The sequence below is a fragment of the Pteronotus mesoamericanus genome, unplaced genomic scaffold (genome assembly GCF_021234165.1).
Source record: "Pteronotus mesoamericanus isolate MK-2021 breed Mesoamerican mustached bat unplaced genomic scaffold, CSHL_Meso_final scaffold_232, whole genome shotgun sequence".
Classification (NCBI taxonomy): Eukaryota; Metazoa; Chordata; class Mammalia; order Chiroptera; family Mormoopidae; genus Pteronotus; species Pteronotus mesoamericanus.
This window is the reverse complement of record NW_026555311.1, coordinates 10,851,408-10,978,802: the sequence shown is the minus strand read 5'-3', so window position 1 is coordinate 10,978,802 and position 127,395 is coordinate 10,851,408. Positions and strand designations below refer to the sequence as shown.

The window sequence follows — 127,395 nt, the reverse complement described above, 5'->3', positions numbered from 1 at the left end:
AAATATCTCTATCTATTTTTTTCCCCCCATTGTTTATTGGGTTCCTTTCATCAGTATTTCCTTACAGGTAACAAGATTAAACATGTACAGCAACCTTAAAAAATTGTTAAAAAGTAATAAAGTTATAACAAAGTAACATATACACAGAAGAATATGAAAAAAGGCATGAAAGCCTTTACTTTGTGAGATGGTAGATTTAAGGGCTGACTAGATAAACCTAAGTGTTAAATTTGATTTTTTATAATTAGCTGGTAGAACCACCTCAAGTCATATTGGCTACTCCCTAAGTCATTTTCAGAACTAAGAGTACAGGCAGTAGTATGCTTGAGCCTTATGACTGCTGATTTTAATTTTTTTAGGAATTTTGCAGGCTGACTGTTAAATACAACCATTATTAAAAATTAATTATATAATCTCACAGTTATATTAAAATTCAGTATATAAGACCCAATAATGAATAATCAAAACTTACTTCCTAATCATTTTACTATTATTTGTGTTCTTGTGGTTATGTCTATTGTATCCACATTGTAGTTTGATAGTATACATCTTTTTCCAATTCTACTTTCAGTGATGTACTGTGGTAGATTAAAATTGGGGACAGTGGCAGTATTAGGAATTTGCAAACACCACAATCAGAGCTTTTTTTCCTTTCTAGACAGCTAGTTGTCAAACAATTACCAGCACACCAATAATAATAGGGCCCTTCAAACGGCACTGACTTAATGTCTGTGTCCGTGGTGAATAACTGAAGCTTCAGTTACAAGGAGAATTCATCCTTGTGAACCACAATTCCTCAAGAACAGATCAACATTTTTGCTACAAAATTAAGTTTTCCTTGCTGCTTAATTTTTTGTTACTTTCGGATTCCCTAAGGTTGAGAATGTCAAAGACCAACAGATAAGAGAGGATGCTGATACATTATTACTGAGGTTCAAAGTAAAAAAACAAAAACCAAACAAACAAACAAACAAACAAAAAACCCCATAAATTATTCAATTAGAACTAGAAGGGCTGTTAAATATAAAAAACGTAACACAAAAATATAGAAAAGGCAAACAGCTCAGTACAACCAAATTTTGATTTATGTAAGAATAGGGGAAACTAGACGAAAATGAGAGGAAGCAAATGATGACACAAGAGCAGTTTGTTCTAAATCCTGAATCAACTTTTGGAAAGGTGTATAAAATACTTTTGAAGTCCAAATTTACCAAAGATGTTGGATGTTATTGGCAATTTCAAGTTACAGATTCAGTAACATACTACAATAGCCTAGAGATAATCAAATAACAAATCCTTAGTGCAAAAGACAGAGTTACTGCTATGGTTCAGTGTCCTTACAATTTAATTTTTAAAATTACTAGGAGAGCCCTGGACACGTAGCTCAGTTTGTTAGAGCATTCTCCCAATACACCAAGATTGTGGGTTCGATGCATGGTGAGGACACATATAAGAAACAACCAAAAGCTCTGGCTGGCATGGCTCAATGGACTGACTATGTGCTGGTCTGTAGACTGAAAGGTCGCTAGTTCAATTCCCACTCAGGGCACATGCCTGGGTTGTGGGCCATGTCCCCAGTAAGGGGCACATGAGAGGCAACCACACATTGATGTTGCTCTCCTTGTCTTTCTTCCTCCTTTCCCCTCTCTTTTTAAAAAAAAAAATGAAAAGTACTAGGAGAAACTACAGATTTCAGAAAGAATACAAACCGTCTTAAATTTCAGGGTCAGAATGAAAGGCACATACATTTAAAATACATAAGAAACATCATGCATATGACTTTCAGTAAGACATCTGTGTCTCACATGGAATTCAAAAAGAAGTTAAAGAAAAATGTTTGCTTGGATTTTAGTAAGATACTTTGAAGTATTAGTACTGGCAACTATTTAAATTGATGTATAAAAGGAACAGCAGTTTGGCATTACATTGGAGGAACCAAACAGCCCTTAGACCAGTGAATGCCCTAAGTAATCACTTTCCCAACAAATTGGTCAAAATAGATGGAACTTTACCAAATTAATCAGTTAGGTACAGGCTTTTATTAAAAAAATTGAAAATGAGGAGGAAATACAAATTCCCAAGAAGATAACTCCTATCTCTCTCTTGGAATTTAACATTTTATGAAGAAGAATGAATAATCTCACATGAAAAATACCTAAGAATTTATGAAACTAATAAATGTAACAGAGAACTGCCCGCAGAACATTTCCACAATGAAAATTAATCACTATTTTCTCCCTAACACTCTTCCTAATTTCCAAAATCAGTTCCTCTCCTGACTGGCCTATTTACACAAATATATTTTCTAGTCACCAAGATTCAATATATTAGAGTAATCTTTTTCACCCCCTTTTTTAAAAATCAGTCTCCATTTTTATTTCTTTTGGCCTTCAAATGCAGATTACAGCTTTAATTTTATAATGCACATTTAAAAAAATCATCATATCTGCATAGCCACTCTGTGAGTTAAACAAAAGTTATCAACATTTCATCATTCTGTTGAAGGCTTACAAAGTGACTGGCATGTAAATAGGAAGCAGAATCAGACGGGTTAAATGACTTATCCAAGTTGACAAGACCAGTAATTATGAGTCCTGTGATTCTAATGTCAACATTCTTTTCATAACACTATGATGCCTATCATTAACTCATATTTGGTCTATTAGTGTAGATTCCTAATGGATTTCTTTGCCACTGTTCTTCTCTGGTCTATCTTGCATATCACTATCAGACTAAACACAGCTTTTATTAAAAGGTAACACAATATAAAGTTTTCAGTGGTTTCCTATTGTATAGAGAATAAAAATCAAAACTATCTCTGTTTTTATATATGAAATTTCTAATATAACTGGGCTCCTCATATTTCTTCAAACATACTTCTTACTTTCCTGAAATGTCTGTGTTTTTAACTGTATTTCCCTTATTTGAGTTACTAATACCTGAGTAAAAGTTATTGCAGGGGACCTGGACATTTATTATGTGTTATGTGTAAATAATGTATATGTAACATACATAAATACATTATATTTATTATAAATTTATTTATAGTTTGTCTACACTGAACATGTGTACAACTACTACCTTGTGTGTTTTGATGGGGAGAGGGCAGGGAGCATCCAGTACAATTTCTGACATTGAAAATGAGCCCCCTACAGCTCCACTTCTGGTCATGAAAAACTAGGTGCTTTTGATCACGCTTCTGATGAGAAAAACTAGAAAAGCTGTGCCAAAGCAAAAAACATCTGTTAAAAGGCATTGGAAAGCTACCAAATTGGTGAGGATTGTAGGGCCAAGGTTAAAAGAGAGAGAGGTGGTTTGGAAAGATGCTCTCACTTGGTGCTCCCTTTCTGCTGAAAGTATTCATCTCTTTCAAAAGTAACTGAGAAGGTGAACACAGCTATCGACAAGCCAACAGGCCTAGGTATGGGTGGGGAGGGAGACAAACTGGAGTTTAGGGTTCACCAAGAAAGAGACAAACACCTTGGTCATTCAGTTAAGATCCTACAGGGCTGTACCCTAAACGACAGAGTGAACTGAAAATAGATCAGAACTGGAAAGGACTGAATTATGTCAGGCCTTAACTACATTGTAGTTTAGCTGCCTAACAGAAGGGAAAAAAATCCTCTCTAGAGAAAAGTAACACTATTCAGACTCCCAAAATACCTCTACAGTGCTTTATATATAATACCCACAACATATGAAAAATAATCAAATATACGAAAAGATGTGACAAAAAACAGAGAAGCAACAGACCATAGAAAGAGAAACTGCAGGGATTATGAAATGAATATTTTAAAATTCTATGATTAACATGTATAGGAACATAAAATATAGGAGTAAGAATGTAGAGAATGGAAACACAGGGAACCAAATGGAAATTCTATGAATGAAAGATATAAATTAAAAACCCAGTGAAGAGATTTCATAGACAATTATATAAAACTGAAGACAAAATTAGGATGTTGGAAGAAGTTCAGAAGAAGTCATGCAGATTCACAGAAACACAAGAAGATGAAAGAACATTCTTTAAAAAAGTGGGAGCTTTTTGTCAAGATGGCAGAGCAGGTAAATGCTGTGTTGCTTCCTCCTATGATTATGTCAAAATTATAACTGAATTATAGAGCAGTTAACCAGGAGAACCATCTGAAGACTAGCTGAACAGAACTCCAAAAATTAAGGATATAAAGAAGAAGCCATGTCAAGATTTAGGAGGAAAGGAGAAATAAAATGGGCTGGCCCTATACCCAGGTGCGGTGGTTGAGAATGGAAAGGCTATCTATCTTGGCTTCAGACAACCTCCATGAGTAGTGAGGGGCGCAGGCCCACAGCACAGTGCCCCAGTGCTGGGAACAGGAGTCCCCACATCCTCTGACTGTGAAAATCAGTGGAGATTCCATCCAGGTAAGACAGAGGGCCGCTGGAATTCCAGGCTGCTCTTAAAGGCCCAGAACTCACTCACAAACACTCATCCGAAACTCCAGTGAAGGGACTGCCACTTGAAAGGAATCAGAGACATAAGGGAGAAACTGAACTGTGTGGCTTCAGGGTAAAGGCTAGAAGGACGGTGCTATTATTCCTGTGTGGAGCCAGAACCAACCCATCCCCCAGGGCCTACAGGCGCCTTCCTAAATCTGCATTAACCTGGTAAACATTGATCAACCCACCATGGTGGCACCCTGAGTCACTATCCCACCCAACGCCGGTACTGCTAGAGGTTCTTTCAGCAGCTCTACGTAACAGGTGGTGGGCCTTGGCCAATGCTACAGACTTTCACAACCCTCAGAGGCCTGCAGACCCCAGGCAGGTGACGGCTGGCTTCGATGTGCTCTATGCTCCTTTTTGAGCGGTCCCAGGCCCTTTGCTGGTGGCAGCCAGCCTTGCTTCCTTGTGTGGCCTCTCCCTTATGCCTCGGGGCCCAGCACAAGTAGCTACCAAGATCAATTCACTTTGTAGCTCCTACTCCTAGGTGGCCTCAGGCAGGGAACAGGCAGCAGCTGACCTAAGACAGCACTGGAGCCCCTCACAGGAGGCCCCAGAACCAACACACCCAGTGGCCAGCTTCAGATGCAAAGAGAGCACCACCCAATTAGCTCCACAAATAGCACACTCACCAAGTGGTCTTGGTAGGCACCAGAGCTCTGCTGTGGCAAAGCCCACCAATGGGGTCAGCCCCCGCAGAGCATCTGGTATGCTGTGCTTGTAGCCGACCTTCACAGCCAGTCAGCCTGAGGGTCAGCTCAATCCTCTAACGTGACAACAGCAATCAAGACTCAACTACAACAGGGGATCACACACACACACACACACACACACACACACACACACACACACACACACAAATGGAGACAGCTAGAGCACCCAGCTCCAGTGATCAGAGAGACTGAGCCACTTGGCCCACAGAAAACCTAAATAAGGCCACCTTGCCAAGACTGGGAGAGGCAGCAGTTCTACCTGATTCAGAGAAACAAACAAAGACAGAGAGGCAGCCAAAATGAGGAGACAAGGAAACATGCCCCAAATAAAAGAACAGGAGAAAACTCCAGTAAATTAACTAAACAAAATGGAGGCAACCAATCCACCAGATACTGAGCTCAAACATTGGTTATAAGGGCACTCAAAGAACTTAGGAGAAGATTAGGTCAACTCAGTGAGAACTTCAAAAACCGGACAGTAAATATAAAAAAGAACCATAAAAAGAACCAGTCAGAAATGAAAAATACAAAAGAATGTATTTTGTATTCATGAAAAATACATGAGAAGGGATCAACAGCAGATTAGGTGATGCAGAGGATCAAAACAATGGTTTGGAGGAGAGTAAACATAAAAAAAGAGTCATACAAAAGAACCACTCAGACATCAGGTCAAGATGCGGCATAGGTAAACACAGCTCACCTTCTTGCACAACCACATCAAAATTATAACTAAATGATAGAACAACAATCACTCAGAACCAGCAGAGATTGAGTTGAATGGAAATCTAACAACTATGGAACTAAAGAAACCACCTACATCCAGACTGGTAGGAGGGGTGGAGACACGGAATGGGCTGGTCCCACATCCACATGTGGTGGATAAAAATTTGGGAGGGATATCTCAGGAATGAGGAGTCACAGCCCCACACCAGGCCAGCCAGCCCAGGGTACCAGTGCCAGAAAGGTAAGTCCCCACAACTTTTGTCTGTAAAAACCAGTGGGGACTAAGTCGGTGAAAGAAACTTTGGAGTCCCAAGCAGTTCCTCTTAAAGAACCCACACACAAAAATACTGACTTACTCCCTTTGAGCTCCAGCACTGGGGTAGCAGCATGAAAGGTATCAGTGGCATACCAGAAGGATCTGAAGTGTCTGGTATCAAGAGCTGAAAGACAGCTTTCTGTCTCCCAGACAGAAAGGTGGCCAGAGCCAAATAGTTGGCAGACGGGTGCCATATCTGAGACTCTATCAATATGGCTAACATTGTTTGCCCTGCCCTGGAGATCACCTGAGTCTCTATCCCACTCAACTTATAGCTGTTAACAGTAGCTTTTCCATATGAGTAGCTGGTTTTGGCTCATACTTCACAACTTCCTAATTCCTTTCAAAGAAGCAACAGCTGGCCTCAGTGAGCCCCCAACTCCCATGACTCTTGCTAAGTGGCCTAAGGCATGGAACTAGCAGCAGTTAGCCTAGATTCACAGCTTGGCTTCATCTGAGTATCCACAAGCCCAGCACAAGTATCAGCCATCTCAGATTGCTTTATAGCTCAGGCAGGTGCCCCCGGCAAAACACTGGTTGAGGCTGACCTTGGCCTGCACCACCCAGGAAACCCCAGGGCCTGCATACCCAGTGGACAGCTACAGACCACATCAGAGCACCACTGCCCTGCCCCTGCACAGCAGACCCTCCATGGAGGGAGGAGGTTGATGGTCACAGCCAATCCTTGCAACTAACTGGGTAAATTCCTCGAGCTGACCTAGCAACAGCAACCAAGGCTCAACTACAAGAGGAGGGTATATTCAGACCACACGAAAGGCACACCTCGAGTACCCAGCTTGGGTGATAGGGGAGGCTGTGCCACTGGACCCTACAGGACACCTACTACATTAGGCCAAGACACCAAGTGAAAGCAGCTGTACCTAATACATAGAAATGAACGCAGGAAGGCTGCCAAAATGAGGAAGAAATGAAATATGATCCAGATGAAAGAACAGAACAAAACTCCAGAAAAAGGGCTAAACAAAATGAAGGTAAGCAATCTATCAGATGCAGAGTTCAGACCACTGGTTATAAAGATGCTAAAGGAACTTAGTGAAGACCCCAACAGCATAAAAAAGATCCAGTCAGAAATAAAGGATACATTAATTGAAATAAAGAACAATTTACAGGGAAACAACAGTAGAATGGATGAAGCTGAGAATCAAATCAATGATTTGGAACATAAGGAAGCAAAAAATCACCCATTAAAACAAGAAGAAGAAAAAAGAATGCCCCCCCCCCCAAAAAAGAGGATAGTATAAGTAACCCTGGGACAACGTCAAAAGGTCCAATATAAGCATCATAGGGGTTGCCAGACAGAGAAGAGAAAGAGCAAGAAATTGGAAATCTGCTCTAGGTGATGTGGCTCAGTGGATTGAGAGCTGGCCTGTGAACCAAAGGGTTGCTGGTTCGATTCCCAGCGTAGGGCACATGCCTGGATTGCAGGCCAGGTCCCCAGCAGGGGGAGCACTAGATGCAACCACACATTGATGTTTCTCTCCCTCTCTTTCTCTCTCCCTTCCCCCTCTAAAAATAAAATCTTAATGAAAAGATAAAAAAAAAAGAAATTGGAAATCTATTTTAAAAAATAATGAAAGAAAACTCCCCAAATTTGGTGAAGGAAATAGATGTGCAAGTCCAGGAAGCACAGAGAGTTCCAAACAGGATGGATGCAAAGAGGCCCACTCCAGGACACATTATAATTAAAATGCAAAAATTTAAAGATAAAGAGAGAATCTTAAAAGTAGCAAGAGAAAAGAGGAGGGTTACCTCCTAAGGAGTTCCTGTAAGAAGGTTGGCTGATTTCTCAAAAGAAACTGCGCAGGCTATGAGGGATTGACAAGAGATATTCAAAGTCATGAAAAGCAGAGATCTACAGCCAAGATTGCTCTACCCAGCAAAGCTATCATTTAGAATTAAAGGGCAGATAAAGAGCTTCCCAAACAAGAAAAAAATTAAAGGAGTTCATCATCACCAAACCATTATACGAAATGTTGAAGGGAGTTATTTAAGAAAAAAGAAGATCAAAGCCATTAATAACAAAATGGCAAAAAATACAAATCTATCAACAATTGCATCTAAAAAACAAAATAAGCAAAGAAGAAGAAAAGAGGCAGAATCATGGATACAGAAGTGTTCTGATGGAGCCAGATAGGAGGGTGGTATGGGGGAATAGGTGAAGAGGAGAGGGGATTAAGAAGTACAAATAGGTAGGTATAGAATGGCCATGGGGATGTATGGAATAGGAAATGATGTAGCCAGAGAACTTACACACATGACCCATGGCCATGAACAATGGTGTGGAAGTACCTGAGAGAGTAGGGATGCTTTGCGGAGGGGGGCCAAGGAGGAAAACTGGGACAGTTGTAATAGCATAATTGATAAAATATAATTTAAAAAAGAACCAGTCAGAAACGAAGAATACAAAAGACTGAAATGAAATACATGAGAAGTCATCAACAGCAGATTAGATGATGTAAAGTATCAAATCAATGGTTTAGAAGAAATGGTAGCAGAAAACACCCAATTGGAACCGCAAAAAGAAAAAAAATTTTAATTAGGAGAGTGTAAAGTACCTCTGAGATGACATCAAGGGACAATAACATTTGCATCATAGAAGTACCAGAAGGAGGAGAGCAAGCAAAGAATTGAAAGTCTATTTGAGGAAATAATGACTGAAAACTTCCCTAACCTAGTGAAGGAGATACCTATGCAAATCCAGGAAGCACAGAGAGTCTCAGAAAAGACCAAGCCAAAGTGGCCCACACCAAGACACATCATAATTAAAGCATCAGAGGTTAAAGACAGAATGAATCGTAAAAGTAGCAAGAGAAAAGTGGTTAATTACATGCAAGGGAACTCCCTTAGATAGTCGGCTGTTTTGTAAACAGAAACTTTGCAAACCAGAAGGGAATGGTGCAAAATATTCAAAGTGATGAAAAGCAAGGATTTACAATGAAGACTAATCTACCCTGAAGGACAGAAAACAGTTTCCCAGACAAGAAAAAGCTGAAGGAATTCATCATCACCAAAGTGGCACTACAAGAAACATTAAAGGGAATTCTTTAGGAAGATGGGGTAAAAATCATAAAGATACATAATAAAATGGCAATAAAATGGCAATATTCCTATCAATAATCACTCTAAAGGTAAATAAATTAAATACTCCAATCAAAAGACATAAGGTAACGAATGGATAAGAAAACAAGATCCATATTTATGTTGCCTACAAGATACCCACTCCAGATTGAAAATAATGGGATAGAAAAGGATATTTTATGCAAATAGAGTGAAAAATAGCTGGGGTAGCAATATTTGTATCAGACAAAATAAACTTTTACACAAAGGCTGCAACAAGAGACAAAGATGGACATTTCACAATGATAAAGGGATTAAATAGAACAAGAGGATTTAACACTTGCAAACATTTACGCACCCAACATAGGAGCACCTAAATACTATATAAAGCAAGTCTAGATGGATCAACAGTAATTGTAGAGGACTTTAACACCTGATTGACATCAATGGATAGATCATTCAGAAAGAAAATCAACAAGGAAAGGGTGGCCCGAAATGATTCCTTAGGTCAGATGGATTTAATATTTTTTAGAGCACTTCAATCCAGAGCAACAGGATATATATTCTTTTTAAGTGCACAAGAAACATTTTCCAGGACAGATCACATGTTTGGCCACCGATGAAGTCTGAATAAATTTAAAAGACTGAAGTCAGGTAAAGTATGCTCTCCAATCACAGTGGTATGAAACAAGAAATCAATTACAAAAAGAAAACTGAAAAAGACCACAAGCACTTGGAGACTAAATAATATCCTATTAAACAATGAATAGGTTAACAATGATATCAGGGAAGAAATCAAAAGATACCTTGAGAAAAATGAAAATGAAAACACAACAACCCAAAACCTATGGGACATAGCCAAAGCACTTCTGAGAGGGCGATTCCTAGCAATATAGGTGTACTTCAACAAACAAGAAAAATCTCAGATAAACAATCTAGCCTTACACTAAATGGAAGCATATACTGTGCTCATGGATAGGAAGAATTAACATCATTAAAATGTCCATACTACCCAAAGTAATCTATAGATTCAACATAATCTCTATCAAAATGTCAATGGCATTTTTCCACAGAACTAGAATACATAATCCAAAATTTATATGGAACCCCAAAATACCCTAAATAGCCACAGCAATCTTAAGAAAGAACAATAAAAATTGGAGGTATCATGCTACCTGATATCAAACTATACTACAAGGCTATAATAAACAAAACAGCGTGATACTGGCATAAAAACAGGTACATAGATCAATGGAAAAGAATAGAGAGCCTAGAAATAAACCCACACCTATATGGTCAGTTCATCTATGACAAAGGAGGCAATATTATATATTGGGGCAAAGACAATCTCTTAAATAAATGATGTTTCAAAAACTAGACAAATTTATGCAGCCATGAACCAAACAAAACTAGACCAGTTTTTACACTATATACAAGAAAAAACTCAAAATGTATTGAAGACTTAAATATGAAACCCAAAACCAAAAACTTCTAGAAGAAAACATAGGCAATAGATTCTTTGACATTGCTCTTAAATATATATGTGGTATAGCTTCTCAGGCAAGAGAAACAAAAGAAAAAATAAATGGGACTACATCAAATTAAAAAGTTTTTGCACAGCAAAGGAAGCCATCAACAAAATGAAGAGACAGCCCACTCAATGGGAGAACATAGTCACCAATAATACATCTGATAAGGGTTGGTGTCCAAAATGTATTTAAAAACTTATAAAACTTAACACCAAGAAAAGCAAACCATCCCCCAAAATGGGTAGAGGTCCTGAAAAGCACTTCTCCAAAGAGGACATAAAGATGGCCATTGGACATGTGAAAAGATGCTCAATGTCACTAGTCATAAGATAAATGCAAATTAAAACCACAATAAGACATCACCTCATGCCTGTAAGAATGACTAGCATCAATAAACAAACAACACGTGTTGGCAAAAATGTGGAGAAAAGGGAACCCTTGTACAGTTAGTGGTGTTATTGCAGATTGGTGCATTCACTATGGAAAAAAAGTATGGTTGTTCCTTAAAAAATAAAAAATAGAACTACCTTATGTTCCAGAAATTCTATTCTGGATATTTATTTGAAGAAATCAAAAGCTCTCATTCAAAAAGATATATGCATTCCTATGTTCACTGCAGAATTATTTACAATAGCCAAGATATGAAAGCAAGCTAAGTGTCCATCAGTAGACAACTAGGTAAAGAAGATGTGTTGTATATATTCAATGGAATGCTACTTGGCCATAAAAATGGTGTTTGGTATGTCATATGGGAACCCTGTATTTTCTGTCCAATTTTTCTGTAAATCTAGAACTTCTCTAAGAAAATAAGCCTATTAAAAAATCTTCATTTAGAAAAACAACTTTTAAAGTTTTGTAGTGGATATTTTAGAGTTGGAGGCTAGAGTTGGCTAGAGAGGATGTTTTAGAGTTGGAGGTCAAATACCACATAGATTGTTGCTATGGTCCAGGCATAAAATGATTAGTAATACTAAGGTAGCAAATGAAATGATAACAGGTTTGGTAATACCTAAGAAAATTTCATGTTAGAAAGTCTTTAAGTGGAATTTAAGGTTTCTGATTTAAAGAAGTAACCTGTCAAAAATAGCATGTTAACCAGGAGTAGCAAAGAACAATATACTTAAGATTTATGAGACCAAAAGGAAAATGTAGCTGAAAAGATGTGAATAGCCATAATTGGCATGTTTGTTGTTCTTAAGTTAACATGACATGGGGGAACCAGAAAATTATCTATCCACTATATTCTTGGCATTGCTTATGTTCTTAAATTGTTTATTTCCAGATTTTTATTATCTATATATTTTTTTGAAAATCAGCCATTAACAAGATATTATTTGGTGCCCTTAATCTGAATAGCATTATTCCATACATAATGCCTTCTCAGTTTACAAGCTCAAAGGCAAAATATAAACAAAAAGTTAATATAAAGTAACATATTATCAAATCTCAATTTTATTCTATACACAACAGTGGTATCATAAAACATTGGTCAGAGTTCTGTTTTCTTTAATGCCTATTTCATCTGCATTTGCAGTAGGTTAGTTCTACAAACTTTTGAGCTAAGAACCTGCCCTATTATTTTAATGATTATATATGAAAATTACAGAAAGCATTGAATTTCTAAGGCAAAAAAGTGGCTTCTAAAAAAGAAACTTTGAAGATCTACAAAATTATGCTTTTTGTATGTATACATCATATATCTATGTATATATTTACTTCTTAACTATAATCTTTTTTTAGTCAGTAACTGCAAAAGAGGCCTCTCAATATACACTCACAGAATTATAGGGTAGAAAGGATTTTTCAATGCTCTATTCTACCACGTGTCTATAAGAATTTTCTATTAGACAATTCTATATACTGCTTGTTTTTAGTTCCATAAAGTATTATGAAATAAGATTTTTAAACACTTTTACTGTTATTAATTTACAGACACCAGTTTTGTTTATCAAATTTAGCTTTTATTTCCAGTTTGCTGTATTTCCTCATAGAACTGTGGGTAAGGCAAGGCAGTTAAAAAGTGGTTCCTTTTAAACAAAGGGGAAGTACAATGTTAGAAAGGCCCAACACCCAAATCAAAATACCATTTTAAGTAAGTTTTGTTTATCCCTTAAAAATGTTTGAATATTTAATAGTATCAGTATTTATTTTTAATTTGCTTAGCTTCTTTTATAATAATCATTAATTTAACCTCAAACCATTGCCCAGGAGGAGAACATTAATTTCATCTTACTGTTTCAATCATCAATCAGCAATTTCTTTTACTACTCTTATTTTGGGTTTCCTATTTCCTTGATTACACATCCTACTTTTTCTTGGTGTAATCTTCATTTAGGTGGTACATATCCTCCATTAGCTTCTTGAGAAAGGATGGATGGAATGTGTGTGTGTGTTTTTAGATCTTTTAGTTTGAAAATAACTATTCTGGCCTCGCAACTGACAGATTGGCCTGTATAGAATTCTACATTAGAAACAATTTTCCATCCAAATTTTGCACTGTTTGAAACCTGTTCTTTTCTCTCTATAAATTTGTACAATCTACTTTGTCTCTTTAATTGTTATTTTTGTAGAGTAAGGGGAAATGTGAGACACACAGAGAAAGAACTCCAGGAATCTGAATGGAATCTCCTTCAGAATTTTATACGTAAAGAAATCTTTTTTTTCCCCCATTAAATATGTTGGGTGACATTGGTTAACAAAATCATACAGGTTTCAAGTGTACATTTCTATGATTTGTACATGATCTGTATATTGCATCTTGTGCCCAAGACCCAAAGTCAAATTACCTTGTCAGCATGTTTGGCTCCCTTTATCCTTTCCTAACCTCTCATGACCCTTCTCTGTGGTAACCACCATAATGTTATATGCCGATTGGTTTCAGTTTTATATCCCACATACCAGTGAAATCATGTGCCTGGCTGATTTTGTTTAGCATAATATTCTCAAATTCTATCCATGTTGTCACAAATGGCGTTATTTCATCTTTTTTTATGGCTAAGTAGTATTCCATAATATATAGGCACCACATATTCTTTATCCAATAATCAAAGACACTGGTTGTTTTCATATTTTGGCCACTGTGAATAATGCTGCACAGAACATAGGGGTGTATGATCTTTGCGAATAAATGTTTCCAAGTTTTTGGGTAGATACCCAGAAGAGGAATTGTTGGGTCATATGGTAACTCTACTGTTAATTTTTTGAGGAATTGCCATACTGTTTTCCATACTGATTGTACCAGTTTACATTCCCATCAGCAGTGAATGAGAGTTCCTTTTTCTCCACAACCTCTCCAACACTTGTTATTACTTGTCTTGTTGATAACAGTTGTTCTAACAGGTGTGAGGTGGTATCTCATTGTAGTTTTGATTTGCATTTCCCTAATTGTTAGTGAAGTTGAACATTGTTTAATGTAGCTGATGGCCGTTTGTATGTCTTCTTGGGAGAGGTGTCTGTTTAGGTTCCTACCCATTTTTTAAATTGGATTGTTTGTTTGCTAGTGTTGAGTTGCATGCAAATTAACCCCTTGTTGAGGCTGTTGTTTGCAAACATCATCTCCCATTCAGCTGGTTGACCTTCTGTTTTGTTGATGGTGTCTTTTGCTGTGCATCTTTTTAATTTGATATAGTCTCATTCATTTATTTTGTCTTTACTACCCTTGCCTTTGAGGTCAAATTCATAAAGTGTTCCTATGACCTAGGTTCATAAGTTTAGTACCTATTTTCTTTTATGTAATTTGTTTCAGATCTTATATTTAGGTCTTTCATCCATTTTGAATTAATTTTTGTACATGGGGACAAACTGTAATCTAGTTTCATTATTTTGCATGTGACTTTCTAATTTTCCCAGCACCCTTTATTGAAGAGGCTTTCTTTTCTCCATTGTGTTTTTGGCTTCTTTGTCAAAAATTATTTACTCTTCTATATATGGTTTTATTGCTGGGCTCTCAATTCTTTTCCATTGGCTTGTGTCTATTTTTCTCCCAGCGCTATGCTGTTTTGATTATTGTAGCTCTGTAGTATAATTTGAAGTCAGGTAGTGTGATACCTCTGACTTTGTTTTTGTTCATTTATTTGTTTTTTGAACTCATTAAACTGCCTACCTGTTTTCTTGCATCTTGTTTTTTTGTAACTGTAATCTTGAATTCTCTGTCATTTAAATCATATATTTTCATGTCTTTAAATTTTTTTTTCTGGAGATTTTTCATTTTCAAGATGCCTCATTACTTTGGGATTAGTAACAATGTGTGCCTATTGCTCAGGGGAAAAGTGACTCTGTAGGACCAGTTCTTGGGTTTTCAGATAATGTACTCTGCGACCTCACACAAAGGGTGAATGGAGGCAAACTCTGGGAGGTTAAGGGGGGGCCAGGCCCCGTGGCTTTCTCTCTCTCTCTGGAATGCTGATTGCCAGACAACCGTGGCTACAAATCTGTGCTGTGTCTCTGCCCAGGTTACTGGGCTCAGCCACAGCTCCTACCACCCACTTCTGCAGGAATGCTCACTGAATCTATTTGCCTCTTCCATCTGAAAGGAATGTCAGCCTTAACCTGATTTTCCCCCTCTCTAGGCTGAGCCCGGCAGTGAGCTCCCAGCTGCAGGGTTGCGTCCATGGCTCCTTTGAGCTTTTCCCCGTTCTTGCCTCCCTGCTTAGCTCTGACTTGCCCACCTTTAGATGTTTTAATGCATGGATCTCTCAGGCATGTTTGTGCGTTGGGCAGGAAATCCTTTGATGAACTATAACTGTTCACATTGTTGAAACTTCAAGAGGAGAGACCAAAGAGATCTCTCACACTGCCATTTCTCTGATGTCACTCTCTTACATAAAGCTGAGATCCCTAAGAGCCACTCGTGATTAGCATTAACACAGTGAGCTATCATACTGACTGTGGAGCCCTATAACCACCAGTTGGGGGGAAAAGACGCACCTAAAACAAAAAACAAAAAGAACATCAGGGGCACCTATAATAAAAAGATGTGTTGATAGTGATGTAAAAAAAATCATGATGATGAGGAAAGGTAGCACTACTGTGAATGTTTATGTGCCAGGTACTTTTTAAATACTTTATATTAATTCACTGAATTAATACATACAATATAACCTTACGAGGTTATATAATTTACCCTAGAAGAGCCAGAATTCTAGTCCAAACAGGCACAGACTAGGTCTGACTCCAGAGTCTGTGGTCTTAACTATTTTGCTGTACTACCTTATAGTAGTATATGGTTGTATTTTTTATGTTGCTTTATTTTTTCATTGAATTATAGTTGCATACAATATTTTAAGAATTGAATTATAGTTGACATATAATATGATGTTGCTTTTACTTATTTTTAATTTCTTTTACTGTTTTAAGGCAATCTGAATTTTTTCATTTTTTATGAATGTATTGAGGTGGCAACTGGTTAACAAAACTACACATTTCAGGTGCACACTTCCACAACGCACCATCTATACACTGTATTGTGTGTTCACCACCCCAAAGCAAGTCATCATCCATCACTATTTATAACCCCATACCCCCCATACCCTTTTCTACCTCCCCCCACCCTCTGGCAATCACCGCACTGTTGTTTGTGTCCATGAGTTCTTTTTTCCCCTTTGTTGTTCAATACCTCCACACTCCTCCAAACAATTGTCAGTCTGCTCTCCATGAGGGTCTCTATTTTGTTAATTCTTTTTCCTCATTAGATCCCACATATGAATGAAATCATATGGTACTCTTTCTCTCACTGGCTTATTTTACTTGGCATAATGCTCTTCAGGCCCATCCATTCTGTTGCAAAGGGTAAAATTTCCTTTTTTTTAAGGCCACGTAGTATTCCATTGTGTAAATGTACCAGAGCTTTTCTATCCACTCATCTACTGATGGACACCTGGGCTGCTTCCAAATCTTGACTACGTAAATAATGCTGTAATGGACATAGAAGTGCATATATTCTTTTAAGTTAGTTTCAGCTCTCTCATTTCGGGGGGTGTCTTTTCACTTTGTTGATGGTTTCCTTTGCTGCACAAAAGCTTTTAAGTTTGACGTAGTCCCGTTTTTTCCCTTTTGTTTCCTTTGAAAGTAATGACATGAGAAATGTCCAAGCTTTTACTGCCTATGTTTTCTAAGATTTTTATGGTTTCGAGTCTAACATTTAAGTCTTTAACCCAAGGAGTGTATCCTTGTGTATGATGTAAGATGATGGTCTAGTTTCAGTTTTTTCCACATATCTGTCCCATTTTCCCAACACCACTTATTGAATAGACTTCATTGTATACTTTTGCCTCCTTTGTCAAATACTGATTAACTACAAAGCTGTGGGTTTATTTCTAGGCTCTCTATTCTGTTCCATTGATCTATTTTGACAATTACAGGCCTGTATTATAATTTGCTTTTAAATATTTTTTAAGTTGGCAACCCTGTGTTGATTTTCTCATTTAACAAATGTATTGGTTGGTGAACTCTAAAAGCCTGGAAATCACCATTTTATAGGGCCAGTAGAGAGCAAGAAAATGGAAACTTGGGAGAAGATAACTGACAGAACAGGGTCTTGGAGGATGAGCCCTAGAACACAGGGAGCAGTAAGATTTGAAGAACAGGGCAGACACTAAACATGGGAGGAATTATAACCACGTTTAGAGATGATGCTAAGGCAAATTTCTCTAGTAACTAAAAAGCAAGATCATATCAACTCGAAATAAGCCTTGTAGTAGCAATTAGGTTTAATAAATAAATAATGTAAAACAGTGAAGATTTAGAGAAACTTTTGTGAATGAGAAAAAAATAAATCCAGTAGTGAAATAACAGACTAAAAAGAAATGCAGATGGTTTCAACACTAAATATCTTGATGAAGTCAAAGAATTAGTTTTGTGGAAGTAAAGGAGTGGAAGATGTATACAGAAATACGGGAGCTGTGGTCAGAAGGTAGAATTTCTGAATTTATGATCTCAAAACCAGAGTAAAGGCTCATTACTTGATGATGATGATATTGATATTAGCCATTCATTAAGTGAGGGAGGCTCTGTCCCGCAGTCTCCCCAGCTGCCGCGGATGAAGAAATACACTGTACCAGACATGATTTGCCTGTCAGGAGAGGGGGTGGTGATTTCCTCCAGTGGAGAATGCCCTGAGTCCCTCTCTTAAAGTGGCTTTTATTGAATGTAGCTAATATAGGGATATGGAACATGTGCGTAAAGCGCATAATGTTAAACAGTAAATTATTAAAGGAAGGAGATATGGTTCAAGGATAACAGTAAAGGGATTACAAGAGTCTGAGTCAGGGTCAGGTACACAGAGTAATGTCCATTGGGCCCTAAGACCTGGGAAAATAATTCATCCTATGCTTGGACCCAAAACACCAATACTCATTAACTCAAAGGCATTCTTAGCAAAGCAGGTTTCATAGGATTTAATGCATTTCTTCTCCAGGTCTAATTGCCCCCAGGAACTGCCTCATCCAGCTTAGGGCTGTACCTGCCTCTACTATTGTTTCAAGCCTGAATCAGGTTGGGGAGCAGAGCTGCTAAGAGATAAGGAGGCTTCTTTCAGATAGAATGACTCCGGCCCTAACGAAGCTGAGGGGTGAGGGTCTTTTGCCTCTTCTCCGTGTCCCCCAAGTCCTTCTCTGGCAGCCCCCACGTGACTGTGCCTGTCTTACGTTGCCCCTGCCATCAAGGGGTCTTACCCATCATTGACTAACCAGCCATCCTCTGGGGCCAAGCAGGGTGAGGTGAGGGAGGCAGGGGCTGCGCCCCTGCCAGGAGGACAGGTTGTGTCTCCTGAGTGCCCTACTTTCCCAGGCCTCCTTGCTCAGCTCCAGCCTTGAGGCCTTCTTGCCTGTCGGTGAGGCTACAGTCCCTGAAACCAGGTGGGATGGTTCCCAACAATTAAGCACCATAAAAATTACTTATATCTAGTCATAACAACCACTAATACCAGCATATTACAAAGGAGAAACTGAGACTGTAATGAATTTTCGATAGAACTCTTTTTTTTTTCATTATGTCTTAAAGAGATGCCTCTGAAATTCATACAGAGTAGTAAAGGGCCTTGCATTCCCAAGATAATTTTGAAGAAAATACATGAATATTAACTGTTGTTAATATCCTGCTGGGAATTAATACCTATTATGAAGCTGTAGCAATTATGATAGTGTGATAATATCATAGAGGTGCTACAAATACACCAATGGAAAACAATAAACAATCTATGGGAAACTGATTTGAGACCAGTGACATTACAAACCATAAGAGTTCAACTATTCAATAAATGCTGCTAGCAAAATTAACTGTTCATATATACAGTAAAATTAGGTCTCTACCTTTTATATGCAGAAAAAATAGGTTGATAAAAAACCTAAATATGAAGAATAAAATCTTAAAACTTTTAGCAAATAGATGAATATCTTTGTAATTTTGAAGTAGAAAAAGGATTTCTTAAACAAGACCCCCCCCAAAGCACAAAATATAAAGGAAACAATGAATAAATCTGACTATATTCAAACTAAATTTCAGTATAAGACAAGACAACATAAACAAAGGTCAAAGAAAAGTCATAGACTGGAAGAAGATACATAGAGGTCATACAAATTTAAGTATGGTGATACTATCCAGAAAACATAGATCAGTGACAAAGAGGACCAAAACAATTGCAAAATGGCCAAAGATGCCCATAGATGTGCAGGAAACATTTGGGATTAGTAGTACTGCAGAAATCTGGACTGCAAATAGAGATTTGGGCTACATCAATTTATTTATCATATTTGAATTTATGGGACTGAGTGAGCTTATAGAAAGAAAGCATGCAAAACAAAAAAAATTAAGAGTCTAGGCCTACCTAGGACAAAAAGATAACAGAATACTAATCCTCACTCGAGTTTTAATAGTAAATAATAACACCTTTAACTTTACTCACATAATGAATATTTTGTCTGGTCTTTTTGGACCACAAAGGATCTTTGTCTTTTAAAAATGAAGTCTAAATTTAAGATTTAATATTAACAAAACCAGGTTTTTTTTTGGATACTATGTCAAAAGGTAGTTGTATCAGCCTGTCACTTCTGTTTAGGAAAATATTATTAGCTCATTTCATGTACTGCCAAGAAGGCAGGGTTGTGGAAATGAAATACAAATTTTAAAAAGTGAGTAAAACTGAATATAAATTTAAAAAGGGAATCTAAGAAAATACTCCCTATAATGCACAGTAAGGATATGTATTTTTTTTTTTGGTGCGGTTAGATATTCTGCTTTTATATATTAGCATAGCTCATATAATGTATCACAAATGTCTGATGAAGCCACCCATATATTCTCTAAATTTAAAAAAAAAATGTTTCATCCATCATCCATACATACTTCCACTCACTACATTTATTCTACTTGGAAATAGCAAACCAGTTATCCACATAAACTGCTCAGGGAAAGTAAGTCACACACACATACACAAAAACTACATATTGTATAATCCCGTTTATATGAAGTTCAAGAACCCGCAAAGCAAGACAGAATAGGGGTGGTTAGAAAGGGCACAGAGAAGCTCCGTAGGACGATGGATATATTTTCTTTCTCCTTTCCTCCCTCTCCCCTTTCTTCCTTTCTTTTCTCTCTTCCTTTCTTTCTATCTGGGTGGTGGTCACCTCTAATTGCACATTTGGCCCTTCAGCACTTCACTATGTTATTTATCTTAATTGAGGTATATACATTTTAATTCCTTTAAAGAAAAACTTCTTAGAAGCTTTAAGAATCTCTCAACACAGCTCGTTTTGCCCTTGTCAAAACCACAAAGCCCTTACCCTGGCCTGTGTGGCTCAGTGGATTGGGCGCCAGCCTGTGAATCAAAAGGTCCTGCTGGCCAGATCCCCAATTGGTAGTGTGGGTGAGGCAACCATTTAATGTTTCTCTCATACTTAGATGTTTCTCTCTGTCTTTCTCCCTCCATTCCCCTCTCTCTTAAAATAAATAAATAAATAAAATACAATCTTAAAAAAACAAAAAAAAATCCACAAAGCCTCTAGCTATATATTTAGTGGCATTCTTCAAGCTTTTCTTCCCCTACCGTGCCCCACTCCCAGTCCTTGTCTATCCCAACCATCTCCCCAAGGGTGTCTCTATATCTCATCAGCAGAGATTAAAGATACCAGCTAACAGAACAGTCCGTAAGACAAGGATGTTTGAGATCATCATATTCAGGACAAACTAGCTCTATGGTCCTTCTTCCTCCACACCAAAAGTAAGCTTGCAAAAGGATATTGAAAGGAAATCCTAATGTGCCAACCTTTTAATCATCACTTTGTATATCACATTTATGTCGCTCAAGCTCATGAACGTGTGAACCTGTATCTAAGCATCTTCACAGAATTTCCATTGTAATTGTGCTTGGACAATTCTGAACAGGGTAAAGTGACATATAATCAGTTTATCTAGATTCCAATTAATTCTCTTTTTTTGAGGGGCAATGACCATCACAAATATTAAATTTAAACAATCCAACGAAACACTGCTTTAAACAAATTCTTTCCCTTTCTCACTTTAAAGTGAAAATACCAAGGGAAAATTTTTAAAAAATATGAAACGTATTTATTACAACTGGCTGTTTATATTGTCATACAAAATGAAAACCGTACCACGTTGGCAAGTGAAGTTCAGAATTGTAATGAGACACTGAATTAAGAACACAAGACACACACCACGCACTCACCAAGTGACTTACTCAGGATATTTTACTTTAAAACAGAAATATGAAACAAAGTCACATCAAAGAAGGTGTTTCAAGGGAGTGAAGCTGTGTCTTTACATCCCTCCGTTTTTAAAAAGCTGTTAATGAAAATAACAAAAATGAAAGAGCTTCACAGATACTGTAGATTGCAGCAGAAATCCAGCAACAACATACAGAGGAAACCCTAAGGTTTCATATTCTTTTTATCACGTTCCAAGGTTTTGTTAACCGAAACAAGAACTGCTCTGCAGAAGGAATTGAAAATATCTAAGGAGGACTATCACGGGTCTTCCTAAGTAGGAGAAATCTCAGGGCCTCAAGGCAGGGTTGCATTAAATTACGTATGTGCAGAGCTGTAAGCATTTTAGTTTAGGCAGCGTGTTTTAACTTCTTTAAAAAAAACCAAAAAACCCCAAAACAAAACATGGTTGCAGTGGTGACAGAGCAGAATTCGGCACCGCGGGGGTGGCGGTCCTCTTAGGTGAGTATTCAATCCTGCAGCACACCTTTCCTTCGAAGAGGAGACCAAGAGGAAAGGGGCAGAAGTAAAAAGATACATGGGGAAGAACCCCACTTCTGAAAGGCACTTTCGGGTTACAAAGCACTCTCACATGGCTTAGTTCATCCGACACGTTATCCTTTCTGCTGACCTCTAGCGAGTAGACATAAAAGGCCCAATGCTAAGGCCCTCTTCAAAATCCAGATGCTAGGCGATCCCACTACACACCCGTTTCACGGCCACGACGCCCGCCGCGTCCGCCGACCCTATGGCGTCCGCCCGCTGTGTGCACGTCACCCGCCCGCTGCCAATCAGCGCCGGGCAGATCACCTCTGGGGCCCCGCAGCCCCGCCCGCCGCCGGTATCAGGACTTCGCGTGCCCGCAGGCCACCTCCCTTCTCGGCGCAAGCGCGGCAGCTCGGCGGGCGAGGCAGAAGCTTGGGAGCGGACGCCGCCGGCGAGGATGGTGCTGGAAAGCGTGGCCCGCATCGTGAAGGTGCAGCTCCCCGCTTATCTTAAGCGGCTCCCAGTCCCCGAGAGCATTACTGGGTTTGCCCGGCTCACAGGTAATCCCCACCTTCAGCTGCTGCTCATCCTTTGCGCTTTCCCAGGCTCGGGGGCGGGGTTAAGGGGGGTGGGGGTCGCTAAACGTCCTCGGGTCAAGGGGCGGGGCGGAGCGGGACCTTTTGACCCTGCGAGCGCGCGCAGGCGCAACCGATTTTGAGCGCGTGTGATGCTACCTCTTCCTTACAGGCCTTTTGGGGTGCTTGTCCTCGTCGCTGTGTCCTGTAGTTTTCCGTGATGTGAGACGGGTTTTTTTCCAGAGAAGGTGCTGAGTTGAGACCTCGCTCATCTTATTCAGCTCCTTCGCTCTCTGCAGTGTGCTTGTTTATTTTAAAGGAGGATAAGTCGCCATTATCTAAAACTTGGTGTATCAGGCAATACCAGCTTGCAACTGGGTTTTGCACTCAGCGTGTTGGGGGTGTGTGTGTGTGGGAGAGAAGCCAGACACACACGGGATATGTATAGAGCAGTTTTATGTAGTAGGAAAATTAGAAAATGATTAGTATTCTAGGGGAGAGATGACCTATCATGGGGACTTTTGAGGTCGCCTCCATTCCTATGGGTCTGGAGGCAGTTGAGGTAACTGAAGTAGGAAAGATACATTAGCTAAGTGTTCAAAGGCCAGTTCAATGGCCCACATTTTAGAAAATGGAATTTAATATATGTGACAGGTACTTAAGATCCCTCCTTTAAAAAAAGAAAAAGCTGACAATCAAGGACTTCAAATATAAAGGATAAAATTTTCCAGAATGCAGGCAACACTTGGGAGATTTTTATGTGTTCTGAGCATTACAGTGTAAGTGGGGTATTTGTAAACCAGACGAGAAATTGATTAAGATGATAAGGGAAAAAAAGGCATATTGATTTCAGCAGACACGTTCTGAGTATCGGGATGTTAAGCATGAATTAAAGTAATTTTGAAGTGAAGAGGCTTGCTTAGCTTGAAGCAGTCTGGAGATCTATGTTAGCTGACTTAAAGTACAGCTAACCCAGGAAGGCTGGCTGGATGATTTATTTTGTGTAGACCAAAGAAAACTAGGACTGAGTTAGTGAAAATTGTTTGGAAATGTATTTCAGCTCCAATACAATGAAGTTTAAAAAAATTTTGTTTTCATTAAAGAAAAACAAATAGGGTGCCTTGGGAGATAGCCCCTCTCAGAGATTTAAGATGGGGAAAAATGGCGAAGTCTGGTGGGCAGATAGGTTTAGGTGGGGAAACTAGATGACATATTTTTAGAGATTTTTTGAGTGGTGGACAGACAGTTGATCTGTAGATAAATGAATTGTGAGATGTTAACATTTTAGATGTTACAGGATTTGGTAGAAAGCTTGTAATTGAATAGAAGCCGTGGTAACTGAGTAATAGGCATTAAAAAGAAGTATCTAAAGTCAGAAGCCACAGGAAAGTAACATAAAATCAGAAAACTTTCTAGGCAAGTTTTTATAAATACCAATGTCTTCTTTTGATCCTACCAGTTTATTCTGATAGAATTACAGCAATTAGGTAAAACTGTTTTTTGTCTTTATCATTTCTTTTACTTAAGTACTTTACATATTTTAATTTATTCCTCTTGTTCCAACAACTATGTAATCTTATTTTAAATTAAGATCATAGTAAGCTTAACCATTCTCCTGCAGCTGGAAATTTGGAATGTTTACATAAATACATTTTTTGTTCATAATGTTTAGTGGCAGGTAGCCCTGTACCAATATCAATTGTTACTTTTCCCTCTTTTGAATTATACCCTTGGGTATATTCACTAAAATAATAATACCAAGTCAAAAGGATATCATCATTTTGTGACATTTGTTCCCATTTGCCAACTTTCCATTTAAATAATTTGCATAAGTTAGCTGCTGAATTTTTAACAGCCAAAAAAGAAAAATGTTCTCTTAAACTCCCTCCCTGGTCCTGATTTATGTGTGTTAATTCTGATGGTGGATGGTCTTATATTAGTTTCTCTTTTCTGTTGATAGAGTGTAGTAGAAGCAGATTAAAAAAATATGATATTTGAATTACAGGCCAGGAGATTTTACAGGTGTGTTTTTTTCTTGAAGATCCTTCTTGTCAACAGATACTTAATTTCTATCAAAGGCATCAAGGAAACTCAACCTAAGTTTCTCCTTAAATCAATAATATATAGTAACTTCATTTTTAAAACTCTTAAATATTTAATGTGAGAACTGTTTCTCAGAAATATGACAACTCTGGTAAATAATAGTACATATTTAATTTAAGGCCCGTTACAGTGTTTACAGTTTAGTTCTCATTGTATTGCGTATTTGTTTAGGAAACATTAATATGCTTGTAATACTGCTTTATGAAAAAAAATGAGACAGCCCGTTTCACACTAGACAGTGACAAATGTAGCAGTTGCAGAGTCTATTTTGAAGCACTATGGAAAGAAAGCAATTTTCACAAGTCTCCATTAGCTAATGTCAAATAGCTAATGACATTCGGCTCTTCTGAATGAGCTGCTCTTTGTTTGCATCTATACTTAGACTTCGTTGAAATAAAAACCTGAAAGATAACTTTCAGCAATTGTGTAAATGTCTAGGAGACAAAAAATATTTTCATTTTCTATCTGAAAATTGGGGCAAAAAAAAATTTCAGTTCACATTATTGCCTGTTTTTTCCTTCCCTATTTAGATCCAGCAGTTAAAAAAAAAAAACCCCAAAACTAAAAACAATCGCCTCTCTCATGATGACTCTGCATTCTTTTCTAAATACCTGGAGATCCTTTACCATACAGTGTTTACAGACAATCCTTATCTATCAAAAACAACTTACCTGTTTTAGTGTAGGTCTCCTGTGTAACAGTGAGTCTTTTAAGATAAATTTGTATGACTTTGCCCTTTCAAAGTATAGTGTATTTTAATCCTTTGACCTTTGGGAAAAAATCTTTTCCTGTCATGTAAACTTTAAAATAGAACAACAAAAAGCATCTTCCCTGTTCTAAGGTCAGAAAATTATTTACTTCTAGATTTAAAAACTAGCTATGAAACTTTGAATATAATATGACTTCTTCCCTACTTGAACTATTTTGCTGCTTTGAAAAGAAATGGTTTTGATCCTAAAGACAATGTTTTTCCCAAAGAAACAAACATGTCAGAGCTAACAGCTTTAAGGGCATTAGCTCTATTTATCTAGAAAGGGCCAATTTTGAACAGAGAGTTTAGAAGTGCAACAGAGTTGAAAACATGTTTCCACATACAAGCATGTTCATAGAGCCTTGTTTATAATCGCCCCAAACTGGAAGCAGTCCAAGTATCTACCAACAGGAGGATGGATAAACAAATTATAGTATATTCATGGAGTAGAAAGCTAGTTAGCAATAAAAAGTGATGAATTACTGATCGACTGATGAATGTTAAAAACTTTGTGTTGAGTGAAAAAAGCTTTGGTTATAGAAATCAGTGGTGGGAGATAGACTAGAAAGGGGCAGGAGAGTACTTTCCGGGGTGATGGAAATATTTTACATATTTTTACACGTTTTAGTGGAGGACAGGATTGTATTTTATTGTCACAAACCAGAGTTAAAATGCCTAAGATCAGCTTATTGTGAGTTGTTCCTTCCTTTTTTAAAAAATGGAACCAAAGGTGAGTTTTCTCAATAGGAAAGTATAATAAATTACTAAGTTCAAACTGAAGAGTTTCATTTATTGATAAATAAATAATAAAGGTTATTTCTGAAAGATTGAAGAACTTTATTTTAGAAAACTTTTTTTGGAGAATTTGGGAAGATATTTACATTGTTCTTAAAAGTTGTAAATGTTTTTCCTAATTAGACCACCTATAGTTAGAAGTCAGTGTTAATTAAAGATTATATTAGCTTTTATAGAGAACGATTTTGAATGATTTTGATCAAATTAAAACATTTTCTTCGGTATAACTATTTTGCAATATAAATTTCCTCAAGTCATCAGATGTTTATTGGGTACTCACTATGGGCCAAGCATTGTTCTAGATAGAATGATGCTGTTCTGTTCATAATAGTGAATGGGAAAAAAGATTTAAAAATTGATCATTAATTTCATTTTATTGGCCCTTTGGTTTTCAATAGTCTGTATTAGGTTTGACGTGGCAATAGTAAAGCCATCTATTGAAAATGTTTTACTTTGATCTTTCTACAATTCAGAAGTAGAAGTCATTTGTGTGTCTTTGCCTGTAAATGATACGTAAGAAAATGTTATAAAATTAACAATGAAATTGCCATATTATTTTTATGGTATCATTGTATGCAGCCTTTTGAAAGGGGAAAAAAACATCTGTCCTAGCTCCATAGAATATAATTCTTCATTGAGAAATGTTTTTATCATTGTATTTTTTTATATACCTTGATGAGGAATAGAGTGTGATGGTTAGCCCATCTACATAAAATATTGAACCTGCTTCTTCTTAATTCTATTTGTTCCAAGGAGACTTTTTTTTTAACAGTATGTGATCTTTCAGAAAATTGGTGTTATTAAATTAGTTCCTACTCAGGTTGCTTTGAAAAGTTGTTTTCTGTTAAGTATGGTGCTGATCCTTTCACTCTGTCTTCTTAGTCTTCGTATTTTTTATCTTAATAGTGGGAAATGTAATATAACAAAATTTAATATTAGAACCCTGCTCAGTTTTGACAGTATTAATGTTTGATTTTTTAAAAAATTAGAAATAGGTGATTAAAAAAACTAGAAACTGGAAAGCGTCACTAATAGAGGAAGAAAGTTTATCAGAAGTACAAATACTGGACTAAGGGGAATATTTTAAAGAAATTCAACCCTTTTACATTCAAATGAGTAAAGAAAGTATTGCCAATGGGGTACCTTTTTCATGGATTGAATGTTGAGGTCAGCCAGTTCCATCTTTGACTTAACTGCAGCCAAAATGCATTTCTTTCTTTCTGCAACCTCTGATTTTCTCTCACACTTTTATCTTAAAATTATGGCTTGTCTTCCAAAACCTGTAATACCTGAGGCACCTTCTTACCATAAGTGAAACAAAGCTGTCCCTGAGGATAGTATGGGTCCTCCAGCTCCCTCAGTGGTGTCTTTTCTTTTTCTATCCCTCCTTGAGTTTGGGAGATGAGGGAGCAGAAGCAGTTGGCATCCTTTAGGCTCTGAAGAGCAGCTTCCACGCTGGCACTGTTTTACTGTCTTTCAAAGAAAACTGTCTTCTGCCATCGGTCACTTTCTTTTTGCTGGTATCTGCTGAACTTGAGTCTCTCCCTTAGGTTTTTTTAAGTATGCTGACCCCTCCTATTGTTTTCTTTCTTCTACAATACTGCACTTTCTTATGCTTAAGCTGCTCTTCATATACATCTATATATAAATTTTTTTTTTTGAGGCCAGTACCAAAATATATCCTGATAATGAAACCAGAAATCTGGAAATCATGAAGGAGCTTCACTTCCTCTGTTTACCTCACGCTCCATGCTTAACCAATCACCATATCCTGTTGATTTGACTACGTGAGTTAGCATTTCTTGTGTTTCAAGGTGAGTGAGGGTTCATCACAGACCTACTCTGAGATCCTAATGAAAGCTATAGACTATTTCCTCACAAAATGTACATACGCATGCACCTATACAATCCTAGGGGATTCATTTGTCCTCTTTGCTTTAATGGGCACTGCCTTAGTTTCATCTCACATTATTTTTTTTCTGGGTTATTTCAGTGGATTTTCAACAGGTTGCTTGGCCTCTTAAACTCCCACCGCTAGCCCTCTCTGCTCTTCCTTAATGTTTCTCTACTAACCCATCTTCCATCTAATACCAGTGTAATTTCATCAATGAACAATTTTCCAGTTACAATGATACTCAGATATTTCAGTGGTTCCCTTTTATATCAGAGTTTTTCGTAGTCTGGCACCTGCTCACCTCTGCAGAACCTCTTCTCTTTCTTTATATCCCAGCAATACTGTAGCACCTAGTTCCCTAAACTTTTCATGTATGTCATATCTCTGTGCCTTTGCCTATTCCGTTTCTTCTGTGTGGAAATGAGCTCCTCCTCCCATCTGCCTGTGGGCTCCTATGTTCTCTTCATCTTTCAGAAGCCTATTTAGGTATCAAATGCTCCTCTCTCCTCAACCCTGCAAATAGTTAATTACTTCATCCTCTGTATTGCTTACTTATGATTGTACATACTCCACAGTATAGTCCTTTTTTATAGATCTATACCCCGTACTAGATGGAAAGCTCCTTAGGGGTAAGGGCTTTGTCTTCTAATCTCTTCTAAAATGTATATCCTGTAAGAGCAGGAACCTTATCTGTCAGCTTGTATCCCCAGCACCTAGTATGACACTTGGAATGATGTGGGTACTTGTACTGTTGAACAAATGAATGATCGTTATCCCTGTTTTGCAGACCAAAGAAACCTGACTCCAAGTATATGAAAATCTGGATTTATACAACAGACACACTGTGAATGAGTTATTTGAAACCATGCTCTGTGTCAGACACTGTACTAACTAAGCACTGAGTACATAGAAACAAAAAAACAGTTGCCGCACTTGCAGTTAGCACAGTATCTTCACGTAGTAGATACTTAATAATTATATAGTAAAAAGTTGGAAAGAGATTGTTTAACAATAGCATATTGATCAGATTTCTTCAGAAATATTTATTAAGCATTTAAATTGATGAAAGAGCTCAGAAAGAAGGGATTGTACAGGAGCAAACTTTCTAGAGTGATGGAAATACTCTATATTTTTAAGTGGTGTTTACAGGTCTATAGAGTTGAAAAGTTCATCAAATTGAACAGCTAACAGTGCTCAACAGGCTGATTTAGGCCTCATTATAAAATAACTTGAGCCAGGTATTATTTAGACACTAACGTTACAGTGGTGATGCAGACAAAGAAGGTCCCTGTCCTTGTAGGGTCCTCTGTTGTGGTTGGGGGACATGATAGGTGGGTATAACGCTTAAAGTCATTTTTCTAAAAGATACTAAGGAATTTGAAAATGTTTCTAATATAGTAAATGAAAATAGTAGGATATAGACTGTATATACAATATGTTATAATTTTGCACGGCGTATAAATACAACAAAATGTTACTCTTGCCTGGTGAGCTGGAAGTTTATATTTTTATATTTTTCTAAATTTTTAAAAATACTATTTTTGATAATCCTAAGACAAAAATATATGTACAAAATATGCATTATGCCTAACAATTAGGTTACAGTTTTTTTCTTCACAGTATCTAAAATATCTGTTATAGTTCAATATACCTCAAACAGGTTCATATAGCTGGTCTTAAAAATTGCCTTTAAAGTTTCTTGTTTGAGTTTTGTGTATTTCATATTTCTTTATTAAACTCAGCATTAATTAAAAAAGTGATTTCTAATTGAGCTTTATAGACTGCATTATTTTCTTTTATAAAACTTTTTTGTAGTTAAAATGAAGTTTATCATTAAGAAGCGGACTGCACTAAAAGTGTTATAAGTTTTTACTTTGTTGTAGGAGATAATGGTATCTTTCATTATCAACAGGTGTGCTGCAAAAATTTTTAAAACATGCAATACCTGACTGTTTAGTCAGGGACATTGACCACTTTTCCCTTAGGTTGTCAAATAAAAAAGGACAGCCAACACCACAATAGCCATCCAGTGTGAATGAATCAAAATTATACCTGTTTTGCCTTTTTTTCCCTGTCATACGGGCAAAAAGTATGTATTTGATGTGTCGCAGAATTTCAGTAATTAATTAGTTTACCTGTACCATGAGGTGAAAAAGGTTGAAAATCCCTGGTATATATCTATATGTGTATATATATATATTTATATTTATATATGGAGGGAGAGGATGTAGTGTTTTACCAAGGAATTGTCTCAAAAGAACATATTCTGTAGTAGATTTTAAAACAGTATTAACATCATTTATTTCCTGAGATTTGTGGGCTAGGTAGGAAATACTAAGGAATCTAAGGTTCTCACCTTTACATTCTTAATTTACTTCTTTTTTGTTCTTATGCTTTTTCATTTATTTTTAACTTTGAGTCATTTAGCCTCTTGTGACTTAATTTTGTGATTTATACAGTATAATACTTAGGTTCTACATTCAACAAACACCTATTGAATAACTACTATTTTAAGATAATACTAGCTGTTAGGGCCAATGTCAGTATAAGACAGTTGCATGATCTAGAAGATAAGTGTCAATAAATAATTACAATACAATGTGATGAGTGAGAAAGGGACTGACATTTATGCTGTACTTGATTTATTCAGTGAGTCACTCATTAAATATTTCTGAGGTGTCTACTTTGTTCCTGAAGAGTAAGCACGTAGCTCCTTTTCTCACAGGGTTATGGAAGAGTCAACTTTACAGATAGATAACAATAGTTTGATATAAGAACACAAGGAAAAGGATCTTGGGAGGGTATTAGGAAGTAATTAATTTTGCTTTGTGAAGTCAGGAAAGACTTCTGGAGGAGGCGGTAGGTGAGCCTAGTCTTAAAGGGTTTACATAAGTGAGTCAGGCCAGAGGTAGAAAGGCTTGGTGACCAGAAGGAATTCCTTACGCAAAGAACACAGGAAGGCTGCTACTAGATAATAGCTTTGGGGTGGCTTCAAGTACACGAGAGATGGGATGTTTGCGGGAGATGAAATTGTCAAAGTAGCCCTGCCTTGCTATAGAATCGGTACTTCATAAAAACAATGGTCTACAGCAGCACCATCCACAAAACTTTTGGTGATGATGGCAGTGTCCTCCTCTGTGCTTTCATTTATGGTAGCCACTAGCTCCATGTGGCTGTTGAGCTGCCGAAATGTGATTAGTGTATCTTAGAAGCTGGATTTTGAGTTTTACTTAATTTTAGTTATTTAAATAGCCATATCTGTGTTTTAATCATGTTTTTTACTTTTTATATTTTATGATGCTTTAACAGCTTGGCCCCTCCCTGGACCAGTTAATTCCTAGAGATAATAAACAACTTGCCTCTGGAGATCACCTTTCGTATGCAAATCAGCCATTCCAAAGCCTATATCCCTAGACCTAAATTACCTCCAGTCTCTTAACTCACCAGCCAGGATTTCTCCTGCCCTAAATCACCCTGGGCCAGGTATGAAACAACCAGGGACACCCCAATAGCCTAGAGCCCACTGATTATTCAAGCTACCCAATCCTAAACTGTTCACCATGGCCTACCTTGCTGTTTCCTGGAAGCCACAATAAAGGCTTGGGCTCAAGCTTTCCTGTCGCCTACCTCTGATCAACTCTGGTACTTTTCCATGTGTCCTGCATGTCCCTTTCTCTTAGGAACTGTAAGTAATAAACTTTTTTAGAAGGCAGTTGTCTCTATGTCATCTTAATCTATTTAAAACAAAATCTGGGGCCCTGGCTGGGTGGCCCGCTTGGTTGGAGCGTCATCTCATACACCAAAAGATTGCTGGTTCCATCCCCGGTGAAGACGTGAATAGGTGGTAACTGATTGACGTTTCTCTCTTACATCGTTTCTCTCTCCCTTCAAAAATCAAATAATTATATATAATCATATATATAATCTTAGGTGAGGATTAAAATTTAAAAAAAATTGGGGTGCAAATCAAAACTTTTTAGCTAGTGACTACTATATTTCACAGCACAGATCTGTAGATAGGCCTTCCCTGTGCCCCAAGAAACAGTTCTTTGTCCTTTCCAGAAGTTTAATTAATTCAAAGGGTCTATATGGAATGTCTCCACTTTGGTTATGAGAGTATAATAACAAGCCTGACTGATAAGATCCTTACAGAGCCTCATTCTGGTGACTATTTAAAATATATCCCCCCAAATGTCTACCATATGGCATTAAGTTGAATCAGCAAAATATTTTTTCAAAGGGATTCGCTACCAATTTCCATAGTCACTTAAAAGCAAACTACTCTATATCTTTTTTTGTGCCAGGTATTCTTATAGGTGTTACACATATATCAGTGCGTTGTTTCATTTAGAATTCAACAAACCTTTGGCATCAAATTGTATCAAAAATAGTTTCATTTTGGAAGAGTTGGTATTAAGCCAACCTTTCTTTCAATAAACAGTTCTCCAAAGTAGTTTTACCAAGAGAAGAACAGATAGTATGTTAATGGATTGGCCAAAAAGTAAGTTTGTTTCTGTTAAATGGCTTGTAGTAGTTCTTAGTTGTCTCTAACTTCATTTGAAACAATTTTGTTAGATCATATTGTGACAGCTGTCATATCAGCGTGAATTTAAAATCAAAATTGGTGAATTTTTGTGTAGCTATTTTAATATTGAACATAGAAGGAAATGTGCAACCTTTTTGGCATATTATGTTTTATTATTTCAAAAAAGGTAAAAATACAACAATCGCAAAAAAAGTTTGTGCAGTATATAGAGAAGGTACTGTGACCGATCCAACGTGTCAAAAGTGGTTTGCAAAGTTTCAGTGCTGGAGATTTCTCACTGGACGTTGCTCCATGGTCAGGTAGACCAGTTGAAGTTGACAGCGATCGAACTGAGACATTAAGAACAGTCAGCGTTATACCAGGCGGGAGATAGCCGACATACTTAAATACCCAAATCAGTAAAGTAATTGCCAACATACTTAAATATCCAAATCGATAAAGTAATTGGTAAAATGAAAAAAATGTCTTTTATTTTACTAAAAACTAAATGGACTCTTTGGCCAACATAGTTTATCTGTTGGATTTGATTCATGGTGATAGAATGAGCTTTGGACTTACTGTCCTGGACTATACTTGCTTAAGCTACTGTTTACCCATATGAAAAGTAGAATAATAATGGTACTTACTAAGTACTGTTGTGAAGCTAACTATTAAATGAGATCATCATAATTATACTCAGCATAGTCTTCATTATCATTAACATTTATTAATATGCCTTGGCACATAATCTTCAGTTTTTCTCTACTAATCTATTTTTACATAGTGTTTAGCAAGACATCAGGTAGGCCCTCAGGGAAGGATGTCAAATGATGACTCCTTAAGGACAGAAAGGACTCCTTACAGAGCCCAGTGGAGGCTGGACACTGCTATCTAACAGTTCATACATGCTGAAATGCTTAGTTTCCTGGTATGTTTGTCTTCACAGGCATAGGGACCATTTCATTGATACCAATTATATTCCCTATGCCCCAAGACAGTGCTGAGTACTACAGAAGTCACTTAACGGAGCCCAGAATGATGTGGCTCGGTTGGGCATCGTCCCACAAAGAAGAAGGTTGCAGGTTTCATGCCTGGTCAGGGCACACACTTGGGTGCAGATGATATACTAGCTCAGGACTAGTGCTAGAAGCAGCTGATGGAAGTTTCCCTCTTGTATCGATGTTTCTCTCCCACTTTTCCTCCCTCCCTCACCCTCTCTCTAAAAATAAAATCTTTTAAAGAAACACGGAATAAGATGTACCTAACAATGAGAACATTTGGCATATAGAAATTTCAGTTCTTTAAAATAGTAGCTTTTATACAACATTTAGGTGTTTAGGAATCATTGTGCCTTACCAAAAAATGTAAAGCATTGAAACTAAAATTAATACATGTCCTGTCTGAAATGATATTCTGTTGTATGCTTTTAGACATGGTGGGTATATTTTCTAAGCCAATGAAATATATCACATGTTGCATTTTATAATTATGGGTCATAATTCCTGAAATAAACGCAAGTATAGTTAGGAAAATGATAGGATATTTGATACGGGACTTATTTCTGAAAATTTCATTTTCCATTTCACAAGTCTCAAATTAGCCCGCAAATGAAACAAGGTGGTCCTAGGTAAAGGTATCTTTTTTTTTTTTTTAACTTTATTTGAAACTAGCCCACATGCTACAGAGCTGTGAGGCCAGCTTCAGTTTTACTTTTCCTCCTCTTACGACCACCAAGACTGGTGTTCAGATCCGATGGGAAAGGGAACCGGAGGGTTAGGTAAAGGTATCTCGATTTACTTATTCATAGTTTTAAAGACAAATAGTTAATGTGAGAAGTAAAGAATAGATTAAGAATAAGCTCAAGGATGAGACATACTATTTGCGTTCTATTACGAGAGTGCTGCAGACTCTAACACATCTGTTTACGTTTAGTTTCAGAATGGCTTCGGTTATTGCCTTTCCTTGGTGTGCTTGCACTACTCGGCTACCTTGCAGTTCGTCCATTCCTCCCAAAGAAAAAACAGCAGAAGGATAGCTTGATTAATCTTAAAATACAAAAGGAAAATCCCAAAGTGGTGAATGAAATAAACATTGAGGATTTGTGTCTTACTAAAGCAGCTTATTGTAGATGTTGGCGTTCTAAGACGGTAAGATGTCCATTTACACACACACTACCATTTTGTGTAGTTAAAATGTTTTCCTTCTTAAATCCTCAGTTTTGAAGTTCTGTGAGATGAGCAGTTTTTCCATAGTGTTCAGTACTGAAAATCTGTGTTCCTAAATTAAAGTTTGCCATTTTTTGATCCATACTACTATTAGAAAAGTTAGAACAACAAGGAAGGATAGAAATCTGATTTTTTTTTGTGCCATGATTCAACGGTTAGATAGAGTAACTTGTAGTTTAAAAATACACCTATGTTATGAGAGAGGACATACGGGTTAGTGAAGAGTTTAAGCTTTAGAGTCTGAATAAATTGTGTTCAAAGCTGGTATCTGCCACTTAGAGTATGACTTTGGGCAAGTTAATTAATCTTTAATCTTTGATTTTTAAATCTGATAACATATCAACGTCACAGACATTTTCAGGGATTTAATGAGATGTTTGTGTAGTGCCCAACAGTATGAGCTAGTAAATGTCTTTATGAGATCTCTTTTCTACTCCTTTGACCATAAGTTATTTGAGGTTTTAAGTACAAAATGTTCATCACATTATCTTTTTTAAATTGTTTTTAAAGATTTTTTTCATTTTTAGAGAGGGGAAAAGAAGGAGAGAAACATCAGTGTGTGGTTGCATTTCAGGTGCCCCCTGCTGGGGACCTGGTCTGCAACCCAGGCATGTGCCCTGCACTAGGAATCGAACTGGCGACCCTTTGGTTTGCACGCCCACATGCAACCCACTGAGCCACACCAGCCAGGGCACATCATCCTTTGTTATAGTAAAGTATTAGAAACAATCTAGAATCTGGTAATAGGGAAATGATTAAAGTACGGTGTAATAAAAATGATGGGATATTAGGAAGCCACTACAAATCATGTTTTTAAAGAATGTTTAATGACACGAAAGCATAATGTAATACAACTAAGACAAGTATATTTCTGTATCCATTTTCATTTAAAAAATCGAAGGAAAAATACACTAAAATGTTAATTGTTACCAAATAGTGAATTTTAAAATTGTTTTTTAAAAAAATATCACAATATTCATAAATTTTAGAGTAAGAAAACATTTTGAATAAATTTGAACTTAAATTACATTATTCTTAAATTTAAATAAGTGAATAACTGAGCCCAAATTTAGAACTCCACAGAAAACAAAAGCTTCCTTTCATCCTGTTTTAAACAAATTTTATTGACTCATATGGAGTCATCCAAAGCTTTTTATTTAGAATCTATACCACACACTGAATTAACTATTTAAAATTGTTGTATTTGCTGTGGTATTGGAATATAATTAGGCTAAATATAGAGTATATCTATTCGGAAAGCTATCTTGATTTTTTTTTTCAAAGTAATGTGCTTTCTTTGTAAGAGCATTTGACAAATATTTCTACCTATTGAATAATTTTTAAATTAACACTTGTAATTCTTTTTCCTTTCTAGTTTCCTGCCTGTGATGGTTCGCATAATAAACACAATGAATTGACAGGAGATAATGTGGGTCCACTAATATTGAAGAAGAAAGAAGTATAATAGTAATAAATTAGGATTAAATTCAGTTGTGGGCTTTATAATGTTATTTTTTCATTCTTTGTGTATAGATCTTTCAAATGGTGGTCTTAATTATTATTACAGATTAATTATTGCTGCCAATTTATTTTCTTGCTACAGCACTGTTTATATTTGATACTCCGTGTATTCAATCATTTATATAGAAATTAAATTGTGCAACCCTTTTATTCTTACTTCAAAGAATTATTGTATCTTCCTATAATAAAAACCAACATTTCTAATTTTAATTAATTGAGAAAATATAAGTTTTGGGCAATGGTTCCAAAATTGTTTCTTTGAATATCAATATTTTTCAATCTAATGTGTAATTTAAGTATTTCTCCCTACTCTATTAAACATGTTATTTTACAGTTCTCTTCTGTTTTGATTATTTGAAGTGTTTTTTATTTTCTAGCCTTCCATACTCCATTCTTTTAAGATTAATGAGAAATATTGCTGTCAAGAAGTAGTTGAGTTTTCAAAAAGATAACTTTGTTTTATAGAGATTGTTGACAAATATAACTATCCCAGTTTCAGGAAAGACATGAACTGGATATAACAGGGAACACATTTACATTATACAAGTTTTATTTACTTTACAGTAGGCTGTTTGCATCTGTTTAGGTAATGTGTATCTTGAGCTGTTTGATTCACTGACTGGGTGGAGTGGCAAGAACACTTATACCTCAACTCAGGAATTGCTGAAATTTGAAGGTCAGCTAGAAATAAACATTAAAATAATAAGTAGTTAATTGTCAAAATTGTGTTTATATGAACATTTGCACTTTATAACAGTGCAAACTGATAAACAGAATGTAAACAGTTTGTGAAATAAACTTACTGGAGAGTCTTTGAAACTTTTGTAATTTTTTAGCCTGAAATCTATTTAGTTTCATTTTATATTACAGTTCCTATATTATTAGCTATTCTTAAGTCTATATAAAGGTAGAATCCAGTCAGTTCACTATGCCATTATTATACATGAAGAAGGTACTACAGGAAGAAGGCAGACATATGTAATTCTCCCAATTAGAACTGAGGCTAATAGTTATTGAGCACTTAACATGTAGCAAACACTGCACTAAGCATGTACCTAGAATTTTATTATATTATACGTAACGTTAGTAGGTTCTGTTGTGTGATCTTGACTTTCATATGACCAACAGCAGGAATTTTAAAGTTAGCATTAGTAATATAATTATGCTTTTGAGCAGTTTTACAAGGTATAACTTCAACATTGTTACTCTTTCCTCACCTGTGAGGAGGGATAAAACATTGCTTTCACTTTGATTCTGAGTATTTTTTTCCTGAGACCTTTTCTTCAACAGCCCTAAAGGAGTTTCACTGTCTGAGAAACCAATTATTTTTACACAGTTGATCACAAGACATTGGGGAAAATCCTCCTCACCAAAAGTTTGAATAGCTTGGTCTGTGGTCCATTTTTAAATGCTTTTCTTTAAGATCATTCACTGTGACTCACAGCAAAATGTTTATATTCAGATGTCTTAGTGGTTCTGAAATACTCAGATTTCATAGAAAGGCAAATCTCCTAAAAATGTGGAGAGTAAAATGAAATGATCAACTTTAAATTTTGTCAAGTAACACTAGAAAAATTGAAGACTAATTATCTCATAAAAGGTAATTTTCACGCCCCAAAAGTAAGAAGGTATCCTCTCAGTAAAGTCCCCCCCCCACACACACACATTTTCAGTTGTTTATGATAAAGAGTAAAGAGTGCCCAAATATTTTTCCCACCTGTGGAAATTTTTCAGCAGCCTGATGCTGGTAGCAAACTGTTTTAATAACATTATGCATCATGAGTAGTTGCTATTACTTCCGCTTGTAAATTCTCAGAATTTCATCAAGTCTTCCTTAAAAAATAGGCATCTAATAAGCAACCGCATCTGAATTGATACAACACAAGATAACTTAGCTCTTGAAATACATATCTTGGGTTTTAAAACCCTCAAGAAACAGCTCTCGTTATTACAGTGTCTCTCATGACTGCTTTGAGGACTATTGCCCAGGAGCTACTCATTGCCTTACTCAGCACATGAGCAGCACCAGTACATAAATAGGTATCCGAAACTGTTGAGCAGGCTGGAGGTATTAAGTGATTCATTCATATGAATAATTAAGGAAGTTGTATGATGAAAAGGACATTGCAAATCAGCTTTGATTTCAGTGCCTCATAGGATGACTCATTAAATTGCTTATGTATTTTGTAACCTAATTTGTTAATAAATTTATGCAAAGCTAATTAAGTCATCTGCTGATCTATATAGTTCTACCTTGTATAGTCTTCCTGTAAGGATGTGCTATCAGACCATTCCTTTGCAAAGAGAGTTTTACTCTCTCAAAACTCTCCTGTTCAACAGGGTTCTTAAATTATGGTGGATTTTTTTTAAACATTTATTTTTAGAGAGGGGGAAGAGAGGAAGAAAGAGGGAGAGAAACACCGAAGTGCAAAACGTTGATCCTTGCTCTTGCAGGCCCCCAGCTGGGGACCTGGCCTGCAACCCAGGCATAGACCCTGACCAGGAATTGAACCAGTGACCTTTCACTTTTCTGGACAAAGCCCAACCCACTGAGTCACACCAGTCAGGGCGATGGTTTATTTACTACCTACCAGAAGCATCTGACTAATTACCCTTCATTCATTTAGAATCCAGTTGTGACAGCATCACCAATCCGGAGAAGACCAGGAAAGATGCACTAGTAATACAGCATGTACTTCATTCAGAAGTGATTGCCTCAGGTCCCCATATTCAGAGTCTCCTTTTTCTTACTTCACACCTGGTTATATGATTTCTGCTCCTGAACAAATCACAAGTATCTGCAGGGTCCTTTTAGAGGTAAGGTAATACTAAAATGTGACCGCTGACAACAGGGAAAGAGGGAACCAAGAAAAATTTAATGTGAATATAAAAAGCATAGCACCTCAAAACCATTAAATATAAAATCTTGCACACCACAGTCCTTGAGAGCATTACTGTCGTCATATTGTACAAGTGATGTCTCATGATGTATTTGAATATAAGTATTATATGGTATTTAAGAAGGCAGGATATGTGTTGTATTTGATGATAGCATTTTCCACTTCAAATAGTTAAAAGCTTTGTGCTTAAAGTGGTACATACTGGTGGAAAATTTGTACAGAAAAGCTTGACTCATTCCATGCTATTTGGAGGTTTATCATAGGAAGTTTTTCCATTCAACTGAAACACTTTTCAAGTTTCATGACTGTAATTCACTACAACATTTAATTTGTTAACATGAGGAAAACATGAGGAATAAAGGAATGGTGATTTAAAGCACATCAATTGTGTTAGGTGACCTCCTCCCCTGCAGGGAGGATTAAAATTCTGTTTAAAAACCACTCAGCAGCAGTTCACTAAGTCCCTCACTGCTGGCCATTGCTATCCCTTTGCACCAGAGGTTGGAATGTAAAAAACTCCCATAGCTGTTTTTTTGTTTGCTTGCTTGCTTTTTTTTTTTTTAGCTATGCTGCCTTATCTGAGGTTGTGTTTTTGCCGTAAAGGTCTTTTACTGGAAGCTCTTTTCCTTTCATCGTGTTCAAACAGACTGCTTTTATCTTTTGCTCCAGCTTTGTAAAATCATGTGTAGCAGTCATTATTTTAATATAAAAAGTAGACAGTCCATGTTAGCTATCAGCAATTGTCATTATGCAGTTTATGTTAGTTACGTTCTTGAAGAACATTGCAAATCTGTTAGATAGCTATGTCTTTCAGTTAGAAGACATCATTCTCTAACTCTTCATTTGTTTAAGTGCTTGATTCTTTGGTTATAAAAAGAGTGTATCTGTGACTCCGTTCTCATAGAGCACTGTTGTCAAATAGGTCAGCCACAATGTTAGTAAACTCCTGATCTCTATTATAAGGGTGTAATTTTTCAAAATAACATAGAAAAGGGGTGGAGGGTAATTGCCTAATTACAAAGATGAACCCTGTACTAGTGAGAAAATAAAAAAGTTAACAATTCACCAGATTTTTAAATTTCTCATAATTTTCCATTAGTATTCACCATGCATTCCTCTGCATTATCACACTAAAGATAGGAATCAGTAACACCCTTTCAACAAATTTAAGAAACTTAAAACATAGAAGTGCAAAGTTTTCAACTATTGAATTCAGCCTAGAAGTAAAATAAGATGAAAATAGAAAAACGTTAATTTTAAAATGCTGTGTGAAACTGTGTAGCAACACACTGGAAAAATCTAGAGAAAATGCATAATTTCCCAGAAAAACATAAATGGTGGAAAGTAACACAAGATGAAATTTAAATGTTAGTAAAACAATATCCAATAAGAATGGAAGATGATTTTTTTTTAAAAAATCCATAATTTAAAAAGTGCTAGGGTTACAAGAAAAATGATTCCAATGTTATTTAAACAATCTCAATGGTTTTTAAAGGGAAAAGTTCCCCAATATATTTCATTTGGATTATAATATTAGTATGAAAAGATGAAAAACAGACAAAATCTATAGACCAATATCACTTATACGTATGGATGAAAATACTAAATAAAAATGTAGCAACTTCTGGTCAAGATGGCTGCATAGACAGATATGGCTTGCATCTTTGTGCAACCACGTCAAAATTACAACTAAAATATAGAACAGCCATCAGAATAGTCAGAAATCACGTTTAATGGAAGCCTGACAACTATGGAATTAAAGAAAACACATCCATTTAGACTGGTAGGCAGGGTGCAGATGCTGAATGGGCTGGTTCCTCATCCACATGGGGTAGATAACAATTCAGGATGGGTGTCTTAGGAGCAAGGAGTCCCAGCCCCACACCAGGCCCCCAGACTTGGGTTCCAGTGCCAGGAAGATAAGTCCACACAACTTTTGGCTATGAAAACCAGCAGGGATTGAGTCAGTGAAAGAAACTGCTGGAGCCCCAAGTAATTCTTCTTAAAGAACCAACACAAGGACTCACCTACTTAGACTCACTCCCTCTGAGCTCCAGCACCGGGGTGGCAGCTTGGAAGGAAGCAGTGGTATATAGGGAGAAACTGAAGTATCTGGCATCAAGGTGAGCAGAGGCCATTGTCCCTTTTCTGAGCACTTTGCTGACAGAGCTGGCAAGCTGATGCCATATCTGAGACTCCATCAACCTGGCTAACACTGTTTGACCCACCTTGGAGATCCCTAGAGACTCTGCCCCACCCAACTTAAGGGCCCACCCAAGCTGCTTTTCCATATGAATAGCTGGTCTTGACTCCTGCTAAACAACTTCCTAAATGCTTTAAAACAAGTAGCAACTGGCCATAGTGAGCCCCAACCCAGCACTAGCAGCAGCCAGCCTAGAAACACAGATCAGCTTTACCTGGGAATCTCCAAGCCCAGCACAAGTAGCAGCCATCTCAGATTGTTTTATAGCTTAGGCATGGTGGCCCTGGGAAAAGCCCAGGTGAGGGCTGACCTTGGCCTGCATCACCCAGGAAACCCCAGGGCCAGCACACCCAGTGGACAGTTATAGATCATTTTGGAGCACCACCACCCTGCCCCTGCACAGCTGATCCTCAATGGAGGGCAGAGGTTGGTGGTAAGTGGTCACAGCCAATCCTTCCAGCTGACTGGCCTGGGTAAATCCCTCCAACTAACCTACCAATAGCTACCAAAGGCTCAACTACAAGAGGAGTTGTATTCTGCCCACATGAGGGGTGCACCTCGAGTCCCCTGCTTGGGTGATAGGGGATGCTGTGCCAAAGGAACTAAAGGATGAGGCCACACTACTAAGACATGGAGTCAGAGAAGCTCTACCTAATACATAGAAACAAACCCAGGGAGGTTGCCAAAATGAGGAGACAAAGAAACATAGCCCAAATGAAAGAACAGATCAAAACTCCAGAAAAAGAGCTAAATGAAATATAGATAAGCAATCTATCAGATGCAGAGTTCAAAACACTGGTTATAAGGATGCTCAAGGAACTTGGTGAGGACCCCAAAAGCATAAAAAAGATCTTTGAAATATAGAGCAATTTACAGGCAAAAAACAGTAGAGTGGATGAAGCCCAGAATCAAACCTATGATTTGGAACATAAAGAAACAAAAAACAACCAATCAGAACAACAAGAAGAAAAAAGAACAAAAAAGGGGGATAGTAGGATTATATAAGCTGCCTCTGGGACAACTTCAAGAGGCCCAACATTTGCATCATAAGGGTGCCTGAGGGAGAAGAAAAAGAATAAGAAATTGGAAATCTATTTGAAAAAATAGTGAAAGAAAACTTCCCTAATTTGGAGAAGGAAATAGACATGCAAGTCCAGGAAGCACAGAGGGTCCCAAAAAAGATGGATGCAAAGAGGCCCACTCCAAGACACACCATAGTTAAAATGCCAAAGGTTAAAGATAAAGAGAGAATCTTAAAAGCAGAAAGAGCAAAGAAATTAGTTATCTACAGGGGGATTCCCATAAGACTGTTGGCTGATTTCTCAAAACAAACTTTGCAGTCTAGAATGGACTGGCAAAAAATATTCAAAATCATGAAAAGTGGGGACCTACCGCCAAGATTGCTCTACCTTGCAAAGATATCATTTAGAATTGTAGGGCAGATAAAGGGCTTCGCAGACAAGAAAATACTAAAGGGGTTCATCATCACCAAACCATTGTTATAGGAAATGGTAAAGGGACTTACTTGAGAAAAAGAAGAAGATGAAAACCATGAACAATAAGATGGCAATAAATGCATATCTATCAACAGTTGCATCTAAAAATTAAACTAAGCAAACAAGAAGAACAGAGATAGAATCATGGATACAGAGAGCAGTTTTTGATGTTTGCCCAATTGGAGGGGGCTGTGGGGGAATGAGTGAAAAGTTAAGCGGATTAAGAAGTACAAATAGGTAGTTACAGAATAGCCGTGGGGATGAAAAGTACAGGATAGGAAATGGAGTAGCCAAAGAACTTAAATGCGTGACCCACACACATGAACAATGGTGGGCAGAATTGCCTGAGGGAATGGGGGGTGCTGGGTGGAGGAGGGCAAAGTGGGGTATGTCAGGACAACTGTAATAGCATATTTAATAAAATATAATTTAAAAAATTTGATGCAGAAAAATGTAGCACCATAAAACAAACAAAGGCTAATGCACAATGGAAAAGAGGATTGTCTTCCAGGAATTCAAGTGTTATAATCTCAGTAACTCTGTCAGCACAATCAATTATATAAATTAATGAAAAAGAGAAAATATATCAAAGATGCTAACTAAAAATGCTATTTCTAAGATTCAACAGTTATTCATAATGAAGATTCTTGAGTAAAATAGAAATTGAAGGAAACGAAACACAATGAAAATCTCCACAAGTGTTGGAAATGGAAAAAGCCTACAAGTGTTGAAAATCATAAACTTTTAAAATAAAAACCAGAATCTATCAAGAATGTTAACTGTTATTATTTAATATTAAAGATTAATCTGAAGGATCCAGTGAGTAACTGAGAAGATTAAAAAATGAAATAATCATTACAAATACAGAAAAATAGAACACTTTTGTTGATATTATATAACAAGGAAGTCATGGAAATTAGTAAAAACAAAGTTTGGAAACAAAATATATATACACATTTTAATAGCAATAAACACTTTGAATTGCTAATGGAAAAATACTTTATTCACAATAGCAAAAGAAAAACATAATACTTATGTTAAAATAAATTTATCAAGAAATGTACAAGACATATCAGAAAAAACAACTATAAAAATGTTACTAAAAGCAACTGATTAAGATTTAAATGCATGAAAATAATTGTAAAAATATGTCTCTTAAAATTTTATTGATTATATAAATCAATCAAATCCCATCTCTGTGTGTATGTGTATATATACGAGGGGACCCCCTAAAAAAATCCAAAATTATCTTTTGGAGGTCGGGACCCCTTGTAGTACAGGCTTCCCCCAGTAGGTGAGTGTTCTAGGAACCCATCTGTATCAGTGCACCAGCTGGCGTTGTTGTGAGAGGCTATGATCAGCTTCAGTGCATTTTTTTGAAGACTTTTTCAGCACATTTGCCCATTTCATGGCGTGTATTTATGAGCACACCTGTCCACACCGCGATTAAGTGTTTAGCGATTTTTGACCCAAACTGGCAAGCCCCCCATGCTCTATCCTTTCTATTTATTCTGATCTTTCCTCGAGTGACTTTTTTTTTTGTTTGTTTCCCTGGATGAAAAATATTCTCAAAGAGAAATATCTTGCTGATGTGGAAGAGGTGAAACAAAAAACATCAGAAGCACTAAAAGGCATCAAAATCGATGAGATAAAAAACTGTTTTGAGTAGTGGAAAAAACGTCTTGATAGGTGTATGGAATCAAATAGAGAGTACTTTGAAAGTGACTGAAGTTTGAACATGTAAGTATAAATACACATTTTATAAATAAATCAATCACTTTTTTTGGGTGTCTCCCTTTTTTATACACTCTTATTTTGGGTCATTGTGTGTGTGTGTATATATATATGTTTGCATACAATTTTATGAACATAGTTAAGAATGAGGATGATATACTTTAATGAAGATGACATCATTTGTCTGGGGAGAGTAAGTGGAGTAAAGATGGGAATTTGAAAGGAAGAAGAGAGGAGAAAGGAAAAAGGAAGCAAACCAAAAGGAAAGATATTAAATTCCATGTATGTCATTTAATTTGGAAACTATATAAATTAAACATGTATACACAATTAGAAAATTTTAAAAATTAATGGGATTTGATAATGTGAAGGTTACTGATGATCTTATTGAGAGCAGTTTTAGTTAAATGGGAGCAAAGAATGAAGTTTCTATTAAAGCAATTTGTAAAATAAGTAAGTAGTAACATAGCAGGCTACAATAAACTGAAACTTTTCCAAAATAATACTAGTAAAAACAAACCTAAAAAATCGAGTATAAATAATAAACAATGGTGAGCAAAAAAAAAAAAAAAAAAAAAAAATGGATAAGGAGAATCACTACATGTTATGATTCTGAGGCAAAGATAGTCTTTGTATATTGGGCCCCCAAGCTGTTTATTCACAGGAGGCTGACTCATTAGCTCAAAAGCCCGCTGGCACCAAACCCAAATTTTACACATCCAGTTGTTTTAACCATAGCCTAAACAAGCAGATTTTTAGTCATTTAGAGCTTGCTTTCTTTACATAAATTGTGAAAAATGTCGAATAACTGCTTGCCACAGATAAAATGAACCTTGGGCTATGAAGATCCTAAGCTGCATCTAGCTACCCTGTGGAATTCTCTGACCTGGAGACTCCCTGCCACGCTGCCGCTTGACATCGTACGGACATAAGCCCTCTAGGCACAAACCCCTCTCATGCCTCTCTACCCCAGGGGTCCCCTTGCCCTCTTCCCCTTCTGGATGGTCGCCCCCATGACTTTAGGCCTTTGGATGGTCTTCCGCTGTTAGGGCCTTCCCCAGGGTACAGACCTGGCAATGTATTACCCAAATAAAGCTTGTGTGCTAGTGCCACCTCATGGCCATTTATTTTTCCCAGATCAGTCCCGAAATGTTCCAAATTATCCCCTTATAATACGTAATAATAAAAATAAAAATTCACTAAGAAGATACACTGATCCAAAAATTGTAGATGTCTAAAAATGTATCCTTCAAATAAATAAATCCAAATTAAATTACAGTAAAAATTCCATTTAGGATAAATTATAAAGATTTAAAAAAAAAAAGGTTGCAATTCAATTCCAATACAAAATGGAAGCCGAGAGGAATATCTTAGGCACCCAAGTGATCCACTAGGGGATCTCCAGGTAACCTCTTGTTCAATGCTGATGGCTTGATTTAAAGTAGACAAGTGTAGTAGCCGTGGTTGAGCATGGCTTCCAACACTCAGTGGGAGAGGAATGGAGCTGAGGGTGACAGGAATGTAGAACAAGGTAGCACAGGGATAGTAGAGGAGGGAGATAATCAGCTGAGGGTGCAAGGCCAGCTGCCGAGCTAAGTGGCTGCAGTTCATTCTACTAGCGTTCCTTCATCAATTTTCCCACCAAAAGAAACCAACCAGAATTCTGGAGGAGCTTTTCCTACATGCGGTGAAATCATATGGAGCAATAGACCAACTGAGGAGTGGACAACAGTGTACTCTACGGTACGTGCATGACTGAGGCATGCATTCCCTTGCCAGCTTCAACTATCTCTGTTGAGGGTTTGCAGCCAAATTCCTTTGTAGTACTTGCCCTCAAACAAAAGGAACTATGTAGCCCAAATTACACTCCCTCTTGAGGACAGAACACATCCAGAGACTCCTATATAAGAGTTTATATTAATTGTTGTCAATAGACTTTTAAGTTACATGTTGTCAAGGAAAGAAAAAAACTTGGTAGAGATGAGCTGATATAGACTGGAACTCTTTGGTAAGTGCTGGTAAGCGGACAGGAAATACGATGTGGTCAGTGAGGGCCATTGACGTTCAGACGGTTATGTGAGCAAAAAGCAACGAGAGAGGTACTTACTTAGTATGTATCAGGACAGCAATTTAGCCTGACGGATTACTTTAAACTCTCCTGGGTATTTACAGATTAATTTTGTTCTCAAAATATGCAAATACTAAGAGGACATTCTATTTTATATATTTTTTTTATTAAATTAACTTTGCAATAAAAAATGATAGAAAAGCTCTGTAATCAAATCACATATTTATTAAATCCTTGGTTCTATGTATTCTTTACATATTTGTACCTTTTTTCTCTCACGTAAGATAAATCATTAAAAAAAGCAGGCAGGTGGTGACAAATGAACTTTTAAGGAAGTTCTAAGCTTGTTAATTCCAGTTTTATTTTGTTTGGATCACATGGCGTTTAAGTAATTTGGGCCCCAGTATGTTAATAATTAGAGCTCCATTTGGGGCTGTAATCAAGATGGCCACAAATGCCGTTGTCATCACATCCATCGAATATGGTTCCAAGTCGGGGGCGCTTGCCTTTGCTGTTTCTAGCGCCAGCGGACCTAATACAGCCTGCATTTCGGTGGGGGTGGGTGAGGGAATATGAAGCATAATGAAAAATGTTAAAGTTAACGTTTAATAAAAGCAAATGGCTCTGTTAAAATACACAAAACCTAGTACTAGTCCAGTGATTTTCAACAGGTGTGCTACAAGAATTTTTAAAACAGGCAATACCTGACTGTTTAGCCGGGGCACTGACCTCTTTTTCCTGAGGTTGTCAAATTAAAAAAGTGACAACAGCCAACACAACAATAGGAGCCCGGTGTGAATGAATCAAAATCATACCTATTTTTTTTGTCAGATCGGCAAAAAAATATAATATATGCGTATATTTGGTGTGCTGCAGAATTTTAGTGATTAGTTTATGTGGGCCATGAGATTAAAAAGGTTGAAATTAGCTGTTCAAGCCAATTAGAAAAGAAGCAAGACTTGAAGTGCCAAAGGATTTTCATGAGTTACTAATTCTATATTCTTCCTAGCAAATATATCTGGAGGTGAGTCAAATAGTGACATATCAGTGTGCAGACATTTGGGGGCTGGTTTTGTATTTTTGTTATCTAAGCTTTCTCCTGTTTGTTTGTATGTGTATATATATATATATATAATCTCTCTATATATCTATATCTAAAATAATAAATATATAATTATTATATAGATATATATAAATAAAATTTTAAATATATGTATATGTCTTGCATTGCTCTCAGAACCTCAAGTTTTTGTTGAAGCAGTGTGTGGCTTATTTGCTGTTACCAACCACTTGGTTCTTGGCTGCAACAAGACGAATCAAAGTACTAAAGTTTCTTATGGTTCATTAGGACTTTGATGATCAATTTCTCCTTGTTCTTCCTACTTGGGAGGCAGTGTGATACAGTAAAACTGACAAGGAGTTTGGAATCTACAAACTGGGCACTGAGATTACAAACTAACTTACCTAAGGTTATAGGCAAGTAACGTGGTATTCAAAACAGGTAGTCTGGCCCCTGAGACCTGCTTTCTAACCATGACACATAGAGAATTTTGTTGTATGGAAGCTCAGAAACTTTTGTTTTGTAATAACAATGGAGAAAAGAATCTCAGGGAATCAAGACATTATGCTGCCAGGTGAAAAAGTCTAACAATAAGCAGTAATACCTTCTTTAGGAAGAGGGAATATCATTGAATTAGAGGACAAAACTACATCCTTCACACATTCACTCTTGTAGCCATGCAATGGTTATTTTACTGTGTACTTCTTGCTTCCTGGGGACTGTGCTACATGCTAGGGGAAAACAAGGAGGAAAAAAACCAACCCCGAGATGGTTCTATCCTTTTTGTGTAATTGAATGGGAAGAGTCAGTCAATAATCTAATAGTCATACAAAATAAATGCATAATTAATAATAATACACGTGCATTCATGTGTGGTAGAGTGGGTGGAAGGTGTAGAAAAGATACATCTTAAAAAGAATCAATGTGTCTCTACTTTAAAATCATAATATTTAGCTCCATAATATTCAGCAAAATGTAAAAATTCTAATTTTCAGATATATTCCTATTTTATATTTTGGGAAAACAGGAAAATGTTTTCATAAGTTAAGGAAGTATCTATCGTTAAAATTATACTTTTCAATTTCAGAAGAATTGATTTTAAAACTGAGATTTTAAAAGATTATATAAGTTTTAATGAGTAGTTATGATCAATCAAGCATTTTAAAAGTAAGGCTAAAAGCCTGTATTTTGTGTTTGGACAAACATTTGTCATTTAGAATTTTTTAAAATCAACATTAAAATTATTAGAATTACTTAATATGTTCTTACCTGGACTGTAGCTTTGGGCATCCATGCTAGAGCAATAAATATTTTCTCCTTAAAATTAAAACCAGCAAAAGACATCAATAGAAATGTAAAAGAAATTCGAACCAATAATGCCAAACTCATGGTAGCAACACAAATGCCTACAACAGACAAAAACAAACATAAATAGCACAATACTTGGGCAGAAGTGGTTCTTTATGTCTGGAGATATGATTTGTAAAAGTGTTGAAAACATTTTAAGGCTATTACCTCTTTCTGTCTTCATTTTTTAAGTAAAAATAACAACCATAAAAATGCAAAAATGATTGAGAACTTGATGTAAAGTGCAAGAGATTATCTGATGGCGGAAGTACCATGAAAAATATGATAAATTACATTTAATTCTGAGCTGATAGACTTTGAACTTTTATTATAAATAAAAGTATTCAGAAGGTGCTAACAGTAGCTAATATTTCTCCTCAGAAAAGATGCCAATCTGTACTTCCTCAGGTTACTCAGGGGAGAAAACGGGCTGTTTTTGGTAACAAAGAACACACAGGGGAAAGAAGAGCAAATGTATGTTAATGTTTCAACATGAGTTTCTGAAGAAGGTCCTTGTGGCATTCGAAGACATACTGTACATAAAAATTATTCATAATTTTCTTAAATATTTCCAACTCTTACATTTTTCATGCCAGTAATCATTCTTACCAATAGCATTTGACTTAAGAGATGCAACAGATACCTCCAATCCAACCAAACCAAAAAGAAGGGGTTGAAAAACATCCCATGCAATTGTAATTATTTCTTGGACTCCAATCTGTAGAAAGGAGTAATACATTTTTAGTTATTGTGGCACTTTAAAAATAACTGCATTTCAGAAATTTAAAGTCTATTTTAATGCATAAAATTCAGATATTTTATTTGTAGGAGAAATCTTAAAACAATAAAAATTAAAAGTTGGTTAATTCTTTTACTCAAACTCTTAGGTGGAATTTGACTAAAAGAAATCCACAAAGCTATAAAATAAAAATATTTGGCGCTTTTTTTATGAAACAACTAAAGCCTTTGGAGACATGTTCTGATGGTTAAGCAAGAAATCTAGCTTTTGTAGGGTAACGGAACAAAGACAACTACATCATGCCCGATGACAACATACTCAAGATCACGCAAACACTCCGCTAACCATCATCTTGGAATCCAGTCCCATAAAAGTGAACCCTGATAAATTGCAACTGCTAGGAGAAAAATTTTTGCTAATCTGTTAGGCTGTTTTGAAAGAATCCATTTTGAAAACTTCAAAGTTATTTTTTCCTTAAAACCAAAGCAAAACATATAGATTCTTACTAGGTTACCTGCTCAGCTTCCCTTTCTGGAAACAGATCTCTCCCAGTACTACCTCCCCGTGATGTGGTCACACACAGCAAAGCCCCTGTGGACATAACAGTGCTCTGGCTCTTCTCCAGGAACTTGGATGAAGAGATTTTAGCTTAACCTGGGTTTATCTATTTAAATAGAAGATACACAAAACTTTGATATCCTTTGTTTGGGGCATATTCCTTTTATGTGTGGCGTTCTGATTGCCATTTATAAAAATGACATTTAAAAGAGGAAAAAACAAAGAAAAAACAGTATTGTTCTCCCTTGTTATAGCATACTATCCTATTTGTTACTTTTAATCTTTAAAGTCCATTTTTTTACTGTCTGATTTCCTTTATCATATAGAAGAGAATTCTAGTCATTTTAATTTTATTTATCTAATTATAATTTAATAACCATTTAATTCCATTTACAATTATGATTTTATTGGAATACTAAACACAAAGCCAGTATAATTTTGGGTAGGGGACGTCTCGAGCTGATTCTAAAATTTATCTGAGAGAGAATATGGGTAAGAAAGCCAAAAAATACTTTAAAAATAAGTACAAAGACAGGAAATCTTCTATATTAGATTTTGAGACATAAAACTATGACTTACGGTTCAAGATAGACTTAAAGTAGAAGATCTACAGGAATAGACAAGTCAGATTAGATGCCAGAAATGAACTTAGATATATGTGAGGGTATAGGTCATGTGAAAAGAAGCACTTAAAGGTCACTGAATAATTAATGGTTAGTCAATAAATAATTTGGTCAAAATTGACTATTTAATTTATATCTACTTATATGTATATAGATCTATTATATATGTATACATGTATGTCTATGAATACATATATAAACACACACACATACACATCCTTATCTCACAGCATTCACAGAAATAAATTCCGATGGATTAAAGAACTAAATGCAAAATCAAGACAAAAACTACTAAAGTTTTAGATGATAATATAGAAGATATTATAATGTTTATAACCTTATAATCTTGAATAAAAAAATTCTTGCTTAAATAAGATACTGAATCCAAAATTAAAAAGGAAAACCTGACTGGTTTGACTATAGGAAATTTTACTTTTAGACAAAAGACATCATAAACAAAGTTTTTACAATACTGTGATTATATTCCCTGTGCTATACTTTACATCACTGCAACTTGTTTATTTCATAATTGGATATTTGTACCTCTTATTGTCTTTCATCTTTTTCACCCATTTCCCTTCCCCACTCCTCTATGACAACTCTCAGTTTGTTCTCTATATCTGTGAATCTGTTTTTGTTTTACCTTGTTTGTTTTGTTTTTTATTTTTATTTTAAAAACTTTTATTTATTTATTTTTAGAGAGAGGGGAAGGGAAGGAGAAAGAGAGGGAGAGAAACATCTATGTGAGAGAGAAGCACCCACTAGTTGTCTCTCATATGCACCCTGACTGGGGACAGAACCCACAACCCAGGCATATGTCCTGACTGGGAATTGAGCTGGCAACATTTCAGTTTGTAGGATGACATATAACCAACTGAGCCATACTGGTTAGGGCTGTTTTGTTTTTATATTACACATATAAATAAAAGAATACAGTATTTGTCTTTCTAGGACTTATTTCACTTAGCTAAGTACCCCCTACAAACATCTATGTTGTTGCAAATGACAAGATTTTGTTCTTTTTTATGGCTGAGTAATATTTCACAGACAATGGTATAGAGTTTTTACCCACTGATGGGTTGAGGTATTAGGGATTCTCCTACACTGTTGATAGTAGATAGTGTAAACATAAATAAAACTTTTGAATGGACAATTTGGCAGTACACATCAAAATAGAAACATTTCTAAATTCAGCAATTCCATTTCTAGGAATATATTCCAACAGAAGAGCTGTACATTTGCAAAAAGACACATGAAGAAGACTGTTCATGGCAGCACTGTTTATAATAACAAAAAATAAAAATGATCTAAATGTCTATAAATAGTAGACTGATTAGAGGAAATGATTAATTCTTGGAAGGGGCATTAAATATTTGGGAGGGGTGGGGAAAAGCAGTCTTTTACAATTCATTCTATATGTGGACCTTCTGTATTGTTTAATCTTTTAAGAGCATGTTTTCATGTATTAATTGCATAACTAAAATTTCAATTAAGAACACAAATCAATAAAATTATATAATCATATTACATAAAACTTGGGGAAAAATAGGCCTGATGTAATTACTCAACTCCTGAGTGTGTTTTTGTGCATGTGCAGGTCTTTTTCCTAAATACTGTATTTTCTTTATTGATTGGTATACTTTTTCAAACATACAACCTTCTATAACATCTTCCAACTAGAATGAGATTTCCTAAATGTCCATTTTAATGTAAAAAATGCAGTGATTTTATCATTAAAAATGGTGTGTTAAAAATATTTACCTTTCCATTGGACCAATTCATTCCTCCAATGACAGTCAGCATTAGTGTGCATAATCCTCCAGCTCCATGTATACCAAGATGACTACTGCCTAAGACAGCAGTAACACACATACTAAAAATGAGGACTGCTCTCTTCAATGGAAGATGAGTCTACAATTAGATAAATTTTTACAAATTTATTTACATTAAATATATAATATAATACTTACATTATCTATCATGTACTATTGACCTTTTGATACCATGTCTCTATATGTTATATTAAATAATGTCTAAAAATTTGACCTTCTTCCTAAATAGTTTAGTAGACTTTGTAACAAGTGGTGAAATTTGTGGTTATTAAGTTTCATCTTCCACATCTCTGATACTGACATCAATAAAGTGGTTAAAATATTTTAACTTGTCAGAGGAATAGTGGTGTGAGACATCCTTGGTCTCTTCCCTTGAAGTATGAACAGCTATAACTCAACAAACTATTCACTGCTCAATCCCCAAACTTGCCTGAGAGATGGTGAATTGAGACATCTAAGGCAGGTAGGTGGGAACAAAGGGAGGATGTGAGAAGGGAGAAAGATTGAGATGAGCCATGAACATAGTCCTGCAGCTGGAGCAAGTAGGGATGTCACTGCAGGACTCAAACTGGAGAGGGGAGGAATCTGGTTGTGGCTGGCACTCCCTTCAGGTAGGAGGAGCAAAGAGATTCAGTGGGCAAACCTTCAGGAGTGGGCAGTACCAGTTGTAGCTAAACACAGAGACCTGGACAAGAACACAGCAAGGGAGTGTGGCAACATTCCGGACACAGATCTAGGACAGAGAAACAAAGCCATGGAGACCTGCTGCTTCATAGCCTCCCAAAGGTTGCTTCCCTTCACCCTTGGTGTGGGGTTGCAGAGCACAGATCTGCAAACCTGACAACTGGTACTGCAGAATTGCCTATTTCTCTGAGCAAAGAGTACATTCTGTGACCAGTCCCTGGGTCAGTGCTCAGAGGGTATGCCATGAGATCTGATATTACCATTACCAGGAGGGCAAAACAAAGAAGCTGGCTGGTTCCCCCAGCCCTTCCAACCACCAAACATCGCAGCTACACTGACGGCAGCATCTGGCTGTGAAGGACAGCACTGGGATTTCACAGAGCTAAAAACTTATGATTCAGCACCACTTATACAAAGACTTCTTATCAATCTACTTGAGAAGTGCTAGATGCTTAGACAGAGAAGGAATCCATCAAATACCATGTATAACCAAGGTAGCAAGGCAGCTAGGAAAGAAAATTTTAAAAATCTCCAGAAAACAAACTTAAAGGCATGAAAATATATGACACAAATGACAGAAAATTCAAGATTACTGTTCTAAAAATACTCAGTGAGATGTTTGGAAATACAATTTAATGTGCTCAGAAGACCAATGAACGAAAGGAGTATTTACCAAAGAGACTGAAACTTTATAAAAGACCCAAACAGAAATTTTGGAGATGAAAAATCCTTAAAAGAGATTGAGAATGAACCAGTTAGCATAGGAAACAGTAAGCCATATAGAGAAATGGATTAGTGATATCAAAGATAGAAGTCTAGAAATGATGCAGAGTAAAGGAGAGATTTGAGCATAAAAAAAAATGAAATAACTTTATGAGAACTATCTAATTCCATCAGAAAGAGCATTATAAGAAAACAGGCATACCAGCCCTGGTTGGTGTGGCTTAGTGGATTGAGTGCCAGCCTGTGAATCAAAGGGTCACTGGTTCAATTCCCAGTTGGGGCACATGCCTGAGTTGCAGGCCAGGGCCCCAGTAGGGGGAGCACAAGATGCAACCACACATTGATGTTTCTCTCCTTCTCTTTCTCCCTACCTTCCCCTCTCTAAAAATAAATAAAATCTAAAAAAAAAAAAAAAAAAAAAAAAAAAAGAATAATAGGCATACCAGAAGAAGAGAGAAAGAAGGGAATGGAGAGCCTATTCATACAAATAATTGATGAGAACTTCTCAAACCCATGGAAAGAACTAGTCCTCAAGTCTAAGAATCAAACAGAATACCTAGTTACCTCAATTCAAAGAGGTCTTCTCCAAGGCACATTTTTATTAAAACTGTCAAATATTAATTGACAAAGAAACAATTCTCAAGGCAACAAGTGAAAAGAAGAAAGTAATCTATAAAGAAAAGCCCATCAAGTTATCATAAGACTTCTCAGCAGAAACTCTACAAGCCAGAAGAGAGTGGAACCAAGTATTCCAATTACTGAAAAATATTATCCAAGAAAAATATATCCAGCAAAGTTATTCTTTAAATATGAAGGAGAAATAAAGACCAGAAGCTGAGGGAATTTAGCACTAGAAGACATTCATTGCAGGAAATACTCAAGGAAGATTTTCTCTCTGAAACAAAAAACAAAGGTCACAAATCTATGAATAAGATCACCAACAAACTTATAGCAGAAATAGAGGGATAATTTGTGACAACAAAACCTAAAAAGGGATTGGGTAAAAGTTTTAATTTACAAAGGAGCAGGGACATCAGATGCATTCAAAAGAAAAAGGACTACTGTATATATGAAAATTTCTTTCCTATAAACCTAATGGTAATCATATAAAAGCCCCCCCCCAAAACAGAGATACATATTTAAAAAAAGGAAACAGAGGAAAGAAATATGGAATACCACCAAACAAAAACAACAAACTGAAACACAAAGGAAAAGGACCAATGGAGTCATAGAGCTACCAGGAAACAAAAGATAAAATGGCTATAGGAAATCATCACATGTCAATAATTACTCTAAATATAAATGGACAGAATTCACCAATAAAGAGGCACAGAGTAGGAGACTGAATAAAAAAACACAAGCCAACTATATGCTGCCTTCAGGAGACACAAAGTGAAAAAGTTAGACTCAAAGTGAAAGGGTGGAAAATGATTTTCTAAGAAAATAGCATCCACTGAAAAGCAGGTGCAGCCATACTAATATCTGACAAACTAGATCTCAAGATAATAACAGTAACAAGTAAAAAAATATGGACATTTTATAATGATAAAGGGGACACTACATCAAGAAGACACAACTCTTCTTATTATATATCCACTCTGCCCCAGCTGGGTGTCTCAGTTGGTTAGAGCATTGTCCCATGCACCAAAAAGCTTGTGAGTTTGATTCCCAGTCACAGCACATGCCTAGGTTGAGGGTTTAGTCCCCAGTTGGGGTGTGTATGGGAGGCAATTGATCCATGTTTCTTTCTCACATTGATGTTTCTCTTTCTCTCTCCCTTCCTCTCCCTATAAAATCAATAAACATATCCTCAGGTGAGGATTAAATATATATACATATATATGTGTATACAAATACACACTCAATCAGAGCACTGAAATGTATAAGGCAACTACTATCAGAACTAAAGAGAGAAACAGACAAAAACACAATCATAGGTGATGACCTTAATAGTTCATTCACAGCTCTAGATAGATCATCCAAACAGAAGAAAATCAATAAAGAAATATTGGCCTTAAATAATACAGTAGACAAAATGAAAACAGTTGACATCTACAGAGTCCCCCATCCCAGAATATCACATAATACATTCTTCTTCAGTGCACATGGAACACCTCAAGGATAGAACATACATTGGGTCACAAAACTAGCCTCAACAAATCCTCTGACCACAATATTTGAATTAGAAATCAACTGCAAAAAAGATTTAAAGAAACATACAATATGTAGAGACCAAATAACATATTACTAAAAAAAGACTGGGTCAAAGAAGAAATAAAAAGTGAGACCAAAAATATACAGAGACAAATGAGAATGGCAATACAACATATTAAAACTTCTGGGATCCAGTGATAAGAGGGAAGTTCTTATCATTACAGGCCTATTTCAAGAAATAAGAGAAATTCCAAGTAAACAACCTAACATTACATCTTAAAGAACTAGAAAAAAAAGAACAAAAGCAACCCAAACTTAGTAGAAGAAAAGAAATAAAAATTAGAGCAGAACTGAATGAAATGGAGAACAAAATACTACACAAAAAATGTAATACAACAAGAAGCAGATTATTTGAAAAGATAATAAATTGACACACCCCTGGCTAGACTCACTAAGGAAAAAAAGAAAAGACTCATATAAAAAGTCAGAAATGAAAGAGGGTAAGTTACCACAGACACCACAGATATATAAAAGATCATATTTGAATATTATGAAAGACTGTATGCCACCAAATTCAATAACCTAGAAGAAATGAACAAGTCCCTAGAAATATATAACCTTTTAAGACTGAATCATGAAGAATTGGAAGATATAAATAGATCAATAAACAGCGAAGAAATTGAAACAACCATCAAAAACCTCCAAAATAAAAGTTCAGGGCCACATGTGAATTACATCAAACATTCAATGAAGACTTGATATCTATCCTTCCAAACACTTACCAAAAACTGAAGAAGAGGAAATACTTCTTAACACATTTTATGAAGCCAACATAACCTTGATACCAAAACCTGGCAAGGATAACACACAAAAAGAAAACTGCAGGCCTATATCTCTGATGAATACAAATGCAAAAAATCCTAAACAAAATACTAGTAAATTAAATACAATAATATTTGAAAAAAATAATACATCACAATCAAGTGGGATTCATTCCAGGGACCTAAGCATAGTTCAACATATGTAACTTGATCAGAGTAATATACTACATTAAAAAAACAACGGGTAAAATTTATATTATTTTATTAATAGATGCAAAAAAAGCATTTAATAGGATACAAAATCCATTTATGATTTAAACACTCAATAGAATAGGTATGGAAGGAAAATACCTCAACATAATAAAGACCATATATGACAAACCTTCAGTTAATATCATACTCAATGGTGAAACACTCAAAGCTTTTTGTCTAAAATCAGAAACAAGTCAAGGATGTCCACTCTCCCCATTCTTATTCCACACCATTCTAGAATTTCTAGCCAGAGAAATCTGGTAACAGAAAGACATAAAAAGCATCTAAATTGGGAAAGAAGATGTAAAAGTGTCACTTTTTGCAGATGACATGATTCTGTGTATAGAAAACGCTAAAGACTCCACCAATAACCTATTAGAAACAATAAAAAAATCCAGTAAATTTGCAGGATACACAATCTATGTACAAAAATCCACTGCTTTCCTATATACTAATAATGAAACTTCAGAAAAAGAAATTAAAAAGCAATTCCTTTTGCAATTGCAACCAAAGAAGAAAATACCTAGAAGAAAATAAACTTAACAAAGGATATGAAAGACCTATACACTGAACTACAAATCATTATTAAAAGAGATTGAAAAAGATACCATGAAATGAAAAGATATTCTGCATTCATGGATTGAAAGAATCAACATAATTAAAATGTCCATATTACTGAAAGAAATATACAGATTTAATGCAATCTAAATCAAAATTCCAATGTCATATTTTAAAGAAGTAGAACAAAATATCATCAGATTTTTATGGAAACACAGAAGACCCCACATAGCTAAAGCAATCCTGAGAAAAAAAGAACAAAGCCAGAGACATCACACTACCTGACTTCAAATTATACTACAGAGCTACGAAAATCAAATCAGCATGAAACTGGCAGAAAAACACATACACTGACCACTGGAACAGGATTGAGAGCCCAGACATAAAACCATATGTATATGAGCAAATGATTTTTGACAAAGGAGCCAATAACACACAATGGAGAAAAGAAAGCCTCTTCAATAAATGGTGCTGGGAAAATTGGAAAGCTGCATGCAAAACAATGAAACTAGATTGCAGTTTCAAAATGAGTGAAAGACCTAAATATAAGATATGAAACATTATATTTCATAAAAGGGAACATAGGTACTAAACTTATGGACCTTCATTGTAGAGAATGTTTCATGAATTTGAGCCCAAAGGCAGAGGAAATAAAGGTAAAAATATATGAATGGGCCCTGGCTGGTGTGGCTCTGGGCCTGGGAACTGAAGGTCTCTAGTTCAATTCCTAGTCAGGGCACAGGTCTGGGTTGTGGGCCAGGTCCCCAGCTGGGAGGATGCGGGAGACAACTGATCAATGTATCTCTCACACATTGATGTTTCTCTCCTTCTCTTTCTTCCTCCATCCTCCCCTCTAAAAATAAATAAATGTAATTAAAAACAATAAATGAATGGGGCTATATCAAATCAAAAAACTTCTTCACAGCAGAAAAGAAACCAACAACAAAACAAAAAGCAACTAAATGAGAGATGATATTTGCAAATAAAGGGTCAATATTGAACATATACAAAAAACTTATACAACTCAAAACCAAACAAATAAACAATCCAATTAAAAAAAGGGCAGAAGACCAGAACAGACACTTTTCCTAAGAAGACATACAAATGGCCAACAGATATATGAAAAGATACTCAACTCTACTAAATATTAAGGAAATGCAAATCAAAGCTACAACGAGCTACCACCTCACACATGTTAGAATGACTTATCAACAAGACAGGCAATAACAAATGTTGGAGAGGTTGTGGAGAAAAACAAACCCTTATTCACTGCTGGTGGGAATGTAACCTGGACAGCCACTGTGGACAATAGTATGGTGGTTCCTCAAAAAATTAAGAACAGAGTATGACCCAGCAATCCCTCTTCTGGGTATCTACCTGAAAAAGTCAAAAACATTTATTTGAAAAGATATATGCACCCCTGTGTTCATTGCAGCATTATTCATGGTGGCCAAGACATGGAGAGAACCCAAGTGTCCTGTGATAGAGGATTAGATAAAAAGATGTGGTACGTATATACTATGAAATGCTACTCAGACATAAGAAAAGGTGAAATAATGCCATTTATGAGAACATGAGAATATTATGCTAAACAAAATGTTAGTCAGAAAATGCTAAGAACCATAATATTTTACTCATATGTGGGATGTAAAACTGAAAATTATAGACACAGACAATAGTATAGTGGTTACCAGAGGGAAGGGTTGTAGGTGGGGTAGTAAGGGTAAAGGGAGCTGATATATGGTGATGGAAGATGATTTGACTTTGGGTGGTGGGCACACAATGCGATATACAGATCATGTATCACAGAATGTACACTTAAAATCTGTATGACCCTATTAGCCAGTGTCACTCCAATAAATTTATTGATAAAAGAAAACACCAAAACTCCCCCACAAATATAACTTTAATAACCTCAGCTTTTCCGTAAATCTAAATGGTTCTAAAAAAGTCTTATAAAAATAAAAAAATACTTTAACTGTAAATGAAGAAAAAACAAAAAGAGACCAGTATAACTTGTAGTTCTATATAACATATATTATGAATTGTTAAAAATAAATTTCTGAATATCTCATTAGCTATGACAATTGTCACAGGCAAATCAAGGTGGAATTACATTTCAGAAATACAAGTGTAATGGCACATTCTTCAGGGCAGGAAAGGGCTGAGTTTAACAGTGTTACCTTAGTCAAAGGGAGTGAATTTAACTCAGAAAATATGCAGAGATAAATGGGAATCTACCTCCCCTAAAATGTTTAAGGAAAAGTGTGAGGTAAAAGAGATTAGAAAAAATTGTCAGAAGTCAAAAGGCAATTCAGTGAAGAAAGGTGTGGTGTGGAATGGATATGGTACTCTGAATTAAGTATACTTTTCTTTTTAAGTATTCATTGTAAATTTATTAAGCTTTACTTAACCAACAGCATAGTAAAAAGGTATGTTATCTCTGTTCATAGCAGAACAGGTTACAAAATTTTCTATTAATATATTTTATTTTAAATATATTTAGTCAGTACATAATCCTTTATAGAAGTTGTATATATGTATATTCTTTCCTCTCAAAACCTTCATTACATTTATACAATTTACACAGCGCTCCATAAAAATTTTTTCTAATATTCCTTATTTGCCCAATGTAAAAGTAAAGACTTCAGTCAGGGCATTGACTCATATCAATCACAGCTGTGCTCAGTTTTAAACAGAGCAGGCATTGGAGGCTACTTTTGGGAAAAGATAATGAACATCAAATTTAATATTTCATGGATCTTCTAAATGTTCAAATTTGTGAAAGAAACAGCTCATTCTGTACTTCTAAAAGTTGATTTACTTTTTATTTACCTGATCTCCACTTGGAAAATAGCGAACAAAAATTCCCAAAATTGTTCCTATCAGCACACCAATAAGTACATTCCGAAAAGAGATTGCAACAGTATTAAGTATACCACCTATAAGGGCACACATAAGGAAAACATTTTATAGAGAAGTATGTTTACATACTCAACACATCAGAAAATCAAACCTTGGTGATTCATGGAAAAAGGTATTATTTTATAGAAAAAATACACAAAAATGAACCGTTAATATTAACAAATGTAAAAACATATGCAGATCTATTTGTTTTTAAAAGATTTTTAGAGAGGGGGAAGGGAAGGAGAAAGAGAGGCAGAAAAACATAGTTGTGAGAGAGAAACATCAATTGGTTGCCTGTCACATATGCCCTGACCAGGGACTGAACCCAGTGTGCCCTGACTAAGAATCGAACCCATGAACTTTTGCTTTCCAGGACTATACTCAACCAACTGAGAGACACTGATTAGGGCTATGCAGATCTATTTGATAACTTACATATGTACTCTTAAGTAATTTAATATATACAGTCTACTGAAAAATGTTTATGGAATCAGTAAGCGTAATAAGTTACAATGTGCTCCCCTTACACATTTTACCTAAGAGATCAGGTGAGGTAGCTAAGAATGGACAGAGACTGACAAAGAGGCACTCTAGAACCTAGCACAAGGCTGGTAATGTTTATTCTGTGATGTACTATATGGCAAAGAAAAAAATGATTTAAATATTTAAAAAAATTTAATAACAACATAAAAAAAGATTGATTTCAGGGTTAATCTGGGATTATTCAAGGGTCAACTGAGTTTTCAATATATTTTATGCTACTTAAAATATCTGTACTTAATAAGTTTTAAAAAATGATGCTGGGTCACAGAAAGTTCAGTTATGCTTTGTGTGTTTAACTCAGTAATGTATCTAACTCTATCTAAAGAATTGGAGAATGAAAACAGCAAGATGGTGGAATAGAAAGCCCTAGAATTTCAACCCCTCACAGAGACAACAACTTAACAACAATATATAGTCCAAAAGCCTTTAGGAAATTCTACAAGTCAGTTAAGAAGCTGTAGCAAATGAAGCAACTTATTATGTATATCAAGGGAGCTCCCATTAGATTATCAGAGGCTTTCACAACAGAAACCTTATAGGCCAGAAGGAGGTAGGATTAAATATTCAAAGTGTTGAAAGAAAAGGAAATTGCTAACTAAGAATACTATTCCACAAAATTGTCATCAATGATGAAGGAGAAATTAAGAGTACCCCAGATAAACAAAAGCTAAGATAAGGAAGTTTATTAATGCTATACCTGCCTTAAGAAGAATAAGAAGGAGAAGAAGGGGTGTGGAGGGGAGGCTTCCTTCTTCAAGTGGAAATAAAAGGACATTATATAGCAACACAAAAGTACACAAATATAAAACTATAAACCTCTGCTAAAGGCACATATATAGATGAATTAAAATCCTGTATACTGGAATGGTGGTGAGTTCACTTTTCATTCTATTATAGAATTTACGATAAAAGCATACAAATAACAATAACTATAAACTAAGTTTAAGGATGATATATAATATATAAAAAGATGAAATTTGATATCTTAGTAACAAACTAGAGAGGGCAAGATGTGAAGGAGTAGAGTTTCTGTGTGTGACTGTTATCACTTTAAAATAGACCCTTATAACTACAAGGATGGAAAAAAGCCATTCCATGTAAATGGAAACCAAAAGAGAGCAACGGTGGTCATACTCATATCAGACAAAATAGACTTCAAGTCAAATACTGTCAAAAGAGATACAGAAGGGCTTCTGGCCAAGACGGAGGTATAGGTAGATACATTTCACTTCCTTGCACAATCAAAAGAAGGATAACAATCAATTTAAAAACAAAAAAACAATCAGAACTGCCAGAAAATCAAACTGTAGGGAAGTCTGACAACCAAGGAGTTAAAGAAGAAACATTCATCCAGACTGGTAGGAGGGGTGGAGATGGGAAGATGGGGCAGCAAGGATGTGTGACACTGCAGGGGCTGGTAGACTGGGCAGGCAACGTGGCAGCAGGTGGACTGAGATATCTCCATTTGAATGTGGATAAACTAGGAGGAACAACTGAGGAGCGAGACAGACCTTGAAACCCACGGTTCCAGTGCAGGGGGAACAAAAGTCCTGAAACCTCTGGCTATAAAAATCTGTGGGGGTTGCAGCAGCAGGAGAACTCCCAGCCTCACATGAGATGTCGTTGGAGAGACCCACGGTTCCTAGAGCATCCACAAGCCCACCCACCTGTGAATCAGCACCTGAAAGGGCACAATCCATTTGTGGGATGTGAGGGAAGTGATTAAAAGCAGAGCAAAAGCCTAGCAAGTGTCATTGTTTCCTCTCTGACCCCTCCTCCACATACAGCACCACAACACAGTGAAGTGGGCTGTCCCACGCTGGTGAATACCTAAGGCTCCACCCCTTACAAAATAACAGGTGCACCAAGACAAAGAAATATGGCTCAAATGAAAGAACAGATCAAAGCTCCAAAAATAGAACTAAGCGACGAGGAGATAGCCAACCCATCAGGCGCAGAGTTCAAACACTGGTAATCAGAATGCTCACAGAAATGATTGAGTACAGCTGCAAAATAAAGGAAGAAGTGAAGGCTATAGAGAGTGAAATAAAAATATACATGGAACCAACAGTGAAGGGAAGGAAACTGGGACTCAAATAAACTTTCAACCAGAACAGAATGAAGAAACAAGAATTCAAAAAAAGTGAGGAGAACCGTAGGAACCTCTGGGGAACCTTTAAACATTCCAAGATCTGAAGGATAGGGGTGCCAGAAGGAGAAGAGGAAGAACAAGAGATTGAAAACTTATTTCAACAAATAATGAAAGAGAACTGCCCCAGTCTGAAGGAAATAGACTTCCAGGAGATCCAGGAAGCTCAGAGAACCCCAAAGAAGTTGGACCCAAGGAAGCACACACCAAGGCACATGTATCTTGCTGCTTTTAAGATTCTCTCCTTATCTTTAATCTTGGGGAATGTAATGCAAGATTAAAGATAAGGAGAGAATCTTAAAAGCAGCAAGAGAAAAGGAGACGGTTACCTACAGAGGAGTTCCCATAAGACTATCAGCTGATTTCTCAAAGGAAACCTTGCAGGCAAGAAGGGGCTGGAAAGAAGTATTCACAGTCATGAAAGACAAGGATCTCCATGAAAGATTACTCTATCCAGCAAAGCTATCATTTAGAATGGAAGGGCAGATAAAGTGCTTTCCAGATAAGGTAAAGTGAAAGGAATTCATCATCACCAAGCCCTTATTATATGAAATGTTAAAGGGACTTATCTAAGAGACAGAAAAAGATCAAAACTATGAACAGTAAAATGACAACAAAGAACTATCAACAACTGAACCTAAAAACAAAACAAAAACAAAAACAAACTAAGTAAACAACTAGAACAGAAACAGAATCACAGAAATGGAGATCACTTGGAGGGCTATCAGTGGGGAGTGGGAAGGGAAGAATAGAGGAAAAAGGTACAGGGACTAAGAATCATAATTGGTAGTCACAAAATAGACAGGAGGAGGTTAAGAATAGTGTAGGAAGTGGAGAAGCCAAAGAACTTATATGTATGACCCATAGACGTGAACTAAGGGAGGTGAGGAATGATGGAAGGAAGGGGCATACAAGTCAGAGGGGGAAAAAGGGAAGAAAAAAATGAGACAATTGTAATAGCATAATCAATAAAATATACTTTAAAAAAAGATACAGAGGGACCTTTTATAATGTTAAAAGGACCAATTGACCAAGAAGATAAGGTTAGATCTAGATATCTACTATATTCCAAAATATTTGGGCATTGAAAATCTAATGTATAAAATACTGGGTTAGCCAAAAACTATGTATAGTATGTCTATCATAAAATAAAAGACTCATTTTTCATTTTCACCAGTAACTTTATTGATTTGGGTATTTTGACTATATCGGCTATCTCCTGTATAACTTGATTGTTCTCAATTAATGTCTCAATTTGGTTGCTATCAACTTCAACTGGTCTACCTGACCATGAAGCATCATCCAATGAGAAATCTCCAGCATGAAAGTTTGCAAACCACTTTCGACACATTCAGTCACAGCACTTTCTCCATATACTGCACAAATCTTTTTCTGTGTGTGTTTCAGTTGCGTTTTTACTATTCTTGAAATAATAAAGCATAATATGCCAAAATGTTGCATATTTTCTTCCATCTTCAATATTAAAATGGCTACGCAAAAATTCACCAATTTTGGTGCTTTAAAAAAAATTGCACACTGACATGACAGCTGTCAAAATACAATCTAACAAAATTGTTTGAATGATGTTAAAGTCAACTAAGTCGTACTACAGCCATCTTACAGAAAAAACCAAACGAACTTTTTGGCCAACCCAGTAAAACCTTTAGAGTTCTTAATATTTTAAGTGACAGTGTACATAGTCATGTGATAAAGAGGATTTTTAAAGCATATAAATTCTTGGTTTTTCACTTTTTATGTCCTCCTCAAATTAGGTTTGGTTTCTTGTAGCATCTTCCTATAGCACCTAATACTCATCACATTTGTTTAGTATAAACTTCTTGAAAACATGAGCCACATGGTGTTTTCTGTCTGCTGTGTTGAAAGGAAGTATAGAATAGTATTTAAAAGTGTGTGTCTGGGCCAGATTTGTATCTTGGCTCCCCTACTTATTGGATTTGTGACTTTGGATCAAGTTACTTAACATCTGTTCCTCAGTTTCCTTATCTTTAAAATGAACACAGCAGTACTGTGACCATTAAATTAGTAGAAACATTTATGAAACTTAGAACAAGTACCAAGCAATTGCTCAATAATACTGTTGCTCACTGTTTATCCTCAGTGTTTGCCACAGTGGCTGGCACAATGAAAGAGGAGCACAAATTTTGAAATTATAACAGATACCAGAAATGAAGAAAATATTACCACATTTGTTGATAAAAAATTTAGAACTTGCTCTGACTGGTGTGGCTCAATATGTTGGGCATTGTCATGCAAACCTAAAGGTCACTGGTTTGATACCTGTCAGGGCACATACTTGGTTTCTGGGTCCGGCCCCTTGTTGAAATGTGTACGAGAGGCAACTGATGGATGTGTCTCTCACACATTGATGTTTTTCTTCCTGTCTTTCTCCCTTTCTTTCTCCCTCTCTTCTCCTCTCTCTAAAATAAATAAAACCTTTAAAAAATTTAGAGCTTCTGAATAACAAAAAAGAATTCTTATAAAGTTAAAAGTCAGATTAAAAGTGGGAAAAACTGCCCTGGTTGGGAGGCTTAGTTGGTTAGAGCATTGTCCTGTACACTGAAGGGTTGCAGGTTCAGTCTCCAGTTGGAGCGTGTACGGGAGACAACTGATCAATATTTCTCTCTCACATCAGTGTTTCTCTCTTTCTCTCTCCATTCCTCTCTCTCTAAAATCAATAACCATGTTCTCAGGTGAGGATTAAAAAATGGGGAAAACTAAAAAATATAAAACAAAGGGTTATCATTCTTAATTTTGTGAAGAATCTTGACCAAAGAGAACAAAAGGACACACATATAAGGCAAACGATTTCAAGAAAAATAATTTATAAGACGTACTAAAATGTCAATGACTAATAAACACAAACATTTGTTTAATATCATTAGTAGTGAAAGGACTTCATGTAAAGAGACCTCATTTTTCACCTACCAAATTAGCAAAGGTAAAAAAAGACAATACTTGATTTAGAAAAGGGTGAAGAGAAAGTGGCAAGCTTGTGCACCATAGTACGACATACTATTGTGGCAATATATTTCAAAAGCTTATGAGTTTATATACTTTTTAGCTCAACAATCATACTTTTAAGATTAATAAAATATTAAATTTATGTACAACTATTTTGCTATAAGCTGTTCAATCAAGTATTTTTGTAATGAAAATACTGGAGTCAACTTCAGTTTCAAAAAGTAATTATGATGCAGCCAGTTTAATTCTATGCAACCATTAAAATATCATAGAAATATACTTACTGAACAGAATATGTTTGCAATATATAGTTAAATGCAAAATAACTCAGGTTATAAGCAAGTGTGGTCAATGTTCAATAATTTTATAAGACTATTGGGAACAGAAAGAAGAGAAAGAGAGAGAGTGAGTTTGGATGGACTTACATGAAAAGATTCAGAAATATTATTCCTGGGATATGATTATTGCAGACTTTATTTTTCCTTTTTCCCTTTTTAAACATTTGTATGTTAGGATTTCAAGTGAAACTTTATATATTATTTTTAACTTGAAATATTTTGGTGCTTCAGTAACACAGAAAACTGAATTTCAAACATTGCAGATAACTAAAGCATTACTAAATGTGGAAATTTTTACTCTCAGTCTCTGTAGAGTAACGTTCAAAACCAAATATCACCTTTAGGGGAAGACGAGATCACATGTGCATGGGCCTGGAAGCAAAGGTGTGTGGTAAAAGTTTAACAACTGCCTTTCTGGGGTTAGGCCAGAGTGCTCTCATTTGTAGATTTTGCCAGTTTTCTAGATATAAATACTCCTACCACGGCAGACTTTAAGATACCAACATGACATCTGAGGACAAAAAAAGGGCCACATACTAAATGAGACAAGCTCAGGGGAGTCCTGCGTGGTGGCCTCACAAGCTCAGAGACCTAAAGCAACCACATAGGATGGTTAAAACTTTCTAACTAAAAGCAAGTCTTAGCAGGTAGTCATACCCCAGGTCAGTATCTTCCTCGACAAAGGTCAATCTTAGTGAACCTGTCTATTCTCTTTTTGCATCTAAGATAACATAACTGTAAAATGGCAAAGTAATCTCCGTTTTTCCAGACCAATCGAGGCACAGCCTTTCACTAGAGCACGAGACCCCAGGCTCCCTCATTGTTATCTAGTTGCCCAAATATCATCTCTGTGTTTGTAAATGTTAATTGTTAACTGTCCTATACCTATCAATGTAAAAGAAGTATGTATCTCTCCATTTTACTTTTTATCCAATCTTATTATACATACTTTGCTTTCTCCTGCCTCTCTAATCTACCACCGGTAGATTTCATGTAATCATTTTAGGTCTCCTCTTTGGATTAAAATGTGTAAAATAAACTGCGAAACTGTCATTTTTGAGCACATTTTCTCAATCCATTGAGATTTTGCTTCTCTGCAAAATTGTCATCAGTTTGGCTCAAATAAACTCATAAAAATTTTCAAAAGAAATATTACCTTGGGATTCAGAATTGGTGTAGGGTCCTGTTTCAGCATCACTACCAAAAGGCACACAGCTGTCCCCACTCTATATGTTTAAGTTGTCTTAATAATAAAGCAACCACTTATTTACAATGATGACAAAAAGGTACATTTCAAAAATATCTATTGAATGTATTAGTAGTACTAATATTGCTGCTTAAAATTTTCTCTTGAAAACTGTGATAAAATTCCAAAGCAACATGAGCAGATAAATGGTAATAAATTGGCTCTAAAATTAATTGAAATACTTGGTTATTAAAATGAATTCACTTGTGTTAAGTAGTGGTTTCTTAACCCATTGACCTTTCCCTCCTGGTCTATAATGAGCTTTTTATGAAGAATAAAAAGACGTTAAATGTAAAAAAGTCTTGGTTAATAAATGAAGGAAAGTTAAAAACCTTACTTAAAGAACTAAGAACAATAGCAACAAAAAAAGCTATAAATTATGTGGCAGGGGCTATATTTTCTTCTTTACCTGTGGCAAAGACTATGCTCATACATGTACTGAATCCAGTGATAGCCAGAATATCATCCAAACTGCTAGCAGCTGTTAGTAAGGTTGGAATGCCTTTCTCAATACCATACCCATTTTCTTGCAAGAGTAGCATGGAAGGGACGACTATAGCAGGAGAGACAGCACCTAGTACAAAACTGAGAGAAAGACTTTGAAAATCAATTTTACAACATCCATGTAACCAAATAACTAAATTTTTTAAATTAAAACTTACAGCAAATATATTAATCTTTACAACAACTTCAAGTGTGAAAATTCTGTTTTTGAGTGAATGTTATTTAATGGTGGTAAAATTGCCTTCTCGCCTGGCCCCGAGCAACTATTATGCTATTTTCTGTTACCATGATTTTAATTACTCCAAATATACCACTAAAATAATATAGTATTTGTCTTGGCTTATTTCACTCAGCATAATGTCATCAGGGTTCATCCATGTTGCAGAATGTGAAAAGATTTCTTTTATTACAACTGAATAATATCCCATTGTATGTATGTACCACACATTCTTCATTCATCTGCCAATGGATATTTGGCCTGTTTTCACCTTTTGGCCATCCTGAATAATGTTGCAATATCTCTTTGAGATTCTGCTTTCAATTCTTTTGGATATATACCCAGTAGTAAGATTACTGATTTTATTGTACTTTTGTTTTTTTGAGGAACTTCTAAACTGTTTTCCAAATTTTATTCTTTACAGCAATGTGCAAGGGTTCCAATTTCTCCACATCTGTGTCAACAATTATTTTCTGTTTTTTTTTAATAGTGACCAACATAGTTATATCTTATTATGGTTTTGATTTGCAGTTCTCTAATGATTACAAATATTGAGCACTTTCATACACTTGTCCATTTGTATATCTTCTTTGGAAAAATGTCTATTCAAGTTATTTGCCATTATTTAGTCAGGTATTTTTTTGTTGTTGAGTTGTAGGAATTCTTCATATGTTTTGAATATCGATTCCTTTTCAGATATATCTTTTGTAAGTATTTTCTCTCATTTTGTGTTTTGCTTTTTGTCTGTGTGTTTCACTTGCTATGGAGTTTTTAAGTTTTATGAAGCCCAATATATCTACAAGGGGGACCCCCAAAACTTTAATTATCTTCTGGAGGGCAGGCCCCTTGTAGTACAGGCTTCCCGCACTAAGTGAGTATTATAGGAGCCCATTTGTATTAGTGTACCAGCTGGTGGTATTGTGATAGGCTGTGCTCGACTTCAGTTTTTTTTAAAAAGACTCTTTTAATGCATTTGCTCATTTCATGATGGGTGATTTATGAGCACACCTGCCCACACTGCAATGAATGTTCAGTTGTTTTGACCAAAAATGGCGTGACCCTCATACCTCATCCTCCCTGTGGAAGAGATGAAACAAAAAAATGGCAGAAGCTCTACATGGCAAAATTGATGAGTTCAAAAAGTGTTTTGAGCAGTGGAAAAAAAGTCTCCATAGGTATATCTCATCAAACGAAGAGTACTTTGAAGGTGACTGAAGTTTGAACATGTAAGAATAAATACACAATTTTTTTATAAATCAATTCCTTTTTAGGGGGGCTCCTCCCTCGTATTTTTGCTTTGGTTGCCTCTGCTTTTGGTGTCATAGACAAGAAATCACTGCCAAATTCAATGTCATGACGCTTTTGCATGTGGTTTGTTGGATACAGTATTCTTGATTGGCAGTGTTTTCCCCCAGCATTTTGAATCATTCCAGTCCATTCTGGCCTACGAAATTTTTGCTAAGAAATCCAATCATTACCTCGTTGGGACTCTTGGCTTTTTCCTGTTGCTTTCAAGATTATTTCTGTGACTTTTGACAATTTGAGTATAGTGTGTCTCAGTGTATGTTTCTTTGGTTTTACTCAGGTGGTAGTTCTTAGAACTTCTTAAACTCAAAAGTCCATTTCATTTCTAAATTTGGTTCTGATTAATCCAATCTGTTACTAATCCTCTGTAGTCATTTTTTTCCCCAATTTTGTTATTGTATACTACAGTTCAGAATTTAATTTTTTTATAGTTTCTATTTTTTTGGTAATCTCATTTTGTTTATGCATGGTTTTCATTATTTCTTTTAGATGTCTGTGTTTTCTTTTAGTTCATTGAGCATTTTAATGATGTTACTTTGAATTATTTGTTGGGTAATTCACAGATTTCTTTTGTTTAAGATTTGGTTGCTGGAGTTTTTGTTGTTCCTTTGATTGAGCTGTAATTCCCTGCTTCTTCATATGCTTTGTTACTTTTTGTTCAAATTTGTGTATGTTTAAAAAATAGCTACCTCTCCCTGTCTTTATGGTCTGTATTCACTAGGGAGAAGCCTCCATCTATCAGCTCAGCTAGAGATTCTGGGGAACTCCAAACGTATCTAGGACATGTATTCTCTGGGCTTGGGTATGGTTTCTCCAGCTGAAGAATTTTGCCTTTTTCTACTCTGGAGCATTTCCAGGGGCCTATCTGTAGTACTGCAATATCTCTAGAGGTGTGATAACTGACAGGCCTCACTTATGTTTTCAGTGGACTTCAGGCATCTAAAGTTTGCTAGTCTTTTCCTGTCAGTGATCTGTGTAAGGGGAGACAGAAACCAGTGCCTGGGGCAGCCCCTCAATATCCAGAAATCAGTTGCATTTTTATATGCCAATTATAAACTAACAGAAAGGAAAATTTAAAAAAAATCCCACTTACAATTGGTTAAAAAGAATAAAATACTTAGGAATAAACCTAACCAAGGATGTAAAAAACTGTACCTGGAAAATTATAAGGCACTGAAGAAAGAAATAGAAAAAGATACAAATAAGTGGAAGTTCACTGATAGAAACAATTAAAATTATTAAAATGTCCATACTAGCCAAAGCAATCTATAGATTCAATGCAATTCCTATCAAGATTCCAATGATGTATTTCACAGAACTAGAACAAATATTTCAAAAGTTATATGAAACCACAAAGGGCCCCACATAGCAACAGTGATCCTGCAAAAGAAGAACAAAGTTGGAGGATTCATGCTACCTAATATCAAACTATACTATAAGGGCATAGTGACCAAAACAGCATGGTACTGGCATAAAAACAGACACATAGATAAATGGAAGAGAACAGAGATAAATCCATACCTTTATAGTCAATTAATATTTTACAGAGGAAGCAAGCACATACAATAAGCTAAAGATAGTTTATTCAATAAATGGTGTTGGGAAAATTGGTCAGATATGTGCAGAAAAATGAAGCTAGAACACCTTCTTATACCACATACAAAACTAAATTATCAAAGACTTAAATGTTAGACTTGAAACTATAAAAATCATAGAAGAAAACATAGGCAGCAAAATATTAGACATTGCTCATAGCAATATTTTATCAGATATATCTCTCCAGGCAAGGAAAACTAAAGAAAAAATAAACAAATTAGCACTATATCAAACTAAAAAGTTTTTGCACAGCAAAGGAAACATCAACAAAATAAAAATACAACACACAGAATGGGAGAATGTATTTGCTGATAAACCTGATAAGGGGTTAATATCCAAAATTTATAAAGAACTTACAAAACTCAACACCAAACAACCCAATTTAAAAATGAGCAAAAGACCTGAACAGACACTTCTCCAAATAGGATGTAAAAATGGACAATAGACATATGAAAAGATGCCTAACATCACTAAGCATCAGAGAAATGCCAATAAAAACCACAATGAGATACCATCTCACACCTGTCAGAATGGCTGTCATCAATAAATCAACAAACAAGTGCTGGTAAGGATGTGGAGAGGGGGCGACACTTTTGCACTGTTGGTGGGAATGCAGGTTGGTGTAGCCACTGAGGAAAGCAGTATGGAGATACCTCAAAAAATTCAAAATACATCTGGCTTCTAACCCAGTGATTCCACTTCTTGGAATATATCCTAAGGAACCCAAAACACTAAGCAGAAAGAACATAAGCACCGTTATGTTCATTGCAGCATTATTTACAATAGTCAAGATATGGAAGCAGCCCAAGTGTCCATCAGTAGATGAGTGGATAAAACAACTATGGAACATTTACAGAATGGAATACTACCTGGCTGTAAAAAAGAAGAAAGTTTTACCCTTTGCGACAGTATGGATGGACCTGGAGAACATTATGTTAAGTGAAATAAGCCAGACAGAAAAAGACAAATATCACATGATTTCACCCATATGTAGAATCTAATGAACAAACTGAACTAACAAGCAAGATAGAGACAGAGTCATAGATAGAGAGCAGGATGACTGCTAAGAGGGGAGGGTATGGGGGAGGGGTTGAGCAAAAAGGGAAAAGGACTCATGGACATGGACAACAGTGTGGTGATTGCAAGGGGAAGGGGATGTAAGGGGACCAAACAGTAATAAATACAACAAAAATTATTTTAAAAAGAGCATGGCTCAAATGTAATATTGTTTATCCTGTGTATGAATTCAATAAATGTCCTTTTTTCCCCTCTCTCTCAAAAAAAAAAAATCAACTGACAACTTTATGGCAACTCCCTTTTGGGTAACTAATTGTTTCTCCTTTGCTGACTTTAATAGTCTTTCTTTGTCTTCAGAGGTAGCCACTTTAATTGTGAAGAGGCAGTGGACCTCTTTTGGTTCATCTTGATTAGGACTCTCCATGCTTCCTGAACTTGTATGATTTTTATCTGCACCAGGTTAGGGAAGTTTTCTGCCATGTTTCTTCAAACATGTTTTCTATACGTTGCTCCCTTTCTTCTCCATCTGGAATCCCTATGATGCAAATATTGTTATGTTTCATGTTGTCCCAAAGCTCCCTTAAACTATCCTTGTTCTTTTGAAGTCTTTCCTTTTTGTTCTCCTTACTGGCTAATTTTTTCCTGCCCTTCCAAATCACTGATTAGATCCTCTGCTTCACCTAGACTGCTTTTAATTCTTCCTAGTATATTCTTCATCTCAGATATTGAATTCTTCATTTCTAGCAGGTTCTTATTCATAGTTTCTATATCCTATTTCATGATTATGTAGTTCTCATTTAGTTCCTTGAACATCCTTATAAGCATTACTTTGAACTCTATGTCTGATAATTTGCTTACCTCAGTTTCATTCAGCTCTTTTTCTGGAGATTCCTCCTTTTCTTTCATTTGGAGGTTCTTTGTTTCCCCATTTCAGCTGTCTCTTTTTGTTTGTTTATATGCATTAAATAGATCTGTATTGACTGCTGTCTCTGTGGGTGACCTTATATGGTTGGTGTCCTCTAGGACCCAGTGGTGTAGTCTCTATGATTGCCAGAGCTGGATGCTCTAAGAATGTCTTTGTGTGGGTTATGTGGACTCTCCTGTTGTGTTTGGGTCCCGATTGTTGTTGGCCCATTCATTGGTGGGAACTCTCCTCCAGCCTGTTGATTGAGTGGCTCAATCCCCACTATGTCTTGTACACTGTTGTACAGGTGGTGAGATAGCAAAGCAAAACAACACAAAAAACCAAAACATAACAAGCAAAAAACTACCCCCCAACAACAACAGCAAAATCCACAACAAAAGAGGAAAAAATAATAAAAGTGGAAAGAGAAATGGAATAGTAGAGAAAGGAGAAAAAAGGAAAAAGAATAATAATAAGAGAAGACCAAGGGAAATCAAAGTGGTTATGAGAGGAGAAAAGAAAGAGAACTAAAGGTGAGTAATGAATAGGAAGTAGAAAAAAGAAAACAGGGACAAAGAAGAAGAATAACAAAAATAAGAAAAGGAAAGAAGAAGGGAACAATGGAGTAAACAAAAATAAGAATAAAATAAGAGATATAAAAGAAAAATAGGGCAACAAGAATAGAAGAAAAATAAAAAGGCTATGAAAAAGAAAAAACAATGATAATAATGAAAAAACAACAGCATGGAATTTGGCTCAGAGAATTTAGTGCTTCCCTGCTGGGTTCTCCCTTTGGATATGGCTCTGACATTGTCTAAGGCTAATGTAAGCCAACGTCAAGTGCTGTCCACATCTATCCTTTGGCAGCCTGTTTGAAACTACAAGCGGCCCACAGTTGGCAGCTGTTTCCTCCGGGCTTGGCTGTGGAGAGCATGGGCCAAGCTGCTCTGCAAAGCTGGCTTTTATCAGGACTGGGTCCAAGGGAGGGTCAGCAAACATCCCAAGGCACTGCAAGATCTGCCTGCTGGCCTGCTGTCAGTCTTAGACTAGTCACAGACCCAACTATTTCTGAGTAGGCTTCTGGCAAAATCAGGGGCACAGGACTCCTGAATCTCCCATGGAAGGTGTCTTTCGGACTTCAGGGAAGATGGTGGGTATGCTTCTCTACACCTGAGCTACAAGGCTGAGTCTGTCCAGGATTATTTCCCTGAACTTGGCAGGGCTGAGCCCCTAGTGGGTTAGTGGGCTCGGCCTCCAGAGCCCAGATTTTGGGTCTATCAGAGACCACAAGCGTGTTTCTATGACTCACCCGTGGGGGGAAAACATCAGTCTGGTTCCCCAGAAAGTGTATGCAATGGCTGTGTCCTAAAGTCAGTCTCTGACACTTCCTGAGTCTGTATATGTTGGTACCTCCTCAGTAGTGGTTAAGATGCAGGATGAAGGAAAATAAGAAGAGAAAAAACCCCCAAACAAAACAAAGCAGAAAACAAAAGAAAAACGAAAAAAGATGCAGGGAAGGGTGAGCAGGATTCCAAGGGGTGGGGCAAGCAGGACTCAAGAGGATGGGATTCAAGATGCAGGTTTCAAGAGCAGTATCTCACAGGGTAAGGTAATTGCTTTTCCCCTGGGAGGGGCTTGTTCTTTTCAAGATAGATGACTGCTGCAGTGTCCAGATATCCCTCCTCAGGAATCCCCACAGCTGTGTTCCCCTCCAAATCTCTCCCTAGTGACTCCCATTCCAGACTCTCCTCATATGACTCCAGTCTGCACCATCGTCTTTGCTGGAGCTCAAGGTGAATGGCTGCAAACGCAATACCTGTACTCTGGCCCCTTTAAGAAAAAAAAAAATTGTGGCTCTGTCTCCAGTGGGCTTCGTCTCTCCCTGACAGACAAAAACCCTGCTGTCTTTCACCACTGGATGCTACAAGGCTGGTTGATCCTGGCACTGGTGTACTGTGTTTGGGCCCAGGTATGGTCTCACTTCTCTCTTCTCAAGGGGAAGTTCCCACAATCATGCTGCAACCTCAGCCTGCCGTCTTTGTGAACAGGGCTGGCCTCATCCTTCCTACCAGCCTTGAGGTGGTTTCTTCCCGTCCTTGGTTAAAAGTCTCTTTTTCAAGTAGTCTTCAGTTTATTTTGGGTGACTGTTCCCCTCTTTAGTTGTACTTGCAGTTTGGTTCTGGGAGGAGATGCACCACATATCCTTCTACTCTGTTGCCATCTGGTGACCCAGATAAGTATGTTAATGCAGTTGTTACAAATATCTTCCCTATAGTTAAGGACTTTTAAAAAAATGAGAACATAAAAGGAAAAAAATGTAAGATAAAACAAGTTAGCAAGTGGAACTTTTGGAAATAAAAGATGCAATAGCTGATGGAAACAACATAAGTGTCCATCAAAGATGAATGAATAAAAAAAGATGTGGTATAAATGTATGCAATGGAATGTTATTTGATAGTGAGAAAAAAGGAAAATCAATATTTTCCCAATGTGGCTGGAACTTAAGAGCATTATGCTAAGTGAAGTAATTCAGACAGAGAAAGACAAACATTATAAGAGCTCCCTTATACATGGTATCTACAAAAGCTGAGCTCATAGAAACAAAGAGTACAATGATGTTACTAGGGGTTGAGTGTGGGGGATATGGGAGAATGTTTGTCAAAAGAATATAGACTTCCCTTTATAATATTATTAAGGTTTGGGTAATCTAAGGTACAGATAGAAATTATAGTTAATATTAATGTATTATATACATGAAAGTTGCCAAGAGAGTAGATTTTAACAGTTCTCATTACAAAAAAGAAATGGCAATTATATGACAAGATAGAGGTATTAGCTAAGCTATATTGGTAATCATTCTGCAATATATGTGTACCAAATCAACACAATACACATCTTAAACTTATATAATGTTATATACCAATTACATATCAATAAAGTTGGAAAAAATAAATGCAAAAATGTGTGATGGCTTATGACAATTAACAAAATACAGTATCTGAATTGAAAAATTCACTGGATGGATTAACAGAAGGTTGAACTCTACAGAAGAAAAGGTCAGTGAATTTGGAGGCATATTAATAGACTATATACAAAATTAAGCATGGAGAGTAACATGACAGAAAATAAATTAATAGGAATATCAGGAATCTATACAGAATAATATTAATCAGTTAACACATATGCAATTATAGTTCTAGGAGAAAGGGGGGAATATTTAAGAAATAATGGCTGAAAAATGTCCAAATTTGATGAAAAACTATAAAACCACAACATGATACCATTACATACCCAGTAAAAAAAATGCTAAAATTAAATAGGCAGACACTATCAAATACTGGAGAAGATATGGATGGCCTGAAATTTCATACATTGTTGGTGGAAATATAAAATACAACAATAGTTTGGAAAACTACTTGGCAGTTTTTTAAATAAAATGAAACATCTTACCATATGACCTAGCAACTCTAATCCTAAATATTTCCCTAACAAATGAAAACAAATGTCCACACAAAGGCTTGAATGCAAAAGTTCATAGCTTTATTTCTCATAGTCCCAAACTGGGAAAAATCCAAATATCCACCACCAAGTGAATGAATAAAGTTGGTGGTATATTCATATAATGATACTACTCTGCAATACAATGGAATGAGCTACTAGCCATAATATGGATGCATCTCATACAACTTGCTGCCCAAAAAGGGCCAGAAACAAAAAGTAAATATTATATAATTATATTAACCTAAAATTCTAAAAAATAATATAATTTATTGTGACAGAAATAGATTATGGTTTGCCTGGAATCAGGATGTAATTGACTGGAATGGGGCATGAGAATTTTGGGGAATAATGAAAATGTGCTGCACTTCAGTTGTGCTGGTGGTTACATGGGCATATAAATTTTTCAAAACTCACTGAAATGTTCACTAAAAATGGTTGTTCATTTAATTTTATGTGAACTATAACTTAATGAAAGTAATTTTTAAAAATTAGTAGCTTTCATATACATCTGAAAAGACTAATTAGAAAACGTTATGACTTTGGGCCAAGATGGAGTCAGAGGTAGATATGCTCTGCCTCTTTGCACAACCAAAAGAAGGACAACAACAAATTTAAAAACAAAAAACAAGCAGACTGCCAGAAAATCAAACTGTATGGAAGCCTGACAACCAAAGTATTAAAGAAGAAACATTCATCCAGACTGGTGGGAGGGATGGAGACAGGCTGCTGGGGTGGAGAGGACGTGCAGCAAGGCAGCATCTGGCAGACCAGGTGGCCCCACGTTGGCGTGTGGATAAACCAGGAGGAACAGCTGGAAAGCGAGACAGACCATGCAATCCAGGGTTCCAGTGCAGGAAAAGGAAGCCTCAAAACCTTTGGCTGTATAAACCTGTGGGGGGTGTGGTAGCAGGAGAAACTCCCAGCCTCACAGGAGTGTTCATTGGTCAGACCCAGAGGATCCTAGAATGTACACAAACCCACCTGGGAATAAGCACAGAAAGGCCCAATTTGCTTGTGGGTAGCAGGGGAAGTGATTGAAAGCCGGCAAGAGCCAAGTAAGCCGCATTGTTCCCTCTCAGACCCCTCCTCCACATAGAGTGTCACAACCCAGCAACCTGGGTTGCCCTTCCCTGGTGAATACCTAAGGCTCCACCCCTTCCAACATAACAGGTGTGCTGAGACAAAGAAATGTGGCCCAAATGAAAGAACAGATCAAAGCTCCAAAAATAGAACTAAGCAATGAACAGATAGCCAACCTATCAGATGCACAGTTCAAAAACACTGGTAATCAGGATGTTCACAAAAATGGTTGAGTATGGTCACAAAATGGAGGAAAAAATGAAGGCTATGCAAAGTGAAGTAAAGAAAAATATACAGGGAACCAACGATAAAGGGAAGAAAACTGGGATTCAAATCAATGATTTGGAACAGAAGAAAAAGATAAACATTCAACCAGAACAGAATGAAGAAACAAGAACTCAAAAAAGTAAGGAGAGCCTTAGGAATCTCTGGGGCAACTTTAAATGTTCCAACATCTGAATCATAGTGGTACCAGAAGGAGAAGAGGAAGAACAAGAGATTGAAAATTTATTTCAACAAATAATGAAAGAGAACTTCCCCAATCTGTCCAAGGAAATAGACTTCCAGGAGACCCAGGAAGCTCAGAGAGTCTACTCAAAGAAGTTGGGCCAAAGGAAGCACGCACCAAAGCATATCATAATTACATTCCCCAAGATCAAAGATAAGGAGAGAATCTTAAAAGCAGCAAGAGAAAAGGAGATGGTTATCTACAGAGGACTTCCCATAAGACTATCAGTTGATTTCTCAAAAGAAACCTTGGAGGCAAGAAGGGGCTGGCAAGGAGTATTCAGAGTGATTAAAAGTGAAGACTTACAACCTAGATTACTCTATCCAGCAAAGCTATCATTTAAAATGGAAGGGCAGATAAAGTGCTTCCCAGATAAGGTGAGGTTATTCATCATCACCAAGCCCTTATTATATGAAATGTTAAAGGGACTTATCTAGGAAAAAGAAGAGGATCAAAAACTACAGAATAGTAAAATGATAACAAACACAACTATCAACAGCTGAACCTAAAAACAAACAAACAAACAGAAAACCAAACTGAGCAAACAACTAGAACAGGAACAGAATCACAGAAATGGAGATCAGAAAGGAGGGGGTAAGGGGAGTATGGTACAGGGAATAAGGTACGGGGAATAAGAAGTAATAATAGTAGGTACAAAATAGATGAGGGGGGGCTGGCTAAGAATAGTATAGGAAATGGAGAAGCCAAAGAACTTATGTGTATGACCCATGGACATGAACTAGGGGGCAGGAAATGCTGGTGGGATGGGGTGCGGGTGCAGGGTCCAGAGGGGAATAAAGGGGAGAAGAAAAGTGAGACAAGTGTAATAGCATAATCAATAAAATATATATTAAAAAATAAAGATTTCATAGCAGAAAAAAATAAAATGTTATGAAAAATTCCATCTAAACAATAAAAAACACAAAATATCAACCAACAAAACTATGAAATAGTCTAGTCTTTTATAAAAATTAAAACACAATAGTAGTTAAGATAACACATGAATAATTAGAAAAATGTTTCACATTTGTGTATAAAACCTTTAACATTATAAATATGTCATTTATCCCTCCAATTAACTTACTAATTCAGTTCTATGCCAATTAAAGTCCTCTCAGGATTTTTCATTTGGGAGAGTTTAGGATGAAAAACCAAGTCAATGTAAAAAATCCATTGTTTTTGTGAAGATAAAATGATTAAAACTGCATAATAGTGACACGAAAATAGACAAAATAAATTGGAAGAAAAGAGAATACAAAGTGTAGAAACAAATTTGTGGATTTATTACATGATAAAATTGACATTTGAAATCAGTTTGGGAAGGAAGAACTTTTCTATAAACAGTGCTGAGACTATTACCTATTCATGTGGAAAAGGATGTAGCTGGATAACCATACATACTAAAGTCTAGCTGTTTTAAAGAATTTAAAAATTGAACTTAATAAGAATAAAATACAGACAAATATATTCATGACTATGGGGTAAAAAGGACCTTTTGAATGACTCATGTAAAGTATTTAACATAAAGAGAAATATTGTTAAATTTGATTACATTAAAAACTTTTTATATATCAAAAGCAATAATATTCTGACTCCCCTGCCCACTTTTTTTTGATTTTCAAGGTCAAGTGAATGACATTATGTATCAAACATTTTATGTGTTAGAAATAATATTTTTTTAGATTAAAAAAGTCACCATAAGCAAAGTTAAATACCTAGTGGTGCACTGGGACAAGATATTTGCAATACCTATAACAGACAAAGATTCAATATAATGAATAAGAAAGAAAAATAACAACAGAAAAATGGATAAAGGATATGAAAGGTTAGTCACAGATAGGAGATATGATTTACATAAAAATATACAAAATCATACTCCTTTCCCTATGGAGATTTAGAAGCCTGGAATGTTATTTCTAAAGGTCTAGAATGATATAAAACTCACAAGAGTTGTCATTTTGGGTAAGGATATGGGCAATAGGATTTAGAGGCATGGCCAAAAGTCTTTTTACATTTATTTGTAAAGTTCTAATTTTTCAAAAGGCACATACATTTGGGTATTTTATAATAAAATTTAATTTAAAAAATTCATTAAATTTGGCAGTAAGTATAATATAATAGATGAACTTTGCTACAAATTTCATTGAAATGAGTATGTAGAAGCAAAAGTTAAATGGATGGGAAAATGTAGAGGCGCTTCGGTTACCAAGATAGGGATTGTATACCAATCGGAAGGACTTGGATATGAAGGGAAATGGACGGTGGAAAGTGATAGATGGGACATTGGATGTAGAGAAAGGTATTCATTTGCTTATTTTTTGGTGATAAGATCTACATCTATTCAAAATCTCACGTATATGTATACATAGTACATAAATGTATTGTTTAAGGGAGAAACCATTAGATAGATTAAAAATATAGACAGATTACAATATAGGAGAGAGTGAATAAGATGAAGAAGTGAATTATCTTGGCATTAAACATTTAGGGACTATGCATGTTTGTCAAAGATATAGTAGATTTAGAATATAACTCCGTTTTTGACCAACTGATTTCCAAGGTTTCTACCACTGTGAAAATAATTTTAATGAAAAGTTTGTCTATTCAGTATTCTGAATCTATCAGTGATTTTAAGCCAAGCACCCTTGACTTAATATTTTCACAGGGAAAATGAGGAAAAGTTACCCTAACAGAAATCCCCATTGCCAGGGAAAATTCATAAGGAAGTGGGAAATAACAGCAGCTGAGCATGCTTCCATGAGGCATGGACCCACAGACAATCTTAAACAAACTTTCTTCAAACGATTCAAAACCTGAAATACAAACATAGTCATAACAAAATTATAATGGCCAGCAAGAAAATTAAGCAAATATTAAAATATACAGTTTACTAAACTAAAGCTTACTTATTATTTCACTTGGATTGAAATGCTAATACAGATCATTTAGATGTCATCATAGATTGGATTATAAACTGTTGCATATTTTAGAAAACATTATTGTATTTTAATTGTTAAAAAATTCATTTCTTTGTGATTTTAAATAGCTACTTCTGCCTTCTTTGATCTTCCTAGTAAATAGCATAATGGAAGTATAGGTCTATATCCATCAGTTAACTTTTAGAGATGTACTGTTTGATTAACTTAATCATAAATAGAAAATATCAACATGAGAAAAGAGAAAGTCACTTAAAAATTATGTAATTAACTAAAAGGGAGAACTTTAAAATTTTCTCATTGGTTCAAATTTTCTACTTGAGAATATAATAAATTATCACTGTCTAAAATTATTCATGCTACTGAGATATTATACCATCATTTGCCACATCTATTTGAGAAGCTGTTATGTGACTCTTTTAAAAATCCAAATAGATTTATGAGCCCTAGATAGTAATACTTTAGGAAATATTAAATATTAGCTTTTATGCTAATGCAAAGATAATCAGAAACATACTTTTGCAGGAAAAAAAATTGTAAAACAAAAAAATTATTGAAATTCTCAATTTCTCTGAAAACAATACAAAATAAAACAAAACAAAATAAACAAAACAAAACAAAAGCAAAATCCTTTTATGAGGTGACCTTATCTTTTGTTATCTGAAAAGCAAATAGTTCTCCATAGAAGAGCCACAGCTCCCAAATAACATGTACAAATGCTGCATAAGGGACATCGATCTCTATGCAAACAATTAAAGGTCATTTTAATGGAGATCTTCTATCCTAGTGATTTCTCGTCATGTCAGTAATAATGAAGACAAGAAGTAGAAATTAAGGTATCAATACTTCTGCAAATTTTTGTTCTTTATTTTAGTTTTGTTTACAGACTGCACTTGAAACAGCTACAACAAAAATTCTTCCTCTTTTTCATTTTACCAGCTTCTAACATTTAAAGTAACTTTACTCATTGTATAATTAGAAATCTACCTGTGGATCGAGTCCAAGTCCAGCTTTCATTAGGATAAGAGTAAGGGCAGTGTTTCTTAAAGTTGAAGACCACTCGTTACTAATATGGACAAACTCACTGAGTAATGGAACATTTCTGATGGTAAAACCAGCCAGTAACATCCCTTCAAAAATAAAAGAAAGAAAAAAAGAAAGGAAGGAAGGAAGGGAGAGAGGGAGGGAGGGAGGAAGGAAGGAAAGAAGGAAGGAAGAAGGTCTGATTTCGTTCCTTTTATTCCAAGAGAGAAAACAGAAATATTTAATTTCCTCTCTTCAAACACACTATATCTTTCATTACTTTCGTGAAGAGCAAGTTACACACATAAGCAGAGGAGAGAACATAAAGAAATGGAGGTAAAAAATGATATATCTCAATGGGGTACAACTAGCAATCCAGTATTGCTGAAACATAAAGGGCAAGGATGGGAGTAGGAAAATGGGCAGGAGGCATCAGATTGTGAATAGCCAAACCCAGTCCACACTGTCACCTGCTTTAGCAGAATAAGGCATGATGGGAAAATTTTAAGCAGGAAGTCAGATAATGAATCTCGCATTTTTTATGTTATGACTTTGGTGAATTAGATAGATATAAAATTGGAGGAGAGGCCAATTAAAAGCCTCTGCCATAGTCCATGGTATAGCTAGAAACAAATAACTTAAGCTAGGGCAAGAGTAAAAGTTTAGAAGAGGAGGGAAAGAGATTCAATGACTACTTAAAAGGTGCTGAAAGAGTGTTATGGACATAGAAAGGGTGTTAGAGGTAAAATGGAGAGGTTATTTTTATTGACATTCTACAGAATATTTGTATATATTGAATATGTAGAAGATATGAGACACCTCTGACAGAACTTCTTCCATTTACTTTCCTCTGTCCACCTGGAGAGTTATGTAATAAAGTGATGAAGAAATAGGGCATAACACTGGTGAGGCAAACAATGTATCTGCAATGTATGTGCAATGAATGCATACAGTGAAGATGCCCAAACAGCTTGCTCAAGAACCATGAGACTTTTTGGTGCCTCAGGTAGTATAATATTTGAATCTTGTAATTGTATTTGAGTTAAGTTATCTACAGAAAAATTCAGTCTTTTCCAAAATTTTCTTTTTGTATAATACATTTAAAATTAATTAAAAACTCCTTTTAAATGATAAAGAAACAAGAATCATACACTGAGTATATTTAAATCATATACTGAGTATATATCTCTCTCTGGATATATATGTAGAGAGAACAAATACTTCTATAAATGAGCTATATATGTACATATATAGTACATACACACATAAAGAATCTATATAAATGATATTACATTAAAACATTTCTAAATTGTATTTACTCTGACTAGAATACATTCATAATTTACATATAAGTCAATAAGAAAGAAATGAGAACTAATTATATCCTTACCAAGAAGAGGTGGAAGTTGAGGCACTGATGGTATTCTAATGAGTTCCAAAAGTTTGCCCCCCATTATGGAACTATAAAGGACAATTAATAGTCCAAATAACTTTCCGTCAAAGAAAATCCGAGGACCTGAGATGGACCAGATTGCACACCATATCATAACATGTAAAGCTCCTGAAATATAAAATAAATCTATATATATATATATACACAGACATAGATATACACATTTAAATAATGAATTCTAGTCTATCAAATATCATATAAATAGCCAGTCTTATCTAATGATACATCGTGTGGACTGCTGATTTTCAACTAGTGTGCCACAAGAATTTTTAAAACCTGCAATATTGGACTACTGAGTCAGGGGCACTGACCTCTTTACCCTTAGACTGTCAAAGTAAAAAAAAGTCAACAGCCAAGCCAACAATAGCCATTCAGTGTGAATGCCTTGCCTTGAACCATAAATATATAGGTCACGTAAAAGATTTGCATCTTATTGGTCACGTCACATAATAATGTTGCATAATATTGGTTAATTCTTGGTAACAGACATTCTTACATACAAGTATAGGCACCCTATTTTTTTTTAAAAAAGTTACTTTGAAGTGAAAAGGGTAGGTAATAACTATTATATTTATTTTTTGTAAATCAAATAAAATTATACCTATTTTTTTGTCAGACTGGCCAAAAAAAATTTTTTTGGTGTGCCAGAGGATTTTAGTATTGTTTAATGTGTGCCATGAGATGAAAAAGGTTAAAAATCACTGGCATAGACTAATGCTGCTTGCTAGTTTGGTTGAAGAAATATCTGTTTAACATATATTCCAAAAATCTCTTTCAATTTACGAAACAAGTTCAAACAGAATTTTTCATTTAAAAGTATTTTAAAACTATATGTGAATCCTTTAAAGTTCTAAATATTTTTCATAATATATGACATTTTAAAAATGTTATGGCAATATGAGATTTACTTCATTCTCTATTTTAAAGTAGTTTTTCCATCAGGAATAAGGTGATGATTGGTTGTGATAAGTTCTCAAATTTATCGAATATCACAGTGTCAGGGTGTCAGATTTCTTAACAGGGGCAGAATAAGCCTTTGTATTGAAATAATAACTCAGCTGATATTTGGCATAAATTATTAAAGGAGGAAAGGGCTGGAAAAAGTGAAACCCAACTTCGGGGAGAACATAAAGTGTCTCAGTTATGTGTAGGAAGCACAGGTGGACAGGTAAAGATAAGGTAGGAGACATCTTATTTCTGGCAACTAGGTACTAAGGAAAGGCCCTACTAACAGAGGAATCCATAGGTTTTTTTTTTAAAATCTAACATAAGTACTTTATTTTTTATTGAATCTATAGGGGTGGCATTACTTAATAAAATTATATAGGTTTCAGGTGTACACTTCTATAATACATCATTTGTATAGTATATTGTGTGTTCACTGCCCCAAGTCAAGTCTCCTTTCATCACCATCCATCTTCTCATTACTCCCCCTCCTTTGTTTTACCTCCCCCTCCTGCCTTTCCTTCTAGTAATAATCATACTGTTGTCTGTGTCTATGAGTTCGGGGTTTTTTAATTTTTTTGCTTAATCTTTTCACCTTTTTCACCCAGTCCCCAAACCGCTCCCCCCTCTGACAGCTGTCAGAGTCTGTTATCTGTATCTATGAGTCTGTTTGTTTTGTTTGTTAGTTTTTGTTGATTAGATTCCACATATAAGTGAAATTATATGGTATTTATCTTTATATGACTGGCTTATTTTACTTAGTATAGTACTAACCAGGTCCATCCATGCTGTCACAAAAGGTAAGATTTCCTTCTTTCTAAACAGCTGAATAGTATTCAATTGTGTACATGTATCACAGCTCTTTGATCCGCTCATCTACTGATGGGCACTTGGGCTGCTTCCAAATCTTGGCTATTGTAATAATGCTGCAGTGAACATAGGGCTACATATATGTATATTCATTTGTATTAGTGTTTCTGGTTTCTTCATATATATTCCCAGAAGTAGAATCACTGGGTGATAAGGCATTTCCATTTGTAATTTTTTGAAGTACCTCCATACTGTTTTCCACAGTGGTTGCACCAATTTGTATTCCCACCAACAGTGCATAAGGGCTCCCTTTTCTTCACATCCTCGCCAACACTTGCTGTTTGTCAATTTATTGATGCTAGCCATTCTGACAAGTGTGAGGTGATATCTCATTGTGGTTTTACTTTGCATTTCTTTGATGATTAGTGACAGATATTTATAAAGGATGGATGGTTACACTGTAAATTGCCATCTGTAAATTAAATGGCTACATTCATTTATTATAAATAATAATTTTGAATGCTTTTTCAGGTTCTTAAAACAGCTTAAGTGCATTCTTTATCTGTGACTCCTTTTTGATCCAGCAATTTATATAAAAAAAGAAAGAAAACACTAACTCAAAAAGATACATGCACCTCCATCTTCATTGCAGCATTACTTGCAATAGCCAAGATATGGAAATGACCTAAGTACCTATCAATGAATAAAAGAATACAGAAAATATGTGTATATGTAAAATGGAATATTATTCAGTCATAAAAAAGAAGAAAAGTTTGCCATTTGTGACAAGATGGATGGACTTTGAGGCATTATGCTAAGTGAAAGTCAGAGAAAGACAAATACCGTATGTCCTCATATGTGACATATAAAGAACAAAACTGAGCCCATAGTACAGAGAACAAATTGCTGGTTGCCAGAGGCATGAGATGTGTGGTGGGTGAAGGGAGTCAAAAGGTACATACTTCCAGTTATAAAAAGTAAATAAGTCATGGGGATTAATGTACAGCATAGTGACTATAGTTAACAATACTCTATAGCATATTTGAAAATTGCCAAGTAGATCTTAAAAGTTCTCATTACCAAAAGGTTTGTAACTATGTATGGTGACATATGTTAATTACACTTACTGTGGTGACCATTTTGCCATATGGGGTGGAACTAAAGTAGGTTTACAGTTCACGTTACAAACAACTGTAAACCTACTTTTGCTCCACTTGTACATACAATGATCTAATCATTATGTTATGCCCATGAAACTAATGTATTATGTCAATTATACCTCAATATAAAGTTTTTAAAAGTAAAAGCCAAATTAAGATATTTTCACACAAAGACAAATTGAGAGAATTAATTGTTAAAAGACCTATTCTACAAAAAACACTAAAAGGAGTTTGTAGGCTAAAAGGGAAAGAATTCCACATGGAAGCCTCATAACCAGAAAGCAATGGAGAGAATCCAAGAATGTAAAAATTTAGAGAATTATAAGAAACTTTTTAGTAACTAAAAAAGTTCTTAGCTTTTAAAAGCAAAAAAAATAAGAATATAGAAGTAAAATATATGATCTAGCACAATGCGAAGATGAGGGATAAAGTCATATTGTTGCAAGGCTCTGCTGTAATAGCTTTTTAAAATTATATTTTGTTTATGCTATTATAGTTGTCCCAGTTTTTCCCCCTTTGCCTCACTCTCCCCAGCTCCCTGAATACCTCAGGCAATTGCCACACCATTTTCCATGTCCATGAGTCATGCATAGAGAGCAGTCTTTGGCTATTCTATTCCCTATGCTGTATTTTATATCCCCATTGGTATTCTCTACCTACGAATTTCGACTTCTTATTAAAAAAAAAAAAAGACTTTTATTGTTGTTCAATTACAGTTGTCCCCATTTCCCTCCCATAGCTCTCCCCTGCCCTGCCCATCCCCCTCCAACATTCAGTCCTCCCCCGACATTGCCTTCGTCCATGGGTCGAAGGGAACATTTATATACATGTTCCTTGACTGGACCCTTCCCCTTTTTTCCCTCATTATCTTCCTCTCCCCTTCCCCATGGTCACTGTCAGTTTGTTCTTTATTTCCATGTTCCTGGTTCTATTTTGCTCACTTGTTAGTTTTGTTGATTAAGTTCCAACTATACATACATGCATACATACATTACATACATAACTAGACATTTTATTTTATGGGGTACCAAAGTAAACTATATTTTTTAATTTCAAGCTCTATTTGTTCATAGTTGGTACAAGAAAAAAACAATTGACATGTACACATTAACTGTGTATCCTACAACCTTGTTATACAGGCATGCCTCATTTTATTGTGCTTTGCTCTATTACACTTTGTAGGTATTGCATTTTTTACAAATGGAATGTTTGTGGCAACCCTGTGTGGAGCAAATCTATTAGTGCCTTTCTCCCAACAGTTTTCTTCATATTTCTGTCACATTTTTATAATTCTCAAAATATTTCAAACTTTTCTATTATTTTTATATATGTTATGGTGATCTGTGATCAATAATGTTACCATTGTAATTATTTTGGGACACCATGAACTGCGCTCATGTAAGTCAGCAAACTTAATTGATAAATATTGTGTGTGTTCTGACTGCTCCCCTGACAAGCCATTCCTCCCATCTTTCTACTGCTCCTCAGGCCTCCCTATGCCTTGAGACACATCAGTATTGAAATTAGGCCAGTTAATAATCCTGCAAGGTTAATAACCCTGTCCTTTAAGTGCTCAAGTGAAGAAAGAGTCAGTCACACATCACTCATTTTAAATAAAAAACTAGAAATGATTAAGCTTAGTGAGTAAGGCATGTAGGAAGCTGAGAGAGGCTGAAGCTAGGCCTCTTGCACCAAACAATTAACCAAGTTGTGAATGCAAAGAAAAAGTTTTGATGGAAGTTAGAAAGAGCTACTGCAGTGAACACACAAACGGTAAGAAAGTAAAACAGCCTTACTGCTGAGATGGAGAAAGTTTTAGTGCTCGGGATAAAAGATCAAACCAGCCACAGCATTCCCTTAAGCCAAAGTCTAATGCAGAGCAAGCTTCTAATTCTCTTCAGTTCTATAAAAGCCAAGAGAGGTGAACATGCTGCAGAAGAAAAGTTTGAAGCTAACTACTGTCCATTCATGTGGTCTAAGGGAAGAATTCATCTTCATAACATAAAAGTACAAGATGAGGCAGTAAGTACTAATGTAGAAGCTGCAGCAAGTTATCCTGAAGATCTGGCTAAGATAATGAAGGTGGCCACACTAAACGACAGATTTTCAATGTAGATGAAATAGCCTTATAATCAAAGAAGATTCCCTCTAAGACTTCCATAGATAGGGAAGAGAATGCCTGGCTCCAAAGCTTCAAGGGTAGGCTGACTGTCTTGTTCAGGGCTAACACAGCTGATGACTTTAAGTTGAAGCCAATGCTCACTTTTCATTCCAAAAAACTTATGCCCTTCAGGAATTATGCTAAATCTACTTCTGCCTGTGCTCTATAAATGAAACAAAGGCAGAATGATAGCATATATCTTTACAACATACTTTATTGAATATTTAATCCCACCATTGAGACCTACTGCTGAGAAACGAGCTTCCTTTAAAAATATTACTGCTCATTGACAATGCACCTGGTTACTACCCAAGAGCATGCTGGAGATATACAATAAGATTAATGTTGTTTTAATGCCTGCTAACAGAACAACCCATTCTGTGGCCAATTGATCACGAAGTAATTTCTACTTTCAAGTCTTATTATCAAGAAATACATTTCATAATGCTATATAGTTTCCACAGATATTAATTCCTTTAATGGATCTGGGCAAAGTAAATTGAAAACCTGGAAAGGATTCACTCTTCTAGATGTTATTAAGCATATTTGTGATTCATGAGAAAAGGTCAAATTATCCATATGAATAGGAGTTTGGAAGAAGTTAATTCCAATCCTCATGGATGACTTCAATAGGTTAAAGACTTCAGTGAAGGAAGTAGCAGCAGATGTGGTAGAAATAGCAAGAGAATTAGAATTAGTAGACGTGAACCTAAAAATGTGACTGAATTGCTACAATCTCATGTTAAAACTTTAATGGATGAAAGGTTGCTTCTTATGAATGAGCAAGGAAAGTGGTTTTTTTGAGATGGAAGCTACTCCTGGCAAAGATGCAATGAAGATTGTTAAAATGACAACAAAGGATATCACACATGCTTAGCTGACAAAGCAGTGGCAGAGTTTGACAGGACTGACTCCAATTTTGAAAGAAGTTCTACTGCCGGTAATATTCTATCAAACAGCATCACATCCAACAGACAGAGAAATGGTTTGTGAAAGGAAGAGTCTGGGGTGGTGAACACAGAATACAGTGTACAGATGATGTGTTGTAGAATTGTGCACCTGAAATCTGTTTAATTTTGTTAACCAGTGCCAATAAATTCAATAAAAAGGGAAAAAAAGGATCACTTGTGATAAATGTGGTAAACTTCATTGTTATTTTAAGAAATTGCCACAGCCATACCAACCTTCAGCAACCACCACCCTGATAAGTCAGTCAAAAGCCACCAAAATCAAGGCAAGATCCTCCATCAGCAAAAAGATCACGACTTGCTAAAGGCTCAGATGATGATTAGCATTTGTCAGCAATAAAGTATTTTTAAATCAAGGTATTTACATTGATTTTTAAAAAACATAAGACTATTGCACACTCAATGGACCACACAGTGTAATGTAAACATAACTGCCATGTGCACTGAGAAACCCAAAAACTCATGGGACTCTATTATATATGCTTTATTGCAGCGGTCTGGAACTGAACCTGCAATATCTCAGAGTTATGACTGTACTGGTTTATTAGCTGACCCAGAAGTATTTTTCTCCTTGATTCTTAGGATTTCGTACATAGGCAATCATGTTATCTGCATACAAAGGCACTTTTATTTCTTCCTTTCCAATCTGTATTCCTTTTATTTTTTTCTTTTTTCAATGTATTAAGTAGGACTTCCAGTAAAATATTTGAAAGGAGTGGTGAGAGAGGGCGATTGTCTTGTTCCTGATCTCAGGGGGAAAGCTATTTTCTCACCATTAAGTGATGGTAGCTTTTGATGTTTATTTGATGTTTTTCATCAAAGTGAGTAAGTGCCATTCTATTCTTATTTTGATGAGGTTTTTTTCCTTTTAAATCATGAATAGGTGTTGTGTACTGTCAAATGTCTTTCCTGAACCTACAGATATTGTCATGTGATTTCTCTTCTTTAGTGTGTTGATGTGATGAATTACATTAAATAATTTTCAAATATGAACCATAGGGTAGTTCCCACATTGTTGTGATATAATTTTTCATACACTGTTGAGTTTGATTTGTTAATATTTTGCTGAGGTATTCTGCACTTATGTTCTTCAGATATATTGGTCTCTAGTTTTCTTGTAAAGTCTTTGGTTTTGGTATGAGGATAATACTGTCTTCAAAGAATGAATTGGGAAATATCCCTCTGTTTCTATCTTCTGGAATAAATTACAAAGAATTGGTGTAATGTCAGGGGTGTCCAATCTTTTGGCATCTCTGGGCTGCACTGGAAGAATTGTTGTCTTGGGCCACACACTAAATACATTGTGACATGTGATCACACACAAAAAAAAACCCTCATAATGTTTTAAGTAAATTTATGATTTTGTGTTGGGTTGCATTCATAGCCATCCTGAGCCACAGGTGGCCCGTGAGGCATGGGTTGGACACTCCTACATAAATCCTTGGTAAAATTCACCAGTGAAGCCATCTGGATTTGGTACTTTCTGTGTTCAGGGGTTACTAATTGTTGATTCAATTTCTTTAATAGATATAGGCCTATTAAGATTGTCTATTTCTTCTTGTGTGCATTTCAGCAGATTGTATGTTTGAAGAAACTGGTCCATTTCATCTAGGTTTCCAAATTTTTGAGCACAGTTGTTCACAATATGACTATATTATCTTTTTATTGTCTATGGTGTGTGTAGTGATATCCCATCTTTCATTTATGATATTAATGATTTGTCTTTTCTCTCTTTTTTCTTAGATAGCCTATCTAAAGACTTACTGATGCTGCTAATCTTTAAAAAAAAAGCCCAGTTTTTGGTCTTATTGACTTTTTCCTTTTGATTTCTTATTTTCAATTTCATTGGTATCTGTTCCAATTTTTATTATTTCTTTTCTCCTGCTTACTTTTATTTTGCTTCTTTTTATAGTTTCCTGGGGTAAATACTTAGATTCATTTTTAGGTTTTTCCTCTTTTCTAATATATGCATCAATGATATAATTTTCTATCTAAGCACTGCTTTCACTGCATCCCCAAATTTTGATAAGTTGTATTTTCATTTACATGTACTTCAAAATACTTTAAAATATCTGTTGAAGTTTATTCTTTGGCCAATTTGTTATTTAGAAGTGTATTTTTAAATTTTTTTTGGGTGACACTGGTTCAGAAAATCATACAGGTTTCAAATATACGACTAAACAAAACATCATCTGTACACTGCATCATGCTCCCAACATCCAAAGCAGTCTCTTTCCTTTCCCATTTACCTCCCATTTGCCAACCTCCAGCTACATCCACACTCCTTTCCCTCTGGCTATCACCAGAGTTGTCTGTGTCTATTTGCTGCATTTTTGTGTGGGTTGTTTTTTTTTGTTTTTTTTTTGTTTTTTTTGCTTAATCCCTTCACCTTCTTTCATCCAGACCCCCAACTCCCCTTTCATTCAACTTTCAGTCTGTTTCACGTATCCATGTAGATGTTTCTATCTTGTTCGTCAATTAACTTAATTCATTAAATTCTATATATGTGAGATCATATGGTATTTGTCTTTCTCTGACTTATTTCACTTAACATAATAATGTCCAGGTCCGTCCATGCTGTTGCAAAAGGTAAGATTTCCTTCTTTTTTACATCTGTGTGGTATGCCATTGTGTAAACATAGCACAGCTTTCCTATCTACCTATTTACCGAAGGGCACTTGGGCTATTTCCACATCTTGGTTATTGTAAATGCTATAATGAAAATAAGAGTGCATATATTCTTTTGGATTAGTGTTTCAGGTTTCTTCAGGTATATTCCCAGAAGTAGGACAGTTGGGTCAAAAGGCAGGCAATTCCATTTTTAATTTTCTGAGGGAGCTCCATGCTCTTTGCCACAGTGGCTGCACCAGTGTCTATCACCACCAAAGTGCACGAGGGTTCTCCTTTCTCCAAATCCTCACCAGCACTTATTGTTCATTGATTTATTGATGATACCCATTCTGACAGGCAGGAGGTGATATCTCATTGTGTTTTTAATTTGCATTTCTCTGATTATTAGTAATTTTGAGCATTTTTTTCATATGTTTATTGGCCATTTGTATATTCTCCTTGGAGAAGTACCTATTCAGATCCTTCGTCCATTTTTTTAAATGATTATTTTTATTGTATTTTTTCCATTACCATTTGTCCCCCTTAAACATCCTGCGCACCCCAAACCACAATCACCACACTGTCGTTCATGTCCATTACTCTTTTTTCCTTTTTTTGCTCTATCCGTCCAAACTTTGTCAATTTTTTTTTGTTTTCAGATACATTATTTTTATTTTTAAATTCTGAAAATTAAAAAAATATTTATTTTATTTTATCCACTACCATTTAGTCCACTTATAGCTCCCTCCCTCCCACATCACCACACTGTTGCCCATGTCCATGAGTCCTTTTTCCTTTCTCCTTTTTGCTCAATTCTTCCACCCTCTACCTTCTACCCTGCCCCCTTAACTGTCATCTTGCTCTCCATCTGTGAGTCTGTCTCTATTTTGCTTGTTAGTTCAGTTTGTTCATTAGATTCCCCATATGAGTGAAATCATATGGTATTTGTCTTTCTCTGATAGGCTTATTTCACTTAGCATAATGTTCTCTAGATCTATCCATACTGTCACAAAGAGTGAAACTTTATTCTTTTTTACAGCCAAATAGTATTTCATTGTGTAAATAGCCTATAGTTGTTTTATCCACTCATCTACTGATGGGCACCTGGGCTGCTTCCATATATTGGTGATTGTAAACAATGCTGCAATGAACATAAGGTTGCTTATGTTCTTTCTAATTTGTTTTGGGTTCCTTCAGATATATTCCCAGAAGTGAACTGCTGGGTCAAAAGGAAGATTCATTATTAATTTTTTGAGGTATTTCCATGCTGCTTTCCACAGTGGCTGCACCAGTCTGCATGCCCACCAACAGTGCAAAAGTGTCCACCTTTCTCTACATCCTCAACAGCACTTGTTGATATATTGATGATAACCATTCTGACAGGTGTGGCAGGATATATCGCTGTGGTTTTAATTTGCATTTCTCTGATGACTAGTGACATTGAGCATCTTTTCTTATTTCTCTTGGCCATTTGTATGTCCTCTTGGGAGAAGTATCTATTCAGGTCCTTTGCCAATTTTTTAATTGGGTTGTTTTTTTGGTGTTGAGTTGTGTAAGTTCTTTTTAAATTTTGTATATTAACCCCTTGTCAGATATATTGGGAAATATGTTCTCCCATTATGTGGTTTGTCTTCTTATTTTGTTGATATTTTACTTTGCTGTGCAAAACTTTTTAGTTTGGTGTAGTCCCTATGTTTATTTTTTTTTTCTGTTGTTCCCCTTGCCTGGGAGATATATCTGATAAAATATTTCTATGAGCAATGTCTGAGACTTCACTGCCTATGTTTTCTTCTAGGATTTTTATGGTATTGAGTCTGACATTTGAGTCCTTAAACCACTTGAAGTTTATTATTGTGCATGGTGTAAATTGGTGGTCTAGTTTCACTTTTTTGCATGCTATCTGTCCAATTTTCTCAACAGTATTTATTGAATACTCCATAAATACGCCTTTACCCCCTTGTATGTTCTTGCCTCTTTTGTCAAATATTAATTGACCATACAGGCATGTGCTTATTTGTGGGCTCTTTGTTTTGTTCCATTGATCTTTATGCCTGTTCTGTGCCAATACTATTCTGTTTTGATTACGATGGCCTTGTAGTGTAGTCTGATATCAGGTATTGTGATACCTCCAACTTTGCTCCAAAAATGCTGAGGCTATTTGGAGTCTTTTGTGGTTCCATAGAAATTTTTGGAATATTTGCTTTAGATCTGTGAGATATGCCATTGGTAATTTTGTAGGAATTGTACTGTATCTGTAGATTTCTTTGTGTAGTATGAACACCTTAATGATGTTAATTTTTTCCTATCCATGAACATGGAATATGCTTCCACTAATTTGTACCTTCCTCAATTTCTTCAGTATCTTATATGTTTTTGAGTACAGGTATTTTACCTCATTGGTTAAATTTATTTCTAGGTGCCTAGTTATTTTGTTGAAATAGTAAATGAAATTGTTTTCTTAATTTCTCTGATAATTCATTATTAGTGTATAAAAATACCACCAATTTCTTAATATTTACTTTGTGTCCTGCTACTTTGCCAAATTTATTTATTTATTAGAGCTGGTTGTTTTTTTGGTAGAGTCATTAGGATTCTCTATATACAATATCATGTCATCTGTGAATAATGACAGCCTTACTTCCTCCTTTCCAATCTGGATGCCTTCTATTTCTTCTTGTTTGATTTCTTTGGCTAGTACATGCAGTACTAGGTTGAATAAGAGTGGTGAAAATGTACATCCCTGTCTTGTTCCTGATCTTAAGGGAAACAATTTTAGTTTTTGTCCATTGAGTATGAGGTTGGCTGTGGGTCTGTCATATGTAGCCTTTATTGTGTTAAGGTCTGATCCCTCTATTCCCATTCTGCTATTTTTTTTAATCGTAAATGGGAGTTGGATTTTATCAAATGCTTTTTCTGCATCTATTAATATAATCATGTGATTTTTATCCTTCATTTTGTTTATGTGATGTATCATGTTTATCGATTTATGAATATTGTACTGACCTTGCATCCCCAGGATAAATCCCAGTAGATCATTATGTATGATTTTTAAAATGTATTAATGGATCCAGTTTGCTCATATTTTTTGAGGGTTTTTGCACCTATGTTCATCAGGGATACTGGCCTATAATTTTCTTTCATTGTAGTGTCTTTTCTGCTTTTGGAATTAGGATAATTCTGGCCTTGTATATTGAGTTGGAAATCTTCCCTCCTCTTGAATTTTTTGGAATACTTTGAGAGGTGCTAGTACTTTGAATGTTTGATAAAATTCACCTGTAAAGCCTTCTGGTCTAGGACTTTTGTTTGCTGGTGTTTTTTGATTACTGCTTCAATTTCAATAGTTTTTATCAGTCTATTCAGGTTTTCTGATTCTTCCTGATAAAGTTTTGGAAGTTTATGTTTTAGGAATTTATCCACTTCACTCAGGTTGTTCAATATTTTTGGCATATATAGTCCTTAATAGTATTTTCTTATACTCTTTTGTATTTCTGAGATGTCAGTTGTTACTTTTCCTGTTTCATTTCTGATTTTATTCATTTGGGTCCTCTTTTTTTCTTGATGAGTCTAGTTAAAGTTTTGTCAATTTTGTTTATCTTTTCAAAAAAACCAGTTCTTGGTTTCATTGTTCTTTTTTATATTTTTCTTTTTTTTTAGTCTGTATGTCACTTATTTCTGCTCTAATCTTTATTATTTCTTTTCTTCTACTTACTCTGGGCTTTGTTTGTTGTTGTTTTAGTCTTTTTTTAAAAAAAAATGTGTAAGCTTAGATTGTTTGAGATTCTTTATGTTCCTTAAAGTAGTGTATAATGCTAGGGATATCCCTCTCAGGACTGCTTTTGTTGTGTCACATAGATTTTAGGTGGTTGTGTGTTCACTTTCATTTGTCTCCTGGTAACTTTTGATTTCTTACTCCATCTCATTATTAATCTGTTCATTGTTTAATAACATCTATTTGGCCTCCATATGTTAGAATGTTTTTCAGTTTTTTCATTATAATTGATTTCTAGTTTTATACCATTGTGGTCAGAGAAGATGCTTGACACAATTTCAATCTTGAATTTATTACAGCTTATTTTGCATACTAACATATTAGTATCTATAAATACTAACATATAATACTATGCATACTAACATATTATCTATAATACTAATAAGTATGCATACTTATTTTGCATACTAACATATTATCTATAATACTAACATATTATCTATAATATGTTATCTTGAATTTATTACAGCTTATTTTGCATACTAACATATTAGTATCTATAAATACTAACATATAATACTATGCATACTAACATATTATCTATAATGTCTTTGAGAATATTCCATGTGCACTTGAAAATAGTGTATGTTCTGCTGCTTTTGGATGAAATATTACAATAGGATTTAATAGATATTTACAGAACAAATGCTGTTGGGAGAGCTGGACAGCTACATGCAAAAAATTGAAATTTGATCATCAGCTGACACCATACACAAAAATAAACTCAAGATGGATAAAAGACTTAAATATAAGTCATAACACCATAAAAGTCCTAGAGGAGAACATTGGCAGGAAACTCTCAGATATCCCAGGCAGCATTTTTTTCACCAATATGTCTCCTAAAGCAACGGACATAAAGGAAAGAATAAAGTGGGACCTCATCAAAATAAGAAGCTTCTGCACGGCTAAAGAAAACATCAGCAAAATGAAAAGGGACCCAACCGTATGGGAAAATATATTTGCTAATGACACATCAGATAGAGGTTTGATCTCCAAAATATATAAAGAACTCACATGACTCCACTCCTAGAGGACAAGTGATCCAATCAAAAAATGGGCAAAGGACCTTGGCACATGCTTTTCCCAGGAAGAGATACAGAGGGCCCAGAGACATTTGAAAGGATGCTCGGCATCACTAGCCATCAAAGAAATGCAGATCAAAACCACAATGAGGTACCACCTCACACTGGTTAGAATGGTCATCATAAACAGATCAACAAACAACACGTGCTGGTGAGGCTGTGGAGAAAAGGGAACACTAGTCCACTGTTGGTGGGAATGCAGACTGGTGTAGCCACTGTGGAAAGCAATGTGGAATTTCCTCAAAAAGCTTAAAATGGAACTGCCTTTTGATCCAGTAATTCCCCTGCTGGGACTATACCCTAAGAATCCCAAAATGCCAATTCAAAAGAACCTATGCACCCCAATGTTCATAGAAGCACAATTTACAATAGCCAAGTGTTGGAAGCAACCTAAATGCCCATCAGTAGATGGTTGGATCAAAAAATAATGGTACATTTACACAATGGAATACTACACAGCAGAAAGAAAAAAAGAACTACTAAACTTCGCGATAGCATGGATGGAACTAGAGAGCATTCTGCTAAGTGAAATGCGCCAGGGGGCAAAAGACAAATACCATATGATCTCACCTATAAACGGAATCTAATCAACAAAACAAAGATGCAAGGAAAATAAGACCAGCAACACTGAAAGCAAAAGAAACTAACAGAGACAAGAGGGAAGGAGGGAGGGGTGGGCAGGGGAAAAGGAAGGGAAGGGGAAAGTCAAGGAACATATAGCAAGGACTCATGGACAAAGCCAAAGTGGGGAAGGATTGAGGGAGGTAGAGGGGGGAGGGGAGCAGGGGAAAGTGGTGGGGGGAAGGCGGACAAATGTATTTGGAAAAATAAATAAATTAATTTTAAAAAAACAAGCAAAAAAAAAGAAAAATCATAGCCATCAATAGCCTACTGTGGAAAACACTGATGAAATCCTCATAAAGTATTGTAGTTAAAAAAAAAAATCTATTAAATCCATTTGATCCAGTATATCATTTAAGGTCGCTGTTGACTTGTTGATTTTTTGTCTGGAAGATCTCTCCATTGATGTCAGTGGGGTGTTAAAATTCCTTACAATGACTATTGCTGTTGCTCTCTCTCTTACTATCCAACAGTTTTTCTTTATATATTTGGGTGTGCCTATGTTGGGTGCATATATGTTTACAAGTGTAATATTCTCTTGGTGGGTCAATCCCTTTAAGTATTATTTAGTGACCTTTGTCTTTTGTTAAGGCCTTTGTTTTGAAGTCTATTTTGCCTAAGACAAATATTGCTATCCCAGCTTTTTTTCTTTCTATTTGCATGGAATATTTTTTCTATCCCTTCATTTTCTGTCTACGTATATCTTTTATTTTTAGGTGGGTCTCTTGTAAAGAGCATATATGAGTATATGGGCCATATTTTCTTATCTTTTCAGCTAACCTATGTCTTTTGATTGGAGCCTTTAATCCACTTACATTTAAGATTGTTATTGATAGTACTTATTTATTGCCATTTTATTCTTTATACCTATGTCCCCCTTTTTCTTTTTCTCCTCCCGTCTTCTTAAAGGAGGCCCTTTAAAAAATTGTATAATAGCCGTTTGGTGGTAATTAACGCCTTTAGTTTTTTGTTTGTTTGTTTTGTCCAGGAAGCTCTTTACTTTGGTATCAATTTTAAATGATAGATTGATAACTTTGCTGGGTAGAGTAGTATTGTTTGTAGGTCCTTGCTTTTTTATCATGGATGTGTATTGTTTAATCTCCAAGTATTCTGAGATTTTCCAGCTCCCTTTTGATTCTTACTGAATTCTAGTTAGACCCACTGTGGTCTGAGAACATACACTGTATGATTTTTATTCTTTTAAATTTTATTCTTTATTAAGATATAGTGTATGTCCCAGAATGTGGTCAATCTTGGTAAATGCTCCATGTGAAACTTTAGAAAAGTGTGTATTCTACTGTTGCCAGATGACGTAGTCTATAGCTGTCCATTATATCTGGTTGATTGATGATGATGCTGAGTTCATCTATATCCTTACTGATTTTCTTCCTGCTTGATCTGTCCACTTCTGATACAATGTTGTTGAAGTCTCTAACTATAATCATGGATTTATATATTTTTTCTTGCAGTTCTATCAGTTTTTGCCTCATGTATTTTGACACTGTGTTGCGAAACATATTAAGGACTATCATGTCTTCTTGGAGAATTGACCTTTTTATTATCACATAATATACCTTTGTCCCTGATAATATTCATTGCCCCAAAGTCTGCTCTGTGTGAAGCTAATTTAGCTACTTCATCTTTCTTACAATTAACTTCTACATGGTATATCTTTCTCCACCCCTTTTATTTTATACATCTATGCATTTTTTAAAAGATTTTATTTATTTTTAGAGAGAGGGTAAGAGAGGGAGAAAGAGAGAGAAACATCGATGTGAGAGAGAAACATCAACTGGCTGTCTCTGCCATACACCCCCACAGGGCACTGGGTCTGCAATCCTAGCATGTGTTCTGATTGGGAATCAAACCAGAAACTTTTTACTTTGTGGGATGATGCCCAACCAACTGAGCCATACCAGTCAGGGTTGTGTCTATACTTTTAAAGGTGGTTTCTTGTAGACAACATAACTTGGGTCTTATTTTTTTGATACACTCTGACAATCTCTGTCTTTTCCTTCATGTAGTTAGACAATTGACATTTAAATGTATTGATATAGTTGATTGCTATCTACCATATTTGTGGCTGTTTTTTTATTCATTGACCTTGTTCTTTGTTTCTATTTTTGTCCTTCATTCTTTTCTTGCCTTCTGTACTGATTATTTTATGTATTTCCATTTTCCCTCCTTTCTCAGCATATCAATTATACTTTTTTTCTTTTTTAGAGGTTTCCCTAGAGTTCGCAATATTCATTTACAACAAATCCAAGTCCACTTTCACATAACACTATACCACTTCATGGATAACATAAGTACCTTATAAATAACAAAGTGTTTCTAATTCTTTCTCTCTTTTTCTTGTATCCTTTTATTAACATTTAACTTATGCATTAGTTATAATTAATATATTTTGCTATTGTTTGGAACTGTTATCTGTTTGATCAGTTAAGAATATAAAAATAAATTTTACCTTCACTTATTCCTTCTCTGATGGTCTTCCTTTATACGTAGATCTGAGTTTCTGACCTATATCATTTTCTTCTCTCTGAAGAACTTTTCTTTTCTTTTTTAATCCTCACCCAAGGATATGTTTTTATTGATTTTTAGTTGGAGAAGAAGGGAGAGAGAGAGAAACATTCATGTAAGAGAGAAACATCAATTAGTTGCCTCCCATATGCACCCGGGCTGTGGATCCAACAGCAACCTAGGTGTATGCTCTGACTGGGAACTGAACCCACAACACTTTAGTGTATGGGATGACACTCTAACCAACTGAGCCACCTCGCCAGGGCAAAAAGTTCTTTTAATATCTTTGGAAGGCAATTTTTGTTGATCTGAGAAAGTTGCTATTTCTCTTGAACTTTTGAAAGATAATTTCATATGATACAGAAATTCTGGATTCATTTGGTTTTGTTGTCCTAACCCTTTAATATTTCACGCCATTGCCTTTTTGCTTGCCTGCTTTTTGAGGATAAGTCAGATGTGATTCTTAGTTTTGCTTCCCAATAAGAAAGGTGTTTTTTTTTTCCTGGCTTCTTTCAAGATTTCTTTTTTATCTTTGATTTCCTGCAAGTTAAATATAATATACCTATATGTAGTTTTTTTGGTATTTACTCTACCTCATGTTCTCTGAAATTTCTGGATTGGTGTGATTTTCTCGCTGACATTTGGGGAAAACTATTGCCTCAAGCATCCTCCATTGCTTTTTGACTTTCTTCTTCTTGTATTCCCAATATGAGTATCTTACACCCTTTATAATTGTCCCACAGTTCTCTGATATTCTATTTTCTTTTTTTCTCCATCATTTTTCTCTTTGCTTTTCAGTTTTGTTTCTATTGGCAAGTACCCAACCTCAGCTATTCTTTCCTCAGTTGTATACAGTCTATTAATAAATCCATCAAATGCATTCTTTATCTGTTCAGTACTTTTAATTTCTAGCATTTATTTTTGATCCTTTCTTAGAACTTCTCTCTCTGCTTACGTTACCAATTTATCTTTACATGTTGTCTACATTTCCATTGGAACTCTTAGTATGTTAGTTACAGTTGTTTTAAATTGATGGCCTGATAATTCCAACATCCCTGCCATGTCTGGGTCTGTCTGGGTCTGATGCTTTCTCTGTCTCTTCGAACTCATTTTCTTTTTTTTTGTGCTTTGTTTTTTGCCTCTGAATACATTGTGTATATTTTTGTTTATAGGTGAACATGATGTCCTGGGTAAAAGAATCTTTGGTATATGGTAGTAAGGTGTGTTGGAAGGGGAGGAGTTCGATAGGGCTATGATTAGTTCTCAGTCTTTCAGTGAGTCTGTGCCTTTGGGCTGTAGAGTTCTCTAGTGCCTCTCAGGTCTTTTCTTACCCTCTTAGGTTACACAAGGTTGGAGGGGCCTGGGGTGGGGTACTTCTTTTCTCCCAGGTAGGTTGGGTTCTGATAAAAGTCCCATAGGTTAGGGTCTGATAAAAGTTTCTCTTGAGGAGAGGTCTTATGGATAGAATGCTCTGGTGTATTTCATTGTGATTAGTTTCCCCCTGCCTTTGCCAGATAGTGGCTCCTATACAAAAGTGAGCTCCCCCACGCTATGACTGGATTCCTTCTGGAGGTTTTGGTTTGTTTGTATTAGTTTACTCAGAAGCACATGAAACACTTTAATAAAAGCACTGCGTTTTTTATTTTATTGGAACAGAAATTTAAAACATGGATTCAAACTATTGGTTCTTATACCCACTAATATGGTGGAGGTTTTAAACACACTTAAGTTGAGGCCTTACTCTTGGAGAAGGTTATGACAAGGGTCAGGACCTGCCTATTTCTCAAAAGTTTTCCAGGCAGCTCTGATGTTTCCTCCTGGTTGAGTCACTGATTTTTAGGTTGACTGGGGCACTTTGGAATTTTGGGGCCAATGTTTGGGGATGTATGGAGCTATTCTTGCAGATTTATTAGCTGTAGTGGAGAACTTGGCCTCTGGGAATTTGAACGTTTGTCATGGGTTCTTTTCCTCAATAGGGAGTGTCTTTCTTTCTCTGCCTCTTCTTTGATTCATGGCTTCTTTGTTGGGCCTGTACCTGGGCTCTTGGGCTCTCCTGCTTTTGGAGTCTCCACAGCTGGAAAGGCCTTTCTTTTCTTCTCATGAGGTGTGTTGGGACCAGGATTATTTTTTGGAGACTTCTCTGTGGCATGTTTTTGTATTCCTCTGTGCTCTTTGGCAGGAGTTTCTCCTATTGGAATGAGTAATGGAATTTCTTCTTCGGATTCATCTCATACTTTATGTTGGGCTTTTACTTTCCAGGTCTCTTTCTTCTCAGGCTTTGGGGTTTCTTTCTTTGGGGATCCTGGGTTATTCATTGGAGGAGCACTAGTTTTAGGAGCTGCCTCCTCTGTAGTTAGGGCTGATGTAGACTTTCTAGTCTATTTCATAAGTCTTCTGTTTCTTTTCTTCTCTTTTTGTTTTTCATTACATTCTTTTTTTACTTCCTTTTCTTTTCTGACTATGAGTGCACACTCCTTTGGCTTCATCCCAACTGCTGACACATGAAGAAAAGATGCGAAAGGCAACTGATTTCTCAGTTTTCACATATAAGAGTTTCATGCTCTCCCATCTCTCCGGCATTCTGTGCAAGCTTTTTTTGTGACAGCAACAACATTTTTGGTGATCTGCCAAGCCTGCATTCCAGTGTGACCAATGCATATAGTGCCGCAAGAAACACTTTTAGAGATGTTTAAGACAGTGCTGCCTATTGATGAATTGTCTCTTTAGAAAAATTCTTGGCTTGAAGGTTTACAGGTAGGTAATGGAACTCTCTCTTACAGAAATGTCTCCTGAGGAGTGAGGGTAAGAGCTGCATGATTCTTGCATCGGTAAGGAAGAGGTAGAAGCTCCCCAGGAGACAGCTTGGCCTCATAGGCTTTATATTCCATTTTTAAAGTTTGTAGGGGGATAATCTGAGAAATGGTTTTAATTCCATGCTTGTTTAAAAGATTTTTATAAAAATGTTCTGTCTTTTCAGAAGTTATATTGGGTTTTTCCTTAGTAAATAAACAGATATCTGCTAAATCTTATTGAATACCATGCGGCAAGGACAATTTGGCCTTTAGTTCTTTACTTGGAGTTTTCCATAATACTAACATTCAAAAGAAATTTTCACTCTCATCCTAAAGCAATCCTTTTGCATTCTTCCTGGACCTGGAATGTACAACAGAGCATCCACTACCTTTCTGACCCATGCGTATAACAGAGCAGGCAGGCTGAGAGCACAACAAACCATTGGCCCTCCCAAAGCTCTGTGGACATCCAAGGAGGCCCAGAGCCTACCTCTGGCATCATGGCCTCTGGAGTTTTTAACTCAGACTTGTTCACACTGAGATTCTAGACAATTTTCACTTACAGTTTTGGTTTTCCTGCCCTGGTACTGATTCCCACTGAGGTTTCTGCTGTTAAATTATGGTTGTCTGTATCTACCTGCCTGTTTTCAATCTTTGTGAATGGGGCATTCACAAAGTAATTTGCTCTGTGATCTAATTTCTTTGATGGGACTAAAAGTTGTTAATTTTTCAGTTTGTTCAGCATTTTATTTGTTGTTATGTTGGAGTGATGAAACTGGACCAGAATCTGGAAAGGTCTGGGATATTACCTTTGCACTCTAAACTTCCAAGACTTCTTACTTCCTAAAACTGAGGATAAGATTTTAATTGAGAAATTCTGGTCCCAAGATTATTTGAAAATCATAACATTTTAATGGAGAAATTCTGGCCCCAAGATTATTTGAAAATCATAGTATAATAAAGCTTTCCTTTCATTTATTTAAAGGAAAAACAGTTTCATAAAAAGTTAGTTTAGAAAACTAAAACAAACAAAAAAGAGTAAAGCCTAAAAATTAAAGCTATTGCTGTAGAATATTCATTTCTTTGGGACTAGGCAAGCTACTTCCCAAGAAAGGGATACAAAAAGTGTGATTAAAAATGATGAGACTGATTTCTGCATGTGGTTGAGAGTTGATATTTCTTATTTAAATTAACTTGCATGCACCATGGGATTAGTGAATTAGGTATGAATTGGAGAGAAATCACAGCTCTATTCTTTCTATTATCCATAGCATATGCTGTTTTAGGGGTTTCTTCAGAGTGAACGTAGTGTGTGTGTGTGTGTATGTGTGTGTGTGACAGAGAGAGAGAGAGAGAGAGAGAGAGAGAGAAATTGAAAGAGTGCAATATACAACCTCCCCAAATGAAAATATGAAAGCTCATTTTCCTTTAAATTTCTCTAAAATTGCAAAATCAAAACTGAAAGAAAGCAAAGGGGGGAAATGGGTTAAGTTCTAAGTAAGTTTGTTGTTTCAATACTGTTGTTATAAAACTCCTCAGTTAGTTCAGAAAACTGAAGTCCTCAGCCGCAACGGAAAACCATTGGTGACCACTTTTTTCTCTCTCTTCCACAGGCCCCAGCCCTACTCCTAAGAACTGCTCTATAGAAACTGCCCACTAAATAGGGTCATGGAAATATGCAGGTAAGACCAAAGTGCAGAAATTTGCTCTTGCGTGGGGCTCAGTTGGTTCGAATGTTGTTCTGTGTACCAAAAGGTTATGCATTCGATCCCCGGTTGGGGCATGTGCAGAGACAACTGATTGATGTTTCTATCTCTCTCTCAAAGCAAGAAAAACAAACAAACAAAAAAACAAACAAACATATTCGTGGATGAGAATTAAAAAAAAAAACCGAATTGCAGAAATTATATTTACAAAAGAATCCAGCCACTTACACTGGCTGATATTCTCTTGTTTAGTTTAGATTCAGGGCCTTAAAAATACTGATGTTAATTAAAAAGCAACCTTTACTAAATAAAAAATCAATTAATAAAGTTTGCTTTAAAAAAGTTATGAAGCAGAAAGTAAGAAATTAAAAATTAAAGATTTCAATTGCTTATCCTTCATCATATTTTAAAATAATTTTCATTCTCTATAAGCTTTATACATGTGGAGGACGAAAATCTCTCTCTCAAGTTGAATCATATGGAATATCTGGGAAAAATCAAGAAAATCTCATACATATTTGGTGACAATGAGATACTTTAAAATTTTAGTGGGAAAGCAAGTTTTTTATAATGCTACGAGGCAGCAGATGCTTTAAAATTTTGGACCTAACTTAATAAGAACCTTAATATTTATTGTCAGAAGTATAATGTTCCTTTTATCTAACCTAAAAGTAAATGTAAAATGCAAGTTTTAAATAAGAATGTTTAATCAATGCTATTTTGAATCTTCAAATAACATTAAAAGTTATAAAAAACATTAAAGTATAGATCTGCTAAGCAATTTTTTTTCGAAAGATGCATGAGAACATTTCCTTTTTGCCCACATACTGCCTGTAATAGAGCAGATCATATGATCTGGAGTACCTAGATTATGCAGTGCCTTTGCTGGCTTGTGGTTTAATATTTATCGAATATATTTCTTATTTTCTCTCCACTTACATTTATTTCACATACCATTTGTAATATATTTATTCAATGTTCCTTGTGGAGGACAAACACTTTTTTTCTTCTGTGGTTTTGCTTCCTTTGTGTTTGAAAGGACAATTTTCTTAGTTTCTTTTTGTTTACTAGTATTTTTATTTTTGAGGACCTGAAGTAAAACAAAGACACCTTTTAAGAAATATAATTTTCATACAATTTTATGAATGTACAAAACTACCAAATCTCATAATTAAACTTGTATAGTTACTGTCAACATGGAGAATTACACACACAAAATCTGTTCATGCTCTATATTAGTATGTGTTGTGGACACAGAGAGATCTCATAGCTGTGCATTTTGCAGAGCATCTTGATCTCAGCTCCTGCCATTTTCATTTGTGATTTATGTGTACTGAATAATTGAGCCTACAGCGTGGATAGAATAATTAAGTGTTCCTCCTCAATATAACTCCCAAAGATTATTCAAGAAAATTTTTGTGGAACGAAAGTACAACTAAATTGGAAAGGAGGTAAAATATAATTTAACATGGACTCATTTCATTTGAAAAATTATATAACCAAGAGAAAAATGAGAAAAACAGATTAAGCCTTCAGAAGGTCAAGGTTCATGCTTCCCATATTATTTATAGATAACATGTTTGGATAGTTCAGGGGTATACCTCAATCTTCCAGATTTTTAGTGGTAGTTAGTCTAATTATGAAATTGCTGATTTGGGGGAAAAACAGTTTATGAAAATATTGAGAAGCTTTTCTCAAGGTGAAAAACAAAATTTAAAAAATAAAAAAAAACCAGAATAGAGTTAAACTTGAAACAGAAATCTTCAAATTTGCCTTAAAGTCATCATGATGTACGTGTGTGTATGTGAATGTACATGTGCCCACACAGGACAGCACTTTGAGTGTACTGATTACAATACTTTGAGTTTTTGAGTGCAGGGGAGAGAGAACGTCACATTGTCACAGAAATGGCAACAAAGGCTAGACAGCACGGACAGAATAAAGAAAGAAAGAGGGAACATTTAATGACTAGAGAACAGGGACACCACAGCAGCTAATGTAAACAAATTATGTAGCTGTTTAAGATCAAAGCTCTTTATACCTAATCATGAGTAATCTGTTGGAGTTCTCATGTAAAGACTTTTTTTTAGAAAGGCTGTCACTATACAAAAGGGCCAATGTGAAAGACACAAAGGTGAATTTTGATTAGGGTACATTAAAGGTCATATACAGCAAAGCCATATTACTTTAAGTTTTATTATTTCAGAATTTATGATAAATTGACATAGAATAAGATGAAGTCTTTAGAGATAAAAATGGTAACTGGAATCAGTGGTGAATATTTTAAATATTTAAAAGAACTTCTTGTCCCTTAAGAACTATAGAAATCTATTTTAAAAAATAGAAAAATTATAATTCTAATATGAGCAATTGTTACTTAGTAAAACTAGATGAACAAAAGATCTACTGAATTTCTCAATATATTTCCAAAAATAAAACTTAGGTCTCTTCAAATACAGGGTGAAGCAAATGTAAATTTACAGTTCATATGGAAAAATATAATAATAAATAAATAATACAAGAATAAACTCTGTTTCACATACCCACAACTATAAATCTACCCTACTTTTACCCCATCTGTTTTTAATACAGTTTAATTCATTTAGATTTGTATTTACTTTTTGTAGTCTAAATCACCTAGTTTTATCTGGACATGGCATGAAATAATAAGCTACATTTCCATTATTCCTAAAATATGCTCTCTTTAACTCTAAAATAATCTGTAGTTATCCCTATCTTTTTATTCCTTTGGCTCATTTCTTAGGATCTATTAAAAGTAGCTATTTTAAAATGACTACTCATTTTTTAACCAGACATTTAAAAGAAACCTAATAAGCTTTAGAAATAAATTTTAATATCAGGTTGATTTTCATATCATATATTACAGTATAGTTTTAAGTTCTTACCTTAGGAGTTATAGGTGATTGGATGTTTTTATCCTCCAAATGTTCATTTTTGGTATACATGCTAATATTTAAGAGAAAAATTATTTGAAAGAAAAAAACAAGAATATAAATACATCTGAGGACAAACATGGTTATGTGGGATTAATTTTTTGATGGTTTTTTTAAATCATAAAGTTGTATCATAGCAAAGTCAGATATCTTTATAGATGAAGCAGTTCTTATATTCATTTTGAAGTTATTAACCAAAGTCCTGCTTGTAAGTTTTTAAAAACCATTATCACATAGATATGTAATACTTCTTAATAGTTCAGAGTGCCGGGCATTTTTTAAAAAATATATTTTATTGATTATGCTATTACAGTTGTCCCAGTTTTTATCCCTTTGTCCCCTTTCACCTGGTACCCCTATTCCCTCCAGCAATACCCCCACCATAGTTCATGTCCATGGGTCATGCCTATAAGTTCTTTGATTACTCCAGGACCTATACTGTTCTTAATATCCTCCTGTCTATTTTGTACCTACCAATTATGCTTCTTAGTCCTTACACTTTTTCCTTCATTTTCCACCTTCCCCTTCTTAGCTGATAACCCTCCAAATGATCTCCATATCTATAATTCTATGCCTGTTCTAGTCGTTTGCTTAGTTTGTTATTTGGATTCAGTCATCGATAGTTGTGAATTCATTGCCATTGAAATGTTCATCCTTTTGACCTTCTTCTTTCTCTTGTATAATTCCCTTTAGCATTTCATATAATAATGGCTTGGCGATGATCAACTCCTTTAGCTTTACCTTGTCTGGGAAGCACTTTATCTGCCCTTCCATTCTAAATCATAGCTTTGCTGGATAGAGTCATCTAGGTTCTAAGTCTTTGCTTTTCATCACTCTGAATACCCTTCTTGCCAGTCCCTTCTTGTCTGCAGTTTCTTTTGAGAAATCAGCTGGCAGTCTTCTGGGAACTCTTTTGCAGGTAACTCTCTCCTTTTCTCTTGCTTCTTTTAAGATTCCCTCCTTATCTTTAACTTTGGGTAATTGAATTATGATGTATGTTGGTGTGTTTCTCCTTGGATCCAACTTCTTTGGGACTCTCTGAGCTTCTTAGACCAGCATTTCTTGTTCTTCTGCCACACTGGGCTAAGTTTTCCTTCATTAGTTTTTAAAATAAATTTTCAATTTCTTGCTCGTTCTCTTCTCTTTCTGGCACCTATATTATTCGGATGTTGGCACATTTAAAGATGGCCCAGAGGTTCCTTAGCCTATCCTCATTTTTTAAAAATTCTTGTTTATTTCTGCTGTTCTGATTTCTGCTGTTCAGGTTTTTTCTTCCTTGTGTTCCAAATCATTGATTTGATTCTTAGCTTCATCCCCTCCACTGTTGGTTCCCTGTAGTGTTTTCTTTATTTCACTTAATGCAACCTTCATTTCTGCCTTGGTCTTTTTTATGCTGTTGAAGTACCCAATGAGTTCCTGGAGCATCCCGATAACCAGTGTTTTGAACTGTGCATCTGATAGGTTGCTTATCTCCATTTTGTTTAATTCTTTTTCTGGAATTTTGCTGTTCTTTCAGTTGAGCCATATTTCTTTGTCTCCTTGTTTTGGCAGCCTCCCTGTGATTGTTTCTGTGTATTAGGTAGAGCTGTTTTGACTCCCTGTCTTAGTAGCGTGGCCTATTGCAGAAAAGTGCACCTGTCTTTGGTATGGGTCAGAGCCTTAGGTAATCACCTGGGCTGGGCAAACTGGGTTCCTGCTTTGTTGCTCTGTGTGTGTGTGGGTGGGGGGTGTGGCTTGGAGAGGGGACAGTACTGCTGCCTGGCCTCTGGAGTTTTGCCCAGTGGGAAGCTCTCTCCTGGCACTTGCCCTGTTGCCAGTCATTTCACTTTCTCCCTGTGTGCCACTGGTGCCCTTCAAGCTGTTGTCCTGGGTGCTGAAAGCCAGAGTGGGTGGGTCTGTGTGAGTCTTACATCCATTGTGGACCCTGTAAGAGGAGTCTCTTGAGAATCCTGTAGTACCTCCCGCCATCCCAACCCTCACTGATTTTTACAGCCAGAAGCTGTGGAGACTTATCTTCCTAGTGCTGGAACCCTGGTCTGGGTGGTCTGGTCTGGGGTGGGTATCCCTCGTTCCCGAGGTATTGCTCCCAATTTTCACCCACCACACATAGATGTTGGACTGCCTGTTCTGCACCTCTGCGCCTCCCCGTGCCTCTCTGCACTTCTGTGCATCTTTCCACATCTCCTCCCCTCCTACCTGTTTGGATGAATGTGGCTTCTTTAAATCCTTGTTTGTTGGACTTCCATACAGCATGATTTTCTGACAATTCTGGGTGATAACTTGTTTTGTAGTTTGGTTGTAGTTTTTTCTATAATTGTGTGAGGAGGCAAGGAGTATTTAACTATGCCTCCATCTTGACTGAATTCTTGCTGAGCATCTTAAAAGCATATTATTAGAGAACTCAGCTCTTTAATTCATGCTTGAAATAATTTCCACCATTGATTTACCCTATTTTCAGTCACACTCCTGCATAAGAGACTCCAAGAAAATTTAAGCTGAAATGTGATCAATTATATTAATAACTACATCTACAAGTTACTGATACATTCTGTCTTTATACATGGTCCATTTGAAAGACCTGTAAGGTCCACATTTATATGAAATAAAATGTTTTATTTTGAATAAGAGTGAACTAGAAAAAAAATGAACTAGAACCACATCAAGAGAAGAATAAGGTCTAGAAATTTTTATTTTAAAATATCTGTTGTTTCTGCCTTCTCTGGGATCTTTGCTGCCTTTGAGTGTAAGGACAGCATCTTTGCTTTAAAAATATCTTTCAATTTTTGAGTTATTGTTCAGAAGAAAAATTAAAGATTTTAAGTTTTAACTTTTAGGTATTTGATAAGATCAACTCCCCTAGTGTTTTAAGTATCTATACTTTTTTTTAAAGGCAAGCAATTTTAATAATGAAAAATGTTAATGAAAAGGAACATTAACATTTGAGTATCCACCACATACTCTCTCACTTTAGTGAATGTTAGATACTTTACTACACACACTGTCTCACTTTAATGAAGTAAAATATTAGTATATAAAATGCTATACATGATCAACTTAATTTATGACAATCAACAGAAAATAACTTATATTTAAATTTGACGAAAAAATTAGATGTCTAAATCCCTTTAGGGTAAAATTTCATTTTAGTTGAAGGAAATATCATAATTATTACCTTGTCATTAGAGTGACTACTTGTCATTGGCTGTTGGACCGGAGTTAAGTGTTAGTAAGCTCTGTGAACATGGAGGGTAGGTGAATCACCCAAGCCACGTCAAGTTCTCAAAGGACAGCTTGAAGGTTAGTACCATTAAAAAATTTTAAGTCAAAGTTCATCCACTCAATTTTTGAATGTCTACTTTTCTGGGTTCTGAAGATAAAACAGCAAAACAAAACAGAAATAGATTTTTGCTTTAATGGGGATTATATTCTTGTTGGGGTAAGGGAAAGACAAACAATATTTTCAGATTATGATTAAATTATGAAGAAAATAAAATAAGATGATGTTACAGTGATCAAGGTGACAAATAAACTGCAACCTTAATGAGGAAAAACTGAGTCATACCTAGGCAGATGGACTAGGAATGGGCAAACATAACACCAAGAATCATACAAGCAGAGACATCAAGAAACTAGGCTGTGTATTTTCAGATTTGCAATAATGTCATGATTAGGATAGCAGGACTTGGAATCCAGGCAAGCACACCATACATTAGAACTTCAAAACCTAGATAAGAAGTCCAAATAATAAATGTATGGGTTAGCAGCTACAAGAAAAGCTCAACACTGTGTCAAGCAATATTTGTGCCTGACAATTATTCAATACTCTCGTCACCTATTTGCCAAGAGTGGAACTGGTAGGTGGTATACATAGTAACTAAAAACAAGGACTTTGGAGCTAAGATAGAAGCTTATTTCACTCTCCCCTTTATCTCTTTTAATAATTGTGGGAAGTGATTTATCTCCCTAGGTCTCAATTTTCTTATCTATGAAATGATACAATATTACTTAATTTATTGGTTATAGTGAGGGTTAAATAACAGCTGACACGGGTGAACTATGGTAAGCACTTAACATGAATCATCACACTAGAATTACAACTCTGAGTTATTTACTATTATTATCATCATTTTATAGATGTTGAAAGTGAGACCAAAGAAGGTTAGGTCAATTTTTCTGAAGTCATACATCTAGCAAGTGGCATAGTTAGAATTTGAACCAAGTATTCTTAAATATTATTCATATCCTTTTTAACCTTGGTATCCTCTTTTTCCTCTTAGTTATTCTGGTGATACTGCATTGTGAATTGAAGTGGTATTTTCTTGATGGCTAATATATTTGCATATATTTATTGTCCATTTGAATATCTTCTTAAGTAAAGTGTCTATTCAAATCTCTTGCCCATATTAAAAAAAAAGGGAAGTAACTTCCAGATAAGATGGAGGCATAGGTAGATACGCTTCACCTTCTCGCACAACCAAAAGAAAGATAACCAATTTAAAAACAAAAAACAACTAGAACTTCCAGAAAATTGGACTGTATGGAAGTCCAACAACCAAGGAGTTAAAGAAGAAGCTTTAATCCAGACTGCTAGGAGAGGGGGAGATGGGCAGCCAGAATGGAGAGGATGTGCAGTGAGGTGGCGGCTGATGGACCAAGGGGTCTCACATTCACTTTTGGATAAAAACTGGGGGGAACAGCTGGGAAACAAGCAATCCCCAGCACAGGACAGACCAAACAACCCTGGGTTTCAGTTCTTGGGAAAATAAAGCCTCACCATCTCTTGCTGTAAAAACCTGTGAGGGTTGCAGTGGCAAAAGAAACTGCCAGTCTCACAGGAGAGTCCATTTCAGTGGCCCAAGGGGTCCTAAAACGTACAGAAACCTACCCATCTGAGAATCAGCAGGAGGGCAGCACCTGGAAGGGCACCATTCACTTGTGGGAAGTGGGGGAAGTGACTGAAAGCGGAGCAAGAGCCGAGAAAGAGGAACTGTTCCCCTTTCTGACCCCTCCTTATAACCTCTTGCTGTAAAATCCTTTCATGATTGTGGTGGTAGAAAAAACTGCCAGTCTCTCAGGAGAGTGTGAGGGGTCTATCGGGTCCTAGAATGTACACAAGCCCACCCGCTCAGGGAATCAGCACCAGGGCAGCCACTGGAAGGGTGCCAGTTGCTTGTGGGAAGCGGGAAAAGTGACTAAAAGGGGGGTGAGAGCCAAGCAAGTGTCATTGTTCCCTCTCTGACCCCTCCCCCACATTCAGCACTACCACGCAGTGGAGTGGTTGCCCCGCCCTGGCAAATACTTAAGACTCCACCCCTTACAACATAACAGGTGTGCCAAGATAAAAAAAAAAATGGCCCAAATGAAAGAACAGATCAAAACTCCAGAAGAAGAACTGAGAGATAGGAGAGAGCCAACTTATCAGATACAGAGTTCAAAACACTGGTAATCAGGATGCTCACAGAAATGATTGAGTACGGCCACAAAATAAAGGAAGAAGTGAAGGCTATACAAAGTGAAGTAAAGAAAAATATACAGGGAACCAACTATTATGGGAAGGAAACTGAAATTCAAATCAATGATTTGGAACAAAAGGAAGAAATAAACATTCAACTGGAACAGAATGAAGAAAGAAGAATTAAAAAAAAAAAAATGAGAGAGGACCAGGAACCTTTGGGACAACTTTAAACATTCCAATATTCTAATCATAGGGGTGCCAGAAGGAGAAGAGGAAGAGCAAGAAATTGAACATTTATTTGAAAAAATAATGAAAAGAAAACTTCCCAATCTGGCAAAGGAAATAGACATACAAGTCCAGGAAGCTCAGAGAATTCCAAACAAGATGGACCCAAACAATACCATACCAAGACACATCATAATTAAAATGCCAAAGGTTAAAGATAAGGAGAGAGTCTTAGAAGCAGCAAGAGAAAAGAAGATAGTTACCTACAAAAAAGTTCCCATAAGACTATCAGCTGATTTCTCAAAGGAAACCTTGCAGGCAAGAAGAAGCTGGAAAGAAGTACTCACAGTCATGAAAGACAAGGACCTCCGTGCAAGATTACTCTATCCAGTAAAGCTATGATTTAGAGTGGAAGGGCAGATTAAGTGCTTCCCAGATAAGGTAAAGTTAAAGGAGTTCATCATCACCAAGCCCTGATTATATGTAATATTAAAGGGACTTATCTAAGAGACAGAAAAAGATCAAAACTATGAACAGTAAAATGACAACAAACTCACAACTATCAACAACTGAACCTAAACAACAAAAACAAAAACAAACTAGGGAAACAACTAGAACAGGAACAGAATCATAGAAATGGAGATCACTTGGTAGGTTATCAGCAGGGAAGGGGAAGGGGAAGGGGGAGAATGGGGGAAAAGATAAAGGGAATAAGAAGCATAATTGTTAGGTATGAAATAGACACGGGGAGGTTAAAAATTGTATAGGAAATAGAGAAGCCAAATAACTTAAATGCATGGCCCATAGGCATGAACTATAATGTAAGTCATATTGGATTAGAGCCCATCATAATGGCCTCGTATTAACTCGGTTACCTCTGTAAAGACTGTCTCTCCAAATAAGGTCACATTCTAAGGTACCACAGTTAAGAATTAGACTCAAATTTTATCTTTCTCTTAATAACTCATTTTAAGGGCTCAATTTCTTGATAGAAAAACACCTTGTCAACAGCTCTGTGAAGTTATTTGAAATAAAACTGATATAAACAAAAACCTACCTGTATAATTCAGAAGCAATAGTGGTAATCCAGGTATTTGTGGGTTACAGTGACTCTATCTTGTGAGGAGTCCTCTTACTAGATGTCTGGATAGCTAGTATAATGGAAAGAGTGGAGGCTTTACAATCAGAAATAAACTCGTTGTATGATCTTGGGTAAATTACAATATCTCATCATCTTTGAATGCATATAGTACCATCTACTTTACTTACTTCATACTCACAGCTAGAGAAAGCAGAATCAAATTTGAGAATAGCTAACCAAATCTAAGTTTACTGGAAATTACGGCATGATTTTTGTATGCCAACAAAAAGAATACTTCATAGTGGTTTATATTCCAATACCTTCTATTTATGATCACTTCAGTTTTGGAAAATAAAGTCCTTTTATGAATGAGGCCATGTATACAACATACACACACACACACATATATATCTTGCAATTATGGGAATAAAGTGAGATGTTTGTATAGTTCATAGCAAAAGTATGATATTCAACTGATAACTTTTATTATAAGTATGCAGCATCATAATCATAAATAAGCTTTACTTTTAAAGTCATGAAAAATTTTGATTAGGATTTAGAGTTTTTCACTAGTTTTCTTAGAATGTCTCTTTGATTGCACATATTAATAATGTACAGTATAGTACTATAAATAATGGGGTAGTGTAAAAAGCATAGGGCAAACTATGCTCTGTGCTTTTAATATGCTATGTAATATTGAGTACATTTCATGTCACTTCACCTCTCTGTATCTCAATTCCAAACCTGTAAAATGGTGCCAGGAGGGAGGAAATCAGATGATTTAAGATCTGTATTTAGGGGTTATTCTTTCTGAAGCAATGTTGTGCAATAGTGACATCTAGTGACTTCACCACATATAATTCAGTCAATACCTAGTCCTCTAAATGTGGATGATACACTTTGTGACTTAGCTAAATACTTTAAAATTATTTTTTATATCCTCTCTCCAACTATAGATTTTAGAAATACCAATTTAATTTGACAGCAGCATGAACAATTAGACACACAATAACTGATATTGCCCTCAAAAATCATAATTCATATAGAGTTATCAACTGTTCTTGAGAGACTGAAACATTTTTCCTTCTACTGAAAGTGGGAGAACTGGAATTTGAATTTGCTGTGTTTCTATATGTATTACATGCCCTTAGGCACTGTACATCACTTACACATATGGACATATAATATCTATTTATTAAATGAATGCTGGTAAAGCAAATTCATCAATATTTGGTTTATATGCATTGCTTTAGAATCTTTGGAACTATTGCTGTCTTTCAGATAAAGAATTTTTTAAAATTTCTATTTATTGATTTTAGAGAGAGAGAGAGGAAGGGGGAGAGAGATTTGCTGTTCTACTCATTTATGCATTCATTGGTTGATTCTTGTATGTGCCCTGCTTGGAGATCAAACCTGCAACCTTGGCACATGGGATGATGCGCCAACCAACTGACTCACCAGGTAAGGGCTAAAGAACTGTTTCTTGCGTTTACACCAAAAACCATGAAGTAAAAACAACTTCAGTATGTCTTTCTGAACAAATTAACTTGAGAGCTATATCCACAAAGAGACTATTCTTTATAAAGTGCATTAAAACTAAATGTTTTTTTTTAAGATAATGATTAGCTGGCACTATTATTTAATCAGGACAATACAAATCTTGGCTAAACTACTACTACAATTCTAATTGTCTTTGCCACTATTAAAATTTCTATATTACTTAGTGTTCTCATTACTGAGATATTGTCTTGAATTTTTATTCTTTTCAGGTTCATAGATCTTGTTTCCACAATATAGTACTAAGATATTTCAGGGTTCAGAGCATGTTTTATATTCTTGTCTTTACCTTAGCACCAAATGCAATGGTTTTCTTATCTATGGAATAAAGTTACCAACTTACCCAGAATCCAAGCTTTTCCACAGCATGGCTTAAAACTATTTTGTCTGCTTTCTCTCTAGTTTTCTTGGCCCTACATTTCAGTCAAATTAGGTAAACTACTAATTGTTCTGCCATGCATTATTTATTTGCTTGAAATTCCTTCCCGCTGCTTAAGTGTAATTCCAAGTAAAGCTTCCTGCAAGGCACACCACAAAACTGGAAGTCATCTTTCCCTTCTGAATTGTCACATCATTTTGTCATTTGCTCTACCTTCCTTCTACCTCCCTGATTATCCTTTTTTAGTCTTTTTTACAGGCTTCTTTTCTCCTATCTACCCCTGAAATACTGGGGTTTCTCAGGATTCTGCCTATGCTCTCTTCTCACTTTATATACATTTCTTGGGAAATTTATTTTACTCCAGGGCTCCAATTATGACCAACATGCTGATGAGCCTGACCTAACAAAGCTCTCCTGAAATTGTAACTAGCATATTCAATTACTTATTGGATATCGCTACCTGATTTTCGTTAAATTCAGTATATGCACAGCTGAACCCAAGACCTTTCCCCATCAAATTCAATCTTTCTTCAGAGAATTTCCTATCTCACAGAGCTGAAGCCACTATCTAATTAGTTGCTCAAATTAGAGGCAGAGGAGTTATTCCTTCTCTTGCCTCCTCCTTCCCTGCTGACATCCAGTGAGTTACTAAGTCATGTTATACAAGCTCCTAAATATTTTAATAAAATTGTTCGCTTTTTGGCATATAAATTGGCACCCCTCCAGCCCAGGCCATTAGCTTCCCCCTCCCCGAACACTGTGGTGGCCTTCCACTGCTCTCTCACCTCTAGTCTTGGTCCTCTCTATTGTGATTTACACAGTGCAGAGTAATCTGAAATGTAGAGTGATTATCCCAATTTGCTGCTTAACACTCCTTAATGGCTTCCTATAGAAAAAACCCCTTAAACTCAGCTTACAGAGCTCCTTGTATTAAGGGTTAACCTTGTCCCTAACTCTTCATTCTTCACTTGGTATTCTAAACTACAGCCATCGTAAAATTTAGTTCTCCAAACCTGCCACACCTCACATCTCCAAGACTTTACACATTCTCTGTGGTGCCTTCTAACCCCACACCCCTGCTCTTTGCCCTGATAACTGCATCAGCTTAGAAGTCATTCTTGCAGAAACTCCCCTCAGTATGCATGCATCCTTAGGATGGTGTCCACCCCTTATCACAACACCCACCCTGCTATTATAATTTCTTATTAAACTATCTCCATTCTTTTATTTGACAGATAGTCATGGGAAGTAGCGTTTCTCCTCTGTATCTAGAATTAGTTGATACAAGGTATTGTGGAAGCATATATGGTACGTGGGAGAGGGTCCAAAGAATACTTCTTAGGAGTTCCTGTGTATATCCCTACCAGGTTAAACCAGTGCTGATTTTGTAATCATTTCTGGGTTCTTTGAATTACCTAACACAATAGATGGTAGCTATACAGTTAACCCCCTTAACTGTTGAATTTTAAACACATACAGAAAGCTTCACACTGTAAAAGGCCTCCAGCTAGCTATTACTTACTATCTAGCAGAGTTTTTATTTGATATTATTTTGGATATAATGGACTATAAGAAAGTGAGGAAACAACTACTACAGTGAAAAATATGGGACACTGTCAGAACACTGTGATTAATAATTCTACTACTTATTAGGTATGTGTCCTTACTCAAGCCTCTTACCCTCTCTTAGCCTTAGTTTTCTCATCTGAAAAAGGGAGTTACAAAATCAAATGAGGTAAGAGAAAAGAGCATAGCACAAAATGTAAAGGGCTACCCAAATACTCTTTATTATTATTGTTATTAGAGTGAATACAGATCAGATCTCCCCGTTACTGGTCACTCCAGCTCTACAGGCAACAAGATTTCCAAATTTTGTTCTTCATCTCCCTTTTACCATTTAAAGGGTAGACTCTGTACTTCAATAAATGTATATTGATAAAAGTGGTTAAAAAACACAAAGAAAGACAAGTCAAAAAATTTAACAAGTAAATATTATAGGGGCAGGAGAGACAGAAGCATGTGCCTATGAAAGTCTAGAATTTGGATATATGAACCAAAAAGAAAAATCAGGCCACTTTTTTTTTAATGTTACCTGGAAAGCTCGCGACACAAGAGTAATACTCTGAACCATTTCTCAGTAAAATGGTAAGCCACTGAGCGGGAAAGTTAGAATATCTGAGTTCAGGGACTAGTTTGGCTACTAACTTAAACACTAATACCCAGGTAGTCTCTCCATTCAACACTCTGGTGTTTGAGCTCCTTGATCTCCTTGACTCAGCCAGCCGCTCACAAAACCACAAATCTCAAATGGCTACTTGATCCTGCCCACAGTGCTTCTTTAATATTCCTATAGATTGAATGTGTTCCCTCAAAATCCATATGTTGAAATCCTAATCTCCAGTGTGACGGTATTAATTAGGAAGTGGGGCCTTTAGTAGGTGATTAGGTCAGGAGGGCTTACTTGGTGCTCTTATAAAAAGGAGCCTGAGAGCTCCCTCACCCCTTTCATCCATCTGCGAACCTGGCATTGGCCCTTACCAGACACTGAATTTGCTAGCCTCTTGATTTTGGACTTCCCAGCCTCTAGAACTGTGAGAAAGACATTCCTGTTGTTTATAAGCAACCAGTTTCTGGTATTTTTGTTAAGGAGCCTGAACATGCAAAGGCAACTATGACTGATGTTTATCTCTGAAATGACTATTTTCTCTTTAAAACTTGTATCCAAACATTCCTCCTCTCCCCTTACTGATTTTGTCTCACACTCTGTACTTGAGGAAAAGAGAATAAATATCAAGCAGTAACTCTCTCCTCTTCTCATCACTACATCTATCCATGTGTCTGCATCTCTACCCATATCTGCTGCCTTTCTTCCCTTTATTATAAATTTCATATTTATGTTCCCAAGCCAACATTTCCACAAATCCCCTGGATCCCATCTCCTCTTCTTTTCTCAAAAACTGCGCTCCTACAATATACATTCTCTCTTACACTATAACTTTCCCCCTCTTGACTGGATCATTCCCATTAACCTAAAAATAAACTTACATATCCCTGTCTTTTAGAATCTTATTTTGACCCCACATATTCCCTTATTACTTCCATTTTCAGATATTCATCATAGAAAAATATCTTGAGATGTCTATAAGTACTACATCCATTTCTTCATATCACATTTGCTTTTCATTGTGCTTGTCAAGGCACATAACTACTGTGTGTTGATCCATGGTCAGATCTCTTTATTTAACTCTCAGCCTGTTTCAGTAACATTGGCTATACTTCATGGTCTTGGCTCTTAAGTCACTACACTCTTGGGTTTTCTTCCCGCTTCAATGGCTGCTCCTTCTCCATGTCCTTTGCTTCTTTTCCTCACTTTACCTCTAATCATTGGCATGCTCTCTGAGAACATACTTTCCTAGGTAGTTTTTTCTACATGATGATGACTCTCAGTTTCATACTTCTGGTCCCTTACAAAGAAGTCAAGATTCAGCAAAGGCTGGTATGGCTCAGGTGATTGAGTGCTGGCCTGGGAACGAAAGGGTTGCGGGTTCGATTCCCAGTCAGGACACATGCCTAGTTGTGGGTCAGGTCCCCAGTAGGGGGCACACAAGAGGAAACCACACGTTGATGTTTCTCTCTCCCCTTTCTCCCTCCCTTCCCCTTTCTCTAAAAATAAATAAATGAAATCTTAAAAAAAAAAGAAGTCAAGACTTAGAACTTACTTTAGATTCCTAATAAGCATATCAAACTTAAGGTGAATAAAATAAAAATACCCTCCTTCTTCCCACACACATTTTCTTCCCTAGTCTTTTTCATTTAGTATGTGGTACAGACATCCCCTTGAACTCTTCTCTTTTCTCACCTCCACATTCAAAGCATAATTAAGTCTGCAGGCTTTGCCTCCAGGTGCATCTCATTTCCCCCCACATCTATACCACTTTATCCCAAACTAATGTAATGCCTTCCTGGGTTCTGCAATTGTCTTCTGCTACTAATGTTGCTCCTCAACCTCAATGATCCATTCACTGGATCATTCTGTGATCCATTCACACAGAGTGTGAGACAAAATCAGTAAGGGGAGAGGAGGAAAGTTTGGATACAAGTTTTAAAGAGAAAATAGTCATTTCAGAGATAAACATCAGTCATAGTTGTCTTTGCATGTTCAAGCTCCTTTACAATATATATTGTAAAAAGGTAGAATAAACCTTTTTACAATATATATCAGATTATATCACTGCCTTCCAAAAAACTTCCTACTGATTTCTTACCCACTTCAAATAAATTCCAAACTTAACCCATGACTAGATCCCCAGGGACAAATCCAGGCCACACAAAATTTGGCCCCTACCCTATCTCTTCAAGCTCATCTTGTACTACTTTCTCGACATTCCAGCTACAGCAATCTTTGTAATGTTCCTTGAAAAAGCCAAGCGCTTTCCTACCTTAGGGGTTTTGCAGTTGGGGTTCCCCTTATCTGCAATGTTCTGATACCAAATATTTCAATGGTTGGCTTTTTATTTTTTACATTTATTTTACCTTTATTTTTTACATATTTTCTGAGCAAAATGTCAGTTCTCCAGAGAGGCTTTCCCTAAGCACTCAGTCTAAAGTATCCCCTCCCCCAATCTCTCTCACTTCACACTATTTTACTTCTTCACTACGTTTACCATTATCCAAAATTTCCTTGTTCATATATCGTTTATTTTCCATCCTCTGTTTAAGCTCCATGACAATAGGAACTTTTAATCTTTCTTACCATTGTATTCATAATGCCTGACGAAGTAGTAGGTTCCCTAAAATATTTTATGAATGCCTATCCCTGAGTAAGTCACTTGACCTAATTCACATTTGTGGGTTTACAACTGCTGGACTTAGCTCTAGGTCCAGAGAATACAAAGGCAAATAAGGCACGGCTCCTTATGAATCTCAACCATGGATGCCTTCAACAAACATTTACTGAATGTGTATTATACTGTGATCCAGTACCTGGAACATCTCAGTACTGTTCCATCTCAGTGTTCAGTTTCCTATTCAGTAAAATGGAGTTAGTTAAGCATCCCTATCTCATAGAAGTGTATAAACAGAATGAGTATGAAAATAATGTACCAAGTGTGAAGTGTGATAAAAATATTATTTTATATATTACTATTACTGCACCTGCCTCTCTCCTTTTGTTTGGTAAAGGGCAGGAGGGCACAGCAAGTGAGAGCCAACTGTCAAAAACAGCAGCATAAATTCTGATACTCACACAAAGCAGTAATTAGGAACTCCCTTTTCAGAAGCACATAGCAACTAAATGTTTGAGAGCACCAATTCTTTAGGTGTGACAGTAGTTAAGTGTTAATTTTCTATGCTTCTGTTGCACAAATAGCTAGTCTAGGTAACCATATGGAAAATCAGAAAGCGGGCTGTGGCCTCCTCGGTGACACTCATGCTTGTTGCTACTCTCCATCTGACCTTTCATGGGCTACAAAGAAAGATACACTGAGAGGGAGGTCAGGGGCCTGTCATGGGCCTGCAGGGCTCTTGTGAGGACTCCTCAGCGATGCGCCTGACACTCCGTACGTGTGCAGCGACTATCCTTAATCCTTCAAAAGCACTGATCTAAAGTCCTTGTCCACTGTGATAAAGCCAACAGAAATAGACGGGGGTGGGGTGGCGGGGGGTGGGGGGGTGGGGGGTGGGGGGGGGGGGGGGCGGGGTCAGGGGCCTTGGGGCAAGGGAGGTGAGGCTTTCCAGGATCAGCAACCATTACTGGAATGCATCTCTAATTATGAGGAGCATTTGAAGGGTTTGCAGATCTTCACCATTTATACACTACTCGGCGCTTAATAAAATTAATTTTACAGTCAGTCTTTACTTGACTGACAGACTTGTCTTACTTGCAAGTAAAATGAGAAACAAGAGGAACGGAGAGGATCATGAAGAGATACGTGGGATGAGGGAGGAAAGAAATGTTCGGGGGATAGGAGTCTTGGGCTGTTTCCCAGAGTGTGACAAAGGAGCAGATGTTTGCTCCCTTTAACTGAAGTGCGAGGAAAGGCGTTCCTGGGGGCTACGGGGGAGGCACAACCGTGGGAGAGGAGGGGCTAGTGCCCAAGCGCCTGGAAAGGGCGGGAGAGGAGAAAAGTGGACGGTACCTGCAATTCCTTCAGCGTACCCCACTGCCCCTGGTGTCGCCCCAACGCCCAGCAACCGACAAGTACAACCCGCGCGCTGCTCTAGGGCAAAACGCCCGGGGTCCTGCGGTGGTTGGAGGGGCGGGGCCTGGGCGGGGGCGGGGCGGGGGCGGGCAGCAGCTGCGCTTTTAAGTTGCCTGGTGGTCGTGGCCGCGCCCGCCTATGGACCTACGGCCGCGAGAGTTCCGGGGTGCTCCTGGGCTGCCTGGTGTGCGTTTTGGTCTACTGAGTCATCTTTATCTTTTCACGTCTCTTTTGAATGTTGACCTATTGGGTTGGAAAAGTCCAGGCACAGAGTTGACGACAGGGCCCTTTAGCCAAAACGTAGCGCCAGGGGCCGCAGGGACCAGAAGGAACGTGTCACAAGTCAGATGTCTTTTCCCCTTAAGGCAGCTTAAATACCAAAAAAGAACATAGTCTCTGGTTTGAGCCCGAAGTTCAGCACTGTTACTTTATAGTTATGGGACTGCAGGCAAATACATTCATCTCCCTGAGCTTCAGTTTTCTCGTCTGTAAAGGACATGGTGATGTGAGTTAACGACTTGTGTCTGGAACAGGGGTTGGTACAAAGTAAACACTCAATATGCTATTATCAGTATAGACTCTTTGCCCGCCCCCCGCATGAAATCTTATATGGAAAGCTTCATATAAAACAAAAGAAAGCATAGTTGCTCTGGTTGAAGGTGGGCACAGATGCTTTGGATTCTTGGTCCCAAAGGTGGTCTATAAAGTTTCTCTAATGGAATCCCCAAGCTTCTTAAAATACAGACAAAACTTATTGGAGAAAGGCCGAACTTCATAGAGAGACACACTACCTTTTTTTATTTCTCCTCCTGGTATTCCAAACAACTTTTGCTCCTACTCACACTATATTCCTTTCTGCCTCCATGTCTTTTCCTAGTTATTCCATCTATTGGGAGTGTGCTCTTCATTTAAAAGAAAAATATTTTATTTATTTATTTTTTAAGGAGAAGGGAGGGAGAAAAAGAGAGAGAGAGAAACATCAATGTGAGAGAAAAACATTGATGGGTTGCTTCTCCTATGTGCCACAACCAGGGACTGTGCCTGCAACCTGGACATGTGCCCTGACTGAGAATCGAACTGGTCACCTTTCTTTTTGTGGGATGATGCTCACTCAACCAACTGAGCCACACAGTGAGGGCTCTTCTCCTTATTTATCATTTAAAGTCTGATTCAAATAACGACACATTTGTGGGCAACCAAATAAGAAATTTTCATTTTACTTTAAACCCCTTTCACCTTCAGCATGGTGTACATATCTCAGCAAGGATTACAAGTTATTTTCTGCCCTGTTTTTTGAGTAGAGAAGGTCTTTTGTGATTATAAGGCTTATGTGATTTCCTTATGTGATTATAAAGAAATGCTTTGCTCTCATGGTAGGAAAGGGAAAGGCAGGAAAGTTCCCAAGCATACTGGGAGGAGAGACACGTGGTAGTGCTGTGAAGGAGGATCTTGAGGGGAGTCTGATACCTCCAGGGCACTGCTCTGTGCCCCAGATACATCCTTTCATGGTGTATGGGATGACACTTCAACCAACTGAGCAACCTGGCCAGGGTCCTTATGTCTTCTGATCTGAGCACTTAAGCCATTTACATTTAAAGTGATTATTGACAGGTACATATTTATTGCCATTTTATTCTTTTAACTATATTCTCCCTTTTCCTCCTCTTCCTTCTTTTTTTAGAAGACTCTTTAACGGGTCTTGTATTGCTGGTAACAAACTTCTTTAGGTGGGTAAGGCAGTCTTGGTTGTAGCTCTAGCTTTTTATCACTTTGACTGTTTTATGACAATCCCTTCTGGCTTGAAGTGTTTTTTGTTGAGATATTAGCTGACAGTCTTATAGCAGCTCTCTTGCAGGTACTGTCTTTCTCTTGAGGCTTTTAGGATTCTCTCTTTGTCTTTTAAACTTTGACATTTTAATTATGATGTGTCTTGGTGTGGGTCTTTTTGGGTTCATCTTGTTTGAGATTCTCTGAACTCCCTGGTCTTGTATGTCTTTTTCCTTCATCAGGTTAGGAAATTCATTATTTCTTCAAATAGGTTCTCAGTTCCTTGCTCTCTCTCTTCTCCTTCTCATACCCTTTTGAAGTGGATGTTGTCACACTTCATGTTGTCCCAAAAGTCCCTTAACTAGTCTCATTAAAAAAAATTTTTTTTTATTACTCTGTTTTCTGCAACATTGTCTTCCAAATTGCTGATTCTGTCTTCTGCTTCATCCAACCTATTGTTTATTCCTTCTAGTGTGTTCTCCATTTCAGTTATTTTATTATTTATTTTTGACTGGTTCTTTTTGGTATGCTCTTTTGTATGTTCTTTCATTTTATGCTTGCTTACTTTTTGTTGAAGTTCTTACTAAGTTCCTTGAGCATCCTTATAACCATTCCTTGAACTCTATATCTGGTAAATAGCTTGCCTCCATTTCATGTAGCTCTTTTTATGGAGATTTCTCCTGTTTTGTTTTATTTTGTTTTCCATTTGGGACATGTTTCTTTGTTTCCCCATTTTGGCTGCCTTTTTATTTTTGTTTTCTATGTATTAGGCAGATCTACTTTGACTCTGCTTTTTGGTAGGATGGCCTTATGTAGTAGGCGTCCTGTGGGACCCAGTGGCACAGTCTTCTTGATCACCTGAACTGGGTGCTCCGGGAATGTCTCTTGTGTTGGTTCTGTGGGCCCTCCAATTGTAATTGAGTTTTGATTGCTATTGGCCCATTTGTGCACGGTGTGAACCCTCAAGTTGACTGACTGTGAGGATCAACCCTAACTGCATTATACAACTGCTGTTCTAGTGCTGACCACATGGACCAGAATTTGCCTCAGCAGGGTCTGGTGCTTTGTGCGATCTCCCTTTGGATATGCCTCTTCTGAAACTAATTGGATCCTGCCCTGATGTTGTCTGAGCTGGCCAATGGGTGTATTGTTCTGGGGCCTCTTAGGAGGGACACTGGTGTGGGCCAATGGCAGAGACGGCCTTGATTGACCCTGGGCAACCTGATTGGAGCTACAAAACAATCTACAGTTTGTGGCTTCCTCTGCTGGGCCTGGGTGTGTGTGGGAAGGATGAAGCTGTGCACCAAGGCTAGCTTTTACCATCACTGGGCCTAGGGACAGGTCAGCAAAAGTCCCAAGGAACCCCAAGATCTGCCTCCATCTGTCTCTGCCAGCTGCCTCTTAGGCTCAGTCACTGAAAGAGTCTCTAGAGGTACTTGTGTTGCATGAGGTAGGTTCTCAGGGACTCACCAGGTAAGGGTGAGTGGTGCTCACCAGATTGATACAGGTTCAAACTCTGTGCCAGTATTGGGTCTGAGGCCAGTCAGCAAAAGTTCCAGGGCATACGAAGTCTAGCCGCCACTAGCTGGGTGCTTGCACACCTTTGTGGTGGGTGAGCTCTCAGGAAGTCATCAGGGTGAGGTCAGGAGAGTTTATCAGGCCCAAACAGACCCAGATTTGGCCATTTGAAGAGAGGGCTCTACACCAGTAGGGTGTGCAAGGAAAAAGTTTTCCTTGTCCTGGAACCAGGCAACTTAGTGAGTCCCAGATTGTGCCAGGAGCCCAATCTCAGCACTGTGGTGCTACCAAGAGTTAGGAGACAAGGAGGTCCTCATCAGGCTTGGGCGAAGTTGGGGAGCATTGCCCCTGCCACAGAGCCACACAACTCAGTCTGTCCTAGATTCTGCCCAGACCTTGGCAGGGTGGAGCCACCAAAAGTCAGGAGGGTGGGGCTGTTGGGCTGCCGGGAGCCTGAAGAGTGGGGCTAAGGGCTCTCCTGTGAGGAGGAGGAGGCACCAGTCAGTTTCATGGAAAAGTGGGGGGAGTGGCCCCACCCCAAAGCTACACAACTCAGTCACTGATACTCCCTGAATCTGCCAGGACTTCCACACCTTGGCCCAGGCATCTGATTCCTCAGCAGGGTGGAAGCTCCACAGGGTTGGGCAATGGGGAGTCCAGAGGGTGGGGCTGATGCCGTATGAGTGGAGTCCTCTGCCCAGGAAAGGTGGCATCTGCAAT

The 127,395-nt window shown here is 36.4% G+C and overlaps 2 protein-coding genes, 1 non-coding gene and 1 pseudogene across 3 annotated transcripts; 1 reads left to right on the top strand and 3 right to left on the bottom strand.

The window, feature by feature from the left end:
• The first annotated feature begins 22,408 nt into the window (after positions 1-22,408).
• CISD2 (CDGSH iron sulfur domain 2) lies at positions 22,409-36,600 on the top strand. Its single transcript, XM_054591670.1, has 3 exons — positions 22,409-22,602; positions 34,618-34,832; positions 36,286-36,600. The coding sequence occupies exons 1-3, from the start codon at positions 22,500-22,502 to the stop codon at positions 36,373-36,375; spliced, it is 408 nt and encodes a 135-aa protein (XP_054447645.1). The 5' UTR covers positions 22,409-22,499; the 3' UTR covers positions 36,376-36,600.
• Positions 34,340-34,459, bottom strand: LOC129085472 (small nucleolar RNA SNORA61). Its single transcript, XR_008530723.1, has one exon. It is a non-coding gene; the product is annotated as a small nucleolar RNA SNORA61 (small nucleolar RNA).
• A 10,559-nt stretch (positions 36,601-47,159) lies between the features above and the next one.
• On the bottom strand, positions 47,160-86,124 carry LOC129085242 (sodium/hydrogen exchanger 9B1-like). Its single transcript, XM_054591570.1, is given in 11 exon segments — positions 47,160-47,209; positions 47,212-47,374; positions 49,162-49,298; positions 49,849-49,957; positions 52,921-53,070; positions 61,019-61,125; positions 68,758-68,933; positions 81,666-81,793; positions 82,904-83,046; positions 84,330-84,500; positions 86,112-86,124. Coding segments are annotated over 11 exon segments (1,347 nt in total).
• Positions 86,125-102,877: 16,753 nt separating this feature from the next.
• On the bottom strand, positions 102,878-104,235 carry LOC129085241 (ribosomal L1 domain-containing protein 1-like; annotated as a pseudogene).
• Positions 104,236-127,395: the final 23,160 nt, after the last annotated feature.

Coding starts and splice junctions, on each gene's coding strand:
- CISD2 (XM_054591670.1), top strand. CDS start 22,500: ATGGTGCTGGAAAGCGTGGCCCGCATCGTGAAGGTGCAGCTCCCCGCT. Junction 22,603..34,617: donor TGGGTTTGCCCGGCTCACAG/GTAATCCCCACC, acceptor GTTTACGTTTAG/TTTCAGAATGGCTTCGGTTA. Junction 34,833..36,285: donor GATGTTGGCGTTCTAAGACG/GTAAGATGTCCA, acceptor TTTCCTTTCTAG/TTTCCTGCCTGTGATGGTTC.